This window comes from Prionailurus viverrinus, chromosome A1 (assembly GCF_022837055.1).
Source record: "Prionailurus viverrinus isolate Anna chromosome A1, UM_Priviv_1.0, whole genome shotgun sequence".
Classification (NCBI taxonomy): Eukaryota; Metazoa; Chordata; class Mammalia; order Carnivora; family Felidae; genus Prionailurus; species Prionailurus viverrinus.
The window spans coordinates 118,457,763-118,601,941 of NC_062561.1; the positions used below are offsets into that span (position 1 = coordinate 118,457,763).

At 41.7% G+C, this 144,179-nt stretch overlaps 2 protein-coding genes and 1 pseudogene across 2 annotated transcripts; 2 read left to right on the forward strand and 1 right to left on the reverse strand.

Moving 5' to 3' along the window:
* Positions 1-41,340: 41,340 nt before the first annotated feature.
* Positions 41,341-41,889, forward strand: LOC125164298 (putative uncharacterized protein encoded by MAPKAPK5-AS1). The gene is made up of 2 exons (XM_047856926.1): positions 41,341-41,477; positions 41,562-41,889. Exons 1-2 carry the CDS (start codon positions 41,341-41,343, stop codon positions 41,887-41,889), a joined length of 465 nt encoding a protein of 154 aa, XP_047712882.1.
* On the forward strand, positions 41,730-98,551 carry NDFIP1 (Nedd4 family interacting protein 1). The gene is made up of 8 exons (XM_047858651.1): positions 41,730-41,992; positions 73,590-73,677; positions 78,385-78,515; positions 83,108-83,195; positions 84,074-84,198; positions 86,140-86,206; positions 89,091-89,196; positions 97,426-98,551. The coding sequence occupies exons 1-7, from the start codon at positions 41,930-41,932 to the stop codon at positions 89,192-89,194; spliced, it is 666 nt and encodes a 221-aa protein (XP_047714607.1). The 5' UTR covers positions 41,730-41,929; the 3' UTR covers positions 89,195-89,196; positions 97,426-98,551.
* LOC125172058 (tubulin beta-4B chain-like) lies at positions 62,502-67,897 on the reverse strand (annotated as a pseudogene).
* Positions 98,552-144,179: the final 45,628 nt, after the last annotated feature.

The window sequence follows — 144,179 nt, forward strand, 5'->3', positions numbered from 1 at the left end:
GAGAGAGAGAGACAGAGCATGAGTGGGGGAGGAGAAGACAGAGAGGGAGACACAGAATCCGAAGCAGGGTCCAGGCTCTGAGCTGTTAGCACGGAGCCCAATGCAGGGCTCAAACCCACGAATCAGGAGATCATGACCTGAGCTGAAGTCAGATGCTTAACTGACTGAGCCAGCCAGGCGCCCCTGAAGTGTCACTTTTATATCTTAAATGTACAGTATCATTAATTTTTATGTAAGTATATACCTATGAAACTACAACTCAAATCAAGGCACAGTCCTGTGGCTTTTGATATGGTGTAGCTACCAGCCATGTGTGGCTATTGAGCAGTTGAAGCATGGCTAGTTAGAATTGAGATGTGCTGTAGGTATAAAACACACTTTCAACAACTTAGTACAAAAAAACGAATATATATCATTGATAATTTTTAGTGATTAAATGTCCAAATGACAATATTTTGGATACTTAATAAAAATATATCCTTAAAATTAAACTTCACTGGTTTCTGGGGGCACCTGGGCGGCTCAGTTGGTTGAGTGTCTGACTCTTGATTTTGGCTCAGGTCATGATCCCAGGGTCGTGGGATTGAACCCCACCTCAGGCTCTGTGCTGGGTGTGGAGCCTACTTAAGATTCTCTCTCCCTCTGCCCCTCTCCCCAGCTCACACTCTCTCTCTGAAATAAAAAATAAAAAATAAATAAATATGGCTACTAGAAAATGTTAAATTGCATATACAGCTTGCATTATATGTTTTTTGGACAGTGCTGGTATAGAACATTCCCAGCATCCCAGAAGGCTCCCTCATGTTCCTTTCCCATCAATACCCCCCAGGTAACCCTTATCCTGATCTCTATCATAGCTTCATTTGGCCTGTTCTTGGCCTTCATGTAAATAGAATAATGTGTGTACACAGATCAACGTTAGATCTGTGAAGTTCATTCATGTTCTACCATGTTGTAGAGGTTTATTTTTTCAGTATTCTGTAGTACTCTGTGGTATTAGTAGGCAACAGTTTATTTCACCCAGTCTATCGCTGATGAACACTAGTGTTTTCCCAGATTTGGGTTGTTGTTAGTAAAGTTATTGTTAATAAGCTGTAATGATTTTGTGTGTGTACTTGGTGTACATAAACAGACACTTCTATTGGTATAAATCCAGGAAAGGAATGGCTGGGTCATGGGGTAGATGCATGTTTTGCTGTAGTAATATCCCGTGACATTTTTTCAAAGTGGTTGTTAGACTTTGCACTCCTGTCAGCTGTGGACGAGAGTTTGGGTAGTCCTATATCCTCATTGGCGCTTGGTCTTGCCAGTCCTTTTGCTTTTAGCTGGTCTAGTAGAGAGGCAGTCAGATTTTGAATTGAAAATGATTCTTACAATTTTCTTCTCTTTACAAGGTGACAGACACCCACCTAGAGGATGTGTAGAACACATACACAGGCAAAATGAAGACAATAAAAATACCCATCATCTCAAGTCAACTCCTGTTAATCTTTGATGAATATCCATCCTACATTTATTAGTGTGTATACTGAAAAAAATGACATACTACAGTAACTTTTGCTAACAATGTACAATGCCCATCTTTATATGCCCATGAACATTCATCTACAGGGCAGTTTTTAAAAGCTAAATGGTATTCCATTTTATGGATGTGCCATAATCTATCAGTACCCTTAGTCTTGAGCGTTTAGGCTATTAGCAATTTTTCACTCTTATACACGGTGTTGTAATGAGCACCCTTGCCATTAAATCTTTGTTCTTGTCTTTAAATTTTTTCCAACAGTGGAGTTGCTTGTTAAAAAGGCTTGTATGCATGTTTTGAAGGCTGCCTGTCTGTCTCTCTGAGCGGCTTCGTCCCCAGTCTTGACAGCAAAACCCTGTCTCTTTTCAGTGAATGCCATTTTGAAGGCAAGAGGGCAAGAAAATATTCTCTAGAACACAGAGTTGCTCCTTCCTAGATCTGATGCGCAAGAGGCACTGGTTCTCTAAGAATGCTAGGTCAGCTATTAATGCAGAAACTCAGGCAGGTCATGTGCCTGGGGCAGAGAGGGAGCTGCTGGGTTTTTTAAGGAAGCGATATCTGGACCAAGGAAGGGGAATGTGTTATCTGTGAGAAGGTAAGTGCTAACTAGGTGAGACAGAGAGACCAAAGGGGTTCTCTTAGGTGAGGTCTATAAAAAGGGTTTGGGGAATAACAGAGCATTGCCTCTTGGTTGCTGTTAGGGCTCTAATCCATATCGCCATGGAGCTCCATGGCTCCATCTAATTAACGGGACGTTTCTCTGTGGGAGAGACGATAAATGTCTGGAAGCAGATACAAGGACTTGTGTCCCTACCTACTCCTTTGGCTTGCCTTAAGCACTCTACAGAGAGAGGGACTTATAGAAAAAAACGGATAGAGCAATTCAAGCTGGATACCCCAAAATTCAGGGCAAAGCAGAGCCACTCAAGGACCCAGGTGGCCTGCTGTAGCTCAGAAGCAATTCCATCCTCAGCCCCCAGGAAACACTCTGCTCCAGGGCCTCTCTCGATGGTTTATGCAGAAGCAATGCTTTTCCAACGGGATTCCTAAGCCACAGTCAGGAAGCAGTGGTGCTAAAGAGAAAAAAAAAAAAAAAAGGTAAGAAGCTGCCTGGTGACTACAGAGATAGGCTGGTTTGTGTGCTCTTGTGAGGCTCTTCTCAGCGCCTCCCCGACAGACCTGGGGCGCTCTGAGGGAGCAGAGGTTCCCTGTTGCACTTGTGGGGGCTGTGGAATCTGGTAGCTGCCCTGCTCTAGGGTGGATGATCTAAGAAAGAGCAAGAAGAAAGCTGCATGTCGCTTATGACCTAGCCTCATGACTCACACACCAGCACTTACACCATCCATTATACTTTGTTATGTTTTTTTCTTTCTTTTTTTTTTTTTAATCTTTATTTATTCTTGACAGAGAGAGACAGAGACAGAGCATGAGTGGGTGAGGGTCAGAGAGAGAGAGGGACAGACAAAGAATCCGAAGCAGGCTCCAGGCTCTGAGCTGTCAGCACAGAGCCCAATGTGGGGCTCGAACTCACAAACCGTGAGATCACGATCTGAGCCAAAGTTGGACACTCAGCCGACTGAGCCACCCAGGCGCCCCTACTTTATTATGTTTCTAAGACCAGCTGACACTCAAGGGGAGGGGAGTTAAATTCCATCCTTTGAAGAGAAAAGTGGCATGGATTTATGCACATATTTTAAAACAACAGCAACCAAGCATGCATCCTCACAGTCTGCACCGCTAGAAAACATTACTGGAAGTGAAGAGAATTACTAGTTAGTAAGTGTTATTATGATAAGTGATTAGCCATTTGGAAAAAAACAACAAGAAAACAAAAACTTAGATCCCTATCTCACATTTTGCACCAAATTGAATCCCAGATAATTGAAATAGTTACGTGTACAAAAGTACCGGAAGAAGGGCACCTGGGTGGTTAAGCGCCTGACTTCGGCTTAGGTCGTGATCTCATGGTTCATGGGTTTGAGCTCTGCGTCGGGCTCTGTGCTGACAGCTCAGAGCCTGGAGTCTGCTTCAGATTCTGTGTCTCCCTCTCTCTCTCTAACCCCTCCTCTGCTCATGCTGTGTCTCTCTGTCTCTCCAAAATAAGTAAACATTCAAAACAAAACAAAACAAATCAAAAGTACTGGAAGAAAATTTGGATACATTTAAGTAGAATGGATATGGGAGTCTGGCTTGTTCAAATTATTGCAAACTCGGGCTTTTAAGGGAAGTTTCAATGGGTTTATAAGAAATGACTTTCATCGGTTAAAAAAAATGAAGTAGAGAAGGATATTGAATTATGACATCAAAGCTTAGCCAGCACAAAAGAAATAATTAATTGATAAGATCACATATGACAATTAAACACTGCAGAAGATAAAAACAAGTAAAAGAGAAATGAAAGCTGGGCAGAAATATTTGACATTTACAAGATATACAAGAATGAAACTCTTCATATAAAGAGCTCTTACACATTCATGTGAGGGGGGGAAAAAAGATTCTAAAATGTGTCCCAGAAGTATGTCTTTTCTCTGAATAGCATGTGTGCAAGGAGAAGCTTGTGTCCACAGCGTCCGCACTGCCCACAGAGCATTACACAGGGGTGGGACTCATGTTGGGTGAGTCTGTTGATTGCAGCACTTCATTTCAGTTCCCAAAATGCCTGCATATATTTCTTTTCCTCACCCTTCACTTCTCTCTCACTTAAAGAAATCTCATTCAGATACTTCCTGTGCAGTTTGTGACTCACAGCAAGATTATGGCCCAGGCAGTGCTGATTTCAGCAAGAAATCCTCCCCACAGCATAAATTGGGTCCCTGCGATGCCCAGAGTAAATTGCAACTAGGAAGTCTGTACGTACATTCAGCACGTCCTTCTTATGGCCTTACTATGAATCTGGAGAACCCCCACCCCGCTTTTTTTTATCTGAGTGTGCACCTAAGGGAGGGTGCAGACAAGAAGCCTGGTCAAGAAGAAAGGGTATGGACTGGACATCAGGGTTTGGGGCTAGCTCTACTGCTTTTCATCTGTGTGACCAGACAGAGCCCTACCAATCCTGGGCCTCAGTTGCTCCCAGTGTAAAATGAGTTGGGGGACTAGGTGGTCGCCACAGAGTCTTCCAGCTCTAGCATTCAAGGATTCAGCTCGTTTTCTTTTTTTTTAACACATGGGCTCTAATAGGTGTTTAGCCTAACTTGAGAAGTTTTGGAAGTCCCTTGAGAGTCCTTTTCAGATTTTGGAATCCACTGAGAGTAAAATAGAAAGTGCTTTCAATTACTGAAGTTGTTCCTCCATTTTCTAAAAAAAGATTCCATTCCACTCATTTGGAAAAAGTAAAATTGCAACAGAGTGAAATGACTAAGGAGGCGGTAGTTAGTTTAGGTGGTGAGTCTCAGAGAAGGTCTCCTTCTTCTGATCCGGCCCCAGATGTGGGTGTGGGAGCCAGTGGGGGCCACACATTTTAGACTTCGTTTTCCTGGACATGCTATTGATACAAGGATGGCATGACTTACATGATGGTGGGCGAGAAGGTCTCCATCCCTAAGACTAAACTATCCCCACTGCTGCTAAACTGGGAGGATGTAGGTCTGAGCAGCGGGCAGCCGTCTTTCTCGTACATGGAAAGAACCTGATATGGAATGAGGCCAAGTGGAGGCGACAGAGATGAGAGGTGGAGAGAGTGTCATGGAAAGAAGACACCAAAGAAACAAGAAACAAGAGGGAGATTCAGGGGGGAGGGGCAAGAGAGAAAGTGAGGCAACTTCTTCCTGAAGCTGAAAGCTTGGTTCCTATAATTTCCCCTTAAGATTCTGTAGGCTACCTGATTATCTTCCCGGCTACATGAGTAAATAAATCCTCTCTTTGCTTCAGATAATTTGAATTTGGAAGTGTCCTGAATAATGTACTAGTGTATCTCCATGAAGCTCTTTTTTTTCTTTTTACATAATATTTATTGTCAAGTTGGCTAACATACAGTGTATACAGTGTGCTCTTGGTTTTGGGGGTAGATTCCCATGTTTCATTGCTAACATACAACACCCAGTGCTCATCCCAACAAGTACCCTCCTCAATGCCCATCACCCATTTCCCCCTCTTCCCTGCTCCCCCCATCAACCCTCAGTTTGTTTTCTGTGTTTAAGAGTTTCTTATGGTTTGCCTCCCTCCCTCTCTGTTTGTAACAATTTCCCCCCTTCCCCTCCCCCATGGTCTTCTGTTAAGTTTCTCAAGTTCCACATTTGAGTGAAAACATATGATATGTGTCTTTCTCTGACTGACTTATTTCATTTAGCATAATACCCTCCAGTTCCATCCACGTTGCTGCAAATGGCAGGATTTCATTCTTTGTCATTGCCAAGTAGTATTCCATTATATATATAGACCACATCTTCTTTATCCATTCACCAGTTGATGGACATTTAGGCTCTTTCCAGGAAGCTCTCTTAAATTGTAAAGGTGTTATCCAGAGGGATGACACATGAGACCAGTAATGTAGGTTCGGTTTTCAGATAAGCTATGACTACTACATAGAACATAAATTTTGATAAAGAAGATAAAGCAAGAGTATTGCTAGAGGTTATTGCTAGAAAAGGGGGAATCCTCATACACTGTTGGGAGGATGTAAAATGGTGCAGCCACTATGGAAAACAGTTGGATACTTCCCCCCCCCCAAAATTGAACTTGTGTTGTGGAATTAAGAAACAAAACAAACAAGCAAAGGGAAAAAGAGAGAGAGAACCAAGAAACAGACTCCAGGGAACAAACTGATAGCTACCAGAGGGGAGGTGAGAGGTGAGGATGAGTGGAGTAGGTGATGGGGATTAAGGAAGGCACTTCTCCGGAGGAGCACCCGGTGATGTATGGAAGTGTTGAATGACTATATTGTACGCCTGAAACTAATATGACACTGTATGTTAACTATACTGGAATTAAAATAATTTTTTTTTTAAGTTAACATGTGGGGCATCTGGGTGGCTCAGTCATTTAGGCGGACAACTCTTGATTTTGGCTCAGGTCATGATCTCATAGTTTGTGAGTTTGATCCCCTCGTTGGTGTCTGCACTCACAGCCTGGAGTCTGTTTTGATTCCTCCAGCTTCTTCTCTCTGTTCCCCCCCACCCCAAATAAATACATGTTAAAAAAAATTGAACACGTTGGGGTGCCTGGGCGGCTCAGTAGGGTAAGCGTTTGACTATTGATTTTGACTCAGGTCATGATCTCATGGTTTGTGGGATCAGAGCTCTGTGTCAGGTTCTGCGCTGACAGCATAGAGCATGCTTGGGATTCTCTCTCTCTCTCTCTCTCTCTCTCTCTCTCATTCTCATTCTCTCCCCCCTCTCCCCCCCGCCACTGCTCCCCTTCCACTTGCTCTCTCCCTATCTCTCAAAATAAATAAATTTTCTTAAAAAGTTAAAAATTGGGGCGCCTGAGTGGCTCAGTGGGTTAAGCGTCTGACTTCAGCTCAGGTCATGATCTCACAGTTCGTGGGTTCGAGCCCCACGTCGGGCTCTGTGCTGACAGTGAGAGCCTGGATCCTGTTTCGGATTCTGTGTCTCCCTCTCTCTCTGCCCCACCCCTGTTCACACTCTGTCTATGTCTCAAGAATAAATAAACATTAAAAAAATTTTTTTTTAAAGTTAAAAATTGAACAGGTGTTATCTTATGACCCAGCAATTCCACTCCTAGCTATATACCCAAAAGAATTGAACACATATATTCACACAAAAACCTATACATGAATGTTCATGGTAGGATTATTCATAATAGCCCAAACTTCTTCCATTAATTGATGAATGGATAAACAAAGTATAGTATATCCATACAATAGAATATGACTCAGCAATAAAAGTGAATGGAGTTCTTTCTGATGCGTGAGACAACGTGAATGAAATTTGAAAATATGCTAAGTGAAAGGAGCCAGTCACAAAGACAGAAAGTAGATCAATGGTTGCCAGGGAGTGGGATATAGTGACTTGTACACTTTAAAAGGTGAATTTTTGGTATGTGAATTACATCTCAATTTAAAAAAAATGTTTATTTTTGAGAGAGCACAAGTGGGGGAGGGGCAGAGAGAGGGGGACAGAACCACGAGATCATGACCTGAGCCAAAGTCAGACACTCAGTGGACTGAGCCATCCAGGTGCCCCATCTCAATTTTTAAAGAAGGATTACTCTTCTCCTGGTCAGTCCCATCTTTATACTACCCAGAGTACTTTTTCTGGTTTGACTCTAATTCTCTCCTAGCCATCCCTCTTCTAGTCCCCCATCCTGCCCCAAATCCTCCAGCATATTTAGAACCCTCGGAACATTTCTTGGTATGAATAGGAACTGGGGCCTCACTTCTCTTTCAAAAGAGCTATACTCTTTTGCTTGCACAGTTATTTTGTTCAGTAAAGGACCTGTCTTATCGACTCAAAGGGGATAGGCAGCAGGGGACTGAAACTAATTCACAATTTTGTTTAAATTTACTTGTCAAAGGCAGAAATATTCAATTTCATGCACATTCCCAATTCCCTGCCCTGGGAGCAGATTCCCAGGAAGCAATTATGTAGAACAAAATGTAATGGGTAATAGGGGGTGCCTGTGAATTATTCATAATCCCGTAATGATTTTAGCCCATTTTTTTAACATTACCTGCTATTGGTGTTAGCTCTGGAAAGTTCCCAAAGTAAGCAGCACAGAGGCTTCCTTTAGTCATGCTTATATAACCATAAACCCTAGGACTTTCCCTAATCCATCTGAATAATGAAAATTAAAAGAGGACTTGGATCCCTTTTCCTCCCCAAGTCTATAAAGCAAAGGTAAATGCTGCCTTATAGACTTCACCTTACTCACCTATCAGTCCTCCTTACTATCTTCTCAGAGAGGTTGACATGGCATAATGCCCGGCTGAGTGCTTGGCTCCAAGAAAGCACACAATACTTACTTGGCTTGGATTATTTGAATAAATGAATGAATGGTGGAAAGAATGAGGTATCTGTAGTAAAGAGGACTTAGGCTAAGTAGTTTTGCTCTTTACCAGCTGTGTGATTTGGGCAAGTGCCTTGCTCTCAGTTTTGTTTTGTTTTGTTTAATCTGTAAGATGGAGAAAATGATACCTGCTTTGTGGGGTTATTACATAAGTGTTCAATAATCAGTAGCTGTTATTTTAGTCTTTCTTTCTAGTAGCAGATTACCCCAAATCTGGTAACTGAGAGTCAGTCAAAGCTTTCTTAGGATCCAAAAGTTCCCAAACCTGATTAATCACTTTTTTAAATATAAATTTCCAGATTCTACCTCTGGAGATGCTGACTTACTAGGAATTGGATGGGGGCCAAAGGAGGGATATATATATATTATATATAATATAAAATCTAATACATATAATTATTTTATATGTATTATGTTATATAATATATAATCTATAAAATCTATAATATATCTCTATATATTATCTATAATCTATAATCTATATCTATATCCACATGTATATTTTTTAATCTATATGTTAAATTAAGGTAAAATTTACCTATGAGGAAATGCACAGATCTTCAGAGTATAATTGGGTGAATTTTGGCAAATGTGTAGGTACAGAGCATTTCCACAACCCCAGAAAGTTAAATCAATCCCCATCCTGACTAGATCGCCACTGTTCTCATTTCTATCACCATAGATGAGTCATTCCTGTTCTTGAACATCATATCTGTAGAATCATAATCATGCAGTATTCACTTTCTGTGTCTGTTTTTTTTCCACTTCTCATAAAGTTTTTGGGATTTATCCTTTTTTCTTGCTGAGTAGTATTCTACCCTATGGCTATACCTCAGTTTGTTTCTCTCTTTACCTACTGACGGGCCTTTTAGTGTTGTTTTCGGCTATTATGACTAAAGGTGCCACAAATATGTTTCATTTCTCATGGGTAAATACTAAGGAGTGGAGTTGCTGTATAATAGCATAGGGATAGTTGAATTTTATTTATAAAAGCCCTTCAAGTGATTCTGATGATCAGCCGGATTTGGGAATCCCTGAGGTAGTGGGGAAGGTCACCCCTGACGACTGATAATTTGTTCACTTTTTCTTTCATTGTGCAAGTATCCTTTTTCACCAGGGAAGTGTTATCTCTTCTCCCTCTCTCACCTGAGGAGCCCAGCCCTCCTCTCTCTTGCTTGCCAGTGCCTTACCAGAGAAGAGAGTTCCAGCCAAGGATCCCCGTGAGTCTCTTGCATTATGTCATCCAAATAGTTCCAGGAAGCAGTGCCGGTGAAGGGAACTGGAGGAGGCTGCCGGCCAACAAGACTTGCTCTGACCTTGGGGTCGCGTGCTTAGGATGAAAGGCCAACCTTCCCGCCATTTGAGTTAGCCGTTTTCACTTGGCCACAGCAGTCCCACCACCTAGCACAGGGGCAGGCCTGGGCTACTTGGGGACTGTGGTCTTCAGTAGGCCCTGTGGAAATCCAAGGGGAGAGCAGTGGGCGGGACTCTATAGATTCCTCAGCCTCCAGAAACTAAAATCAGAGTTGGGTCCTGTTACCTGTGATGGGAAAGAAAAAGTTGTCAAAACATGACCATTTTGTTCCAAGGGTCATGCTGGCTGTTGGCTTAGGAATGACAAATTTTTTCCTTTCTGAAATTCCTTTTCCTTTTGAGGATTATTAGCATTTCACAATAAGCGTAAAGAGCATTCTCAAAGTTATGCTCCAATTCAGTGTTTCTCAAAGGTGGTTTATGTGTATGGTACTCCGGAAGGTTTCAGGGATTATACAGATGAGTATAATTAAAAATAAGTATTTGTCTTAGCACATGGTAAAAAAAATTAAAATAGCACATTAAATATGTGATATCGTGGATATATTGCTTATCATGAAGCCAAGTTAAAAAGGTAATTCAACATATTAATGTTGAATTCAGTGTATAATAGTATAGGTGATACACGGGTGTGGCAAAAAGGACAAAGGTACAGAGGAGAGGCCAGGGTTTAGAAAACTGCCTCTGTCGAGCCATGCATTTGATGGATGAGAAACCAAAGGCCCCAAGATGCAAGTGACTTGAGCAAAGTCACACCTTATCAGAACTAGGACCAGATCCCCAAACTTACCTGGTTTGTGGCCCAGTGCTCATTCTATGAACTTAGTACTTCCCTTTTGTAAGAAGGGGAAAGGATCTCAGTGACTATGTAGCCTAGCCCCTATATTCAAAGTCAAATGCATTTGCAGAAACAGCAGAATAGGACAGAAGCAGAATGGACAGTTGTTTTCCCTGTCTCTGGCTCCCATCCCTCTAGAACATTCAAACTGGTCTCTAAGACAAGGCTTGCTACATGAGTGCCCTATGTGGGCAGACTACCCCTGCGTAGGTTTTTTGAGGCCATAGAGAAAGAAAGCTCTGATTGTTCACAGAAATAGCTTCAGGCAGCGGGAAACATGTAAGGGCACGGCTTCCCAGGTGACTGTCATCTTTGAATCTTCACAAATCCAATAGGGAGATTCAGAGGCGGCAACTCTGTCAGAATTCTAGCATTTGCGGATCCCCGCCCCAGTGAGAGTGAAAAAGGCAGGTCCTGGGAATGCAAGCATGGAACTGTACTTTCTCAGCTGGAAAATATAGCTGACATTGGGTGAGAGGGTCTGTGTTACCCTTTCTTTTCTCTGAATGGGATCTTGTGTCCCTTGCTGAGGCATCACTAACCTCTACAGTCTGGGAGCCATTCATTCTTCCTCTGTGTCACCCTCAGGATGTTGAGCCAGTGTATGACCTGCTGAGCCCATCCCTCAAAAGATATCTGAGGGATAAGCATGCAACCCCATCTAACATCAGAGGAGACGTGGTAAGATATACCACATGCAAGTTTTCCTAACCTTACACAAGCTCAGCACTGAGGGGGATAGCACATTATCCTGAGGCCAAACTAGGCTCTGTGAATGAACCCCTCCACCCCGACCTCCTGTCCTTGCTCTGGCCATTGGGAATAGGATCCCTAAGAATTTGCTGGTAGATAAGCCAAGCAAATAATGACTGTTGAAATCCTCTCCTGACTTCTGTAGGCTCAGAATGAAGGCTCCTCTTCTTCTTCTTCTTCTTCTTCTTCTTCTTCTTCTTCTTCTTCTTCTTTATTAGAGAGAGAGTGTGTAAACAGGGGGCAGGACAGAGAGAGAAGAGAGAACCTCAAGCAGGCTCCATGTCTAGCACAGAGCCTGACTCAGGACTCGACCTCATGAACCCTGAGATCGTGACCTGAGCCAACAAGAGTCAGACACTTAACCATCTGAGCCACCCAGGCACCCTAGAATGAAGGTTCTTTTATTTAGCAAAGCACCTTCACGTGTTTTTAGGAGACACCAGGGTCAGTTCAGGAATCTGACTTGAGTGGAGGTAGATACCTGAATACCTCTGCGTTAGAAAGTAATAAGGAATTTCACAGTTCCTGCTGGGAGTTCCAAGAGAAAGGTCAAAGAGGAAGGGAAATCATGTGATTTCCTCATAGTAAGCACTAAGGATAGAAGGCACTGAGAATTGTTTCAATGTGTGGAGCATATGTTGGTCTTCTTCTGAGCTATGGAGTGTTTCCCATCTGTTACCCCCCTAGGCCTTCAGTCAAACCTGCTGTACACAACAACCAGAGTTAGTGGTGACTTTGGGTCCTGCATGGGTTTGGTGGGACTACACATGAGGGTAACAAAGCTAAGATGGGCAGAGAAGTCCCCGGAGCAGAGTGTGACCTTGAATTGAGACTGAACCAGGCCATAGGGGCAAAGTTACCTCTCAGGAACAGAACTGAGACCATAAAAATAAGAAACCAGGAGTGTGGGGAGGGGGTGTAGGGGCACACACTTTGATGAGTCTCCCTCTGTGAGGGTGGTCTGGACCCTGGTACTGTCTGCCTTTCCCAACTACAAAGAACTCAAGAGCCTCCTTGTTAGTACTCTGATCCCATCCCTGGCCTTGGCTGGTTAGTCAGGCTGGGAACTTCTGATCCAGGCCAACAAGTGGCCTGGAGTTACAGTCTTATGGTCTTGAAATGGGAGAATGCTTGAGGTCAGGCTGTCTTCCATGACTGCGGCTGGGAAAAGTAAAGCTCACAGGATCTGCCAGCAGCCATGCTGCCTGTCTTGTGGGAAAAGCCACTGCAAAGAGAAGGAAGGAAGCTGACTGCCAGAGAGAGGGAAAAGATAGTGATAGAGTCCTGATGACTTTGGGGCCTCAGACTCCCAGTTGCATCATTGCCTAAATAAAAATCCTTTTCCCTAAGTTTAGTCTCTGCCACTTGCATCCAGAAATGCCCCCTGGGCACCAAGCACCACTTCCTCCCCCCTGCTTCCTCAGGTGCGCCCCTCCCTCTGGAAGTGAGAAGCTTAGATGAGGACAGAGGAAAATGTCCATCCCGGGATCAGAGCTCCTCAGCCCATTTCTATTTTCACTACATTTCCCACTCCCCAAGTCATGTTTGTTTACCTGTTTACTTTTATCACCCCTTTCCCCTAGGAAGACGTGAAGTTCCATGCTGAGTTGTTTAACATGGTATCCCCAGTGCCTGGAACATAGTAGGTGCTCATGAGTCATTGAACAAAGAAATCTGGGCTTAAAATCAGGCCACCATAGACCTCCTACCAGGTCACAATTGCAGCAGAGCTCGGTGCTAGACACTGAGTCCCGGATGTTTGAAATTTGTGTGTCCAAGTTATCTGCCCATCAGGTGCACAAGTATGCTGGAGGCAAGGCTGGGCACACAATTGGTGCTTCATAAACCACAGATAAAGAGCCAGCAGCCGAGCATGACAAAGGGCTGCGGGGAGGAGAAGTTCAATGCAGATTACAAAGGTTTCATCAGGAGCAGGGAATTGAAAGGCAGCTGTAATTAGAAAGCGTAGGCATTTAAAACTGCCTGGAGGTCAGAAGGGCTGGACTGGCAGGCTGGGAGCCTGGGCAGGAAATGGACATGGAGGCACCGCAGTTCTGGACTGACATAATTGGACAGAGACCAGCAGCCAGTTGCCATGGTAGCAGCCAATCCACGGAGCGCTTCCGTGGCAAGGAGTCAAGGTTTCTAAAGAAGGGGCTGAAAAAGCTGCCTTTGTTCCCACTCTGAGCTACTTGCTGTCAGATCCCTGCGGGGGTGATGTGGCGTGGGGCCAGAGCCAACAACTGCTGGCCACGGTGGCCGGGAGGGGGCCACGTGAGGACTAACGGGGCTGGCTGGAGTTGGGGACGCAAAATGTGTCACTCCATGTTGCTGATTTTGCCTCCCGATGCAGAGCGGTGGCCAATGGCTTGGGTTTCAGAGTCTGAGAGTGCAGCGTGCAGATGGCGGCTTGGCCTCTCGGCCACTGTGTGACTCCAGGACAGATCAGGCCTCAGTTTCCTTGCATGTAAAGAGGGACTATAATGCCTTTCTTTCAGGGTGGATGTAAGGATTGAGAGAGGTGAGGCACGCCCCATACTCACTCAGAGAGTGGTAAATAATATTGTCATTATTTTGACGAATGTTACAAACTGCTTCACGGCAGCTTGCTCAAAGGGCTGTTAGCTTCTGGGGATTAAAAAGCCAGTTTGCCTTCTTCAGGGGGACCGAAAAGACAGCCAACAGAGACTCGAAAACTCCAGGAGATGACCGTTCAGACTAACAAAGTTGTATTTAAAAAGAAAACATACTTGAGACTGTTTTGAGAGTTATGTGCCATCAGAGAATCCTTCTCCTTTGTTCTTCTGGCCAATTTGTGGGCCTGGACAGGATACAGAGATGAGGCCTTCCTTCCACAGCGGGAGAGAGAAAACAGAGGAGAGGACTGTGAAGGGAGAGCTTCCTCTGATGTTCCCATGAGGTAGGGCTGGAGGGGCCAAGGAGAGTGCTTTGCTTAGACCAGGTCAGGCCAGAGGCAGACAGAGCAAGGGCACAACTCTGGACTGAGCCCCCCTTTTCCTCGCCCTCACAGAAGTGCTGGGAGATGCACACATCCCTGTTGGACTCTGGTGCAGTCCTTTGTTGCTATGGCAACTCAGTGGGCTCTCTGGTGGGTGGAAGAAGGGCCGAGCTGCATGGAAATCAGCAGTGGAGGCAGCAACCCTGCCCTTTGGCTGTGCCAATCAAGGCACTTGTGAGTGGTGGGGAGACATTCCCTCTCCCGTCTCAGGAGGCCATGGGAGGCCCTGGGACTTCGGGACCTCACTCCTGGCTCCAACCTACGCCTGTCTCACTGTGAGGCTCCAGGCTCCAGTATGGAGAGCTAGCTCCCACGGGACCCTCCTTTGGCGTGTGTCTTCCAATTACACATTCCTCTGGAGATTTCCTCTTCATTTTCTTTGTAAATGTAGTCGTTTGTCTGTTCACCCATTAGATACCGTGTGGTTACTGTGTACCCCACGGGGTGCAGGGCAGTGAACAAGACAACATGCCTGCCTCCGCGGAGCCCCCTGTTTTGTGGGGAGCAGACAGGAAACACATCCACAAGAAGAGACCTGGAAGGTGATACGCAGGGTGGTTTGAGCCAGAGAAATTGGAGGGGTGGGCTGATTAGAGTGGGTGGTCAGAGGAGGCCTCTCTGCCCTGCCGTTGGCAAGCTGAGTGGGACTCACCGCGGCAGCTGTGGCCGTGAGGTGTGCTCCAGGAAGGAGATGGTGCAAAGGCCCAGAGCGGGTGGCATGGTGGTTAGAGGAGGAGAAGGGGGGTGAGTTGTAAGGGCCCCAGAAGACGGAGCTGGAGAAGCAGTAGGAGGGGATTGGCCAGAGTCTTGCCAGCTTTGCCGTGGAGCTTGGATTTCACTCTGAAGGCCACAGGAAGCACTGATGGGTTTTAATCAGGACAGGGAAATGGTCTGGTTTATGTTTTCGAATGCCTCTGCTAGCCTGGCAGACGATGGACTGCCACAGTGGTGGGAGTGGGGGTGGGGGAGCCCACGGTGTCCTGGCTCAGAGTACTAGAGCTGTAGAATCTGCATGTAACCCCAGATGGGTTTGGTGGGAGCCTAAGGGTGGGGGTAAGGGAAGAGTGAACTCAAGGGTGACTCCCAGATGTCTGCCTTGAACCCCTGGGTGGAGGAGGGATGATGGCAGAGAGTGAAGGGGAGGGACTGCATTGAATCTCGGTTCTGTGGCCTGGATAAAGCACACTTAAGTTGCCCAAGACCTCTTTTCATGCTGGCCATGAACCTCCAAGAACTCATGCATTGCATAAGCAACAGTTGTAAGGAGTAAAGCTGAAAGGGAGCTTTTCTACAACCCACTAATGGAGAAGAAAACACTTCTTTTCAAAACCTCCTGCTGGTAAAAATAAAATCTTAAAAAAAAAAAAAAAAGCAGAGGGGGGTGGCTCCTGGCTGGCTCAGTCAGTAGAGTGTGCAACTTTTGATCTCAGGGTTATAAGTTTGAGCCCCACGTTGGCTGTAGAGATTACTTAAAAATAAAATATTAAAAAGAAAAAAACAACCACACAACACCTGCTGGATGTCATAGTTTGGTGGTAGAACTCACTTAGGCCAGTAACTACTCTTTCGAGAGGGAAACACCTTGATGGGTCATTTCCCAGTGTGAGAGGTGATAGCCTCATGGATATGATATGAGCTAATGTACCAGATGCTGTTCTGAGGGCTTTAAATACATTCTAATATAGCTTCTGTTACATAATAAGCAACTGGAGCTGAGAGAGGCTATGTAACTTATGGAAGGTCACACTGGAAGCAAGTAGCAGAGTTACTGTTAACCATGCTGTAAAATTTCCATGCCAGGTAAGAATAAAGCAATAGGAATTGAGCAGCTATTCCTTGGCCAATGAAATTTAAAAGATGGCAGAGGGCCCTTGTGAGAGAGGAGATAACCTGGCAAGTTGTAGGGGCCTGAGAAGTTCAGCCAGTGGCTCCTCCCCAAGGTACAGTGGTCAAGGAGTTTTCCAGAAGAACGATGCCTGGTATTTGTTGTAATGTGTTTCCTGTTCACTATTGTGCTGTGACCCCTCTCCTTTACCAGCAAACCTTAGTGAAATTGTTGGTGTTGGGATGATAAAGAAGGAAGAGTTGCAATAATGAGCATGGGGGGAGAGGCAAGAATAGAGAAGCCCCTAGTGGATTCAAGAACAGGACAGGGACAGAAAGTGACCAGGAAAACATAAGTGACCTTGGAATCTTCAGAAATCCTGGGAAGGGAGCTGCCTTCCCATATGCTGTGAAAGAAGCCAGTTGATGTGGATATTGAAAAATTAGTAGCAACCTAAATGCTCATCAAAGGGAAGATCCTTACATCAACTATGATACATCCATACAATAGAATCGTAATGTGGTGGTTACAAAGGACAAAGTACCCACTCCATACTCTGAAGTGGAAATAGGGCCAAGACAAATGTTAAATGAGAAAAGCAACTTGTACGGTGTAAAGAATATGATCCCACGTAGGAAAACACACCAAAACAATCTTCCCCACAGAGCAAAAGTCTTAAAACACCCAAGCTACGGTAGACCCTTCTGTGTAGACAGTGAACATGTGTTTGGGGAGTCAAAGGGGCTGGCTTTTTTACTTCAACTGAATTGTTCAAACGTTTTTCTCCACAGAAATATATTTGTGCATTTCCTGTGTAATTAAAAATTATTTAAAAGCTCTAGAAATAAGCCATTGTCCCTGAGTGATGTGCAGAGGAGGGCTGGTGCTGATTGCCTGACCCCAAGTACTCCCCTGCTGGTCCCGGACAGCAACTGCCTTTCTCTAGATGATGAGCTCCAGGGTCAGTGAATATGAGTAAATATGGGCCCAACTCCCCAGCCCCAAGTCAGACAGTTTTGTTTTAGTGGGAACAAAATCCCTCAGGCCCAAGAAGAATCCCAAGGACACAGCCCAGTGACTGTTCATGACAGTCACATGTAATGAAACTGGGTCTCAGGATAAATGGTTGAGTGAAAAAGCAAGGTAGGGAGAAAAAAACAAGGCAAAGGACACTGGGAATATAATTCCACTATTTGAATGAAAATAAAAACTGTGAATATGCAGGCTAATGTATGCATGGAGTATTATGCTTCTGAAGAGGGCTTCTGAAAAGGGCAACAGGGCAGCTGAAAGACAGGGACGAGAAGGAGGCTTTATTACAGGCATGTTTGTACCTTTGGAATTTTGAAATATTATGTATTGCCTAATTTATAGTTAGTGCTTTTTTTCTGAAAGTCTGTATCTTTTGACCCCCTTCACCCATTTTGCCCAGCTTCCCACGTCCCACCTCTAGCAACCATCATTCTGTTTTGTCTATGAACTTACTGTTTTGTTTTGTCTAGATTCCATACATAAGTAAGAGCATATGGTATTTGTCTTTCTTTGACTGGTTTATTTCCCTTAGCCTAATGCCCTCAAGCTCCATCCATGCTGTTGCAAATGGCAAGATCTCATTCTTTCTTATGGCTGAATACTATTCCATTGTGTGTACATATACAAACACATACGCACCCATTCTCTTTCTCTATCGATTCATCCATCCATAGATATAGGTTGTTTCCATGTCTTGGCTATTGCAAATAATACTACAATGAAGAGGAGTCAGTGTTTTCATTTTCTTTTGATAAATACCCAGAACTGGAATTGCTGGATCATATAGTGGTTATTTTTCATTTTTTGAGGAACTCCCATACTGTTTTCTGTGGTGGCTGCACCAATTTTCATTTCTACCAACAGTGCCAAAGTTTCACTTTTTCTCACCTCCTTGCCAACACACTTTCTTTTTCTCATCTTTTTGATAGTAGCCATTCTGACAGGTGTGAGGTGATATCCCATTGTGGTTTTGATTTGTATTTCCCTGCTGATGAGTGATGTTGAGCACCTCTCTTCACGGACCTGTTGGCCATCTGCATGTATTGTTTGGAAAATGTCTCTTCAGATCCTCTGCCCATTTCTTAATTCAACTGCTTTTTTGTAGCCCTCTTGACTTAGGACCTAGGGGCCAGCCAGTGCTAGGAAAATACTGACACACAGGCTACTGTGTTAGGTATTGACTCCGTTTCTCCTAATGCACCTCAGAATGCCCATTCAGTGATCCAGAAATCATCTTGATGCTGTGATAGAGCACCTCTGCAGATGTATGCCCTTTCCTTTCCTTTCAGGGCTTTTAAGATAATAAGACACTAATTTATTTTTATTTTACACTGTAGTTGGTTCATACCACAGAATTGACGTTTCCAAAACATAGCTGAGAAAGCATCCTGTTTTTGCTTGCCCAGGAGACATATTATATACCCAGCTGCTCCAGTTCCTTTGTGGAATGAGTCAGGACCTAAATAAATATACTTTGCTGTGTATCCTAGGGAGCCTATAGTACTTTCGCGTCCCAGTTTAAATATCGTAAACCACCCTCCTTTTTGAGAGTGCATGTGCACACTGCAACACATGCACACACACGCTTTGTCATAATTAAATGGTCTTTCCATGAGGAACTAAGGACAATGGGAAGCTGCTGGAGGGTTTTAGACAGAGGCATGACCGGATCTGCATTATTCAAAGATGGCTTCCTGCAGTGTGGGAAGTTGAAGGGAACATGGTGAGGACAGAGCCCAAGAGGGGAGAAGAGGTGGGGAGGGAGGCTGCCACAGTAGTCCAGGCTACAAGTGATGAGGTGGTGGGGTGGGCTTGGGGAGATGAGAAAAGCGCTGTATAATTTGTAAAGTGGCTTACATGGGGGACCCACTGTGACCACCCTACGTCAGCCCTTTGTGGCCTGAGGAGAGGGGTGCCGGGGTGGCTAAGTCAGTGAAGCGTCTGACTTTGGCTCAAGTCATGATCTCAAGGTCCATGAGTTTCAGCCCCTCCTGGGGCTTCTGTGCTGACAGTACTGAGCCTGCTTGGCATTCTCTCTATGCCTTGCTCTCTGCCCCTCCCCTACTTGTGCATGCACGCATGCGCACTCTCTCTCTCAAAATAAATAAGTAAACTTAAAAAAAAGAAAAGAAATAGCTGAGGAGAGAGGAGGAGGGGTCATGCTCAGGTTGTTACCTCTCCTGCAAGTCTCAGGAAGTGAGAAGGAAACTTGAGCCCCTGGGGGCCCTGAGCTGCTCATGGATACAGACCTCTAAAGTGTCACTGACAACAGGGCTGGTGGAAAAGATATGTAGGGGAGGGCAGAGCGAGGCAGAATTTCAGACAGAGAGGCAGGACCATCTTCTTTTTCTCATGTTTATTTCAACTCAACCCAGCTCTTTTCCTCAGAGGTCTCTGGTATTCAGCCCATGGCAAGCTCTGGTAGAGCTGCTGAGTCACAGACGGTGACACCACGGTCCTGTAAGAGGGAGGAGGCCTGGCTTCTGGTTCTTGACTTCATTAGTAACCTTCTTTTGTCAGCCTCGGGTTTATCAGTTAAGTACGTTGGACCTCAGTTTTTGCATCTGTAAAATAGGATGATCTTCCTTCTGGTGGAATTGAATCTGAGCCAAACAAATTAAATGCTGTTCGTCTTGTAACCCAGAAAGCAACAGTCTCATAAAGTGGTGGTTTTTCAGGCTGTGCTCCTGGTGCCACTGTGAATGAGGAGAGGGAGGTTGGGACTCTAGACATCCGACTTTCCTGTTCAATGAGGACTGCTTTCCTCTTCAAACTATTGGAATTTGAGTAAGATTTCATTTGAACAAAGGGTTCTGCTGCTAAAACAGTTTAAAAACCACTATGACACAGCATTCCTCCCTAAACAAATCAGATGTCTGACCTTAACCCAGGGATGGCAAATAAATCACTCACCACATCTGAAGCCTGTGCCTGTAGCAGACATCAGTAATCAATCACAGGTCCTTTCCTGCTGCCCCTTAATGAAGCCTCAGAATTACTTGCCACACAATACTTCTAGCTGCCAGTTCCATAGTGAACATGTGAGATGAAACCCATTTTCAGGGCGCCTGGGTGGCTCAGTCAGTTCCACGTCTGACTCTTGGTTTCCACTCAGGTCACGATCTCAACAGTTCATGAATTCGAGCCCAGCATCGGGCTCTGTGCTAGCATTGTGGAGCCTGCTTGGGCTTTTCTGTCTCCTTCTCTCTTACCCCTCCCCTGCTTGCTCTCTATCTCTCTCTCAAAATAAATAAATAAACTGAAGAGAAAGAAAGAAAGAAAGAAAGAAAGAAACCCATTTTCCACCCTTAACTTTTCATTGTAGGTTGACCCTGAGCATTCAGTTGAGTTGAAGACAACAACTGCTCTAAACTTGATTTGGATAAAAAAAGTTTGAAAGCAAGGTTGAAGTGTTTGCTTTTGTGTCAGTCCCTTTGGGCTGCTGTAGCAAGATATACTCGGTGGCTTAAGTAACAGATATTTATTCCTCAGGGTTCTGGAAGTTGCAAGTCCAAGATCAAGGTGCAGGCATGGTAGGGTTCCGGTGAGAGCCCTCTTCCTGGTTTATAGATGACACCTTCTTGCTGTATCCTCACCAGGAAGAGAGAGAAAGAGAGATCGTCTCTCTCTTGTGACTCTTTTTGTAAGGGCACTAATCCTATCAGGAGGGCTCCACTTATATGACCTGATTTCTCAAAGACCCCACTTCCAGGACTACTGGGGAGTAGAGCTTCAACATATGAATTCTGGGGAGACCCAACCATTCAATCCATAGCAGCTTTCAGAGATTTGTTTCACCATCACATATTTAAGAAAATGTTACTTTTTAAATGCTATTTATTTTTGAGAGACAGAACAGGAGAGGGGGAGGGACAGAGAGAGAGGGAGACACAGTATCTGAAACAGGCTCCAGGCTCTGAGCTGTCAGCACAGAGACCCACGCGGGGCTCGAACCACGAATTGTGGGATCATGACCTGAGCTGAAGTTGGACATTTAATCAACTGAGCTCCCCCCTCCCCAGCCCCACAGATGTTATTTTAAAAAGAAAAATTGTTTATTTATTTATTTTGGAAGAGAGAGAGAGAGAGGGAATGCACACATGAACACGTGCCTGCAAGCAGGGGAGGGGCAGAGAAAGAGAGAGGGAGAGAGAGAATCCCAACATGAAGAGCCCTACTCTGGATTCGGTCCCATGAACCATGAGATCATGACAGGAGGTGAAATCAAGAGTCAGACACAACCGACTGAGCCACCCAGGTGCCTCAAGAAAATAAGATGTTACTTTTGATCATTTACAGACAATCCTTTATCCTAGTGTGTCCCACCCTCCTCTCATTTTGCCTGTGCTTATCATACTCATCCTTTAAATCCTAATTCAGATGCCTCCTAGTTACCTTCTCCATGAAGATGAATTTTCTTCTCTGAAATTTCCCAGTGTTCTACTTGCTTTGCTCATGGCATTTAATGCCCTGTAGTGTTGGGTTGTGTTTTCTTTGTTTTTGTTGTTGTTGTTGTTGTTGTAAATGTCTTGTGTTTCCATTTAGACAGTGAGCTCCCTTGAAATCATGATTGCCATCTCAATAGATATTTGTATTTTTTCGGGATAGCCCAGTAGTTAGTATTTGCCAAGAGAATGAATCAACATAAGGAAATCTGAGTACTAGCCCAAAGGGCTATTTCATTTTGTTAAAACTACCAGCTGAAGCACACTTAAGTTCTATTGGGAATTGAAAAAATTTGCTAAAATGTACGTTCTAGGAAGACAGGTGACCTTTGGTTTGTTCATGTTTCATTCATGTCTAGAACAATGTCTGGCATACAGTTGGCCCTCAATTTATTTTCGTTGAATGAATAAAAGCATGAACAAATTAGGGTTTGAGAAAATACAGTAGCCTGACAGTGACTTCTCATGTGTTTATCTCACAGGAGGTAAGGCATTAACTGATTGACAAGGTCTAGCCAGTTTGGAAACCAGCTGGACAAATGCCTGGTTATTTCTACGGAAACGTGCACATTTCACATACTTTTCCGAACAGGTAAGTATTGACAAGAGAGTGTTATGTAATTGAGATGTGACCTTCACCTCCAACTGGGAACTTATTTGTTCTTGCCTTGTGCAAATCTGGGTAGATATAGTCCTTTAAAGGATGAAAATACTCTGCATATTTTAAATTTTATAGTTGTTATCAAAATAGCTCCTGAAAATTCTGTGATTTTTCCTGTGTTTGGCAAATGTAGATTTCTGTCTTCCAGGGCCATTCTGCCAAGAGACCTGCTATCAAATTTTTAATTTCTCTTTGCTTTGAGAAATTTTTTGATAATTTTCTTTACTTTGATAGTTTGCTTTATACTGCTGATTGTGCAAGAACTCGTTGATGGAGAAATCCACATTTGGAGTGATATGGTGTCACTCCCAATCTCCAGGCAAAATATTGACATCAGAAAGGTGGCTTTTTATTTATTATTATTTTTTTAATGTTTATTTTATTTTTGAGGAGGGAATGTGCACGCATGGGGAAGGGAGGGGGGCGGACAGAGGATCCAAAGCAGGCTCCTTGCTGATAGCAGACAGGCTGATGGGGGGCTCAAATTCATAAACCATGAGATCTTGACCTGGGCCGAAGTTACATGCCTAACTGACTGAGCCATGCAGGTGCCCCAGAAAGGTAGCTTTTTAAAGCCTGGTCTTTGTAATCCACTGTTTGGCACGTAGTAGGTGCTTGGCTAAACATTGAATCTGTGCATTTAGTCCTTCGATAAATATTTATCCAATGCCTGCCCTCCACTTGAGGTTACCAAAATTAATTCAGGTTTTAAGAACATTACTAGTGTTGTCTTTCAGAGTCAATTTGTCTAATTAACATGGGCATGCTATTATTTTCTTGACTGGCCTATGACTGCCAAAGGGTTCAATTAAAGTAGTAAAACTGAAGAGAACTTGATCTTCCTTTAACATTTTTTTATCATCAACAGGGGCTCAGTTCTATATTAAAAAGGCTTGGGTAGGGATTTTATTGGGCCCTTTGCCTACTCTAACTAGTATATAACCATTAACTGGTTAATCCAAATAGGCCCTCAGGGAGGCCTGGCAGAGCCATTATCTTTATATTACTGAAAGCCAGGTGGCTTGTTCAAGGCTGCTGTGCGAGGTCAGAGCTTGTGGCAGAGTCGAGTCCAATCCTTCTTTGTCAGGATTGGTCACTTGCTTCCTCCTCAGGCATTTGCACATCTGTCTTTATTTTTCCCATGAAAGAGGAGCTCCATTGTGCCACCTTTTAGCCTTGCCCACCGGTGACCTCATTCCACTATCCTCTCTTTTGGTGAGAAGTCTGGCCCCTGGAAGTGAGACTTGGATGGCCTTCTATTTCAGAAATCACCCTTAATTGTTCTGCAGGCCTTAGTAACTAAAGCTTTGGTGTCAAGCAACTTGAGTTCAAATCTTGGTTTCATTGCTTAGTAACCCTGTGACTTCAGGCAAGTCACTTAATATTTCTGAAACCTCAGTTTCCTCCTCTAGAAGTTGGGGCCGTTGATGATAGTACTAACCCATGGCATTGTTGCAAAACTAAATGGCATAATGTCTGTAAGGGCTTAGCACCCTTGCCTGGCACGTAAGAAATGCTTCATGTATAGTAGCTATCAATTTACGAGGCAGCCATCACAAACTGCCTCTGGGCAGAAAAGTTAGAGACTTCTAAACTCATCACATCTTGTCTTTTCATCCAAACCCTTCTGAAAAATCAATAGCCAGAATAGAAACTAGCCTCTCCAAGTGAGGTGGAGCAGATCTAACCTGTATATACATCTGTGTTGGCTAGAACTTGGGGGAATAATACACGTAATGAAAAAGAAATATGTCCTTGCACTGCTTACTTACCTGGATGCAGCGAACTGAAAACAGATACACTTTGGAGAGGTGCATTTATTACCTTTGGGAGGCTGAGCTGAAGTGCAACCAAGCAACCAGGATTTTGACATTTATCTGTTTTCCCGATGCTTTATGGACTCTGTATAAAACCAGTCTAATGACCTTCCTACCAAGGCTGAACAATTTGCTGATGGAGCTGTAGGTTTCTGTGGGCCTTTTGTGTGTGTGTGGCTTTAATTTCATTTCTGGAATAAAGGAAGTGCAAAGACATTAACTCTGGATCCATCAAAGAAAGAACTCTGTAATTGCATTTTGGCAGCAAATGTGCTTGAGCTATGTGCACTTTGAAAGCCAGCGATGATTAATCCTGCATATTTAGCTGAGTCCACGAGCAGACACACTGTAATGATAACTGCATCAACCAAGAGAATGTTGTTTGATCATTACAGACTTGGGTCTGCTGTGATGTACGTGAGTAGCTGCATCAACCTGATCTCAGCCAAGAAATCTAGATCTGCGTGTCCACCATGATAGCCTCTAGCCACATGTGGCTATTGAGCGCTTGAAATATGGCTGGGCCGAGTTGAGATGTGCTGTAAATGTAAAACACACACTGGAGTTCAAAGATTGAGTATGTGAAAGAGAATGTAAAATATTTATATATTGCATATGTTAAAGTAATCATATTTTGGATATGTTGAGTTAAATAAAATATATTAAAATCAATCTCATCTGTTTCTTTGTATTTGTGTAATGCATCTACTAGAAAATGTCAGATGATGTATGCGGCTCACATTTGTGTGTGGTGTTATATTTCTGTTGGACAGTCCTGCTCTGCAGTCAGAGACTAACAGGTGAGGCAGACACCTTTTGGGTTTGCTTCCAGGCTCACAGTGATTCCTCTTTTTCAGGCAGCTGCCTTCGTCTGCATCTCAGGGTTGAGTGGTCTCTTTGTTGCCATCATGCTGGTTTTTTTGACCTGAGGATGTACACCTGACTCAAGTCTGTCAATCAGACTGCTTCCCTGGGAAGCTGGACTGGGAACTGGTGGTTGGAGGCGTGGCAGGTAACGTGGGTGGCCATGGTTTTCTGCTCCATGGGTCAGAAAGGTACATGGAGTTGATCTGCAAAGAGAAAAACAAGAATAAAGCACCTGTGTAGGTTTACAAAGCGATAAAATAGGGGGAGTCCTGCTTGTGTCTGAGACTTTGGTTGCAACATATATATTTGACCCAGCTGGGTTCTCATCCTTGAGCTATCCTGGATCCTTATCATAAAGGCTAACTTTTTCACTCCATCTGCTTCAAATCGGTCTCTGAGTACCAAAAGAGACTGAATAATTTGTATGTTAAGTCTACTTTTCTCTATCACCTCAGGTCCAGCCTGAAATAGATTTTCTCTGAAGTTCATGTAGCTTAAGCTCCAGAGCCACTCACTTTGCTTGCAAAGCTCCCTTCCAAAGCCCCATTTCATATTTGTACTTTAATGTTCTTTTCCTTAAAGAGGGTCTCCCAAGCTGTGTAAGTTTCAGGCAGTGTAAAATGTGGATTTACTCTCTGTATGGAATACCCTATGTATTCCTCTCTCTGCTTGCAAATGCAAACGTTTGGTGATTTCAGGAAGACTATTCCCTCATCATAACAAACTCACCTATCTTAGAGCCTTGGACAGGCCTCCCTTTGGCTGCAGTGTCCTTCTCCAGACCTTTGCATAGTTGCATAGTTGGCCCCTTCTTATGGATCAGGCCCTACCTTCATTATCACCTCCTCCAAGAGCCTTTCCCTGTGTACCCCCCAGAAGGGGCTCTGTGTCTCTATCACTGCGACATCTTTTATTTTCATGACAATTCCTTATGTATTCATTTATTTGTTTATTGTTCATTTCATTATTTATTTATCAAATACTTATAAAGCCCTTCTTGTCTGCTGAGCATGATTCTAAGAACTTTCCAAATGACCGAATAAATAAAGTTCCCAACTCTCTATTACAGTCTGTGACATATTTTTCAATTCCTAATTCCCTCTTACGAGGAAGGAAAACTGGAACTCATCAGCAAATATGTATTTAACTTATGCCTTTGCTCTAGGCACTAGGCTAAGTGCTCAAGAAACATCTTATTTGAATCCTCACAGTAAGCATATAATTAGTATATTCACTTGGGATTGCATTTGGCTGCATGTAACAGAATCCTGACAACAGTGGGTTAACACAGTAAAGATTTATTTTTCTCATGAAACAGGGGGTTGGGGGATGTGGTCTAGGAGTTGTATAGCCTCTCCCTGAAGTCATCAAAGACCTGACTTCTTTTGCTCTCTTGTTCTGTCATTCTTAGTGGGTGGCTCTTACAGTTGTAAAAATGGCTACTGACCCTTTAAGTGTCATTGTCTTGCTTTAGGCGGGAACAGGGGGAAGAGTTAAGGGCAAAGAATATATGAAAGTTGAACACATCCTTTCTGATCAGGAATACCGTGCACATTGCTGCCTTGCATAAAATTAAAGATCTATTGGTAAAGAGAGAGGGAAGAATAGATGTTATGTAAGGAGTTAGCTCTGTTGGCTATGACCACGTTCCATTGTTATATCCAGGGCCCTCAAGAATGACAAAGTCTGCAAGTACTTCAGGAATTCCTTGTTTTCAGGGCAGCTGGAAACACTGAAAGCTCTGAAGGTTGTGTAGGATTTGGGTGATTGGATGAGAGAAAAGCATTTTATTTCACAGATGGAGGAATTGCAACTATAAGTGGTGAAGGGTTTTGACAAGGGGAAAAAAAGATACAAAACTGGAATTTAAACCAGAACTGTCTGATTCCAAAGACCATGTTCTTAAAGACTGAGCTTTGTGGGTCTTAAAGATAGTTAAATGATGATTTTCTGGGATTGAAGGACCCATATTTTGATGATAAATTTTCGCAGTAATAATATCTACCATTGATTGAGCACTTACTGTGTGATTTTCTTTATTTGCATTATCTCATTTTGAAAATGGCTTTATGTGTTTTGTAAAAGTATTTCCTGATCATTGTAAAAAATTTTTTTAAATCCTCCAAACAAGCAAACCAAGCAGTATGGAAAAAAAAAAAAAAAACTAAGAAAAAAAACCCTCCAGAAATCCCACTCCAAGAGAAAAACAGGGTTAACATTTTGGGGAACATCTTTTCAGACATCTCTCTTTTCAGATTAATGTATTAGATGTGTGTTTAAGTATACAAGTGGGTGCATGCTATATGTTTCCTGTGGGTGTATATTGTCCAGTTAATCATTCCAATAACCCTATGGGGTAGGCATCATTAACTCCATTTGATAGGCTTAGAATGGTTAGGTGACATGCCTAGGACACCAAGTTGGCAAGTGGCCAAAAGAGGCTAGTTTCGATTTTACCTGAAATGATCACCCCAATTCCCTGGTAGAATTAAAGTTGGACAATGTGAAGGTCTCTTTCTCTGGAGAATTAAAAAAAAAAAAAAAATACACACCCACACACACACACATATAAATAAAAGATGGTTCTACTATCAAGGCAGCTTGGTGATAGGAAAACAGGGCTAGCTCTGTGGACTCAGCAGCACTAGAGAATACACCCGTTCTGAATAAAATAAGGCATTTCAGTGTGGCAAGGCTTCTGAGACATTGTAAATCTGAACTCTGGGTAAAGCATTGCTGCATCGATGTCACCCAGGGCAATACCACCTGGCCCGGTCACATGACTGAGTCTTCTAGAACTGACAGTGTTTACATCATTACAAGTGATCTTCATTCTGATGCATTGCAAATGACTTTTTATACCACATGTCCACCCCCAGCTTTGCTGCTGCTTTGCTCTGTGGTTGTATTTGCCAGATGTTGTGGACCAAGCTGAATGATCTTTGGAGCTGTAGGATTTTGAGTAAACGAATGAAATAGGGGTCTCTACTCTCTTACTGAATAGCGTGTTAACTGCCCAGGGGCCCAATGAAGTCTTTAAAAAGTGCTTTGCCATTGATAGGGCACCGATTAAGTAAATCATGGGACATCCCTATGTTGAAAAACCGTGTGCTGATAAAATGAGGTGGATCAGGAAAGAATGCCAAGGCGTATTATTTGGTAAGAAAGAAAAAAAGCAAGGTACAGAACATAATGTAGAGCATTTTTTAGTAAATTTAGAAGAATGTATATACACCTAGATAGAGGGTCCTTCTGGAAGGACCCATAAAAAACTCTTAATAAATAATAGCTGTTACCATTCGAAAGGGTGGGAACAGATGTTCTCACTTGTTACTTTATAGTTTTTAATCATTAAAGTCTCAAATTTTATGTATGACTACTAGTCCAGTATTACAATTATTACCAGCAGAAGTGACCTAGGCAGTGAAAACATGGGTCACTAAATGTTTTCTTCTTTGTACTTCCCATGCCTGAACAACGTTAAAACTTATTTTTAAAAAGATGTCTTTGGAGAGATGCCCTTCCTCCTTAAAAGAACGAGGGGTCCTCTCAGACTTTTGGTGGTGGGAAAATTCATGAAATAGCCGTATGTGTACGGGGAACATGATCTGAACAAGAGTGTAAGTGAATCCGGAGGCTTCCAGAGGACAGATTTATTTTTTCTTTTTCCATTATTGTAATAAATCAAGCAGGACTGCCAAACAGTGCCAATTAAGTTCAATTGGTGGTGGCCACCTGGTGTGGGGTTGAGAAGAGCCTCGGAGGCCATTTCCGGGCTTAGCTCGGAGGCTGTTTCCGAGCCATGGCTGCCCCGGTGTGAGGGTGGGGAGTCTGGAGAACAAGCTTCCCGTGGGTGGGTATCACCAAGGGACAGGTGCTCCCCAAGTTAGTTCCAGCCTCCCTGCAACCCCCACCATGCCAGCACAAGACAACGTGCTACCCACAGTGTTCCAGCATCCCAGAGGGGGAAACAGGTTTAATGGAGACATGAAACACAAAACCTGATGGTGCATGAAATTAGCAACGAACAGTGGGAAACCTAAGCCGCAGCTCTGTTTGTTCTGGAACAGAGGGACAATCACCGTCATTTCATCAGAATAGAAGATAAAACTGGAGGAAAGACCAACTCATCAGAAGCACCACCACCACCTCCTTTCAGATGGTGGCTCTGCCCTGCTTCATCCTCAGTGAGCTTCTGCGGCTAAGGAGCGAGAGAGAACTAGAGCGCTGTGTGGGCTGAGACCGACGGCAGTTTCAGCTGTAGGGTCTTGAGGTCTTTGCGAAGCACCAGGGCAGCCCCCTCTGAAGAGGTAGGTGACGTCTGAACTGATTACCAAGTAATACAGAGGAGCCAGTCATAGGCACATCCACAAGCAGCTGCTTCTACTCGGGCCTGAGTGTCTGGGAGCCCCGTGGCATGTTTCAGGCACTTACAGGTCAAACCTACCACCTCAGGTGTGGCCTGTCTGCCAACGTTTTTTTTTTTTTTTTTTAATGTTTTATTTATTTTTGAGAGGGACAGAGTACGAGCAGGGGAGGGGCAGAGGGAGAGGGAGACACAGAATCCGAGACAGGCTCCAGGCTCTGAGCAGTCAGCACAGAGCCCAACTCGGGGCTCGAACCTACAGACCATGAGATCATGATCTGAGCTGAAGTCGGAGGCTCCACCCACTCAGCCACCCAGGCTCCCCCTGTATGCCAAGGTTTAAGCAATGAGGAGCAAAGAGGCCTTTGCCTGAAAGGGACCTTTTGGACATCCCTGCAGTTTGCTTTCCATGTGTCTGGTGGAGTATCTGGCTGTCAGGTCCACGAAGGTGCTTCCTGGGCCGAGTGGGTGTGGGCCACCAGAATTGACCAACTGGACTTGGTGCTTAAAATTCCAGCTTTGAAAGGTCTGCTCATTCTGTTTCTCCCAGAGCTGCAATTGAACGGAGCGTTAGAGACTTTTTCCAAGGCAAGGTCTGTTCACTTCCACAGCCACCTTTGGGATTTGGCCAAGTCAGTGTGATTTAGTATTTAAACTCTTTACTGTTTGTTTTTGTTGTTCAGTAAGACTCCAAGGTATGGAAAAATTTCTCTTCTTTCAAAACTGGCAGATAAAGGACTGACCAAACAGGATCCGTTTGGTTTTCTAGTTGATGCCAACCCCTCCCTTCCTCAAAATGCTAAAAACAGTCTTCCAACTATGTCTGCTTTAGATAAATCCTGATCTGTCCCTTGTCCCTTAGAATTGGGTGAGGCTGGGATCTCCAGGGAGAGCATAAACAACAGAGTGGGAGCAGGTGGGCGGGGCAAAGGCTAGAAATCTGCTTCAGGACACAACTTCCCTCATTCTTGTAATTAACAAATACAGTATATTTACTTCGGGCCTACCACAAACAAAGATGCGGTCCTTGGGGCCCCTGGGTAACTCAGTCGGTTAAGCGTCCGACTCCGGCTCAGGTCATGATCTCGTGGTCCTGAGTTCGAGCCTCGAGTTGGGCTCTGTGCCGACAGCTCAGAGCCTGGAGCCTGCTTCGGATTCGGTGTGTCCCTCTCTCTCTGCCCCTCCCCCGCTCGTTCTCATTTTCTCTCTCTCTCTCAAAAATAAATAAGCACTAAAAAAAAAGAAAAAGTTAAAAGTGATATTAGTGATCTGTACATTCCACCTTTATCACTGGATTCTTTGCAGCACCCGCCAGTCATGTTTTTTACCAGATAGCAGTTTTCTTAATTAATTAATTTATTTATTTTATTTAATGGTGGTTCAAACAGCATAGACTGACAGGATTAAGGCCTCCACAAATCAAGTTACATTTGGCTTTAAAGAAACAAGAGTATAAGGAAATAAACGTTTTAATCATCCTGAAAAGATAGCTCACAGGACTAGTCTTGGAAAGAAGTGTATGATTTTTTGCAAAAGACAATGCTCTTTTTAAAAAAACAGTGAGTAATTTGAGGCACCTGGGCAGTTCACTCGATTGAGCATCTGACTTCGGCTCAGGTGGCTGAGCCTCCGACTTGGGTTCAGGTCATGATCTCATGGTTCATGGCTTCGAGTCCCACATCAGGCTCTGTGCTGACAGCTCAGAGCCTGGAGCCTGCTTTGGATTCTGTGTCTCCCTCTCTCTTTGCCCCCTTCCCTGCTCACACTCTGTCTCTGTCTCTCTCTCTCAAAAATAATAAGCATCAAAAAAAAAGTATGTAATTCACACAAGAACTTGTGCACAAATGTTCACAGCGACATTATCCGTAAAAGCCAAAACGTGGAAATGACCAACATGTCCAACAACTGGTGAACGGATAAACAAAGTGTGGTATATCCATACCATGGATTATTCAAAAATACAAAGAATGAAGTCTGGATACACGTGCAGTAATACAGATGAACTTTGAAAACATTCTGCTAAGGGAAAGAAGCCAACACAAAAGGTCATACATTGTATGATTCTATTTCTATGAAATGACTGAATGAGGCAAATACATAGAGGCAGAAAGTTGATTAGTGGTTGCCAGGGGCTGGCAGGAGGAGCAGTTGGGAGGAAATGGAGAATGAGTGCTAATGGATGCAGGGTATCTTTTTGTTCTAAGATTGATTGTGGCACACTGCAAATATACAGAAAACCACTGAATTGTACATTTTATTTTGTTATTTTTTTTAAAAATTTAAAAAATTTAAAAGCCCAACGTGGGGCTTGAACTCGCGACCTTGAGATTAAACGTCCTGTGTTCAACCAACTGAGCCAGTCAGCCACCCCTGAATTGTACATTTTATTTTACTTTATTTTTAATATTTATTTTGGGGGGAGGAGAGCACAAGTGGGGGAGGGGCAGAGAGAGATGGGGAGAGAGGATCCCAAGCAGGCTCTTCGCTGACAAGCTGACAACAGTGAGCCCAATGTGGGGCTCGAACTCACAAACTGGGAGATCATGACCTGAGCTGAAGTTGGACACTCAACCAACTGAGCCACCCAGGTGCCCCTGAATTGTACATTTTAAATGGATGAATTGTATGTTAGTAAAGCTGAAATTATATGTTAGTAAAGCTGCTATATTTTTTAAAAAGGAGTATATATTTAAGATTTTGAAAAATTAAGCCATTTCAGGACAGTTAGGTCAGCTTGCTGGCTGCAGTCTGAAGAATTCTATTTGCTTAGATACCTAATTTGTATGTAAGCATTTTCTGAATTGAGTTTTCTAAAAAGTAGGACTCACAATATACATATGAACAGATGAATGAAAAAGGAATCAGGGTTCCAGAAATAAGCACATGTATGTAAGGAGATTCTGTATATGATGGACACTTTTTAAATGCTAATTCAACAAATGGTATGAGATCTAGCTAACCTTAAGAAAAAAATGGATTCCTACTGTATTCCTTTCCCAAAATAAACTGAACTTGATCAAATATGTCTATGTAAGAAAGAAAAGTACTAGGAGAAAATACAGGTGAGTGTTTTCATGATCTTAGGGGTGAAGGAGGAGTTTCCTAAATTAAAGCCAGAAGTCATTTAAAAAAAAAAAAAAAGGAGACACAGATTTGATTACGTTTTTTGAAAGTACAAAAAACTTCAGCACAGCAAAACTTCTTCCTCTCCCCTCTTCCCTATTTACCCACTCTACCCAAATTTGATGAATTCTTCAGAATGAAGCTAAAATTGCCTTCCCGTGTGGCATGTTTCCCGACCACTCCTGCACCTATGACTGCGCCTTCCTTTCCTGAAGTTCTCTTGAATTTGGTCAAAAACACATGGATGGAAAGAGGAGGTGGGTGGATTTGCATCCTACCTACAACTCGAGACAAACAGCAATGACCCCTCAGAGCCCTGTGTTAAGAATTCTTACCTGCACCTGACCTCAGTGGAGCATTGTGGGCAATTGTGGCTCTCTGTTGTGCACACAGGAAAGGTGACGTGAGTCACATGCATCTCCCTTGCCTTTGGGCATCCCAGTATAAGCACCCAAAGCCTGGGCACCACTTCTTACACTTCTTGTTCTTCTTACTGATATGTGTTTGTGTTGTTACTACTGTTACTGATTTTCTGTCCCCTCAGAGTCTTCCATGGAGTTATGCACAAGGGTACCCAATAAGTGATATAATAATAATGCAAAAAACCCTATTCAAAGGATATGATAACATTCTGAAACTCATGCTTTCCAGGAGCATAATGGTTCCCAGGAACAGAAAGTATCCCAGGGCGCCTGTGTGGCTCAGTCGTTAAGCATCTGACTTTAGCTCAGGTCATGATCTCACAGTTTGTGAGTCTGAGTCCCACATTGGGTGAGCTCCAGCCCCGCTTTGAGTGAGCCCTGCTTCTCTCTCTCTCTCTCTCTCTCTCTCTCTCTCTTTGCCCCTCCTGGGGATTCTCTCTCTGCCCCTCACTCACTCATGCCCTCTCTCTTCCTGAAAGAAAGAAAGAAAGAAAGAAAAAAAGGAATCCCAAATCTGACCTCTCGTTCCTGGTGTGGGGCAAGGAGGGTAGCAGGGAGTGGACGCAATAGAAATAGGCCCCTCTTTACTTTTCTTATTTAAACAAAACCTATTTACCTCCAAGCTATACTCACTGTACGTGGGCTTTATATGTGGGCAGAAAATGGAGGAATTTTTTTAAGCAGAGAAAGCTGCCCATGGAGTAAGAATTAAATATGTGCTCACTGAATGAGTGATTGCATGAATAAAATAAGAGAACTGGAAACACCTCTACTGTGACAAGATGCTTCATGGAGCTCAAGCATCACAGGAGCCTGGCGAGAAGCTAGTAAACATGTCTTTGTATTAAGACAAGCTCCGGGTCAACGCAGGGGCAGAGACTCAACTGGGCAATCCTCCCACAGCCAGACGACGCTGTCTCCCTGCCCCCTCAATTCTGCTGGCTGATGGAAACTCTTTCTGACTCTTTCACGCACCCCATGCCCCATTGCAGCCATCATGAGCCCAGGCTTGCCACTACTTTCGTAGCCATCCTGATCTCATCTCGGCACACAAGGAGTTATCCACAGAAAGCCGAGGCCAGGAAAACTCCCTGCGTCTCTGTGGCTGGAAAATCTGTGTCACCAGAGGTATCACTAGAGAATTCATCCCTTCCGCTCCCTGGATTTTGAAGATTCAGGGAACACATGCAAAGCCTCGTGATAGTTCCCGGTATTTGCAATTTACAAAGTACTTTTACGTACATTGTCCCATTTAGTTGGTCTTCAGAAGGTAAAAGACTAGACCACACCTGTTTGCTTGAAATGAGGCTGCCTCAGATCAATTGTTGCCAAAGATTGCATGAAAGGTCTTTTTTTTTTTCCTGCTGGCAACAGGCACTCCTCTCCCCTCCCCAAGAAGGAAGTCTAATATCCAGATGGGAGGAAAGCTCATCTTTAGGCCACCAGGTTGGGCAGGAAGGGCTACGCCCCAGGCAGTGGTGTCTGTTTTGGAAGGGAGACAGAGTGACATTTTTAGGCTGCAAGTCTCTTCTGGGGGAGCTGGGGACAGATCTATTTTTGGATACGTTCTGTGCCACCCACGAAACACTCGAAAGGTAACCAAGAACCTGGTGGGTTTCTTGTGGGGAAAGGTGTGAAGGGCGGGGAGCTTCAGCGTGTTGTGAGTCATGAAGTTTGACTTCATCATCAATCAGATGCAGCAAGAGCATGATGCCCCCTCCCCCTTCTTCTGAGTCACAGTTTGGTTGCATGACGACAGCACATCGGGGATGGCACAAATCCTCAAATCACAAAAGATTGGGCCACAGGCTCTCAGAGTACAGGAGGCCAGGGTGATGTGTGTTAACCCAAGGTGGTAGATTGTATGGTTCGAGGATGGAAGGAAGCTTATGTTAAGGATCAGCTCTGCCACTTCCTGGCTGTGTGATCACAGGCATGTGACTTAACCTCTCTGAGCTCAGCTTCCACATCTGTAAAATGAAGGATCAAATCAAATGATTTCAAAAGCCCTTTCCCCTCTCATCTTCTGTGGTACACACATAGGCAAGATAACTACCTCCAGCAACTTGTTCCCTCCTCAAGAGAATAGAGATAAAATAGGTTCCAACTTATGTTTGTTTGCTTTTTTTATGAAACATAGAAAATGTAAATTGTTTGGCACAGTCTCCAGCATAAAGGACGTGTTCAGTGTGTATGAGTTATTAAAGTAGTGTTCTTGGGGGCAGTGACATTGGAGGTAACCTTTTTAGGGAAGTGAACAAAAAAAAAGTGTGTCTTTAAATTTTTATGGTAAGAAACATCAATGGCAATTTAGGCCGATATTCTGGATGACCTGTAGACTAGTATATTGGCCATGTTTGCTTAGAGTGACACTGGCTCAACAGGTAAAGGAACGACAAGGCAAGAGGATGTTTGGTGTTTCAAGAACGAAAAACACAACTTCCATTCAGCCGCCAAGTTGGTGGACAATTGTACTATTTGAAATTGAAATTGGTGGTTTTGTGACCTGTCTGGTCACGATCAGCTCTGGAAAGTCTGAGTTCCAGGGGGCCGTCCCACCTTGCACTATTACTCTCCCATGGTACAGCTGACTCTAGGGGAGTAATCTGGCATAGAGCAAAGGCTCTATCTCCGGGCTTTGTTACTGAAGATGTCGTGAATGAAGGAGAGCCCCACACAGACATAATGTTAGAGGAGTTCCTGAATCATTTGGCCAGGATTTCAACACCGCTTTAAAACTAAGGTATGATTTCCTGGTCCTCATGCAATCTTATTTAGAACAAGAGAGTCTCCCTTGTTCTTTGCCTGAGGCCTGCTCTAAGTCACCCAGACAGAGTTCCCTGAAGACCTGTGGCAACCAGTATGCATGCCCACAAGCTGTGGCTGAGCTTAAGCCAACATCGGCTTCTTGCAGTGGGGGTCCCTGCGGGCAGCTTGTCTTTGGTGTCATAATTAGCACAAGCTGTTTCTCCCCTGCCATACCACGGGCAGTGCAGATCTCCTAGCTTCAGTATTTCCCTTGTGTAGTCCTGTTTCTTATGATACTCCCTAAACACAGTGAGAAAACTACCCACTTGGGAAATGTGAGAAACCCTTTTCTTACCTTAGGAATCAGCCTGAGGGTTGGAGAATTAAGGGCTTTCCCTAGTCACCTTGTTCTTGTGTTCAAGGCACTTAGTTCAAGCATTTGGTTGGTACGTTGTGTCCAAAGATGAGAATCACACACTTGGTTTCCCTGTGGACACTTCACTGTTCTTCATTCCTCATTTCTTGGCCACCCACAACACCCCTAAATGTATGGTGAGCCACTTGTCGGGGTGGGATCACTTAAAGATTTTATGGGAATGCATAAAATGTATATTGCCCAAATGCAGGGTGGGGGGTGTTGTTTGCATAGACTATAGTGGCCTGGCTACATCTGGAGTGGGTCAGTGCACAATTTACACAATCAAATGTGGCAGTCAATACATGGAGGACCAGTTGTAGCATCTCCCCTGGCAGGAGGGATTCCCCAAAACTTAAAGCATGTGCGTATTCTGTTTAGGACAGAGGGGTCAGGTCAGCATCTTTATAACTAAATGTTAGTGAGGGCTCTTGGGACAAATTTCTTTCTTGGTCTCGGTATCTCGTTTTATTTAGCTCAGGTTCCTTCTCTATCAAATGTATAACCAATCAGGTCTCCACTTATTGGGTGGCAAATTTATGGTGAGCTTGTAACGTGTATAACTTCATTTTTGTGTTAAACTCATTCCTGATGTTATTTCAATCCTACAAGGGCCTATTATATGCCAGGCTCTGTTCCTATGGAGATAACAGTGAACAAGAAGGCAAGGTCTATTTCATGTTGCTATTCTTGTTTTGCTTTTCCTTTCTTATCTACTTCTAATATATGATTTTTTTACTTGTATTGCAATCACTTAAATCCTCTTTGGATCAAGACAGTGTATAAAATAAGTAAACACTATAAACATATGTGTACCTAACACTAAAGCACTAAACTATATGAAGCAAAACTGACATCAGTGAAAGGAGAAATAGACAATTCTACAATAGTTGGGAGACTTCAACAATCCACTTTCAATAATGGCTAGAACAACTAGGCAGAAGATCAACAAGGAAACAGAAGACTTGAACTTCACCATAAGCCAACTAGGCCTAATAGACACACCTATAAACACATCTACCCAACAATAGCAGAGTAGATGTTCTTTTCACATGAACATGGACCATTCTCCAGGACAGACCAAGGGCTAGGGCATACCACAGACCTCAATGAACTGAAAAGGATTGAAATAATACAAAGTATGTTCTCCAATCACAATGGAATGAAGTTAGCAATCAATGACAAAAACAAACGTGGGAATGCACAGATAAGTCAAAATTAGACCACATACCAAGTAACCAGTGGGTCTAAGAAATCACAAGTGAAATTAGAAAATACTTGGAAATGAGGGGCACCTGGGGGGCTCAGTCAGTTAAGTGTCCAACTCTTGGTTTTGGCTCAGGTCATGATCTCATGGTTTGTGAGTTCGAGCCCTGCATCAGGCTCTGTACTGACAGTGCAGAGCCTGCTTGAGATTTTCTCTCTCGTTTTTTCTCTGCTTCTTCCATGCTCTCTTTCTCTCTCTCTCTCAAAATAAATAAATAAACTTTAAAAATTTTAGAAAATACATGGAAATGAATAAAAGACATAACATGCCAAATCTTATGATATGTTAAATAACCACCCTTAGCATTTCTTAATTTCATTTTGGAGAATAAATGAGAAACCACAGTATTCTTTTTATAGTTTCAGGTCTTAGGCAGAAAGCCACAACAATTGCCCATATTGGTGCTCAATTTGTTGAATGAATAAATAAATCAATTGCATTCCAGGGGCAAGAAGGTAAGCTAAGGAATCAGAAATCTCATGGCGGATCCCTAACTGACCTACATTGTTCCTCTGGCTTATTTTTTTGCAGAAGCCATTTATATTTTAAGATCTTTTATAAATTCCCATCCTCTTCTCTCTCCTTTGCCTCTCCATTAGGCCTTCTGCCTTACTCTGTGGTTTAAATTTCCCACTCAAGCTCTTAGTGGATAAATTTTTTTGTCCTGCTAGGAAGCTAGGGTTTGGCAGACTACTGCCTGAGGGCCAAATCCAGCCTACTACCTGTTTTTGTATGATCTGAGAGTTGAAAATAATTTTTCACATTTTTTACATAGTTGAAAAAAATCAAAAGAAGCATAATATTTCATGACACATAAAATTAATTCAAATTTCAGTGTCCATAAATAAAATGTTATTAGAACACAGCCATGCCAGTTTGCTTGGTGTTGTCTAGGGCTGTGTTCACAACACAGTGGCAAAGTAGAATAGTTATGACAGAAAGCTTGTGGCCCACAAAGCCCCAAATATTTACAGTACTATGTATCTCTTTACGTAACAGTTTGTTGACCCCTCTTCTAAGTTTTTGTACAAGCATACTCATGACCTGGTGTGCCTTTCCCCCCATCATGGGAAAGCCTTTTCCTCATTCAAAACCCTCTCTCTTCCATCCTTACCGGATTATCACAACTGATCCCATAATTCTTTTCACCATCTTTAGTTAATATAGCCCAAGACAGCTGTAATTAACTTGCAAATGTTATATTTTAAAAACAGGTCTTGAACATGTGTTTACTGTCTTCTCTATTTCATTGTGAAGACTCCAAGGATGAGGCTGGTCCCTCTATGTCTTATATTCTCCTCTACATATGGAGAAGTGTTCAAGTTTTGTTATCGGACAGATCTAAGTTTGCATTGTGGTTCCACCATTGCTAGCTGAGCAAGTGAGGTACATCTCCTGAATCTCTCTACCTGCATTGGGCTGTTATGAGGATTAAGGAGGTGATGTAGGGAAGGGTCCAAGATCCAGGAGGTGCTCCACAAACCATGGTAATTATCAGTAGATAATGTCTTTATTTATAATATGAAGGTACTACCTTTGCCTTTAATGAAACTCAGTAATGTAATGAGAATTGAAAGAAGTAGTAAGTAAGTGGAAATGGAAATGCATGGTTCGGTTGGATCCCTGTAAAGATTAGCTGGAGACATTCAAGGCCTGAAATGAGATATTAGACCAATGAGGCTTTGTTTAAAATTTAACAAACCCTTCTTGGTTACTTACTGAGCTCAGTACTGCCTAGGACAGGCCTCAGGTGGATGTGAGAGACAGAAGACCACATCTATTCTGGAAGAGATTCTTATCTAAATTGGGGAGGGGGAGGGAAACAGACGCTTTTACTCGTCCATAATATTTCTCTTCTCTCAGGATGGATGACTCAGAGTCAGCAATTCACATAAAAAGTATTGCACATGGAAAGTATTACTGCTATTCTGTGGGGAAATAAGTCTCTAAGTGCAGCAATCTGAAATTAATAACTTTCTCTGTGGAAACTCTCTTTGACAACATCTCGAGATGAAGCCAAAGAGTGCAATTTTTATAGCCTTGGATTATCTTCTCTGTCTGCTTGGCTTGCAGCACGCATGGATCTGTGAGTCAGAAACTCAGAGTTTTCCCCTTCACTGTACAGTTTGCTTGCCAACTGGAGACCTTATACGGTGGTGACTCAGTTTCTCAATTTCCCAATTTACCCCTCCATTGAATCAACACAAATCATCTCCGTTTACTTCTTAAAAGCTCTTGGAGGAACTCGGAGGCAAAAAAAAAAAAAAAAAAAAAAAAAGACAAAGTCTTTACTGTTAACACAAAACACTTCGGTTCAGGATATCAGAAAAGGAATCGGAAAGGGAGATTGGAGGCTGCAGATGAACTTTTTTTTCTTTCAAAAGAAAATATTCCAGTGAGAAAGCCCAGTATTTATATTATGTTCATATGCAGGGAGTGTACAGCTATTGAGGGAGAAAGTAATTTAGGAAGGAGGTAGACTGGAAGGGTAGCAACATCTTTTTCCACAAACGTCACAGCGCTGTAGACCTGCGTAAAGATGGCAGCTGTTGCTCCAAAAGCCATATGCGGCAGCACAGACATCTTTTTTATTCCCTCTTACACGTAAATTGAGATAATCTGGGCAAAGAAATCTGGATTTCTACTTTCTCTTGGTGAGATTTCAATTCATTTGAAATTAGACATTTTTTTCCTTATATAAGACCACAAGATAGGGCATTATGTGTGGAATGATTCATGGTACCTTATTACATTTAAAGGTTGTTTTTCTGGATTAAAACAAGGGACAGACTAAGGAGCGTACCACTTTGAGACTCTCAGATTGGCAGGTTGCTGGATTTGTTCGCTCCCCCCAGGGTGTAAATATGTGAGCCTAACACTTGGGTATTGGGACAGACGTGTAGGAGTTTGGAAACTGATAGAGAACTCAAAGTGAGGAAGATAAAAATCTAGAATTTTTATTGATTACAATCGGCTTGTATATGCAGAACCCTCAGGGTAGGTTCAAACGCAGCTCTGTTTAAAAATATGTAGTTAACTAAACTTGAAAATCAGAAGCTAAAACAATGATCATCTTAATGCCAACCCTAGACTACTGACTTGGGAAGGCAATCAAGAAGAAATGGGAATTGCAACAAGCTTCAAAGATGCGGTTTTTTCTGTTGGACTCATGGGTAGAAGCAATTCCAGATGGCTGGGTGTGGCAGAAACAGCAGACCTCAAATGCCTGGTATATAGCTATACTGTGGTAGGTGCTATAGGAGATAGAAAAATATTTAAAAGATACATACTTTCATCTTCACAGAGTTCATAATTTAGTTGCATGATAATGGTTAAGAACGCTGGTTTTACATTCCGGCTTTACCTCTCACTGGCTCTGTGTTCATGGTTAAGATTTTTAAGCTCTTCAAGCATAATTTCCTCACCTAGAAAACACTGATAATTGTATCTCCTATATGGCAGTTCTGCCTGCTTCCTTTCAGTTCTTCCACTAGGCAAGCTCTCGTTCCCCTCACTGCCTTTGCAAATATACCTGTTACCTGGAAAGCTCTCTGCATGGCTGAATCTTTAGAGTTTGGCCATTCGTGTCACCTCCTCAGAGCGCTCTGGTTCAGAAAAATAGCATGTCTATGTCCACAGATGAGGCTGTCAAAATACTAAAGGACTGAATAAAAATGAGTATGCTATTATTATCATCTACCCTAACTAGGCTTTGTTTGAAATCTAAAGCGTTCTGGAGGATGTTGGGTCAGAAAACTTTTCTGTAACGGGCTAGATGGCACGTAATTTAGGGTTTGCAAGGCAGTACTCAACAAATGGGAGTGGCTGTGTTCCAATAAAACTTAATTGATGGACAATGAAATTTGAATTTCTTATACTTTCTACCGACACTGGACCGGATTTGGCCTCTGCCCCGCGGTTGACAGACCCCTGATCTACGAAAATGGCAGACAAGAAGGGAGTTGGAAAAGAACGGAGATTGCACAGCAGGCATCAGGGATCAGACCCCTGCTGTGCCAGACTCTCAACCTCCCCGAGCGCCAATGACTTCTTAAACGGGGCTGTGGCCCCCATGTCGGGGTGTGAGATGAGGGTTAGATGAGAACACACAGGCGAATCTCAGAGCTCACACGAGGTGCTCCTCGGTGAATAATTCCTTTTCAGCGGCTACGCCTCGGACGCTTCAGCCCCCGGGGCTCGGAAGGAGGGGCGGCCCCCACCCCGAGCGGGTGCTCGGCGGGACCAGGGCGGCGGCGCGGGGCGAGGCCGGGCCGCGCCGAGGCGCGCGGCGCGAGTCGGGGGCGGGGCGGCGGCGCCGCCGCGTCGTCGTCGTCCCCGCCTCCTCCCCAGGGGCCGCGTCGGAGCCTCCGCGGCGGCGCTCACAACCCGAGGAGAGCGGCTTGCCTGGAAGCGGCGTTGGCCATCGAGACCCACCCGAGGCGCGACCCTCTCGGCCTCCGCGCTCCCAGGCCGCTGTGCCCGCGTCCCTTGAGCTCGGTTGCTCACCTTTCTTCTCTGCGGCCAGCTGCGCCATGGCGTTGGCGTTGGCGGCGCTGGCGGCGGTGGAGCCGGCCTGCGGCAGCCGGTACCAGCAGGTGAGCGGCGCCGAATCCCTCCCCGGACCCCGGACCCAGGGCCCTGCCCGCCGGCCGCTTCAGGCCTCTCCGGCCCAGCCTGTGGCCGACGCGACGCCGCGGCTTGACAGGCCGCGCCGGGCCTGGGCGGGCCGGGCGCGCCCCGGGCTCGGATTCGAGGCTCTGGCCCGTCCCTCGGCGACCTGGGGCGGCACTCGGGCTGTGGAAAACCTCTGCCCCGCAGCGTTTTCCGCAGTTTCCGCAGCGGGCGGGTCCCCGAGGACCCCGAGGGTCGGAGCCCGAGACCCTCGGGAGGCATCGGCCCGGGGGCATTCAGTGTTCCTTCTTCCACCTTTGGTTTGATGTCATTGGAAAGAAAAGAAAAGGAAAAAAAAAAAAAAAAAAAAAAAAGCACGCCTGAGATGGAAAAGGAAACTAGGTGGAGAGAAAAGATTAAAATCGCTGCTACTGCGGCCGATAGCTCCCCGCAACGAGATGCGATTGCTCAGGGTTTCAGAGCCTAGTCTGTTTGTGGAAACCCATCCCCCTCGTCTCTGTTTTAAGACAAAAGTCAAAAATGAGACGAGAGGCAAGTCCACAGTTTGCAGTAGATTTGGAAAAAGGCGATGTTTTTTTAGCTGGGGCCAGCCCCAAAATGTCGAGCTTCGTTGAATGCTGCAGGGCGTGTGCCTGGGTGTGTGTTTTAAAAGCTTGGAAATGACGTTTAAAGAGATGTAATAGCATGGCTGGGGAGGAAATGTATAGGGGATGATTGGAGTATTATCTGGGTCATAATTTATAAATTGAGGCCCTGGGGAAAAGAGCTGCTTGTTTTACTCGCCTGTGTATGTAGCTGGGTTCCCCTCGGAAATTCACAGTCTGCAGGGTTTTTAGTGGTATTTGACCTAATACTTCGTAGTTGTGGAAATTAAGCCGGGTAGTAACTGGTGTTGATTGGAACCTCAGATAACTGCTTGCATCTTGTCCTTTCAGATGTTTTTGGTATAATTTGCATACAGATGTCAGTCGTGCTTTTATGAAATTAAATGTCCTATCATTGATGATCTACAGTTTTGTATTTTAGAAATAAGGAGAACCGGTATGATTAAAACATCTAGATTAACCCAGTGCGGCCAGTTACCAGTTTGTTTTGCTGTCATCAGCCCTGTGTTGTAATTTCCTCCCTCCTCCAGCCGGACTCCTGAAATGACTGGTTAAGAATTTAGCTTCTTGGTTTCATAAACACGCCCAAACTGGCAGTGCAGTCTAGTCCTTACATCTCTCACTGTCTGGGGTCTGTTACATGCTTTTTTGTATGACCTTGGGCATGGTTCTGGGTTCCTCCCTGTTTAATCAAATACAAGTGACGGTTGTCACTTAACTGTCACCACAGTGTTCAAAAAGCTCATGTACCCCACAGTGTGTTCTAATTCTTTTCATCCTGCCTTGGGTAAGGCAAACAAGCAAAAAGCTGTGGCTTTTCTTTGTACTGCCATCTTCTTGAGCTATTAGGTAATGCTGACATATTGCTGGAATACAAAAATTTTGCTGCTGGAGTATTAAAACTATGTATACATTTCTTGGTGTAGTACTTAATAGCTTTAAATAGGCAGAATTGAAGTATGCCAGGGACAGGCTGTCCTTATTTTATTTTTTAAAAATCATTATTTTGGAGAAATAACTTCCAAAAACAGCATGGAAAAAGAAATAATCTTCCTAGAAAAATTGCAAAATATGAAAGTCAGCCTCGTCTAAGAAACCCCACAATGAAACCTATCCCCCATGGGTAACCAGAGTTAGTATTTTGATGTGTATCTTTGTGGACTTATAGGTATGTAAATATACACAAATATAAATCAGTATGCATTTGTACAGATAAGGAAAGCTAATATTGATTGAGCATTTACTTTGTGGCAATCACAGGACTAAGTGCTTTACATCCATTATTTCACTAATCCTCATAAAACCCCCATGAGGCAGTGTTTGGTATGATTGTATAGATGACAAAGTCAAGACTCCAAGAGGCTACTTAACTTGCTCAAGGTCACAGCTTCTAAGTAGTGATTACAAGGATAAATACACACTCACCTGCTTAAAACACAGGCTCACGTTCCAAATATAGGCATGTGCATTAGCAGATATATATGTGCCTATGTATTTTCTTATGTACCCATACGTGTATATATAGAGGTACATCTTTGCACACATGTACTGTTCTATGGGCCCCTGATTATACTTATACACATTTTGTGCATAGGTGCACATGTGTATGTTTACATACCGACTGTGCCCCTGTGTATCTTGTTCTGAGACACAAGTGCATTCATAGAGTTGCATATATGTGTCTATGTTCGCACTTATGTACAGAGGCACACAATACAGGTAATATAAGGTGCGTTAGTATTTTAATGCCTGCAAAGCATGTAATTATGGCTGTGCTATAGTTCAAGTCAGTTGCCTGTTGGTCACTAAGTATGTTCATAATTTTTTTCATTCACTGAAGTTTCTTTTATATACATCATCTGTTTTCCTTAGTATAAATTTTATTTGTGTTTTAATTTTTTTCTTAGTATAAGTTTTTAGGGTTGGAAATGTTTCGTCAGAGAATATACATATTTAAAAGGGTTTTGCATTATAGAATGTTGGTGAATTGTCCAGGCAACTTGATAGGAGCATGATACTCTGGTTGTCACAAAAGGCCGTTCTGACTTCTACTTGATCTGGTTAATCAAATTGAGCTGGTCCTCTAGTAAAGTAAATGCAGTTGAAGACTGTAAAATTCATTACTAAATACAAACACAGTTTTGCCTTTATGGTCTTTTTATCAGTAGGACACCATGTGCATAACTTGAACTTAGCATCATGATGCACAGAAAGTCTGAGCTCATAGTTTCCCTGTGACTTTATTTTTTTTTTCCCCTTTTTGCATTTTGAAACAGATTGTATATCCAAACATTCAGAAGCACTGTTTCAGAGGGTCTAGGTAAGCCTGAGAAACTTGTTATGTGTTGCTCTCTCTGCAGACTTTTATTCCTGTTCATCCATTCTAAGACCTCTTGGCCTCACTAGAATGGATCTTTGCCTGTATCCTGAATTTTGCCAGATACTTTCCTAAATGTTTTGAGATCTTTGAATTTGAATCTAATCTCAGGGCGCAACAATGACACTGCCATATAGGCCTAAAAATAGACTGTAGAATGTTTAGCTTTTGACTGCACTCATTGCCTGCTGAAGAAGTTGACTGCTTATAAGCATCACTAATAAGTTTGTATCGTCTGATGACACTGTAGAGCAGCTTTGGGAATGATATCTTTTTGGATAAATTCTTTCAGGATTGCAGAGGAAGGTTTTGAAAGATCACAGAAAGAATTTCATCTCTTCCAAGTCAAACCATATTTATGCTAAAGTGTTAGATGAAGTCACGATCCTGGAGGAAGGGTGAAAAGTGCCCATGTGGTTTTATTTTTTTATTTTCAAAAGTCATAATTATATCTTGGAATGCCTCTTAGGATGTTATGTCCAGATTTTAAGGTTATTTTGCTGTCTTGGTGGCCTATATGGCCAATGATCAAAGAAAACTTTTCCAAAACTTTTGAGAAGATGGGTAGAGTTGTTTCCACAGTACCTACACCATTTTACATTCCCACCAGCAGTGTGTGAGAGTTCCAATTATTTTTTTGGGGGGTGGCACAGTGTTCCAATTTTTAACATCTTCGTCAATACTTGTTATTTTATTTTTTTGATAAAGCTATCTTAATGGGCATGAAGTTTTATTTTTTGATTTACATTTCCCTAATGATTAGTGATATTGAGGATTTTGTGCTTATTGGCCATTTGTATGCCTTTGGAGAAATGTATATTCCATTTTTGAATTGGGTTGTTTGCTTTTTGTTGAGTTGTAGGAGTAGAGTCATTTCTTAATAATATTTACATTTTCAACATTTTACCATGAAAATTCCAAACATACTAAAATATGGTGTAATAAATCTAATGTACTCATCACTCTGCTTCAGCCTTGATCAGCAAATGGGTAATATTGTTTCATTTATACTCCCCACCATTATTTTGAAGCAAATCCTAGAATGGATGTCATTACATCCATAAATTTTTTTTTTGTAACTCTAAAAGATGTAAGCAGATAGTATCCCATGAGAAATATATCATGAGGGCACTTTTGCAATTTATTATGAATATGGAAACAGGATTTGTGAGTGTCAGGAGCTGTAGATTACAACTGTGATTGGTATTTGACTCCCTCTTGGTAAGCAGTGAGTGTTTTTTGTGTAGCAGCGATGATTCTTGCTGATCCATTGTTATTTTCTTGTCTGGTCTTACTGGTGACCACTTCTTAGGGGAGATTTAACCAAGGCAGGTTTAACCAGATTTAACCAGATTTAACCAAGGCAGAACTCCTTGGTTTGGGTAGGGACTAAGGCCCAATTGAGGAAATCCTGGCATCATCTCAACTGATGCCACCGGCTGGTTTGCCCGAACATAACTTCACATTACTTTATGCTAGACACCCATGTATCATGTTACCTGACATAACATTGTATTATGAAATAAATCCTATGAGAGTGACTTTGTATTCTTACTAATTAAAAAAAAAAAAAAAAAAAAAGAAGGCCTGAAGAGGTTCAGGTGCCATTTTCTGATTTATTTGTTCTTAGGGCTTTAAAATAATTGCTTTGGTTTCTTAATAATTTATTCTTACATTGTCTTTGAACAAGTACAACTGTTTAGTGGAACCATATACTTGTAGTAGTCGATGGTGCCTGTTTAGATAAAGCAGCTTCTAACACTTTAATTAGAGATTGATGTTGATAACCAGCCTGATGATCTTATCTTTATTCTCAGATCATTTTTGCCACTATAGGCAATTGCTAAATATCACGTATTAAATTTGTTGAGCTTTACATACTCCAGTTGCTACTGTTTCTAGTAGCTATCTAGATAGAAATGCAGTTATGGGTTGTTGCCTCATCAAGTGTAGTAATAAAGTGAGTGTTATTAGACATCATGTAGCACATCCTGCTATGAAAATTAGGATGACTCATTTTTTTTTTGAATAACACAATTTATATTAAAAGTTATAAGTACTGGGTCTAAATACTGATCAATTTCAGAATGTTTCAGGTGAAATATTTTCTTACTGATTAAAGCAATTTCTTTCACATGTGTAAATATATATATATATATATATACACACACACATATATATATATGTATGTTTTGTGTGTGTGTAGATGTATTTTTTTATCCCCCTTAGCAATATGGACAGTTTTTCTTTTAAATTCATATATTATAGTAATATCAGTTACTAGTTAATGAGCTGCTTGAAAAGGATTTGGAGGTTTTTCTGGAAATTGGATGGTTTATGAACAGAAATATAAGAGCTTAGGGAATGGCTTCTGTTTAATAACACTTTGATTTTATTTATTATTCCGTGCTTAAGTGTGTCATTTAAAATTAAACATTTGTTGGGGTGTCTGGGTGGCTCAGTCAGTTAAGTGTCTGACTTCAGCTCATGGCTGATGATCTCAAGCCCTGCATCGGATTCTGTGCTAACAGGTCAGAGCCTGGAGCCTGCTTCAGATTCTGTGTCTCCCTGTCTCTCTGCCCCTCCCCTGCTCATGCTGTCTCTTTCTCTCAAAAATAAGCATTAAAGAAAAAACAAATTAAACATTTGTTGTTATACAATGGTACACAGATACTCTTTGTATACTAGAGCCAGACAGAACACTTGTAAAGGAAAGCTTGATTTCCCTCCCAATCTCTTCTCAGAGGTGTAACTACCCCTCAAGTTTGTTTGCATTCTTCAGGCTTTACAAATTTTTTTCCCCAGGGCACCTGGGTGGCTCGGTTGGTTAAGTGTCCAACTTTAGCTTAGGTCGAGATCTTACACTTTGTGGGTTTGAGCCCTGCATTGGGCTCTGCACAAACAGCTCAGAGCCTGGAGCCTGCTTGGGATTCTGTGTCTCCCTCTCTCTCCCTGTCCCTCTCGTGCTTGTGTGTGCTCTCTTTCTCAAAAATATATAAATATTAAAAAAAAATTTTTTCCCTTTCCCTTTTATTATTTTTTAAAGTAGGCTCCATGTGAAACGTGGGGCTTGAACTCACGACCCTGAGATGAAGACCTGAGCTGAAATCAAGAGTCAGACACTTAACTGACTGAACCACCCAGATGCCCCTTCCCTTTACTTTTTAAAATAAGTCTTTGAAACATTTTTTAAATACACTTTAATTTTTGAAACATTTTTAGATTTTTCAAAAACATTGAGAAGATAACAGTTTTCATGTACCCCAGAACCAGTTTTCCCTATTAACATCATTTATTAGCATAGTATGTTTATGACATTAACGAGCCAATACGGAAACATTATTATTAATTAAAATCCATTCTTTATTCAGATTTTCATTTTTTAATCTTTTTATGTTCCATAGTACCATACAGGTTACCACTTTACATTTGGTCGTCATGTTACCTAAGGATCCTCTTGGTTGTGATGGTTTCTCAAATTTGCCTTGTTTTTGATGACCGTGACAGTTTTGAGGAGTTTGAATCAGGTGTTTGTAGACTGTCCCTCAAATGATTTTTTTTTTTTTGCAGTTTTATTGATAAATAATTGACATACATCACTGTATAAGATTAAGGTGTACAGCACGGTGGTTTTATTTATATACATTTTGAAGCAGTTACAATAGGTTTACCTAACGTCCATCTGCTTATGTAGTCAATTGCATTTGTCTAAATCGTTTTCCATGATTAAATTGGGTTGTGGGTTTTGGTGAGGAAGACCACAGATGTAAAGTGCCATTTCCATCATATCATATCAAGAATGCATACAACCAACATAACATTGTCGATGTTGACCTTGATCACCTGGCTGACGTGGTGTTTGTCAGATTTCTCTACTGTAAAATTACTCCCCCACTCCCTGCCTTTCATGCTGTGCTCTTTGTAAGGAAGTCGTAGTCTATGTACCATATGCACTTAAGGATTGAAGAGTTATGCTCCACCTTGTGGAGGGCAGAGTATTTGCATAAATTATTCAGAATTTTTCTGCGTGCAACATTTATCTCTTTGTATCTATTTATTCATTGATATCAGTGTGGACTCGTTTATTTTATTCTTTGAGTTATAATCCAGTACTATTTTATGCCTCAAATTGTTGCACTTTTGGTCATTGGAACTCTTTCAGTTGGCACTTGTGTCCCTCTCACCTGGCTCCATCTTTTGGTTTTTTTTAAGCACTTCCTTGCATTTGGCACCAGGATCATCATGTGTATTTCCTGTGCCACCCTAGAACCAGACATTTCTCCAGGGAGCCCTGGCTCCTTTAATTGGAGAATGGTGTTAGAAACCAAGATCTGTGCTCATTGCTACTAGGCCCTTTCGGTTGACAGAGGAGAGAAATATATGTGTGTATACCTATCTGTATGCATTTCTATATGTAATCACCTGTATCTATGTTAAGCTAACCAAGTCTAACCCATTACTATGTGGATCACTCTAGCCTCCTGCCCTGGCCCCTCTGTAAATTCCCGTTCAGTAGTGAGAAACCTTGCTCCCACTACCCGCCATCCATTTACTTAATTCTTTAATTCTAACATACGTGTGGAGTGGTGTCACAAATGTTAACCTATTCCTCTGTGGGAAACAGCTTTCTCAACTAGAGGACAGGGCTAATGTATAGTTTCTTTGCTTTTAGGTTTTCAGACTACTCATTTCCAAAGTTGCTTAGGTCGTACCTTTCCCCTCATCTTTAGTGGGGTTGTTTCATACATTTATAATAGATTGTTAAGAAAAATGATAGGAGGGATTTCTTTTTTTCCCAAATTTTTGTTAATAATCATGTGCTTTTTATATTAAATTTTTTATAAGCTTTGTTTTTGTTTTTTATTTTTTGTAATGTTTACCCATTTTTTTTTTGAGAGAGAGAGAGAGCACAGGCAGGGGAGGGGCAGAGAAAGAGGGAGACACAGAATCCAAAGCAGGCTTCAGGCTCTGAGCTGTCAGCACAGAACGCAACATGGGGCTTGAACTCATGAAGCATGAGATCATGACCTAGGCCAAAGTTGGCCACTTAACAGACTGAGCCACCCAGGCACCCCAGTTTTATTCGTTTTTTTAAAGGTTTTATTTTTAAGGACTCTCTCCACCAATGTGGAGCTTGAACTCATAAGCCCAAGATCAATAGTCACATGCTCCACCGATTGAGCCAGGCGGTGCCCCAGTCATGTTTTGCTTGTAAAAAAATTGCTTTACAAACTAATTTGGAAATAGTTTCAACTTACAAGCTGCAAGATTAGTATAAAATAAATTCGTATATTTATTACTCACATTCATCTTAAGCATTAAGGTCTGATTAACAATGAATACAGTGCTGTAAAAACTGAAAGCACTGTAGGTAAAACCCAAGTCCCTTTAACCTCTACGGTCTTTTTTCTATAGAATTCTCTGCTTATTTTGCTATTTTCTTTGTTACTAAATTGTTCTTAATTTATTTTGTCCTTGTTAAATTTAGATGAAATTTTGTGAACTAGGGAATCGGGAATACAGTGTTAGTATTTTGAAGCTTTCATTTTAGGAGCTTTATGTTGTAGCATCCAAACTCTTCACATACCTCTGCGTTAATAAGCAGGTTTGTTGTTGTTGTTTTTCAGTAATCTTTACATCCAACATGGGGCTCAAACTCATGATCCTCAAGTCAAGAGCTCTACCAACTCAGCCAGCCAGGCACTCCAGTAAGCAGTTTTTGAAGCTGGTCATGTAGACTTTATATCTGGAGGGTTCACTTTGGGCACTAAGTAGAGACTGGGTTAGGAGAACATAAAAGAACTTTATTAAAACATCTAATCAGTAATACTCCAGCTTCTATCATGAAGTAAGAGGTTGTGTGACTGTGGGTGAGAATTTTAACCTCTTATTCTGGCCTTATTTTGTATTGTGTAAAATGAAGTAGTTGGACTATTATTATCACTTTAATTCCTTCCAGCTTTATAATTGATTGCTTTTGCATATAGGAGCTGGTGGCTTTGATCCAAAGAGACAGCATTCTACGGATGATTTAGCAAACGTCTTTTGTAATAATTATTAAATTTTTTTTTAATGTTTATTTATTTATTTTTGAGAGAGCGAGAGGGGGATGGAGGATCTGAAGCAGGCTCTGCACTGAGAGCAGAGAGCCCAATGTGGGGCTCGAACCCACGAAACGTGAGATCACGAGCTGAGCCAAAGTTGGACGCTTAACCGACCACGCCACCCAGGCGCCTCATGAATAATTATTTTTAAAAGTGATGTCAGTAAATATAGATGGTGAGTTTATGCTAAAAGATAAAAGAAATTATACATTGTTTAAAAATATAGAAAATGTTATCTTAATAGTATATTTTAGAAACAGATGGGTCATTGAGTATAGAATACCATTTTGTAATTTTACAGTACTAGTCAAAGCATTCTGTTTGTAAATCTTTCCCTTCTGGTCAGCTTCAAATATTGTATGTCCCAGAAAATAATTAATAATGCTTTTAGAAATCGTAACTAAAATTTTTTCAAATAAACTTTGTTTTTTAGAGCAGTTTTAAGTTCACAGTAAAATCATCACTTGCTGTCACACAATTTTATTCCTTTGTGATAGAAGCTGGACTATTACTGATTAGATGGTTTTATTTTAAAGCTTTTATTTTATTTATTAAAACAATTTTTTAATGTTTATTTTTGAGAGAGAGAGAGAGAGAGGGAGGGAGAGAGAGAGAGAGAAGCGCAGAGAGAGAGGGAGACACAGAATCTGAAGCATACTCCAGGCTCTGAATTGTCAGCACAGAGCCCGCCATGGTGCCTGAACCCATCAATGGCAAGATCATGACCTGAGCCAAAGTCGGATGCTTAACTGATTGAGCCCCTCAGGGGCCCCTAAAGATTTTATTTTTAAGTAATCTCTGTACCTGATGTGGGACATGACCTCATAACCCTGAGATCATGGGTCATGTGCTCCACCAACTAAGCCAGCCAGGCACCCCTGACGAGATGTTTTAATAAAGTCTTTGTAAAAGTGAGAAGCTACTAATTTTAAAAGTTCTAGAGCTTTTTTTTTTTTTTTAAAGAAGTTGGCTCTTTGAGTTATAGTATTCTTTTTTTTTAACTTATTTTAATATTTATTTATTTTTGAGAAAGATAGAGTGCACAAGGAGGGGAGGGCAAGAGAGAGGGAGACACGGAATCCAAAACAGGCTCCAGCTCTGAGCTGTCAGCCAAGAGTCCAACGCGGAGCTCGAACTCACAAACTGTGAGATCATGACCTGAGCTGAAGTCAGACACTTAACCGTCTGAGCCACCCAGGTGCCCTGAGTTATAGTATTCTTATTCACTGCTTTTAGTAGTAGCATTTTCAGAAATTTTGAAATTGTCATGTTACTCTTGAAATAGGATAAGAAGAATGATTTGGGGGCAATCTGTAGCCTTGAGGATCTTACACATGATTGATGGTTGATACTAGGTTGTTTTCAGCAGTTTTGTCCTTCTGTGACTGAATTGTCGCAGATAGAGTATTTTAAGGTGTGGTTAAAATCAGTTCTACTCAGTCATGTATGTAGCAGCATTAATTGTCTTAAGCGTGTTGGCCAAGTTTTATTTCAGGTGGCTGAGTTAAGTGAGGCGATCACAGTTACTTGATATTGTGAGTTTCACAGCCGTCTTGCCACCTTTCAGCTGTGACCAAAATGATCAGCTGAGTAGAAGGGGAGAGAAAGTTATGGGAGGTGTGAAAGGTAATCGTTGGCTTATTATGTTAGCATCTACTATTATTTGGAAGGTTAAAATATCTTCATGTGTCAGGTTTAATGTAATACAAATGCCATTTTAAGTTTGACTTCACATTTCAGTGAAAATATTTAAAGTAAGAATCTGTAATTGTGTTGAAAAGGATCTCAACAATTACCAGGCCATACCTTCTAACCCTGATTTTGTATTTCTCTTAGCAGATTACTTTAATTATTTAATTGTCCCTGGTTAATGCTGTAGTTACTTCAAGAAATGAAGTTTTTTTCCCTTTAAAAAAATGTACACTGGGTTTCAGATACTATAGTGATATTATAAAAGGTTATTTAATGATGAAGAAAAATTCCACCGTGCAGTGAATGAAAAGCTTATTCGATTATTTATATTCACCCAAATGGCTAGAAGGATATTTGAAAGGTGGGATTATTGTGGTTTTTATTTTCTTTTCTATATTTTTGCCTATTGAGTGACTAAAGAAAACGTATTACGGTATTGGTGTAATAGTAATTACTTTAATTCAGAGAATGAGATAGCAGATAAAAGACATCATTTTAAGGTGGAAGAGTAGTACCTAGTACCTGGTTCTAGGTAGGAAGCTTCTGAGAAGGTGAAACTTGAGCCTGGCCTTGAAGGATGAGTAAGATGTAGATGGGGGAGACAAGTATTTGGGGGAAGGATGGAGTCTCATGACTTGTTTCCCACGGGGAACATGTTTCAGGTCTAGAGTGCATCACCCTCTGGTCTGGAGGCCTCCTCTTACCTAGCCCCCAGCTTAGTTTAGGTAGTCTGTCCAAAAGGGGGTTTGAGTACTCCCCCCAATAGGTTAGTTTCTCCTGAGCACAGTGAGAATCCCCTTTTGTGACACATTTTATAATCATGTCTTATGTTTTAAATTTTTTTTTTTTTAGTTTTTATATCAAAGTTTATATAGGCGTATAGGTTAGAGTAAAATAGATCTCATATGCTTATTACTAAAAACAGTAGTCTCCTGTTTAGTTGCCTATGTCTTAACTCTTTTAACTGTTTCTTTTGCTGTTTTGCTATTATCCTTGTAGCTACATAACATTTTATAGTGTGCTACTTCTTGATTTTTCAGTTTTCAGTGTTTAAAAAAAATTTGACTTAACTGCTATGGGAGGTAAGGATTTATCTCTATTTTACCACCCTCCCACAGCTGCATGTACTCCTGCTTCCTTTCTTCTCACTTTTCTGATATAGTTGTGTCCATTATGTGGTTAGATCAATATTCAGCATTTACAGTAATTGAAAAAAATAAACACTGTTCAGGGCTGAAATATGTACTGTACTGTGGTTACTTGTCCTTGCCTGAATAGTACTTTATTTTCCCTGAAGTTAGTAATTATTTTGGGAGTGGGGGGATGGGTGAAATTGGTGATGGGGATTAAGGAGCATACTTGCTGGGATGAACACCCCAGGTCATGCATGGAAGTGCCGAATCACTACATTGTACCCCTGAAACTAATATAACACTGTATGTTAACTATACTAGAATTGAAATAAATTTTATAAAGTAATTACTTTTTTGTTTGCTCATTTTCTATGTACATATCAGAAATTGCTAATAGCACTAATTAATCCTCAGACTTTGACCTAATATTCTCCATAGGTTTTTTTGTTTGTTTGTTTTTCTTTTTCTTTTTTGATATGTTCAAACATAACAGATGTTTTATTGCTGTTGTTGAGGGTGGGAGGTATCTTTTCTGGCCATTTGACCCATTCTGGAAGGTTGCTCCCAAGGTCCGCCGTTTCCTTGTTATCCCGGGGGTTTCCTTTCCCAGACTTGTTGATTGAAGCCCCTTTCCTTGATTCACTTCTTTCTTTCTCTCCATTTACTGCCTTATTTTCCTAGAACACAGCCTACAGTGTCTTTCTGAGGAAGAATGGATGGGAAGTTAAGCACCCCCTTCCTTTTTTTTTTTTTTTTTTGACACTTTGCACATCTAAGGCTGTTTTATGTTGTTGTTACACTTAGACTTCTGGTCCAGAAACATTTTCCTTTAGAATTTTGAAGGCATTTACTCTAGTGCCTTCTAAGTTCTGTTGCCGTTAGGAAGCCTGAAGCCACTTTTGATGTCTGATTCTTCAGATGTTGCCTACTTTCTCCAGCTCTCTGTCTCTTTCACCCTGGAAGCTTTTAAGAGCTTCTTTTTGTCCCCACTGCTCTTAAATTTCACTGTGTTGTACCTTGAGATCTACTTTTGTCCACTGTACCAGGCATTCAGAAGACCCTTTTGGTCTGGAAGCTCATGTTTATCAGTTCTGGTAAATTTAAACAAGTTTTTTAGATTCTAACTCATTGCAGTATTTTTAATATCTGTTTTTTAAAATGATGTTTATTTATTTTGAGGGAGAAAGAGAGTCCCAAGTAGGCTCTGCACTGTCGGTGCAGAGCCTAATGCGAGGCCCAAACTTAGAAAGAACCGTGAGATCGTGACCTGAGCCGAGATCAAGAGTCAGACGCTCAACTGACTGAACCACCCAGGCACCTCAAAAAGCTCAGGATGTTTGATGGAGCTTCTTGTTGAATCTGACTAGACTGTTTCTTTGAGTGGATGTCTTTAGGTCTCTTCTTCTGGGCTGCTTAGTTTCCCCCAGAGAATAGGCCTGACTGCTAGTAAAAAGGGAACTGAGGGACACCTGGGTAGCTCAGTTGGTTAAGCTTCAGTCTTCAAGCTCGGGTCATGATCACACGACACGGTTCGCGTTGGGCTCGTGCTGACAGCTCAGAGCCTGGAGCCTGCTTTGGATTCTGTGTCTCCCTCTCTCTCTGCCCCTCCCCTGCTCATGCTCTCGCTCTCTCTCTCTCTCTCTCTCTCTCTCTCAAAAATAAATAAACATTTAAAAAAAAAAAAAGAAGAGCTAAGTGGGGAGAAAGCTAGGAGATCTCAACACTTGGTACATAAATCTCTCAATCACTCTTTCCTGATTTGCTACCCTTTCTCCTAAACTGTGTGTCTCCAGCCCAAAACTCTGTGCTTTTACACTGGTCAGAAAAAAAAAAAATCTCTAGTCTTCTAGTGGGGATCCTGGAACTGGATTCTGGGCTGAGTCTGTCACCTTTCTTTCTGCTTTTAAATCTCATTTTCATTCCTACTTCTACCAGTAACTGCTGCCACCAGTTTTTGAGCCTTTTGAGGATATAGTGCAAGACATGTTGCTCTTCTGCTTTCTGGTTTAGGATTCACTTCTCTTGGGTCCGCTGTGGTAGTTGTCATCTTTCCTCTTGCTTCTGGCTTTTGGGATTTTATTGCTGCTTCCTCTCCTGGTACTTGTCTCTATATTTTTTCTGACTTAAAATTAACAAAACTTTACTGACATTACATTAACATTTACATTTCCTAAAGGATTATTTATGGAGTAAATGTGTGTGTTTAATCATTAAGTAGAATATTAAAATTGCAGTTACTTCTTTTGATGGTCTTTTCTTTGATGAACTACATACTTAGGTTAAAAAACAGCAGTCACATTCGCTGTTGTGTCCTCTACCCCACACCAATCATGGCCAGACTTGTTAACACATTGAGTGGTGTTACATTATTCTAGCAGTTAAAACACTTGCATGATGGAACTTTCTGGGATTATGAGGTGGAGGGAAAGATAGGAGATGCTTAATGCATCTCTCTATCTTGGCTCTCATTGTTCTTGGAGGAAAAGGGGACCTCATGACCAAGCCTAAGTTTAGGCAGACTCTGTTGAGCACCTTTTGCCATCCCTAATCTGTGCCCTAACATGCTCTAGTCTAGGCATAATAATAATAATATAGTAAAAAGCAAGCATAGCTTTGGAACTTAGCCTGAGAGAGCTCTCGTTGCTCCTGGGGCCAGCAGGGCCAAGCAGGCTGCAGTCAGAGCTAGTGCCTGAGTTGTAGGCATGTCTGTCACTTTTAGTGGGTGGACATTTGACTTTACTGTCTTCTTAATGTAGAGTATTCCATTTCTTGCTATGCCAGTTGTTTTCAGAAGAAAAAAAACAGTCTAGGAATTAGTGTGATTAAAATATTAATTTTTCTTCACTTGTACCACATTTATTGAATACCTGTTTGTACCTAGTACAGTATGCTAAGTGTTATAGGTGGAATACTAAATGTTACACATTTCTTATTTCTCAGGAGTTGAAGGTTGAAGATGCCAGTTTCTCCTTTGTGTTTCTTGCACTTTTGTTCCTATTTCTTTTTAAAATTGGTAATTATAGAATCACAATTTTCTTTTATTTTTTATTATGAAACACGGTACATACAAAAGGAATACATGTAATGCATAAGGTTATAAAGCCTGCAAATAAATCAAATACCTGTGAGTTGGCAGTCCTTTTTGGAAGGTTTTTGTGTGTGTGTGTCATACCTCCTTGCTTTTAGACTAGCCAGTAAGAGAGAATAACTTTTGTCTTTGTTGCTTTAGAAAGCCTGGTTTCTCATCAGTTTTCTCCGTGTTTTATGTGATAGGGATGCTACCTGGTGCTAAGTAGTGACAGGGATGCTACCTGCTGCTGGTTACTCACGGACCTGTGATCACTGTCCCTTCCACAGTTCAGCACTCATCTGCATGTGGCTCCATGCCTCATCTGTACATTTATTTGGTGATTGTAAAGTAATGTGAATATTTTAGGTACATGTGAACTGGTCGGTTAAGAGGGCATTAAGATAAGCTGCCATTTCTTTAGGTAGATTTATGTTAAAACTACACCTCCATCCTGCTTTAGGTAACATGTGCTGATAAGGTACCTGTGATGTGCCACTCGGTGTTAAATGCTACGGTGAATATAGAGATAAACCATGCAGAGGTCCCCGTCTGTGTCATGGATACTTTGCTAGTCTCCTTTTCTCCCCTTCCTGAATTGTTATTGACGTATAATTTACATGCAGAAAAATGCACAGATCATAAATGCACAGCTTAGTGAATTTTCACAAGTGGAACGTGCACTTTTAACTAGTACCCAGATCAAGAAATGACATTATCAGCACTCGAAAAGCCCCCTTCACGTACCCTTCCATTTACCTCCTCTGCATTGACTGGCATGTTAGATTTGCTTGGTTTTGATCTTTATTTAATATAATATAATACAGTAATACAGTAAATATAATATAATACAGTAAATGCTATTGTTTCTGGCTTCCTTTGCTCAACATTATTTTTGTAAAATTCACCCATGCATTGTATGTTGTCATAGTTTATTCACATGGCTGTGTAGTATTCCACTGTATGGAGATCCCACAATTTAGTTATCTGTTCTGCTATTGATGGGCATTTAATTTAGATAGTTATATTAAAACCACAATAATGTTGTTTTAAACGTCCTGGTATGTCTTTTGGTGAACATATGTGTTTCTGTTAGATATATACCTAGAGTGGAATTGCTGGGTTGTAGAGTATATACAGATTCATCTTTAGTAGGTAATTGCCTTGGTCACGGGTGACTTCAGCTCACGTCATGATCTCACGGTTTGTGGCTTGGAGCCCCGCGTCGGGCTGTGTGCTGACAGCTCAGAGCCTGGAACCTGCTTTGGATTCTGTGTCTCCCTCTCTCTCTGCCCCTCCCCCACTCGCGCTCGCGCGCGCTTTCAAAAAATGAATAAACATTAAAAAAAAAAAAGATAATTGCTGAACAGTCTCCTAAAGTGGTTGTACAGATTTACAGTCCCAATTTGAGAGTTTGGTTGTCATATGTCCTCATCAGCATTTGGTGTTTTCTGCTTTTGTATTTTAATTATCGTCTATGGTTTTAATTTGCATTTCTGTATGACTAATACAATGGAGCACTTCTTAATAAGTTTAGTGGCCATTTGGATAACTTCTTTGGAACTGTCTCTTCAAGTTTTTGAACCATGTTTCAGTTGGGTGATTTCCTTTTCCATTGTTTTTCCTTTTTCTTGTTTTTTAGAAACTGTATGTATGCTGGTTATGAGTCTTTTGTCTGAAAAATACATCTTCTGCCACTCTGGGTTGTCTTCATTTTCTTAATCGTGTCTTTTGAGTGAATAAAAGTTAATATGAGAAGCAAATGTGGGTGAACTTCTTTATGTCTTTGGACACAAAAAAGCTAACGATAAAGGAAGAAATTGGTAGTCTGCTTTTGAAGAACAGCAGTAAGATCGATGTGTACCACTTCTATAGGAAATTGCTGATAAAAATATGCCATCCCCTGTGATGCCCCAAACACTAAGCTAACCATCGGTTAGAGAATATTGACATACACACAAAAAGGTAGAGCCCAGAAGAAACCAGTTGCTAGACCTAAAAAACTACTTCCTTTGGTATTTTATTTTAATATAATGGTAGATAGGAATAGTGCATCTTTAGGTAGATTTAATGAAAAAGTTTTTTCATCCTTGCTGACAGATCTTGGTCTTCATAGTTATACATAAAGCATCCTTAAACACATCTCATCAAATTAACTTTTTAACCTCCAAAGTTATTATTACAACTTAAACTAATAGTCTTCCTAGTAAATGGAAAAAATGGAAATGTTCTTTCAGGAACATTAAGGGGACAATAATCAAAAATTGATGTGATCCTGGCATGTATTAGTGCTTGATAAAATTTTATTGAGTGAGATATTTAAATTTCTGACTCTCCATGAGGAAGGTTGTTGTGGGCTATGGCAGAAGAAAAGGTAATAGAACAGAAAGCTTGAATCACAATATATTTACATTTGATTATACTCTAGGTTTTATGTCTACATTAATAGTGTTTGCATTTTATTTTTTATTTTTTTAAAGTTTATTTATTTAAGTAATGTCTACACCCAACATGGGGCTTGAACTCACGGTCCCGAGCCCAGGAGCTTCATGCTCTTGCTGACCGAGATGGTCAGGTGCCATAATAGTGTTTACAGTTTCAGTACTCCTGTGTGGTTGAGCTGTTTTACAGAAAGTTATACAAATCAAACTAATTAAATATATTGTTAGATTTCGTGAGTTTGAGCCCCCTCTTGGGCTCTGCACTGACTACATGGAGCCTGCTTGGGAGTCTCTGTCTCTCTCTGCCCCTCCTGTGCTCATGATCCATCTCTCTCTCTCTCTCTGAAAAATAAATAAACATTTTTTTTTAAAAAAAGCATACTTGAATAGATATCAGTTGTATTCCATGTTCTGTTGGGACTTTTTTTTTTAAGGCATTGCTTAATGTACAATTTTAAGTGGTGAATAATTAGGAGTTCATTTTTGCTTCCATGTTGGTATTTTAGAGCTGTCACATATCTTAAATACAACATACGGGTTTAAAAATAAAAGCATGAGCAGTATTCACCACTTTTGCAGTGAAATTATGGACTAGATTTGATATAAATTATTTAAAAGTGAGTCTGGTCTAGCTACTATTTTTACATTTATTATTCTGTAAACAAAAGATGAATGGTTTCTATCATCCTGTCAAAAGCAAGGGGACTAAGCCAAGTGCTTACTGTCCATTTCAACTTACCTTTGCCAGGAATTTTAATTACTTTTCCAAGTAGGCCCTAGAGCTCTGAAGCCTGAGTTTTCTAAGGAAGTAAGAAATGGAGAAGAGGTAGGACTCAGGATGTTGTGGAGGACACATTGTTAGTAAATAGTTTGGTTGCTACTTCTTAAAAGAGGCACAGAGACCTATTTGAAAATGTTGCATGGTTGTCCCTCCTTGTTTCCCCAGTCTTTATAAAATCATGAAGCATGGGGAGGGTGGGGCTTATCATTAACTTGGAAGGCTCTTGGCTACAGATTTTGTTGAAGTTAAGTGCCAGAAAACACCAGGCACCATTTACTAGATGCTGTCTTGGTGATGCTATCAGTGTTGGAAATACTTGAGCATAAGACATGGATCCCAGAGGTTGGCAGGTTGATCACAATTTTCTAGTCCCACCCAAAAATCTCACAGTGCTACTATCATAGCCATAGTTGGCTAATTTAGTATCTCTGTGGATGAGGAGTGATTTCTTTTTTTTTAGGTTTATTATTATTATTATTTTTTTTTTTGAAAGAGAGAGAGGGAGGGAGGGAGAGAGCTTGAGCAGGGGAGGGGCGGAGGGAGAGGGAGAGAGAGAATCCTAAGCAGGCTCTGTGCTGTCAGTATAGAGCCAAAAGTGGGGCAGAACTCAGTTCAAGAATCATGAGTCAGACACTTAACCAGCTGAGCCCCCCAGATGTCCTGAAGAGTGATTTCTCCTAGCACCTTGGCTTCTTAGGAAGGTTGAAGTTGGAGGTGAGTGGCTACTGTCTTGCCTTCCTCTTATCTCTCTGGATGGTATTCCTTGTTACTTGCATATCAGGTGAAGAAAGAAGAAAGCACAAGTTGTTATATTCTAGTTCATAATATTTGCTCTCATTTCTAAGGACTAGCATAAATACAGAAAGTATTTTCTCTCCTTCCAATCCAAATTTTATTCATCAGTTGTATTTATATATGTAATAGTGATCATCACAGAAATCTTTATTTTTTTAATGTTTATTTATTTTTAAGTTTTCTAAATGTTTTTATTATTTGAGAGAGAGAGAGAGAGAGAGAGAGAGAGAGAGAGAGAGAGAATATGAAGCAGGCTCCAGGCTCTGAGCTATCAGCACAGAACCCAATGTGAGACTCCAATTCATGAACCACGAGATCAGGACTTGAGCTGAAGCCAGATGCTTAATGACTGAGCTACCCATGCGCCCTATTTATTTATTTTTGAGAGACAGAGAGAGAGAGAGAGAGAGAGAGAGAGAGAGAGATCATGAACGGGGAAGGAGTAAAGAGAGAGGGGAGAAAGAATCTCAGCAGTCTCCACACTGTCAGCACAGAGCCTGATGTGGGGCTTGAACCCATGAACTGTGAGATTGTGAACTGAGCTGAAACCAAAATTTGTATGCTTAAATGACTGAGCCACCCAGGCATCCCCATCACAAAAATCTTTAAGTGAAAAGCATTATGAACTGATGGCCTTTCTAAGGGGATTTACTGTGGTATTAGTTTTCTTTTCCTCTATTATTGCATTGACTTTTTAAGGCATTATTCTGATTACTCTTCTTTTGCTTTGGTGAATTTTGACTTTTAATTGTGTTTTTATTATGGTATTAAGAAGATTTGCATTTATTTTTTCCTTCTGACATGAGACATAGTATTGGGGATAATCTAATTCTGGTGGTTTATTTTTAAAATTATCTTTGGGGAAACTTTTGAAGTAGAAAAAAATAAATTAATGCTATCCATTCTCAGCTCTTAAAATAGGTTGTTAGCCAAACTCTTTTGGGTTTTTTTAAAAGATTTTATTTTTAAGTAATCTCTACACGCAATGTGGGGCTTGAACTCATGACCCTGAGGTCAAGAATTGCATCCTCTACTGACTGAGCCAGCCAGCCATCCCAAACCGATGTGATTTCTTGATCCTAATATTTTTCTTATCAGGAGGGGAGAACATTAAGAAATTTTTTTTTTTTTTTTACTACAATTAGTTTGTAATTTACTGTGTTACTTTTCTTTATTTTTGTCTGTTCACAAGTACATGTTCCATGTTGAGATCTGAGGATACTGATGGGACCAGGACCATTCTCTCCCATTTATGAGCATAGACATTGATTTAGTAAGAGAATGATGATTTGGAGCAGTTAATTTTCAGCCCCCCCCCCCCCCACTATGAAAATGCTTTAATGGTGGTGTCTGTACAGCATATGAGATCACAGCAGGAAAAAGAGCAAGAGACATGGCTACACACAGAGACGTAGCTTTCAGAGAACTGGTTACGAGTGAATACAGAGTTCTCACAGCGTCCATGTTTTATTGGGTATCAGCTCTGGGCCACCTCTTCCTCTGCCTCCTCTTCAAACTCACCTTCCTCCTTGACTGTGCTGTCCTGGTACTCAGACACCAGGTCACTCATGGTGCTCTCTGCTTGGTAAAGTCCATCTCATCCAAACCTTTACCTGTTTACCAGTGTGGGAAGGGCTTATGCCAGAACAAGGCTGTGAACTGCTCTGAGATACATGTGAACAGCTCCTCAATGGACGTGCTATTGCTGATGAAGGTGGCAGACATTTTTAGCACCCCCCCCCCCCCCCCGCCAGGGTGGGGTGGCACAGCTGATTTTATATTATTGGAGATCCCACTCCACAAAGTAGTTGCTGTTCTTGTTTTGGACGTTAAGTGTATGTTCACCCACCTTCCTTTATGGACATGTGGCCCTTCAACACTAGGGTCACAGTCAGGTAGTGGCTGTGGAGGAGGTCCCAGGTGGTCATCATGTTCTTGGCATCAAACGGCTGCCGAGTGAGGTCTGGCACCATCAGGGCCCAGTACTGTGGCTGCCTTGGATGGTCAGTGAGGCAAAGTCCCACTGCACTGAAGAAGTACAGGTGGGGGAAGGGCACCATGTTGACAGCCAGTGTGTGGAGTCAGCACTGAGCTGGCCAGGAAAGTGCAGGCAGGTGGTGACCCCCCCACCCATGGTGGTTGACACCAGGTGGTTGAGGTCTCTGTAGGTGGGTGTGGTCAGTTTTAGGGTTCTGAAGCAGATGTCACAGAAGCAGAAGCAAGGCCTCGTTATCAGTGCAGTAAGTTTCATCTGTGTTTTCTACCAGCCGGGTGGACCCAGAGGGTGGCATTGTAGGGTTCTGCCATCTGTCCAACACCTTGACTGAGGACACCACGCTGAATGTGTTCGTGATCCTTTCGGGACACTCCTCCCGTATCTTGCTGATAAGGAGGGTACCCATCCCAGACCCGGTTCCCCCCTCTCCCACCCAGGGAGTGGGTCAGCTGGAAACACTGCAGGCAGTCACAGCTCTCAGCTCCTTCCTCACAACATCCAGCACCCAGTCGGCCAGCTCTGCACAATGCATGTAGGGCCCTGGACCCAGTTGTTCTCAGCACCACTCTGACCTAAGATGGAGTTATCTGGCCTAAAGATTTGCCAGGAGGGCCTGGAGCACACGCAGTCAGTGGTACCTGGCTCCCAGGTCAGTGAGCGTAGTGCAGGGCACGTACTTGCCACCTGTGGCCTCTTTGTAATACATGTAAATTTGCTCCAGCTGCAGGTCGAGGTGGCTGTGGTAAGTGCCGGTAAGGTCCGTGCCAGGCTCGTTGCTGATCACCTTCCAGAACTTGGTGCAGATGTGGTTGCTGCCCTGGCCTGTCTGCAAAGTGCAAGATCTCCCTCTTGGCGGGAGTATTGGTGGCAGTGTGGGCAGAAGGACCGGCACAAGAGCAGACCAGTGGGTGTGCAGAGTGCTCTTCAGTTTTGTTTCATTTTTTTAAAGAGTTTTTTTTTTAATGTTTATTTATTTTTGAGAGAGCACAAGCAGGCGAGGTACAGAGAGAGAGGGGGACATAGAATCCAAAGCCGGCTCTGTGCTGACAACAGAGCCCCATGTGGGGATCCAACTCACAAACTGTGAGATCACAACCCAAGCCAAAGTCATATGCCCAACCGACTGAGCCACCCAGGTGCCCCTTCAGTTTTGTTTTAAACAAAATTTACATTATATAAGTTTGCCTTTTCAAAATTAGAGAATACTTTATTTTGAGATGTAATTCACATACCACAAAATTCACCTTTTTAAAGTATACAGTTCATGGATGTTGACTATATTCACAAGGTTTGAAACCATTATCACTGTCTAACTGCAGAACATTTTTATCACCCAAAAAGAAACCTGGCAGTTTCTGTTAGCTTACTCCCCCTTCTTCCCTTCCCTAGCCCCTGGCAACTACTAATTTTTGTCTCTCTTGGATTTGCTGTTTCTGGACATTTTATATAAAGGGAATCATAAAATATGTGGTCTTTTGTGAGTGGTTTCTTTCACTTAGCATATTGTTTTCAAGATTCCTCAGCATTCTGGCATGTATCAATGATGAAATTATGAAGTGGGGTTTGTGAGCAAACGGCTAAGAAAGAATTCTTGAGACCTTTCTTTTTTTTTGGTGCAAAAAGGTGATTTTATTATAGTAGGGGGACAGGACCTGGGGGCAGAAAGAGCTGCCCTGGAATTGTGAGGAGTGAGTGATTATATATATTTTTAAGTTTGTGGAGGAAGATGGGTAGAGATAAAGTAGGTTTCTAAGGAATTTTGGAAGCAGGACTTTTAAGAACTTGAGGGGCTAGCTGCTGTTAAGATAAAATTACTTTTAGGGGCGCCTGGGTGGCTCAGTCGGTAAGCGTCCGACTTCAGCTCAGGTCACGATCTCGCAGTCTGTGAGTTCGAGCCCCGCATCGGGCTCTGGGCTGATGGCTCAGAGCCTGGAGCCTGCTTCCGATTCTGTGTCTCCCTCTCTCTCTGCCCCTCCCCCGTTCATGCTCTGTCTCTCTCTGTCTCAAAAATAAAAATAAACATTAAAAAAGATAAAATTACTTTTAGTTTTTAATAAAAAACATTAAGGCACTAAGGGAGCCATGAGTTCCTTGAGGAAGGTCACGCTCTGCACGTGTCAGGTGTCTGTCAGTGGGCTGCAAGCTGTAAGGAGATTTAATTTAAGCTACATCTGTCTTGCTTTTGTTTCCCTCATCATCAGTACTTTTTTGGAAGGGGGATATACCCTGTTTTGTTTATCCGTTCATCAGTTGATGAGCATTTTGGTTATTGTAAGTAATCCTGCCATGAATATTCATGTACAAGTTTTTCTGTGAAACTGTGCTCTTGGTTCTCTTGGGCATATACTTAGGAGTGGAATTGCTGGATCTTTTTATAACTCTGTTTAACCTTTTTTGGAGGAACTGCCAAACTTTTCCACAGTTGTACCGTTTTACATTCCTATTGGCAGTGTATGAGGGTTCCAATTTCTCTACGTACTCAACAACACTTGTTACTTTCCTTTTTTATTTTTTTATGGCCATACTAGTGGGTTAGAAGTAGTATCTCTTGGTATGATTTTGCATTTCTGTGATGACTAATGATGTTCAGCATCTTGTGTACACTGATCATTTGTGTATCACAAATTTGGAGAAATGTGTATTACAAGTCTTTGCCTGGGGCACCTGGGTGGCTCAGTTCGTTAAGTGTCCTGTTCATCTCAGGTCATGATCTCATGGTTCAGGAGTTCAAGTCCTGCGTTGGCCTTTGCACTAGTGGTACATAGCCTGCTTGGGATTCTCTCTCTCTCTCTCTCTCTCTCTCTCTCTCTCTCCCCCTCCCCCTCTGCCCCTCCCTCACTCGCATGCACTTTCTGTCTCTCTCAAAATCAATAAATAAACTTAAAAATAAATTTTAAAGTCTTTGCCTACTTGTTTATTATTTTAAAGTAATCTCTACACCCAACATGAGACTCAAATTCATGACCCCAAGATCAAGAGTTGCATGTTCTACCAAGTGAGCCACCCAGGTGCCTCTGTGCTAGTTTTTAAATTGGATTTTTTTATTGGCAGGTTTCTCCTTATCAGAAGTATTTACCTTATTTTAAATGTCATCCCCTAATTACTAGCAATATAATAGGGAATTGTTCTTGAATATAAAGAGTTTGTTGATGTTAGAACAATAAAGTTTATAGTCAGTATACAATTAAAAATCTAAGACTATGTACAGTAGAAAATTCCTAGTCCTCACAAACTTTGGCTATTTATTTTTTTTTTAAGTTTATTTATTTTTGAGACAGAGAAAGAGAGAAAGAATGAGAGAAAGAAGCAATAGGGGAGGGGCAGAAAGAGTGGGGGGCAGAGCCTCTGAAGCTGGCTCTGTGCTGACAGCAGACAGCCCAACACAGGGCCTGAACCCACGAACCTCGAGATCATGACCTGAGCTGAAGTTAGGCACTCAGCCGACTGAGGAACCCAGGCACCCCACAAACTTTGGCTATTTCTGAATAACAGAGTAAAATGCATACTCAGTTGTTTACCTAAAGAAATGTGCTTATTTATTTTCTGTTAATTATACTGTCTCATCTGGTAGGATTTAGAGTATGCAGAAGTAGTGGGCTGGTAATGAGAGGTTTAAAAATTGCATTATAAGGTAAAAGATTTAGGATTTAGCTCTAAAATTAGAAATAGTAAGTAACATTTAAAGCTAGAGTTTAGGCATTGATCCAGGGTTTTCTGAGACTTATTGTTAATAACTAAAAAAGGGATTTAAAACATAAAGGAATTTTCATGCTGTTTAAATAGGACCCAACCAAGAGAAAAAAAATGAGTGGTGCGAATACTTGTAACATTATGGGTTTCTTGGCTAGTTCAGCATTATTTTCCACATGCTTGTTGTGTTTGTGTGAATTATGAGGTATATTTTGGTACATTTTGTCATGTTTAAGGCTTTTTGGGTCTTTGGTAGGGTTTTTTGTTTTTCCATCCATAGTAAATAGAAACCAAGAATGACTTTTTTAAAAAGTTTTTTTTTTTTTTTTAATGTTTATTTTTGAGAGAGAGAGAGAGAGACAGAGCATGAGTGGGAAATGGGCAGAGAGAGAGGGAGATACAGAATTCAAAGCAGGCTCCAGGCTCTGAGCTGTCAGCACAAAGCCCGATGTGGGTCCTGAACTCACAAGCGTGAGATCATGACTTGATCTGAAGTCGGATGCTTAACCAACTGACCCACCAAGGCACCCCCCTGAAGAATGATGTTTAAGTGCCTTTAGGTACTGCTATCCAGTACATTTGTGAATGTTGCCCCTTACTTAGGCCTAATCATAGCTCTGACTCTGCTGTTGCTTAAAAACAGCTCATTTCAGGTTGCTTGGGTGGCTCAGTCAGTTAAGCATCAGACTCTTGATTTCAGCTCAGGTCATGATCTCACTGTTCGTGAGATCAAGCCCCGTCTTGGGCTCCACTGCTTTGGATTCTCTCTCGCTCTCTCTCTCTCTCTCTCTCTCTCTGTCTACCTCCCCCCCCCCCCCCCCCCCCGCAATAAATAAATAACCCCAGCTCATTTTTCAATGGAAGACCATCTTTAGAACGACTCAGGGGAGAGGAGTGATGAGGCCTTTTTGCTGGGGTGTGAACTCAATAAGAATTTAAACCTGCAGGGTGTAAGTGTCTTTAAAGTATCTTCTTTTCCCTACTCATTAGGAATATAAATTCCACTTCCAGGAAGTCTTCCTGTCTCTTAGGCCCCATAGGTCCCTATCATCTAACTCCCATGGTACCCTGGACTTCACTGCAACACTTACTTCACTGGAGTCCCTTTTATGCTGGGTTTCCTCACTAGAATGTGAGCTCGAGGAGGTCCTCATTGCATCTGCCTTGTTTCCCACCATATTCCTCATGTCTGGCACACAGTGGAACTCATCAAGTGAATAAATGAGTGCCCCAATCTGTGAACTGTTGGAACAACTTTACCCATTAAAATAAGAGAGGGGATGGGGCGCCTGGGTGGCTTGGTTGGTTGGGCGTCCGACTTCGGCTCGGGTCATGATCTCACGGTCCGTGGGTTCGAGCCCCGCGTCGGGCTCTGGGCTGATGGCTCGGAGCCTGGAGCCTGCTTCAGATTCTGTGTCTCCCTCCCCTGTTCATGCTCTGTCTCTCTCTGTCTCAAAAATAAATAAACGTTAAAATTTAAAAAAAAAAAAAAAAAAAAAAAAAAAAAAAAAGAGAGAGGGGCACCTTAGTGGCTCAGTTGGTTAGCGTCCGACTTCAACTCAGGTCATGATCTCACAGCTCATGAGTTCCAGCTGCGTGTCCAGCTGTGCTAACAGCTTGGTGCCTGGAGCCTCTTTTCAGATTCTGTGTCTCCTCCTCTCTCTGTCCCTCCCCTGCTAGCACTCTGTCTCTCCCTCAAAAATAAATAAACATTGGAACGCCTGGGTGGCTCAGTTGGTCGAGCATCCAAGTTTGGCTCAGGTCATGATCTCACAGTTTGTGGGTTTGAGCCCCACATAGGGCTCTGTGCTGACAGCTCGGAGCCTGGAGCCTGCTTCAGATTCTGTGTCTGCCTGTCTCTCTGCCCCTTCCCCACTCGTGTGTGCTATCTGTCTCTCTCTCTCAAAAGTAAAAATAAACATTAAAAAAAATTTTTTTTAAAAACATTAATAAAAAAACTTGTTAAATTCAAGTTTGCTTCTCTTAGAACTACAGCTGTGTATGATTTCTGTATGGGAGATTCCTTAAACTGTTGTTTAGGTAAAATACCATGTATTTCTTTCTCATAGCAACAGTATAGATAGGACACAGTGGAACGTAGTAAGGAGTCATCACAGCCTTTATGTTAGATGTGCTGTATTTCACTGGCTGAATCTGGAGGACAAAACATTATTAGCATCTATTTGTAGGTACATATTAAAAAAATAGAAAGTGATCAAGGCCAAGAGGTACCACAGCAAATTGTGATATGCAAAGTGGGAACGTAGAACAGTTTTAGGGTCCTTTTAGGGACCCATGACAGAGTCTGCTTAGAGTATGCAGTGCAACATGGGTAATAAGGAAAGTGGGAGCCAGGGCACAATGGAGCGGATGAGGGGCGGTGGAAAGAGAAAGGCCACCGGATTTTCAGATGATTGGATTATTCCTCTCTCAGGGCTGGAGACCTGGGTGGTTTTAGGTAGTTTTGTACTAAACTCAGTACTTTATATGGCATGCATAGGTAATTGTATAATTCTATTTGGGAAAAAAAAAATGCCATTTAAATCTTATTTAGAGATAAGTGAAATTGATCAGAATTGTCAAGAAAAGAATCAGTCCCAACAGGTATTTATTATCTGTCACAGACACACAATCGGAGGATCCCCCTACCCACCACACGGAATAGCATAGTAGGGAGAGAGCCAAAGGTGCCACTGCTTTCCAAACCTGCGTGCCTGTCTGTATCCCCTACAACCAGGATTCTGTGACAGGTTGGGCTTAGGTTCCCACTGACCTTGTTCATAAAAGAGACTGGGCATCTTTCCAACTCTAGGCCCAAAGTGACTATGACCCTTATTCTCTCAGAGGGTCTCAGGAGAGAGCCTGAAGATCCCTGAGCCTCAGGGATGTTGCAGGGATGGCTGCGCAGGAAAGATTCCCAGGGACAGAAAAGAGGAACGTTGAAAACATATTTTGGAACCAAGTAACCAACTTGATAGCCTTATAGATATGCCCCGCTACAGTTCTGGTGTGCATCCCAACCCCGATTTGTTTGTTGGCAGAGCCACATTAATGGCCATAGATATCCCCCAAAGTGTAAAAACATACATACTTAGAGATTCTGTTGTTTACCAAGTTATTCTTCACACAGATGGTGGTCACTAAATACTTCTTGCAGGTGGTTACCTCTCTTTTTTTCCCCCCAGTAGTATTTTATTTTAAACACATTTCTTGATGGAGCCTAAACTTAAGACCAGCACATAGAAAATAAGTCAGTGTTGGGAAGCCTAAACAGTGAGGTCCTGGGTTCATCCCAGAGTGTGGAGCCTCCATAGTCATAGTGGGTGTTTTTTGTCATTTTTGTTTTTGGTTGGAAATAGTATTAGTACATGATTCTAAAGTGATGAATTTTTTTAATTAAAAATATTTTCTAATGTTTATTTTTGAGAGAGAGAGAGAGAGAGAGAGAGAGAGAGACAACCCTAATGGAGGAGGGGCAGAGAGAGACCGAAGAGACACAGAATCTGAGGCAGGCTCCATCCAGGCTCTGAGCTGTCAGCACAGAGCCCAATGTGGGGCTCAAACTCATGGACCGTGAGATCATGACCTGAGTTGAAGTTGGATGCCCAACCAACTGAGCCACCCAGGAGCCCCGAAAGTGGTGAATTTTAATGGAGCAAAAAACTTTACTTGGAAATGATTGGTTTTTTTATCCTCACCAAAGAGAAAATGGGGGTTTCTGAGACCGTTGGAATTTCTTTGCTCTGTTATCTCTTCCCCTGGTGTGGGATGATCAAATTCCACATTTCCAGGTTGCTAGGAGACAGGCAGCCTATCTTGTAGATATTGGCATGTAAGATCTCTTTATTCTTTGGACTTCTGTATTTCTCAGAATTGTCATGCTTCTTTTCTAAACCCTAAATTATGCAGAGACAACATGATTATATGACCCAGCTCAGGAAATATAAAGCGGGTCAAAAATACCAAGCTAAGTTTAAATAAAGAACATTACTGGCTGCAGTATATTAAGGCATCATTCTTGCAAAGTCCATATTTGCCTCTCTTTGCTGCTGACTCTTTTGTGACATTTTCAGGGCACAAAAGTGGTTATGCGGGAGTAGGCTGAGAATACCCTATCTAGAGATTCATATAATGTTAAAAGTATTGCAAGTGGAGGCACCTGTGTGGCTTAGTGGGTTGAGCCTCTGACTTCGGCTCAGATCATGATCTTGCAGTTCATGAGTTTGAGCCCCGTGTCGGGCTCGCTGCTGTCAGCGTGGAGCCTGGTTTGGATCTTCTGTCCCCCTCTCCCTCTGCCCTTTCCCCACTTGTGTGCATGATTTCTCTCTCTCTCCCTCAAAAACATAAATCATTAAAAAAAAAAAAAGTATTGCAAGTGAACCTTGGCCCCAGGAACTCAATTTATGTGTTCTTAAAAAATAGTGTCTCAGTGTCATTTTTTTTTCTTTTTCTTTTTTTTTTTTTAAATTTGTGTGTGAGAGAGAGAGCTTGAGCAGGGGAGGAGCAGAAGGAGAGGGAGAGAGAATTCCAGGGGTGCCTGGGTGGCTCAGACTGACTTTGGCTCAGGTCATGATCTCAAGATTAATGGGTTCCAGTCCCACATCAGGCTCTGCACTGACATCATGGAGCCTGCTTCAGATTCTCTGTCTCTGTCTCTCTCTCTCTCTCTCTCTCTCTCTCTCTCTCTCTCTGCTCCTTCCCTGGTCTCTCTCTCTCTCAAGTAAATAAATAAGCTTAACAAAAAAGTGAGAGAGAGAGGGAGAGAGAGAGGGAGAGAGAGAGAATCCCAAGCAGGCTCTGTGCTGTCACCAGGGAGCCTGATGCAGGACTGCATTCCACAAACCTTGAGATCATGACCTGAGCTGAAATTAAGAGTCAGACACTTAACTGCCTGAGCCACCCAGGTGCTCCCAGTAACTCTATTTAAATAATTTACTGATGGGGGGTGGGGAGGTCCTAGGATCATGTGGCTTTACTATAGCTATTTTGCCCTATATGCTTTCCTTAAAAGGAAAATTCATCTTACATTACCATACAGTTTTTTGGGGAGGGCCTTAAGTTTAACGTTAGAGTACTAGGGTTCAAAAAAAATGTGCCTAGATGGTAGATGTTGATAATTTGGCACCAGAATTCTTCTGAAATTGAATACATTGCAATATGTTTAAAAAAGTTTTTATTTATTCATTTTGAGAGAGACAGAGCAAGTGGGGAGGGACAGAGAGAGAGAGAGAGAGAGAGAGAGAGAGAGAGAGAGAGAATCCCAAGCAGGCTCCTCACTGTCAGCTTGGAGTCTGATGTGGGGCTCGACCCCATGAAACTCAAGATTGTGACCTGAGTTGAAACAAACAGTTGGACGCTTAACCAACTGAGCCACCCAGGCACTCCTGAATACATTGCAGTATTAATCAGAAGTTTTTTGTTGGCTTCTGATTTTGAATGGCATAGGGATTGGAGACTGAGATGGTTAGTTAAAATTTAAGGAATTCAGGAGCTCTGCTTCATGTTACCACCAGTCAGGCTCTCTGTTTTCCTGTCTGAATTCAATGTAGAGTTTTTTGTAGCAGTTGGTTTAGAAGGGTGTGTGTTTTGGGAGTGGCTCAGTTGGTTCCCTGTATCATGATGGCCCACAGCAGGACCCAGACCCCTGAGTCAGTTACATCGATAAATACGGTTATTATACAGATGGACTCCCATTCTCAGCCAGTTCATCTTTTTTAAATGAGCTGTAGTTTATTGTCACACTATAAGAATTAAATCTAATGTCTTTGTTCTATGAAGATGAGTTTGAGTAGATCGTCCAGACTGGCAATGACAGGAAGACACCCTTTTCATTGTGAGTTATTTGGAGTAACTGGGGTTGTAGATTTGACCGAGAAAGTCTCTGAGATAGGGAAGAGGGAGATTTACTGACAGAGGTTATTTGTAGAATTATGTAGAATTTAATGTTTTTGTAAAGGTCTTAATTACTTAAGATTTAATTTCTATGTGCAGACTGAATATAATGGTAAACCTTGGTTTGGTATGATTTAGCTTTGTTTCAACAGATGATTATTGGATTGTTTTTCTAACTTAAAAAATTACATGAGTGGTAAATGTTCATTACCAAAAATTCAGTATACATATAAACAAGAAAAAGGAAAAATTCCCTTATGATTGTATCAGCTAGAGGTAAACATTGTAAACTGTAGATGTCTATCATTCTAACTTTCTTGTCTTCACTTAACTGTCTTTCAAAAGCAAATTATGTTTTGCCTGCTATTTGGTAAATTTTGCTTTTTTTCATGTACAGCATAAATACCCATTCAAGCCATCACATTTTATTTTTATGGGTGCTTAGTAATCCTTTGTGAGATGACCTATAATTTATTTAAAAGTCCCCCATGATTGGAATTTAGGTTGTTTCTATATTTTGCCGCAGTAACATTAATATCTACCCTTTTGCCCCTTTATTTCCTTAGGATAAATTCCTGAGAGTAGAGTACTTTGTTTCTTGCTTTAAAAAATATATATATTTTTAAAATTTTTTTCAGTGAGAGAGCAAGAAAGAGCATGAGTGGGGGAGGGGCAGAGAGAGAGAGGGAGACAAAGAATCCAAAGCAGGCTCCAGGCTCTGAGCTGACAACACAGAGCTTGATGCGCGGCTCGAGCTCACAAGCCGTGAGTGAGATCATGACCTGAACTGAAGTGGGAGGCTCAACTGACTGAGCCACCCAGGCTCCTGAGAGTAGAATACTTTGTAAAGGATTTGTACGTTTTAAGATTTTTGAAACACATTGCCAGATAGCTTTCCAGAAAGCTATTCCAGAAAGGCCATTCCAGTTTTCAGTTTCTTCTCTAATTGGCTTTATACTTGGATTAAAATGTGGAATTTTTATTTAGTTGCAGAATGAGGAAGAGCCTGGAGAGCCAGAACAGGCTGTAGGTGACGCTCCTCCACCTTACAGCAGCATCTCTGCAGAGAGTGCAGGTAGGTAACCCGCAAGGTGACTCTTGAACTCATGAAATGCACTTAGCCAGAGACTTGTCCAGTGTGTGTTTGTCTTTGCCTTTGCTTCAGCTTTCCTTAAGAAGTCTTTGACGTTGTTTGTAGTTTGTAGCCGGAAGTGAAAAAAACTCATGTTACTTTTCTGAAAAACACTTAAAACCCCATCTCAGTATGTCTTTTTTATGGAATTCCGTTTCATTCCAATAGGCCCTTCATAAAAAGGAAGTAGAAATTCAGGAACTAGGTGATCACCTGATTTTTTGTTCTTTTTGTAGTTTCCTCATTAATTGTTTTGCTCTTTGTGATTTTAGTGCCTGCGACCTGGAACATAGTACATTTGATTGATTTGTGCTAGTAAATTCTTAATTTAAAAGAAAAAAAACAAAACTAAAAGTCTCTCAGTTCTTTCATAATATTCCTCATAGTTCAAGTCCTCCTTGAATAATCTTTTGTCTTCACATTTTACGCCGAATTATCTATTTAATTTTCACATACATACATAGAAGGGATGGGGAAAAAGAAAGAAAATCTCAACAGTTGAGGACTTTTGGTAGTTTAAAGCTTCCTGATAAGCAGTTCTGCTTTAATTGCTGAAAATGGACCAGTTTTGATGGAACCTCTTCATTTTCTCTAAGAGAGAAATGTGGCATGAAATCATGCATGGTGCCACCATTGAACCCATCCTACTGCCAGGGTAGATAGGCAAGTTGAAGACAGCATTTATCCCAAAGAGCCTCATAATCCTTTCAATACAGTATTTGGGCAGCTATTGTCAGTTGATGAGGGCTTACTCTGGTTGGTAGTCTCTGGGGCCCTGAGGCTGCCGTTTAATTAAGAAGAACACAGGTCAGAAAGTTTTTTCCCTCTACTCTGGCTTCAAATTTTGAACTCTGTATCCTTGTATTAAGATTCTTTTATTTATAAGCATCTAAAACTAACAATGCTAACTTCCGGTTTTTGAGGAATTGCAGGGTGTCTCCTTGAATCAAATTAAGATGAAAACACCAAGACTTGGGAAAGAATTGCAAAGCCATGCCGTATTTACTCATTTCTACCCAGACTATAAGTACTAGTTATCCATTAAATACATCCACTGAAAATTTAACTCATTAATAAGAAATTTGGTTCCTGTTTTTTTTAATGATAAAAGTCTTTTATATTTAGCTACCCAGAATTATTAAGAGGTAATTTTTTTCCTGAATATCTGAGTTTGTACTTTCTGTAATTGTAAAAAGTTAGAACCTTTTTTGAGACAAATCTTTTTCAAACACTTCCCTCCCTTATTCACTTATGTCTCATATTCTTTGTTTACATTTTTTCTTATGATTTAGGGATTGCAACCAGACACATTATCTGGAAGATATTCTGTTCTATACTATAGTGATGCCTTTATTCATTGACATTTGTAGAACTTTGATTCAAGAATCAGATTCTCCCTTAGCTGTAAAATGGTATTTCCCATAGCTGTCCTTACAGAAATCCCTTTAATCTTTCTCTTTTGTTGTTGTTAATCTTGCTGTGGCCCTCAACAGCAAAAAACAAAGCTTCTTGAGATTGGGTATAAAGTAGAGGTAAACTACTTTTAGAATAGAGCCTGAAGAATACTCTTGTGAATAAAGGCTTTGGATTTTATAGCATTTCGTCTAACTACACAGAAGCCTTTAAAACAAACAAACAAATAAAATACGTAAGTAATACATAAAAATAAAATAAAATAAACACCCAAACTTTTAACTTCCTGAGTCTCTACTGAGCTCTTTGAGTTTCAGATGAGTGAAGTTTCAGGGAAATCTTTTTTAGGGATCATAAGTTACTCAAGAACATTAATTTTTTGTGTATGAACTGGGGTTTTCCATTTTGACTTTTTTTTTAAAAAGGAAACCTCTAAAATGGTTTAAATGGCCTTTTCCCCCTTTGTTGTTAAATTAACATTGCTAATTTTTTTTCAGATAAATGCTATGTGTACCTGTTACTCCATTTATGAGGAAAGTGATTAGAAACAATATGACACATGCATGTTGGTAGGGAAAAAAAAGAGCACAAGTCATTATTTCGCACACTCTACGTATTTTAATTTGTGATATATAAATTGAACAGTCTAACAAATATTGGTTGTTGTTCTGAATGTATTAAATAAACTTGAAAGATTGTCACTAAACTTTTCTTGGTAACTTAAAATGATGTGAGTATGTATATTGATGGATCCCATTACAAAATATTTTGAAATAGGGAAATACACATGTTGTTAATTTTCTTCAACTTAAGGTGGTAGGTATCAGTTTTATTCATGTATTCAGAATTACTATGGCAGTAGGCTAATTTAAATTGTACATTTCTGTTTGTAATAACTTAGTTTGACTTGAGAAATAAAAAGAAATTTGATAGAAGATTATGCAGTGTTTTATAATGTATGTATCACATTAACTATATATGTATGTATTACATTAATGTATATATTATAATGTATGTGTGTGCATGTATCTTAAATAATAATTTTGACATGGAAAAAAACAAGTTCTTTAAATTGGGTTAGGTGGCAGCTTTAGTTTCAATAACACATTTTCCTATATTTTCTTCTAAAAGCTTTAATATTTTATTTTCATATGTAGATTTATATTCCATCTGATATTGTTTTTTTCTGTATAGTGTAAGATAGTGGTCAAGATGATTTTGTTTTTCTGTATGGATCAGCAGTTGGTACAGCACCATTTATTAAAAAGACCATTCTTTCTTCCCTGCCTTACAGTGTCACCTTTGTTGTAAATCAGATGACCATATTATGTGTGGATCTCTTTCTGGACTCAGTATTCTAATGTTTATTTATTTTTGAGAGAGAGCGACATAGAGTGAGCAGGGTAGGAGCAGAGAGAGGGAGACACAGAATCCGAAGTGGGGTCCAGGTTCCAAGCTGTCAGCATGGAGCCCGACACAGAGCTTGAACCCACGCATGAACCGTGAGATCGTGACCTGAACCGAAGTTGAATGCTTAACCGACTGAGCCACCCAGGCACCCCTGGACTCATTGTAGAGCTTTATAATCTTGATATCTGGTAATGTAGGTCCTTCACACTTAACTGCGCTTCAAGATTGCTTTGGTTTTTCTTGGCCTTTTGCATATATATACATTTTACAATTAAATAGGCTTGTCAGTTTCCATAAACTGTAACAAAAGAAAACAGTAATTCTGCTAGAATTCTAGTTAGAATTGCACTGAATCTGGGATCAGTTGGAAGAGCATTAACATCTTTATAATACTGCTTCCAGTCTGTAAACATGATATATCTCTCCATGTAATTAAGATCTTCTTTAATTTCTCTCGGTAGTATTTTATAGGTTTCAACATTGAGTACTTATATATTTATTACTAGATTTACTTCTCATGTTGTTGTAAAAAATGGTCCATATATAATTTTACTTTGTTTGTTGCTGGTATATGGAAATACAATTGATGATTTATATCTATCCAGAGACTTTGCTAAATTCATATATTAATTCTAATAGGCTGTCTGTAGGTTCTCTTGAATTTTCTGGGTCTTTAATCATGTCATCCATGATTAAGGATAGTTATTTCTTTTCTCCTAATACTTCTGTCTTGTATTTCCTTTTCTTGCCATATTATATGAACTAGTAGGATCTTTAAGGTAATGTTTGATAGGAAGTAGTGACAGTAGGCATTTTTGTCTAATTCTAATCTTAGGGGAGAAAGCTTTTAAAAATTTGCAATTAATTATGATATTGACTCTAGGTATTTTGTAGAGACTTATGATCAAATTAAGGAAGTTTTATTCCTAATTTGCTAAGTGTTTTTATTATCAGTAGGTGTTGAATTGTGTAAAATGCTTTTTGTGTCCATGTGAATACAATAGAATTTTTCTTTTTTCTGTTAATGAGGTGAATTGTATTGATTGATGATTTCAATAATATATTACAGTAAAATTGGAAGTTAATTACAATTAACCAGAAGAAAAAGAAGAGAGAAAAATGTTAATCTTGATGAACTATAGGACTTTTTTCAAAATGTTTGTTTTTTAAAAAAAATGGTGTAGAAATTTAATAGATTTTTAAATATATCTTTTCTAATAAATATTGAGTTCCTTATCATAGAAGTTAATGAGAATGAAGATACATTAAAAAGAGGAAATGAAAGATTTAATTCAGATAAATGATGGCTCTTTAACTGAATTAGTTACCTGAACCGATTAGGCACATCATAGAAAACAGTACCTGGTAAAACTAATGGGTAAGAATCAAAGTGCCAGAATAAACTCGTGAGAAATGAATTTTAACTTTTTTATTAAGTTGGTTTTCCTCTTTGTAATTGGGAGGAAACTATGGTACACCTTACAGACACACAGGTGATGTATTTTTGGCTTAAATGTTGTCTTTATGCCACTGTTAGTACTGAGTGCCTTTGGTGAACATATCAAGTGACAGTTGAAAAAAGTGTTCCAAGGCATTTGGGAGGGAAGGCAAAGTGATTTAAATGAATCTGCTTAAATAATTAAAAGGTGGATGAATTTAAAAATCATTCTCAATCTCTTATATTCTTATATGAACAGTTTGGTTCAATTATTCTGTATGTACCCTTAGAAGTATGGCTGGTTTTTGTTTTCCAGAGTTAGTAGAAATCATCTTTTTCCTGCGTTTAGCTAATGGTCAGTTAATTATGACTTCCTTTTTATTCTGCAGCATATTTTGACTACAAAGATGAGTCTGGATTTCCAAAGCCTCCGTCTTACAATGTGGCAACAACACTGCCCAGTTATGATGAAGCTGAGAGAACAAAGGCTGAGGCTACTATCCCCTTGGTTCCTGGAAGAGTAAGTCCAAATTACCATGTTACTTGCTGGCTGCTTTATGGGAATTAGGGTCTCTTCATTACCCACTTTTTTTTTTTTCATTACCCACTTTTGATGTATTGCTTATGATTGTACTAATTCATAAACGTACAGTTAATTTTTTATTGTTTAAATTGTAGTTAAGATAGAATGCAGTATTGGTTTCACGAGTACAAGTCAGTGATTCATCACTAACATACAACACCCTGTGCTCATCGCACCAAGTGCCGTCCTTAGTACCCATCACCTGTCTAGCCCATCCCTCCGTCAACCCATAGTTTGGTCTCTGTCATTAAGAGTCTCTTCTAGTTTGTTTCCCTCTTTTCTCCCCCTTCCATATGTTCATCTCTTTCGTTTCTTAACTTCCACATACGAGTGAAATCATAAGGTATTTGTCTTTCTCTCATTGACTTATTTTGCTTAGCATAATGCATTCTAGCTCCATCTATGTCACTGCAAATGGCAAGGTTTCATTCTTTTTGATGGCTGAGTAATATTCCATTGTGTGTATATGTGTGTATACACACACGTGCACACATACCACATCTTTAGCCATTCATCAGTCAGTGGACATTTGGGGTCTGTCCATAGGTTGGCTATTGTTGATAATGCTGCTATAAACATTGGGGTGCATGTGCTCCTTTGAATTTGTATTTTTGTATCCTTTGGGTAAATACCTAGGAGTGCAGTTGCTGGATCATAGGGTAGGTCTATTTTTAGTTTCTTGAGAAAGTACAACTATTTTTTTAAAAAACAAGTACATTTTCTTTTGGGATAACAAACTCCTACCTCTTCCTGAAAGTGATGTGGTAAAAGTTACAAATCAGCAAAAAAAAATCATTAGTCAGGCCAGTTTAAATTTTCCCTGTATCTCTACTTCCACCACCATTTTCTCAACTTTCCTGCCCTAACTGAAACGTCTTAGAGCAGGGGCTGATTTAGGAAATACACTGACTTTGCCTTGATCTACACATTTCATGTTTTGGCGTTAGGTAGATAGGGAGATTTATGGAGAGAATAAGTTCATCTTTATAGAATTAAACTTATGAAACTTATAACAGGGCCCCAGCAATTGTCTAGGTGAATCTCATGTCACCAGCAGTCCAGACCACTCCTGTGTCTGTGAGGACATAGTGAATTCGGATCCTGTAGGTTGCGTGTGATGAAAGCCAGTGGGAGATTTTAAGGCACTCTTTGTTCTTGATGTCACATCTGCAAGTGACTAGATGTGATTTCATAAATACTCATCCAGGTTAAAGCTGATGGCAGGTAGGGCCTTGGGCCAGTATTGGGAAAATGTAGAGTAGGGGCAGTCAGGGTTCCACATTCATCCCGAGAGGAAACTAGAGTGAACAATAAGAACAAAAACAGAGGTTTAGCCGGGACAGTGCAGTGGCATAGGCCCCAGAAGTTCAGGCCTTAGAGTAGAGGACTGTTGACAGACCATACCTACTATGAGGAGTCAGGCTCCTAAAACCACTACTTGATAGAAATAATAGTTCATAAGCCTAGACTAGGCTGATTCCATATGGTAGTGTGTGCGCAGTTCTTATAGTTTCCAGGGAGAAACTACCAACCTTCAAGGAGCTTATTGTCTAAGGACAAAACAGTCTTCATATAATACTGGAAGCCAGCAACATGCTTGGCATGTACTCAGTTTCTAGTATATTGTTTCCAGTCCTCACAACAACCTTGCAAGATGGAGATTATATTATCCCCATTTTACAGAATTGAGCCCAGAGAAATTAAGTAATTTGCGCAGTCATAATAGCTAATAAGTAGCACAGGTGAGAGTCACACCCAGGTATTCTAGACTCTAAAGTCCTATGTGTATTCTGTAGTTCCCTTAGATTATATGGTAACTGTCCCATGGAAATAGACCAGGAGATTAGCTCTGATTAATAACAGAACTCCTTAGAATACTTTTATTTGACAAGGATACATATTTAGGAGCCTGTTAAATGTTATTTAGCAAACATGTATAGACCACTTTTTTTTTTTTTTTTACAATGTGCTATGTATTTTGTAATGGATAGGTAGAAAGTTTTGAATAAGGCAGTACTCCTGCTATACAAGAACTTAAAGACAGCTGGGGAAAAGGCCCCCAAATACCAGTATCTAAGCAGCACAGGTGCCGTGAGCATGAAGAACTGTGACTTTTTACTATGTGATTGTGGGGGAAATGGGATTTGAAGTGGATCCTGAGTTTTGATGGATAAGAACATTCCAAAAGGAAAAGTCCAGAAAGCAGACATGAATTTAGCCGGTGTGGGAAAGGGTCTATGAATGTAGTACTTGATTTTGCTTGAGCAAAGAGTTTGTGACCAGACTATAGGCTGTAGAATGTTTTGAATGCTAGGTTGAGGCATGTAGGCTTATGTGTGGGTCACAAGAATCTTTGTGAAAGTTTTTGAGCAGGGATATGATAAGACAAGTATGGTGTTTTAGAAACATTAACCCAGCAGCAATTTGTAGGAGGAATGATAGTACAGATACCAAGGACAGGAAGAACAGTTAGAAGGCACCTACAAGGAGCACCTGGGTGGCTCAGTTGGCTAAGCATCAAACTCTTGATTTAGGCTCAGGTCATGTTCTCACAATGAGTTCGAGCCCTGAGTCAGGTTCTGCGCGTACAGTGCAGATTCTCTTTCCCTCTCCATCTGCCCCTCTGCGGCTTGCGCATGTGCTCTGTCTCAAAAGTAAATAAATAAACTTTTTTTTTTTTTAAAGAAGGCACCTGCAGCATTACTAGAAATTACTTCCCTGTCTTTCTGTAGTATATCTTTGAGTATTTATGCAAAAAAAAAAAAACCCAATTAGTTTCTAATTAGGCAAGGCCTTATTTTTCCTAATATGAAGTCAGAAACTGGGTACTTAGTATTTTAAAAAAACAAAACAAACACAGTCTTGTAAAAATTTCTTCCTTCCTTCCTTCCTTCCTTCCTTCCTTCCTTCCTCCCTCCCTCCCTCCCTCCCTGCCTCCCTCTTTTGAGAGAGAGAGAGGGTGCAAGTGAGCGAGAGGCAGAGAGAGAGAAGCAGGGTTTACTTGAAGCAAGGCTTGAGCTCACCCAAAGCAGGACTCACGCTCACCTGATGCAGAACTCGAACTCACAAACAGCAAGATCATGACCTGAGCCAAAGTCAGATGCTTAACCGGCTGAGCCACACAGGTGCCCCTCCTTTTTTTTTTTTAACAGTTTGTTTATTTTGAGAGAGAAAGCACTTTTTTTTGAGCGAGGGGCAGGGAGAGGGAGAATTCCAAGCAAATTTGTTTATTTTGAGAGAGAAAGCACTTTTTTTTGAGCGAGGGACAGAGAGAGGGAGAGGGAGAATTCCAAGCAAATTTGTTTATTTTGAGAGAGAAAGCACTTTTTTTTGAGCGAGGGACAGAGAGAGGGAGAGGGAGAATTCCAAGCAAATTTGTTTATTTTGAGAGAGAAAGCACTTTTTTTTGAGCGAGGGGCAGAGAGAGGGAGAGGGAGAATTCCAAGCATGTTCCAGTGCTGTCAGCACAGAGCCCAATTCAGGGCTCAAACCCATGAATTGTGAGATCATGACCTGAGCCAAAGTTAGACACTTAACCGACCAAGCATCCAGGTGACCCTCTTGTAAAAATTTGTGACAGGAGACGAAGTGTGTTAACTTTGAAATGGAAGCTGCCCCTTACTTTTCCATTTCTCCAGTACACCCTCCCCAGGTGAATGCTAGCTTGTTATGGATTTCCCAGCCTCCTTTCTGTCTGTGTAGGGTGAGTTTGGATTGTCCCTAAAGGGTTTTTTTTCCCTTTTTTTCCTTTTGTGCATTTGAGGAACCTTCATTGGACTGTGTACAAATCTGGCTTTTACTTTTAAGTGTATATTCATATGTGTTTCAGTATTTCAACACATAACGTACATCAGTTGAAAAGGTGGGCCACATGGTTAATGGTGGTCAGGGTCCTGTTCCTCCTAGACTTGGAGTAATATGTTTTCAAGTTACGATGGAAAGGATCCTCTCTGCCAATAAGCTTGGAAGTGAGGTTGTTTCAGACCTTTATGCTAATGTGAACAAAATGGTTGTAAAGTTGAGCACTGGGCAGCCCCACAGCCTCTTCATGTGTGATCTTGCTATTCTTTTTCTCCCATGTCTTATAAAAATTTGAACTTCTTAATTAGGTCCTGGATTACTAATATCTGGGCCCTCAGCAGGCCCTGAGTTACTGATTCTAGAATGTAAGGCAAATTTAAGCCAAATATGTTTTTTTTTCTTTACATATATTTGGGTGAATACTTCTCTTTGAACTTTATAATTTTTGAAGTGTATTCTTAAAGAACTTGGGTTATAAAATGAACAGTTCATTTAGAAAACTATAGAGGTAGAAGAAAGATTTGCTTGTTCTCTAATTGTATCTTTTACTTAAAAGACAAAATGAAATTTTTAACACATACTGAACCTTAATGCTCATCATTTTGAATTGAGCCAAAGTGGTAAATTTTCTCCTTGGTACTCACTTTATTCCTTTCCTTATTTTTCTTGATGCTTTTCATTTGCCTACAAATAATTCATCTTGATTTTACCTTTCTCTTGTCATTTAGGATGAAGACTTTGTGGGTCGGGATGACTTTGATGATGCTGACCAACTGAGGATAGGAAATGATGGGATTTTCATGTTAACTTTTTTCAGTAAGTACATATAGTAGGACCACCTCTCACCAACCAGAGTGCTTTGAAGTATGGCCGTATCTTGACTGAATTAAAATGACTAGTTGAACTAATATTTTAATATATTGTATGCATTTGATGCCTCTTATTGAGATGTTCAGAACTTAGTATACATTTTTCTTAATATTCCTTCTGTTTGTCTTCTCTTATGTCTATAGAAAATATAACTGAAGTAGTTATGGGGATGCTGTATTTTTACATGAGCTAATAAGTAAGCCTCATCTTTTAGGTCTGCCAGGATCCTTGGCATTGCTCCTACTCAGACCTGAACTGTAGAGTAGGAATTGAAGACCTTAGTCTGATTGATTTTGCCTTTTTTTTTTTTTTTTGCAAGCTTCTATTTTCTGACAGATCAAAGTCAGCCGAATTTTTTTTCCCCTCCTTGATGTTATTTTGCATTTATCTGTTCCTGAGTGTCACTTAGAAGTGAGCAACCATTTTTTAAATTTGCGGTATTAAAAAGATTAGATATAAAGGAAATGCAGTGCTTTTAGAGGCGATGCTATGTAGCTGTCAAGATTCATAGAAGTAGGACGATGAATAACTTGAATCAGATTATTTTATTTACTGAGGTGTAACACATAAAAGGGCACAAGTCATAAGTATACAGTTAGGTGAATGTTAAGGCATTTTTGAAAGTGAATAGCAATAGATATGTTTTCTTGTTTGCTTTTGGGAGGAAGACAGAATCGATGTAGGAGGTAAGGGAAGTGTTATGGTTGATGGGCTGGGCTTTTATCCTTGGAAAAACCATTTAAGCAAAGGCAAGTGTAGAAGGCACTCTTACCATAATAACAGGACATGTTTGACATGTTTTTTTTTCTTCTCTGCCTTTACAGTGGCATTCCTCTTTAACTGGATTGGATTTTTCCTGTCTTTTTGTCTGACCACCTCAGCTGCAGGAAGGTATGGGGCCATTTCAGGATTTGGTCTCTCTCTAATTAAGTGGATCCTGATTGTCAGGGTAAGTTGTATACCAGAAAAGATAGACCCTTTGAGAAACAAGAAGTGGAATAAGTTTGAATATTTGATTTTTTTTTTCATGTGTTGTTGCTTAGCGTTATCTCTACATTTAAAATGATTTTAGGTTTGTCTTTATTCTGGCTTCATGAAGTTGAAACTAAATCATTTGCAGTTGGTTCATGCATGCAAGTCTTATACTTAAATCTAGTGAATATTGGTGGCCCCAAGGTATCTATCTTACAGGTTGTTCACAAGTTGCTTTCTCTGCTTTTAATGTTTATAATAGGATAATATGTGTGTTTGTTCTGAAATTAGTTGTTTTTATGACAAAAAGAAAGATAACACTTCTTTGGTGTCTCATTAAAAATAGGCATTCCTCTCACCCTCTCAATAATTCTACTAAAGTTTTAGTTTATCTTTCTTCTTCCCTCTTTCTTTCACTTTGTTTCTCCCCCCTTCTTCCCTCTCTTCAGAGCTCTCTTCCTCCCTCCCCTCCAGGGTTGTTTATCAGTAGCATCAGTGGTTATACCAAAATGTCTGGGAGCTGAAACTGTTTAACAAGTGCTACTCCATTAGGGGACTTTATCTCTACAGTATATTAGAGAGAAATCATCAGTGATCTGGGAGTTATCAGGTAGTCACAATTGTTGAAGTAATTTATACTTAAAAAAAAATCTAGTCTCTTAAAGTATACTGCGATTTCATATAAGTTTATTGCTTTTATAGATAAAAATCAATGTATCCATCATAAATTGGCATTATAAACTAATTAATGGGTGTTGACTGACAGGTGGAGTTTTCCAAATTTATTTATTTTAACCAGTTGTTAACATTTTTAGGATTGCAAGTTCCTTTGAGAGTCTGGTAAAAGTTAAGGACTTTTCCCCCAGACGGCTAATATATATTCATCTGAGACAAGCCTTCAGGTTAAGAGCCTGAGTCCTAAAGAGGTTTCTCGTTCCTTCTGTCTTAAATTGTTATTCTATTAGGAGATAAAATGCTATATTTTAACACTGAGACTGTGTTAAATTCTTGGACACTGAAGCCCCCGGTAGAAAACAGAGATAAAATTAGTTACCAATCTTTTTTGTAACTAAAATTTTCAGAGCTGACTAAATTTTAAAACTGAATTGAGTGAATCAACTTGTATCAGGATGGCCTGGTCTGTAACAGAAAACGGGTTCAACATGGCTTAGAAAACCGTGGAGCACATTTATTTCCCATGAAAACAAGCCCTGACGTGGGGGATAGTTAAATCAGCGTATTATTGACATCATTAGGGACAGTTGCCGCTTCTGCTCAGCATGTTAGTACAGCTGCTCCTCCCTCAGGGTGAAAACGCCCATAGCAGTTTCAAGGCATCACAGCAGAAGCACAGCAGTGCTCAGCAGAAGAAAGACAACTGTTTCTTCTCTTGCTTTTCTCTCCACATGCAAGAAGACCTTAGCAGCCCTCAATTCCCATTGGCCAGAATGTGCCATTATTTGGCAAAGGAATCGAATTATTGTGTTGTACATGATAAAGCTTGCAAAGTGAAGGCATACCTGGAAGAATAGGAACAAAATAATTGGTTCTGTCACTGGGTAAGCAAAGTCAAAGGGTCATCAAAACGTATTTCTAGAAGGATGAATATTACGTGGGCAAAAACAAAACAAAACAAAACAAAAAACCTTTTCAAAAATAAACACATTTGAGCACTGCAAAACAAGGAGTCTATAAGACAAAATCATATCTCAAGATTGCCTTTCCATGAAAGGAAACGTCTCTGCATATGTCATAACCATTTCAGGTCAGTAATACATAAAATATTTTCATTTAAAAAAATTGCAGGAGCTAAATGATAGCATTAGTATGCAAAAGTCTTGTGTTTTGTGTGCCCTTAAGTTGAAACGTGAAATTGTATTTGCTAAGCTACTATAAAATTGTTTGCTTTATTTTTCAGTTTTCCACCTATTTCCCTGGATATTTTGATGGTCAGTACTGGCTCTGGTGGGTGTTCCTGGTTTTAGGTAAGTGCTTTTAACGTAGACAAAGGAGAGAAAAGATATTTTTAATTTTAGAAGTAAAATTGCTTTTAGTAAACCCTTATCTTGCTTATGATACAGTAATGTATTACCAATAGTAAGTATAATTTTTAAAACATTTCTTAAAGGCTAGGTTGTTGTTACCATTAGAGTAACAAGCAGGTTAATAAAAGGTCTCTCAGTGGTAGGTTTTTCCTAACCCATTCGTATATACTTCTCAGGTTTCCCATGTGACCAGTGGGGCATGGTAATATGACTTTATAGTTTGTGAGTATTTTTCCCCTTGAGACTATTCATGACAAAAGGGTTCACAAACTTAACCCCAAATTATTTATAGGTATATTGTAACAAATTGAACTAACTACTCAGGCATGTATGTGGCCAATCTTCAGTCAGATCTGTCAGCAAGAAACAAAATGTATAGTCTTACTAGACATAACTTCTGGAAGAATCATTATTGGGTTTCTAGAACTCTTTAGTTCAGTACTGGTGAGAATAAGAATGATTTTGCAATTAAAAGAATATAATATGCTAGGCATTTCAGGTTGTTCATTTTAAGATTATCTTTTTTTACTCTGTATTTAAAAATTTTTTCTTCTAAGACATTTTAAAGCAAAGAAATGAACAGTGGGGTGAATAGTTTTGGCTTCTTTCTTTGTGAAGAAAATATTTATGATACAATAACTGACCACCATCACTGTTGTCATTTCTATAGAACCATAGCAGGGTCATCCTGTTGAAGATAGTATAATTGCCTCGCCCACTTCTATGATATCGCTTTCTCCTGTCTCCTGTTTTGGGCTGCCTTGTTACCTCCTTAATCAAGATCCTTGGTGGCAACGCTACTAATGGGTCTAGTTAGCACAGTGTAGCACCCATGCCCAACAGGTGCTTAATATATTCAGGACCTACCTGCTTTGCCCAAGGTGATAGACCATGCATTGGTGAACCTAAATTTTACTTAGAAAATACAAATCTTATATCACACCATCCCCCACTTCCCCAGTAGCATCATCTATTCTACTAATAGTCTTTGGAATTCTAAGGAAAGATAAATCATAACCCCCCCCCCCCCTTAATCTTAAGGCGCTTAATAATAAAAATGACCCATAGAAGAGTTACTTTGGAGGAATAGTTTCTTGGCTTGCTTATTCTTGAAAATGTATCTTTACGAAAAAGGGTGACTTTCCTTTATCCCCCAAGCCTAAATTCAGACAAGTCCTGAATGGACCAAAGGAGAGGCATTAAATACGTATTTTTAGGTTGATTGTTGACAACATAGATAATTTATAGAAACTTAATGAACTGATTTCCTTCCTTTATTAAAGTTTCTTGGGAGAAGAATTTACCATACTTGCAATTAGTCATTCTGTTTATCTTACTGCTTACTAGTAAGCGAAAAAACAGTGACACTTAGGATATAACTTGTGCATTTGGATCCAATGTTTAGCAGAGAGAACCAATTCTTGGGTGTTTTGTTATTTTGTTTGTTGTTTTGCTAGGAACAAGTCTACACAGAGCTCTCAAGCTGGCACTCCATGAGCTACATCTAGCCTGTAGTTATAATTTGTTCTACAGTTATTTTCAGAGGTTTTTTAAAAATTAGTTGCCGTCACTTACAAATCAAGAGTTTCCATATAAAACGTCTCAATTTTTTTACTTTTCTTAAAAATTGGAATATCTAGCAAAACAGGCCTATATTTCCACCTGGCCCCCACCCTTTGACTGGAGCTGAGTTGTAGGCATCCACTCCATATTAACCACTCGTTTCACCAGGATTCCACAACCCAGCACGTGATGGGGTAACCCCTGCTCTCTAGTCACTTACTACTTTTGCTGCCAAACAGAATGGGAATGAGGAGTGCTTGCTGAATGGGTACAGATTTTTTAGGGGTCATAAAAATGTTCTCAAGTTAAGATAATAGTTTTGGGTGTACAGCTTTATATTTCTACTAAAATTAAATAAAGCCAGTGAATGGTATACATTAAATGAGTGAAGCTTATGGTATGTGAATTATATCACCATAAAGGTGTTTTTAAAATGTCTCTTAAGACTCAGGGAAGAGCTCTGAAGGAGGAAGGTCAGAAGAGAGTGAGCTGTCATTAGAGGGGGCATACCCCCTTCCCGGGGGAGGAGGGGGTTGGTTGTTACAAGAGGTGAAAACTGAATGTAAATAGCTTTTGGTGTAGACTTACAAAATCAGCCTCACTCCTTCAGTGCCTGGTAAATAAAGGGCAGAGTGAACCCTACTTGTATATATATTTTTAAGAATAGAGAAATTAAATTTAGAGTTGAGAATGTAAGAATTGCTGTAAAAACAAAAACAAAATGAAACAAAATATAAAAAGAATTGCTGTAATAGGTTAAGGGGATCCTGACACCTAGTGGACAGCATATGTACAGTTGACAGGAAAAAAAAAAAAACAAACTTTGACAAGAGGGATGGGGTTTTTTTTGTTTTTTTTTGTTTTTTTTTTTTTCTTGAGAAAAATATTTTATAACCTGTCTTTTTTGGGGGGCTTAATTATCTTGAAATACTGTTTTGGAACCCAGAAGGTAGGTTTTCATAATGCCTTTCAGTGAGGTTATCAAATAATAGAGGTTTACCTCTATCTTATTTTTTATTTGCCTTTTAGACCAATTAGATTCTGAATGTGCAAAAAGACTTTCATTTGGGCTCTCAAGATTATGTCTTCTCAATGAGAAATGGAAAATTTTGTATGGAAATCCTTTGGAAATTGCTCATGTTTTGATAACTTTTAGCAGAAAAATGATGAAATAGTGCTATCAATAGGGATATTTCTGTGGGGAGGGTGTACTTAATACAGAAATTATAAATTCATTCTTGATTTTTCTTTTTTAAATCAGGTTTTCTCCTGTTTCTCAGAGGATTTATCAATTATGCAAAAGTTCGGAAGATGCCAGAAACGTTCTCAAATCTCCCTAGGACCAGAGTTCTCTTTATTTATTAAAGGTATTACACAAAGCGTTATTCTAGTCCCAGTATAATCATGTGATACATTGCCAATTTTTCTCCACGATCAGAGTAGAGTATGCCCCCTGTAGTTGGAAATATAGAGAAGGTAAGGAAGCCATAGTCCTTGCCTTTTTGGCAGTTTCTAGTTTAGTTAAGGCGTGTTTTCATTAAAAGCTGTTGAAATGGGCAAGTTGGAAAAACTACCATAGGAGAAAACATTATCTCATGTTCTGACAGTATAGAAGAGGCAGGGGTCTTCATAGTCTTTGGGAAGCTAAGATATTTGGCTGTAACTACGGGGTCCAGGATCTTTGAATCCTGAATCCTGAAGCCACTGCTTATTGTACCAGCTCCAGAGGATAGCATTGAGAAGGAGCCTTTTAGGCCTAATCACTTGGCTATAATTACATAGGTCCCCCAAACCCCAGAGCTCCAATGGGAAGAAACCATTGTCTACATGAGGAACTCCTTTTGCCTAGGCTACTTACAATAAGCCCAGTAAGGCTTCCATCTCTTAAAATTAGTCAGGAGACTTTCCTGGTGCCCTTCTTCACGTTCACACCCTGACATTACCACTCTGGTGGTAAGGAGGGTCAAACCCAAGGAAAGGAAGGGGAATGGACCTTTATCTCTGCCTAGAAGAGGAGGACTAAGCCCTGCTAAGGCTCCTCTTTGATTCCTATGGGGTTTTCTCCAGAGCTTAGCTCCATCTTCCATCTTTAGCTGCAAAAAGGAAGAGCTATGGAATCTTGGGAAAGAGTATACCAGAGAGAGTCCTCTCTGGTAACAAGATCTAATAGGACTTCTTGGACTTCACTTTGTTCCTTTAAGTTTGGGATGGGTGGGTTGTGGAGAGGAATCTCGAACCACCCTAGGGGTGAGGTTAGTTGAAGATCAGACAAGGCTTTGGGGCTTTTTTGTGTGTTTTTTGTTTTTAAAGATTTTATTTTAAAGTAATCTCTACACCCAACATGGGGCTTGAACTCACAACCCTGAGATCAAGAGTCACATGCTCTTCCAACGGGGCTAGCCAGGCACCCCCTGAAGATCAGACAAGGCTTTGTTTTAAAGGGTGTACCAGTTGACATCCATCTTGAGTGATACGCAGAAATTGGATAGGGTGGGGTAGATTTCAGAATCAGCTAAAGCAGAGTGAAGAGTGTAATAGAGGCAAGGAAGTATGAAGCTTGCTCAAGGGACAGCAGTTTGATTATAGCATAAAGGAGTGTTGAAGGTCAAGGCTGGCAAAGCCAGCTTGAGACAATGGTTTCAAATATCTTGAGCACTAAGCCCATTTGCAGTGGAACAGTAGAATGCATAGAGCAGCCCTTAAAGTCCAGGGACATGTTGGTTCAATGCAAGCTAACCCTTTGTGAACATTAATTTGTTCTCTATTTGCTGTGGGTAGTCATAGTTAACAAAAGTAATCAGATGCTAAGAGTGGAGTTCTCCGTGTTGAAGATTCATGATGGTATCAGGATGTGTGCGTCTAGAAAAGAAACGACCCACCATAATTAATTTGCCAGGTGATGTGAGACAGCGTTAAAACTTTTTTTTTTTTTAATGGTTATTTATTTTTGACAGATACAGAGACAGAATGCGAGTGGGTTAGGGGCAGAGAGAGAGGGAGACACAGAAGCAGAAGTAGGCTCCAGGCTCTGAGCTGTCAGCACAGAGCCTGACGTGGGGCTCGAACTCACGAGCTGTGAGATCATGACCTGAGCCGAAGTCGGACGCTCAACTGACTGAGCCACCCAGGTGCCCCAGCATTAAAACTTTTTAAGCAACAGGGATTCCTGGTTGACTCAGTCAGGAGAGCATGCCCCTCCTGATCTTGGGGTCGTGGTTTTGAGCCCCGTGTTGGGTGTAGAGATTACTTCAAAACAAAATCTTCTAAAAGGTAAAAGTTTTTAAGAAACAGAATAATATGAGAATTTCTTGAATATGACAAATTGCATTAAGCATTTCATATGTATAATTAAATGTATTTATGTAAATAACAGAAAGTTACAGTGATAGATGAGGTCAGATACCTGCGTGGTAGAGTATATTCCTAAGGCATTTCTTACAAAAGTTAAAGCATGCAAAGAACTTAGGCTTGTATTGGTTAAAGTAAATTTCTTCAAGGCAGTATGTACTTTGATTTGAAAGAAAACTTTGTTCCTTAAGAGTGCCACATGTGCTGATTTTTTTTTCTTTTTTTTTTTTTAAAGAAATAAAACATTTGAAGTAGGTTTTATTGCATGTTTAAAAGTATGTGGCATATCCTGAATTTGAATTAGGTTACAAAGTCTGGACTCGGATGGACGTTGACACTGCTGGCCTAATGCCCTAATGTGTTTTTGTGTCTAGGACATCCTAACTTTAAGAGACTTATCAGATGTTCTGTGTAGTTTTATGAAGTTACTATTGTCCTCTTTTTTCTTTCCTATCCATATTCATATCCATATCCATATCCATATCCATATCCATATCCATATCCATATCCATATAATTGGTAACTATTTCTAAGCCTCACATTTAACTCTTACTTGCCAAAGATTCAAAAGTTAATTCTTTTGTGTTGCCATGGTTCTCCTTACAAAGGGTGCCCAAATCACCCATAGATTTCCCTTAATTCATTGATGCCCATATATCCTGAGGGGACAGACTTCTTTCTCTCTCTCTGTCTCTTCCCCTTTTAATTCTTTTAAAGTGATCTCTGTTTCCAATGTGGGGTTCAGATTTATAACCCTGAAGTCAAGAGTTGCATGTTCAACTGACTGAGCCAGACAGGTACCCCCTTATTTCTCTTTTTTAAAAAATAATAGATTCTAGGGGCGCCTGGGTGGCGCAGTCGGTTAAGCGTCCGACTTCAGCCAGGTCACGATCTCGCGGTCCGTGAGTTCGAGCCCCGCGTCAGGCTCTGGGCTGATGGCTCAGAGCCTGGAGCCTGTTTCCGATCCTGTGTCTCCCTCTCTCTCTGCCCCTCCCCCGTTCATGCTCTGTCTCTCTCTGTCTCAAAAATAAATAAAAAACGTTGAAAAAAAAATTAAAAAAAAAAAATAATAGATTCTATAGGTCTAGGCAAATGGTAGCTTTGAATTTCTGAATGAACCAAGATCACACTTCTATTCTCTTCATTCTTCAGTTAGAAGGAAATTTCAATGTTCATTAGGGGATTGCACACCTTCCTCATCTTGTTTCTAACACATATAACCAGTAACAGCCAGGTTCGGAAGAAAGCCTGAACTTCTTAGTTTTCCTGTATTGTTAGAGACTGTATTGAGTGGCTTTTGTTCATAAAAATTGGTATTGTTTTGTTTGGATTTTTAAAACTGTCTGAAGTGTTTTATAGGAGTATTCTAAATGTAAAACAAAGTATGGGATTATGATTTGCAGTAGGCAGTCCTTAGTACTAATGCTGATGGAATTGTGAAGGGACATTCTAGGCCCCTGCGATTCTCTGTATTTTGGGGTCAGAAGCCTTATTGTGCTTTAGGAGTTGTCAGAAACTTAGAGCATCTCCCGGTGAAGGGCATCTTAAGTTTCTTTTCTTTTCTATCTGACTTTGCTAGTCTAGTTGATTTGAAATCATTTCTGACATGCCCAGAGGATTCAGAGCTCTAAATTAGGGGTTTGGAGGCTTAGAGCCGCATTTAGAATTCTAATGACTTCCTTACTAATTGTCAGTATCCCCAGAGTGAATCTGAAAAGCCATAATATCCCATGGGACTGAATTTCCTTTGTCCATTGACAGGGATAAGAACTGTTCATCTAGATCCAAATGTAGAATGTTTCTCCAGTTGAGAGGAAATTTAATTTAGTTTGAAGTTGTGCTAGCAAACCATCATGTAAGATGTGAAGATTTTATTTTCTTTCACTGAGACTTCTTAACTTTCTTTGATATATATATGTCACTAGTTAAAAGCTAGCTGTAGGCTTACTTTTTGCCAGAAAGACACAGGTAGGTACTTTTTAAAATAGCTTTGCCATAACAGAAAAATAACTTAATTCCCATGCTGTTCTAAGGTCTGCCATTTTACTGGAAAAGGGTACAAGAATAGTGACTTTTCTGTTCAGGTGACCCAAAATACAGGACACACAAACAAACCTTGAAATGACCCCAAAAGGCCTCTTTCTAATCAGCCAAAGTAGATGTTTCAAAAGCCGAACAGTGAGGCTCATGTACTGCTATCACAGGGGCAGCTCTCAGGTTCCCTTTTGGAGCTCATTTAAGCTTAAAAAGGAAATCTGGTCTCCTGCCCCACAGCAAGAAAAGCCAGAAGGAACTGCTAAATGTAGGCTCGGTGGCCTCAAGAAGTGAGTGACTGTGAGGAAGCAGAAAAACAGAACATTCCTTCTGTATTGTTTCCACAGAAACAGATACCTTTCAGAAACCTCTTTATCTGAAATGGTCAAAAATGTCGTGTTCATACTTTTTCTTATTTACCATTTTACTGGAAAATAAATTTTTATGGAGTACCACTTCCTCTGATGCTGCCAAGGAACTGAGGGTTTAGCTGCAGTAGTTGGAATGTGGTAGCACAGCGAACTGGTATCAGACGCTGCTCCAGAAGCACTTGTGCCTGTGAAGCCCAAAAGATTTTAAATTGTTATTTTAACCACATATAAAATAGGAGGGAGGGGCACCTGGGTGGCTCCGTCGGTGAAACATCCGACTTCGGCTCAGGTCATGATCTCGCGGTCCGTGAGTTCGAGCCCTGTGTCGGGCTCTGTGCTGTCAGTTCAGAGCCTGGAGCCCGTTTTGGATTCTGTGTCTCCGTCTCTCTCTGACCCTCCCCCCGTTCATACTCTGTCTCTCTCTGTCAAAAAATGAATAAACGTTAAAAAAAAATTAAAATAGGAGGGAAAAGTTTGTAAGCCCTGGCATTAATGAGATAGGATGCTTTACAATTAGATAATGATTCCTGTGACCTGTACCTATTAGTTACCAGATATGTAAAATTTCCCCCCATATGATGCTATTTTTCCTTTTCTCTGATGTTTCCCTTTCTATAATCTTCTCCCTCCTCCTTAATGCTTCTCTTAATTTATTAAAGGAAGTTCACCCCAAGTTAAAGTTAGATTTGTTGGACTATGTCGTCAAGTAGCAAGACAGTAGAACTGTTTTCAGTGGAATTAAAAAAAAATTTTAATATTTTTATTTTATCTTTGAGAGAGAGAGAGACAGTGCGTGAGCAGGGGAGGGCCAGAGAGACAGGGAGACACAGAATCCGAAGCAGGCTCCCGGCTCTGAGCTGTCGGCGCAGAGCCCGATGCAGGGCCTGAACCCAGGAACCGTGAGATCATGACCTGAGCCAAAGTCAGACACTTAACCGACTGAGCCACCCAGGCACCCCAGTGGAATTTTTGCTAAAAAAAGTTCACATAACATTCAAGAACAAATGGTGGTTTTCCTCTTGAGATTAAATGATCTGTAGGCTGAAGGTCACAATCTCGCGGTCTGTGAGTTCGAGCCCCGCGTCGGGCTCTGGGCTGATGGCTCAGAGCCTGGAGCCTGTTTCCGATTCTGTGTCTCCCTCTCTCTCTCTGCCCCTCCCCCGTTCATGCTCTGTCTCTCTCTGTCTCAAAAATAAATAAACGTTGGAAAAAAAAAATTTTAAATGATCTGTAGGCTGATGGTTCCTTTTGTTTCTGAAGTGATCCGATCTACAGTTTAGTAATGATGTCCAGAGTCCCTAACAGCCTTCTGTCTTCCAGTTGTGTTCCACCATTGTTTTTGTGACATCTTGTGAGTCAAGTCTGTCTGGACAGGCCTCCAGGTTTAAGGGAGCAGTAATAATTTTCATTTGGAGCCTGTATAGTGATTGAGATCACCCACTATTAACCTATCTAGACTCTCTTAGTGGAATTTTATTGTTTGTTGGGTGGTTCTGACTTTGAGGGATCTAATCAACCTCTGTGGAAGCAGCATGATCTAAGGCAAGTGGTCAGATCGTTACCTGGACTATATCATATGTTCTTGCAAATTCTAGTGTTTTTTTTTTTTTTTTTTTAATTTTTTTTCAACGTTTATTTATTTTTGGGACAGAGAGAGACAGAGCATGAACGGGGGAAGGGCAGAGAGAGAGGGAGACACAGAATCGGAAACAGGCTCCAGGCTCCGAGCCATCAGCCCAGAGCCCGACGCGGGGCTCGAACTCACGGACCGCGAGATCGTGACCTGGCTGAAGTCGGACGCTTAACCGACTGCGCCACCCAGGCGCCCCAACAAATTCTAGTGTTTTAATGAATAAGAACTCTTACATCATTTTTCATCTGTTAATGGAAATTAATAAAGGTGAAGTTACTTAAAATTGTAGTAAGTCTAGCCTCATTGCAAAAACCTCCACTTGACATAGGCCTCCTGATACACTTTTTGCTTCTGCTTGGTTTTTAGAGTTCCTTATGTTCTCATGTCTTTGTCACTGTACATTCTGAGGTCTCTCAATCTAAAGAAAAGTTGTTCTTGTGTCACTATTACTGGTTTACTTGAATACCAACTGAATTTGGAATTTGGAAAAATATGAACAGTTTAAAAAACCATATATTGGGGCCCCTGGGTGGCGCAGTCGGTTAATCGTCCGACTTCAGCCAGGTCACGATCTCGCGGTCCATGAGTTCGAGCCCCGCGTCGGGCTCTGGGCTGATGGCTCGGAGCCTGGAGCCTGTTTCCGATTCTGTGTCTCCCTCTCTCTCTGCCCCTCCCCCGTTCATGCTCTGTCTCTCTCTGTCCCAAAAATAAGTAAACGTTGAAAAAAAAATTTTTTTTTTAAACCATATATTGATTTCCTCTGTTGTAGCTTCTCTGCATTTTGTCAGCCTTTTAAAGGTTTAGGCAGTAGTCTAATCAGAAAAGATAGAAAAGAAAGGGCTAATTCTACCTTTTACAGTAACCTGGACAGGTAGAAAAGTAAGCTAAGGGTCTCCATATGAGCCCATCCAACTCTCCCTTGGTGCATGATACCACACAGTTGTTTCTCAAATATTTATGAAGTAGTGTGTATGTCTTCAGTGTTGTTGTGTGTTTTTTTGCATTAATATAGGGAGTCACTTGTACGTTTTCCTGTTAATTCCATGAAAACCAAAATGATTAATTATGCCAAAACAGAAATGCCTCAAAGTATTGTATGAAAACTGCATTTAAAATACAGAATATATGGGGCATGTGGGTGGCTCAGTCAGTTAAACATCTGACTCTTGATTTCGGCTCAGGTCAAGAGCCCTGAGTCAGGCTCTGTGTTAACAGCCCAGAGCCTACTTGGGATTCTCTCTCTCCCCCCATCTCTGTCCTTCCCCCCGTGCTCTCCCTCTTGTTCTCCCTCTCAAATAAACTTAAAAATAATATGCAGTATATGGGCATTGTTTTGAGAGTGTTTATTTCAGTCATGTATATTCCTTTTTAAAAATCAGTTTTTTGGGGTTCCTGGGTGGTTCTGTCCATTAAGTGTCTGACTTCATTCAGCTCAGATCATGATCTTGTGTTCATGAGTTCGAGCCCGTCTCGGGCTCTGTGCTGACAGCTCAGAACCTTGGAGCCTGCTTCGGATTCTGTGTCTCCCTCTCTCTTTGTCCCTCCCCGGCTCACGCTATGTCTCTCTCTCTCTCTCAAAAATAAATAAACATTTAAAAAATTAGTTTCTTTATCAAATTTTTTCAGAAATATATGCCCCACAATACATTAACTTTTTTGTCTGATTGATTGAAAGAAGTATCTGTGATACCTGTGAGTTTACAGTTATTCTTTAACTTTGCGGTGCTCTAAGTACAGCATGACATCATTGGCGTCCTTTGTGGAAATCTTCCTTGTGTGAGATCTGGCAGAATTGGCAGGGTAAACAGGAGCTTCAGGTGTATTAGGAAAATTACCTGTGCACTTGGATTCTACCGTCTCTTAGTCCCCAAGTTTCAGTCATTGCTGTGGAGGTTAAGTGCAGGATGAAGGAAGTGTTACTTGCATTTCATTATGTTGTTAGGACGTTTGGAGAGACAGATCGATCCCTGGCTTCGTGGGCTTTAGAGAAAGCATTCAAGTTCTTCCTAGTTCTAGAGTCCTTGGTAACTTTAAGAACTGAAATGTTAATGTTTATTGAATAGTATGATGTCAGTGTATAGTAATCTTAAAGCTATGTTAAAATCTACTTGTGTCTGCAAACATCCTGCCTTCTTTTGTGACTACATCCTTCTCTTGGCCAAAATAACAAGCTAACTAGAGTTTCAATATTCAATATCCTTCTCTGGCAGATGTTTTCTGGCAAAGGCCTTCCTGCGTTTATGAATTCTCTCTCAAGAAGCAAGAGAACACCTGCAGGAAGTGAATCAAGATGCAGAACACAGAGGAATAATCACCTGCTTTAAAAAAATAAAGTACTGTTGAAAAAGATCATTTCTCTTTATTTGTTCCTAGGTGTAAAATTTTAATAGTTAATGCAAAATTCCATAAACTTTGAATCATTAGTGGTTAATGTTTGAAAAAGCTCTCGCAATCAAGTATGTGATGTATTAATAATGCCTTATCTATTGTTTGTAGTTATTTTAAATAGCATGAGCCTTGTCCCTGTAGTCAGTAGGGGGCAATCTTGCTTTATTCATCCTCCATCTCAAAATGAACTTGGAATTAAGTATTTTAGTGTAAGATATGTATAATGCTGGCCATTTTAAAAGGGATTTTCTCAAAAGTTCAGATTTTTGTTATGACTGCATTTCTACGCATAATCCATACTTGCTGTTAAAATTAATCTAGAAATTTATTCAGTTGTACTGTGAACACCTGGAAGCAAAATCATAGTGCAAAATGCATTTAAGGTGTCGTCAGGATTAAGTTAAGTTCTTAATTGGTGAATAATAAGCATTAATTTTTTATAGTCTGTATTCTAAATTTTGCAGTACCTTATTGTTCTGTGTTATGTACCTAAGAAATTGTAAAGGTGTTGTCACTATAAAATAAAAAGGACAAGGACAATTGCAGCTTAATTACTAAAATACAGTTGATACTTTATTATTAAGAGTCCTACTCTTTCTTTCTTTCTCTTTCTTTTCTTTCTTTCTTTCTTTCTTTCTTTCTTTCTTTCTTTCTTTCTTTCTTTCCTTTCTTTCTTTCCTTTCTTTCTTTTTTGTCTCCTGATGATTAGGCCAGGGGCTGGAGTAGGGAGGGTATTAGATACTAAGGAGCAAAGAAAGAATTAGTTTGGAACTTTTGAGATGATCCCTAACATACTGTAGTACTACTTGCTTTTATAATGTGTTAGCAGAAACCGATGAGTTATAAATGTAGAATGATGTGCTTTCTGCCAAGTGGTAATTCACCTTGGTTTGCTATGTTAAAACTGTAAATACAACAGAACATTAATAAACGTCTCTTGTGTAGCAACTTCTGCTGTAGATTAGTGTTTAATTTCTTGGTTTGCATTTGTTCATTGCCAAGGCAATTTTTTTCTAATCTTTATTCATACAGATTCATGCAGAATCATTCATTAAATTAAAAAAAAATTGGTTTGGAGCCAATTTTTTTCTTTTTCTTTTTTTTTCAGCACAAAAAGTTCCCTTCTGTTATTCTCAGTACATTCCTAAAGATATATGTGAAAATTGGTTCTGCAAAAGATAATGGACTAAATACAGAGGAGTTGTAGAGATCTTAAATCACTCCAGAACTCCCAATTATGCTTCATTTTTTAGACCTAATTCTAGATAGTTTATTTCCAATATTTTCTGCATGTTTCTTGCCTTTGTTCTTTTTCTCATTTGAGCACTATCCACTAGTTTAAGCCCTATGAGAACCCAGCTGAGGCGAAAGACTCCTCATTCCTCCGTTTCTATTCTTGTCTCAGTTGTGTTAAATTTAAAGTCCCATGGTTCTTACAATGTCAGCCATTTGATGTGTCCCCCCTCTTCTTCCACTTACTAAATAAAATATAAAGAACAAATGCAGCATGCAGCAAGATGGTCATGTAACTCACAGATCACCAGCGTGTATGGCAGCTGCAAATGTTCTTTTATCTCCTGCATGCAAATATCTGGGATCAGCCTCAGAAGTCTGTTTAGGGGTGTCAATATGTAATGCATAGAAGTGTAGGTTGTTTGAGAGCTAAATAGGAGAATTGAGGGCCTCCTGGATGGACATTTCAATGATCATTCCAACTTGTTTGTTATTTGTAATAGTTATATATTCTTGTTCAAAAGTTATATTTTGCAGTAGATAAGCAGGGGGTTTTAATGAAAGTCTCTTTGAATCTCTTTGAAGATTTTTACATTTTGAATTAGCTTATGCCAACAATATAATTTGGAAAATTTTATAGCCTATATCGTGTTCTAAGTTTAAGAATGAATATATCTCCAACAATCATAATAAATCGGGACACATGCAAGAGAGAACTATTGAAATTATCTTACAGGACAAAATAGAAGGTCTCTAAACCACATAAACTGGAACATTATAAACTCACTTTGTGTTTAATCTTTAGGTCCTTGTGCCTTATTTGGTTTTGTATATTCAAAGGACTAAAATATTTGGAATTTCTATTTCTACATATTTGGTGGTCCTTAAGACTTTGTCACATGTAAATCTATAGTTTGACATGCTTTCAAAGTACTGAGAAGGATGATTTCTCCTTTTTCTTTTAAATGTTCTAAATATTAAGGTCTTTTCAGACTTGTCAAGTTGGTACCATTTGATACCTAGAGTCCTTAACTATTAGGATAGAAATATTTATACTGTACTGTTTTCGTTTTTCTCTCTCATTCTTTTCTGTCTCCCTTCGGTAGTTTCATTATTAAGAATAACCCTTTCATATAAACTATTTGAAAGGGGATACTGAGGAACCATTTATTTGGCTAAGGTGATGGAATAAACTGCCCTTGATCCCGAACTAAGGGACAACTAGGGCTTACCTATGACCACAGAGGTCCCTCATGCCTCTTACTTCTGTTCATTTGGAATTATACAAACTATGTTTAAAGGATTCTGTGTAGCAGTTTCTTTTTTCAGAAAATTAGATTGCTTTGTGTGGGAATAAAAAGTTATTAAAATCTACTTGTTAAAAAATTATGAGTGAATATCTTTACTGTTGGGGTCAATTTTGTTTACAGTTTTAAAGAAAACAAGATTTTTAAGGAAGTAAATGATAATACTTAAAATTTTTTGTTTGTTCGTTTTCTCCTTATGTATGACTTGGGCTCTGGCCCGCCACGAGTCATTCGTGGTACATAGGAAACTTCTTTTGACCTTCACTATATTCTTCTACTAGAATATACTTTACTTAGCCATAAATTGTTTATATTTAAAGGAAGAAATAACTACTGAAAGGGAGTTTCGGGGCCAGGAGAAGTAAAAATTCAGTTTAAGTGGTTGCCGAGGTGGCAAGATTCTGAGGTCAGAATCAACAGAAATGTACCCCACAAATGGAGTGTTCTTTAGTTTTGAATCCAACCCTACCACCTCTTCTCTGTGTCCGACCTTGAAGGTTAATGTGGTAGATACTGGAAAAGCACTTGGCCCTGATTCCATTATATCCCAATAATCAAATTTTAACTTCAGACATGCCAAGGCTGGACGTAGAGATGTACGTTCTTGTAAAATGTGCGGGAATATCTTATGAACAGGAAGCTGTGGACCCTGTGGCCTACCTGCATCTGGTTCTTGGTGAAATCTCAGTGATGGATACAGGTAAGTTGTAAGATGCAGTTTAATAATTTTCAGAATCTGCTATTGTTTTCAGCTATTTAGATTTTCACATTTTTAGGCTTTGATTTAAGAAATGATGAGAGGCGTAACAAAATGCAGATAAGCTCCTATGGATGGTTGGTGCATTCTTAAAATTGTGTTTTGCATATTTTTAATGCCTAAATACTACTTGTAGTCTATAAGGTACATGAGGCGAATTGAGCGAGAGTGTTTGTTAAACCAATATTGAAGTACTCTTGCTTTTGCGTGTACCTGTATACCTTTGTATATGTGTATGGTTGTAGTCATTTAGAGTGCCCACAAAGAGAGAAAAAGTGTTCTTTGAGAGATAGCCTCGTAGTAATCATGGTTTTCTGTAGGCTCTGCTACTAAAGTGGAGAATATCTCAAAGAAATACACCAGGAATTCCTGGAGGGCAAAATAGGTTTAGGTTGAGAGTAAAAGGTTTTCGGGAAGAAAAGAGTTAGAGAAACTGATTTTGTATCATCTCTAATCTGAAAAGAGGCTATTTTATAACTCAGTTCATTGTATCACCTACAGCTTGATGGCCTTATAGAAAGACCTATTCTTATGGGAAATCTGTGAATGGAGAGTTGATCTCCTGAGGACAGTGTCCCTGTCTCTAAATTCAAAGTAATCCAACTAATGCATGGCATTTTGATCCTTCCAGTCCTCCTGTTATTTTTAGAATTTGAAACTTGTAGAATATATCACTCAAGTTTTGGTTTAAACCCTGTTTTTACTTAAAAGTCTTTCGTCACCAAAAAGCATTGTTTTCTGATGGTGAGAGTTTTAACTCTTAAGTTCAGTTGGTGAATTACTAAGATGTAAACTGAAAGGCAAATCTCTTAAACCTGAATAGAGAATATATGAAATATAGGGAATTCTCTTGCATTTTGCCAGTTTCATCCAAGTCAGAAACTGAGATGCATTTGTGTGAAACAGACCTCTCCCAATCCTGCTTTGTATGTTGTTCTTCCTGTTCTAAAAGTGATTAGTTTTTACCATTTATATGGGAAATGAAATGTTTTACAAACTTCCCCCTCCATGTGTGATTGCAGGTTTATAGACACCAAAGTGGTGTCCTTTAAGTCTTACAAAGATTAATGCTGAGGCTCTGAGAAGACAGTAGTCCTTGTTCATTAGTTGTCTGGGAGTTTCAAGAGTGGTAGAGAAAGCCTGGGAAACAAGAAAATGGGTCAGAAACCTAAGACAAATCTCAAATAGAAAAGGTGATTTCTTGACACAAAGCATTATCAGCTAAACTGTACAACTAAGCACGGGCTGCCCTCTGACTATGAAACAGCCTGATTCTTCTCTGAAATTCATCCAGAGCTGCAGTGATTTTCCACCTTGCAGAGTTAGGGTTTGCATCCATGTCCCCTACTGAGAGCTGCTTCCCCCATTTAAGCCACTTACTTCCTGAGCCAAGTAGAGGATTGAAGCAACCTATTATCATAACTTGGCTAGAGTTACACTTGATGAAACCTCCTTCTTCTCTTTTGCACAACAGTTAGAAATGCCTTAAATGTCCCCTTATGTGAGGTTTTAGAAAGAATTTTGCCATCTGCTTACTGATTTCACATCTTTATTTTGATGGGACATTTCACAGGCTATATTTGGCAGTCACTGAGTTCAGATGTCATTCTGGTTATTTGGGCATGTTCATTTCTTCTCTGATGATCAACTTGAGCGATTTTTACATTGATGATTTCTTTCCAGTTCATATTTTAATTGGAATTTCAGATTATTAGTAAGTGAGCCACTTGATTTCTTGGATCAGTATTTTTACCAACCCTTTTATTACGAGCATCATTTGGTAGCATGTAGTTTTTAAAAAAGTGGATATTGGTGGCCGAAAGAAGCAAAATTAGCAGTCCATGTTTTTCTAGGTTTGACTCAGTGACTCTCAAACTCTGGATCTGTGTACATATCGTCATGTATATGAGAAAAACCTTTTTTAGGGGTTGTTCTGTATGTTTTCCCTGAGGCTATATGTGTGAAATGGGGTTTAATCTGTAGGTAGGTCTCCCACCCATTTTTGGCGCAAGCCCATCTGTGATTTAGCAGTTTCCTAGATTTAGTATTGAAACAAAACTTTGTTTCTCTAACATCGATCTTGTAGAATTATAAATAGTCAGACTTGGTTCCTGCAGCAAGCAGTGCCATAGAGCTTCCAAATAAGGATCATGGTGGGTAAGTACTCATCTGGAGCCTTCACTTTCCATAGAAGGTTGAATAGAAGAAATTTGTAGAGCTGTGTACCTACCTACACTTAAAAGTAAGAGTTAATTTTTCATTAGAATATTTTCAGGGCATTGTTTGCTGGGTAAGATCAGAATTATTTTGTCTTCAAAATAGGTCTGTAGGTCTTCTCAAAGCTCATGGCTACAGTACTTTCCTCTGTTTTATAGCAGGACTGTGGGAAGGAGTATGTTTGCAGAACAACTGGGAAAGCCATAGAGAAATTAATTGCTAAAATTAATTTGGCTAAGAATGATTGTGGACTCTTCCTCGGATGTCCTTAAAATAGAGTAGATTGTTGTCTGTTTGAAATGGTTTAAGGGTAAAGGAAAAGGAATGGATTAGCGGGCCCCTTAAAATCCCCAAGAGCTCTAGAGGTTTGTATGTGGCCTATGTCAGTGACAGATGGAGTAGTAAGTTGGACAGATGTCACATCTGCTGTTCTCAAGGCCATGCTTATTTTTAATGGGAACAGTGTCCTAGATAGTCTGCAAGAGGGAGAAGAGTGTGTCTAAACTTCTGGTAAACCTAACTTGGGAGGCATATTACCTACTACTACATAGGTTTTAGGATCAAATAAGTTAAACTTTGCTCAGAATTCCAAAATGAGAAAACAAAAAGCTACCTCAAGTTTCTGAAGCCATTTTTCAAACCTTTGTATATTCTGAGGGAATTTTGTTTAGGTGGCATTAGCAAATGTTACCTTTACGAATCCTTCCCCTAAGGGACTATGGGAGGAAGAAAGAAAGCAGATTAGGTGGGTAAGGAGGGCCCTAGAGGAAATGAAGTCTGACTTGTTAAGAAAGGACTGATAGAAGAGGGTAGCAAATCGGTTCCTTTTGTTCTTTGCTCCTGCTTTAATCCTTTAGACTCACAGGATAAAATTGCCAGCTAATTGCTAGGAGCCTCCTATAAAAAAGGATTGGCCTAAATTGAAGAATAAACTTAGAGAGTGACTAAGGATTTTTTTTTTTTTAATTCCTCCTTTATTCGGGTCACTTTTCTTTACATATGATTATGTCTCCAAGAAGTGGTTGGATACCCTCTTGAGAGGTTTTCTTTTCAAAAAAGAAAGAAAAAAGTCCCTGAAATTCCATAGACTCTCTTCCCCCTCACTGCAGCCTTTTTGTAAGAGTATGATGAACTGAATTCACTAGACAGTAGTTTAAATTAAAAAAAAAAAAGACAACTGTGTTGCATAGCGGCATTTTTATACAAGTGACTCATTGGTAGAAGTATATTGACCATTTTTAAGTGCAATCTGATCTTTCAGCAGGAGATATAATTGAAGTGTCAGAGAATTTAATCTGCGTACAGACACTGAGGACAAATGATTGTGTTTTTATCTTGGTGCCAGTCTCCAATCATTTCCTCATTGGGTACTTATTTTCAAATAATACCTGATCCATCCAAAAACAGTATACTAAAAATTGTCATGAAAACATATCAAGTTTTAATGGCAAGCCATGGATACTTTTACTGCCCTTGATTTATTGCCAGGTGTATTTTCTTAGAAGGAAAGGTAAATAAATGTGTTCTGCAGAAAATACGTAGTGTAAGTCAGTCCCAGTAGCGGTTAGGCTATTATTTTTTAACTAGATGGTGAAGCATTTACACACTTAGTTTATTAGTGACCTTCCCATAAAATTTTTAGGAACACAGGGCCAAGCAGAGGTCATAAGTTTATCCAAGCCGGCCTTGTGGAACACTGCTTTGGGTGACATCACACAGCTGAAGAGAAGCCAAGACACCTGCCCCACATCTTCACATTCCAAGTGGCCTCGGCTTTACCTCCATCTACAGGGCTTTATTCCCTTCGGAAAGACTTATGGGTGAAGTTTAGATGATCTCCTGTGTCCAAACTGATAAAACTACTTTGGAAAACAAAGTTCTACTTTTATGTATTATAAATCCTTGTGCCTTGGCTTTTTTGTTTTAAATCACTTAACTGAGATATGACTGACATACAAAAAGCTATATATATTTATTTAATGTAGACAATGTGAGTTTGGAGATAAGTCAATCTATGCCATAAACATCCAACACCTTCAAAAGTTTCTTCTTGCTTTATCACCATCTATTTTCTTTCTTTTTTAATTTTTTGGTGATTACAAAAAAGATCTCCCTTTTAAAAAAAAATTTTTTTTTAAGTTTACTTATTTATTTTGAGAGAGAGCACGAGTTGGGGAGGAAGAGAGAGAGAATCCCAAGCAGGCTCTGCACTGCCAGCGCAGAGCCTGATGTGGGGCTCAAACCCACGAAGCCACAAGATCATGACGTGGGCCAAACCCAAGCATCAGACTCAACTGACTGAGCTACCCAGGCACCCCAAGATCTACCTTCTTAGCAAAATTTTAAATGCACAATACAGGGCTGTTAACTCTGGGCACTACGCTATATAGTAGATGGCTAGGACTTAGTCATCTTGCATAGCTGAAGTCCTCTGACTTCTTGGATACAGATGTTTTAGGCCTTTATTTGATAAATATTTACGAGCTGATTATGATGTGTATGACCTTGCAATGGCTATAGCACATGCAAGCTTTGTAGAAGAGAGCCCCTGGTTGCAAGGAGGTTCTGGCCAACGGTGAGGGCTGGGCAGGACACAAGACAGTGGCTCCTGTCCAGGAATCTTAATAACACCATAATTTTCTCTGCCTTACTCACATAGCAGTGGGAGAATCTGTTTATACGTTACCTGCCTCAAATTTCGTTTTCACCAGAAGGGCACTAAAGATCTTCATAAAACCAAATACCCTTCAAGGAAAGAGAGATTATTGCCACCTGGGGAAGCCACAGCTGCCCGAAGAGCCAACAAGGTTGGAGGAGGGTGCATCTCAGGGTGCTGTGAGTCTGGGACCTGGAAAACCAGCTGCAAAGGGAGGTGCAGGCCTGAGTGCACTGAGCTGGGACTTGAGCCCTCACTCCCCATTTCCTAGCTGTGCAACCTAGGTCATTCGCTTGCCTTAGCCAAGCTTTGTTTTCCTAACCTGTGTTCCAGAATATTTTCTCACAGGCCTGTTTTTAGTTCTAAATAGGATAATGTAGGTAAAGTGCCCAGCACATAGAAGATAGCTCTTTGCAGCTCTCCAGCCAGCTACAGCACTGGGTCCAAGGACGGAACGTTAAAAACCCAAACCTATAATTCAAACCAAGGGCATTCATTTCCTTCTCAGGACCACGTGGCTTCCATAAGTTCTGCCTTTCCTCATTCTTTCTTTCCTAAAGGCTGTCATTAGCCCATCCCTGATAAATCAGACCACTCTTTTCCTCCTAAATTCCTGCTGCCCAAATGAGACTATGACTTACCCTTGCTTTTCTGGTAATACCATCTTGTGTTTATGGAGGACCTTATATTTGTGTACATGTTCATTTGATCCTCACAGATTACCATAAAAGGGATTATTGAGCGTTCTTTACCACCAAGCAACAAAAACCTCCCTCCTCCTGGCAAATAATCTTTCAACACTCAGTCACATCAAAACACTCTATAAATCCAATAAACTCTGATTCTCATTTCCTTTCCTGAGTTCTACAGGCTGAGATTCTGGCCTCCTTTTTTCTTTGGCCATTTGTATTTCAAGATTTCCCATACACTATCTTTGTGTAGATTTCGGTCTTCAAAGCGTCCTTTGAACCTCTTATCCTCCTTGTTTCTTTCTGCACTTGCCTTAAATTCTTTGCTACTTTCCCCACTCTTCACATATCTTCTTTGCCTGCTTCCCTGCACCTCCCCCAACATGCTTTCCAGTACTTCTTAGATGACTACTTCTCTTGGCCTTTTCCGGTCCTAAATTCCTACACATCTCTTTTGTATGACCATAGATAGGGCCATTTTCTCCATAGCCACCTTTCCCCTCCTTTTCTCTGCATCTTGCCTTGGCCACGTCAGCCTCGTTACTCCCTGCCTTCCTGACCATTGCACTGCTCCAGCCAACAACAAAGTCATATGCTTTGTTTTCCTTCCTGAGCCCCCCTCCCAGGGTGGTTGCTTCTGGCCTGTGTGTGTGTGCCTCCCTCACTCCGCCCTGTCAAACCCAGGCCTGCCCACGTACAACCTGTCTTCTCCTTTTATTTGGGATCTGGGGAGCTTCTCACAGATATGGCCCTGGTCACAGGATCCTTGTGCTCACCTCTCCATGTCCCTTCTGTGTGAGTTTGGTTTGTCTTTAGGTAGAAGACATCGAGGTGTCCTCTGCACCATGTTCTTCCTTGCTTTACAGGAACAGAAGTGACTTCCACAGGAATGTGTGGTGAGCTCGAGGTCCCTATGGAAAGCACCTGACAGTTGGCTAGCCCCAATCTGCAGAATCCTGTTGATGTTTCTGAACTACCTTCCAGGAAACGCTGGGATCCTGCAAGCTTCTAATTGGGATTTTATCTTCTAAAAATATCTTTAATCCTTAAGAAATAGAATAAAATGCCTTTACTCAAATGTGTATTCAACCGGTGTAGATACCTGTGTTCTTATTTACAGTCTTCAGTGGAGGGAGAATTAAAATTGAACATATAAATGAGTTGAATAAAAGCACTATTTTATCTGCTTCATAGTTGGGGTATCAATAAGATTTTGTTTATGAAAGATTCTCCAGCTGAAAGAAAAGGCTGGAAAACCACTGTCCTACATGAACACCCCAACTCCTCTCTCACTTGGCCTGAAACTGTTGGACCATCATAGTTTTTTTTTTCTCTCTTGATCTTACAGGGGTCTCCAAAAATACCCTGATTTGGGGGCACCTGGGCCGCTCAGTCAGTTAAGTGTTCGACTCTTGATCTTGGCTCAGGTCATGATCTCACGGTTCATGAGATCGAGCCCTGCTTCAGGCTCTGCGCTGACGGTGTGAGCTTGGTTGAAATTCTGTCTCTGCCCCTGCCCTGTTCGCGTATACTTGCGCTTTCTCTCTCTCAAAATAGACTTAAAAAAAAAAGTTTTGCAAAAATTAGCCAACAAGTCTAAAAGTCACCTCTACTCCTCTACCCCCCCCCCCCAAATTAACTGTTCTTTTTCAGCCTGGTTTTTGTAAGTTTATCACTTTAACATAGTGTAGTCCTAGCCTAGTACAGTCTACTGAGATGAGGTCGCTTATTACGCCATTCTGCGTATGTCAGGCATTAAAATTTTTTAGTCTTTTTGCTGTCCTGGAGATTCTCTTGCCTTTTCCTACTTTTCAGCGAGTTCTAATGAATCCTAAATGATAGTGTTTTATCGTGTGTGTGTTTTTTAAGTCTATTTATTTTGAGAGAGAGTGCTAACATGTGTATATGAGCAGGGGAGGGGCAAAAAGAGAGGGAGAGAGAGAATTCCAAGCAGGCTCCACTCTGTTAGTGCAGAGACTGACCTGGGGCTTGATCCCATGAACCAGGAGATCATAACCTGAGATAAAATCAAGAGTCGATGCTCAACTGACTGAGCCACCCAGGTGCCCCAAGGATAGTGGTTTTTAAGCCAACCTCTAATTCTCCTTTCTACTATTTCATTGATAAGGACAAGAACTAGGCTTTTGCAGCAACTATAGTAAAGGCTTCCTATATGCTTTTTGTCTTTCATTGACAGGGTGTCTAAAAGAGATCAAGTTCTCCATACATCTGAAATTCACTTCAAATTCTTTGTCTCTAGGGATTAAACTTACAGTAAATATGTACATTATTGTGCTGCAGATGCCTATCATAGACAGACAGTAACGGGTACCATGTATTGAGCATGTCAAATATGCTGCTTCATTCTTTATGCATATTACCTCATTTAATTGCCTTTGAGGTAGATAGTACTATTATCCTTATTTTATACTTTATTTATTTTTTAGTGTTTGTTTATTTTTGAGAGAAAGAGAGCATGAGAGGGAGGGTCACAGAGGGAGACACAGAATTCGAAGCAGGCTCCAGGCTGCTGTCAACACAGAGCCCGACACGGGGCTCGAACCCATGTACTGTGAGATCATGACCTGAGCCGAAGTTGGACAATTAACCGACTAAGCCACCCCAGGTGTCCCCTTATTTTATACTTTAAAAAAGGAAGGCTCAGAGAGGTTAGCTGACTTGCACCCTAGGGCTCTTAAGTGGGAAGCCCAAGACTAATTTGGTTTATGCTGTCGGAGCATGAACTCCATATGGTGATATGATACCTGCCCCTCCTATGAGTGCATCTGCTTCTATCCCCTTTTTATCCTCCTTCTTGATCCACTCTTTAACACTATTCCTTTCTCTTCCCCCAGAGCTCCTAGCCTGCCAACTTGGCTTCATTGGAGGTGGCAGTGGGGGGCTTCTGGCCTGGAGACATGGAACATCTACCCTTCCACACCTGCCTGAAATGTCCTCTGGTCTTTGAATGTTGACCTCAGACTCCCCAGCTTGGACCAGAGAGTTATTTATTCTCCTTCTAAGCCAATGAGGCAGGCCTGGATGATGATATGAATCTTTCTAGCCATGGCTCAAATGAAACGATTTTTTCAGGTTCTTAGAGCTAGTGTTGGACAGAGATAGGACAAGATCCAGGGGTCTTCATTCTCTCCAACTAAGCAAATTACCTCTTGAGACAATATTTCAATACTAATTTCCTATTAACAGTTTACTTTTATTCAGCACTTTAGTGCCCAAATGCTGTTATAGTGCTTTTCATGCATTATATCTTTTTTTTTTTCATGTTTATTTGTTTTTGAGGGGGGTGGTGGGCAGAGAGAGAGGGAGACACAGAATCTAAGCAGGCTCCAGTCTTTGAGTTTTCATCACGGAGCCCGACACAAGGCTTGAACTCACAGACCGTGAGATTATGACCTGAGCTGAAGTTGGATGCTCAACCGACTGAGCCACCCGGGCACCCCTGTATCTTTTTTTTTTTTTTTGTAATGTTTATTTATTTGGAGAGGGAGGGAGGGGCAGAGAGAAAGAGGGGGACAGAGGTTCCGAAGCAGGCTCTGCACTGTCAGTGTAGAGCCTGATGCAAGGCTCCAACCTATGAACCATAAGATCATGATCTGAGCTGAAGTCGGACCCTTAACTGACGGAGCCACCCAGGCGCCCTGCATTTTATCTTTTTAATACTATAAAAATTCAACAAAAATATCCCCATTTTATTATCCTCATTTTGCACTGAGGGAGCTGGCTCAGGGAGCCAGTAACTTGGGTAGTATCACACAGCAGATAGAACAAGACACTCTTGACCACTAACTGATACTTCTTCCCCCTTCTCCCTTTTTTCTCATCAAAGGTAATCCATGTTCATTATGGAACTGTTTCAATGCTGATTTTTAAAAATCTTCCTTCTGTCAATAAGGCTAAATCTGGAGTACTTTAACCTCTTAAAATGGCACTGATTCTCATGTGTACATCTGTGAACCTTCATGGGAAGAGTGTTTTTCCCATTAATTTTTTAAATAAAGTTAAAAAAATTGAACTTTATTCTTTTTTAGACTCGATATTTAGGTTAAGATCCACTGCAAATGTGAAGGGAAACAACCTTGATCTTTGGCTATCCTCTAATAGAGCTTTATGGTAAATACTTTGTCCAGTGCCTCTCAAAATTATAACGTGCATGTGAATTCCTAGGAATCTTGTTAAAATGTAGATTCTGTTTTCAAAAGTCTAGTCTGGGGCTCAAGATTCTGCATTTGTAACCAGCTTCCAGGTGATGCTCAAACTGCTGGGCCAGGAGAACCAAACTTTGAGAAGCAGGAGCAGTGTTCTAATCCTACTTAATTTTCAAGAAAGAAATTCAAATTCAACTATTACTTTCCAAACTGTTTGCTAAATAACCCAAGCCTCAAATGATTGTTAGAAACAATCCCTGTCCTCAGGGTCCATAGCATTCTGATTTTCATGGAATTTTTTGGGCTTGACCTTGACTCCCTTTTTGGTTTATATTAGTACATGCAGGTAAACTCTCCAGTTTCCACATCATTGCTTCTTTGTAAGCTGAGTCATTCCTCTCTCACGAGTAGGATGTTATTTGGGTCATGGCTTGAACCAGCCCATGTGTCCTGCTTGAAGGTTCTGCAGTAAATTTTCTAAGAAAAAATGTTGTCAATATCACTTTTTTGAGACGTCTCTGTGAGTTGGGGCAGGGGGCAGGGAGAAAGATTTGGGAGCTCGGGATTGAAGATCAGTGTGGTCTTGCCTGTGTGCCATTATTTGATAAAGTGCAGCAAAAGTCTGCCTCTTTCCTACCCCCCATTCTGCCTACTCTGAGCCTTGGCCATGTGCAGAATGGACTCTGGATGGCAGTTGTGGATGCTCAGCACAAAAGGTTTCTTGTTTGCTAAAGGGTCTATCAGTGTTTAAATAGAACAGGCGGAAGCACAGGCACACCGTATCAGCAGCTTATCGGGGCCCATGGCTTTCCCTGTACATTTGCTAGTCACTTGAGTTTACCCAGCTCCATCAACACTGAGTTAAAAATTGCAAGGCCAGGCTGTACAACAAGGGGAACAAGAATAGGTCAGTTACTGAATACAGGGGTTTGTGTGGGTCCTTGGACCTTACTTGCATTCTGCCCATGGAGAGAATGAAGCGTGGTGGTCTGTGTATTAAGAGGCATCAGAGGGTCACCTGGATGGGTCAGTCGGTTAAGCATCCAGCTCTTGATCTCGACTCAGGTCATGATCTCATGGTTCGTGGGTTCAAACCCTGCATTGGGTTCTGCACTGGCAGTGTGGAGCCTGCTTGGGATTCTCTCTTCCCACCCCACTGTCAAAAAAAAAAAAAAAAGTGGCACCACAGGGAACTGAAGTTCGCTTTAGAGAACTGGGAGGACTCCAGAAGCTAGGATAACTCCCTGGGGCGGAAATAGTGGAGATACATCTTGTGACCCTGGCTCTCCATTTGAGCTTCCCAGGTTTGTAGTCAGCCGAGGGAGTGGTTATAGAAGGTGTCTATGAATACCTACAATTGTATGTACTTTTGGCATTTGCAAGCATGTGTGCACATTTATCCGGGAGTGGATCCATGACCCAAAGGGCCGAATGTTCCTGTACTAGTTGGGCTGCATTTTCTTGGAAGGCAATCTTCAGGAGAGAGAGATGGGCAGCCTGCTTTACAAACGAGTCCTTTCCATTTATAATCATTCCTCCCAGGAACTTGTTCTATGCCAAGTGCTTTGCAAGCTGCTTTAGAAGTATTACCTCATTTAATTCTCAGAACAATCTCCTGAAATAAGAATTGTTATTTTTATTTTACAGATGAAGAAACTGAGGCTTAAAGGGTTGTGATGTGTCCAAGGTCACAGAGCTAACTTAAAGATATAGCTACCATCTGAACCTGGGCTTCCCGGTTCCAGAGCTCTTAGCACTGTGGACAACTATCTCTAGTGTTTTAATACACATGTCTGAGCTTCACACATTCATTGGTTAACTCTAACTGGCAAGAATCATCCCAAACTTCAGCCATCTTCACGCTGTTTGCATGCTTCATGTATTTTGTCGTATTTATATCATCTATATCGTTAAATTACTATTTAATTAAACATGTATTAAATGTTATTAAATTTGTCATCACTTAGCCTCATCCTGAACAATATCCACAAAACAACCATCCATTGTGCCAACCTCATTTTTCTTTGAGTTCACACTAAAATAAGTACATAACCATTACAATGAAAGATATTACGTCCCACCTTGCATTATCTACGGCACCGTGAGTGTTTTGGTACTGTATGTTGAACAACCCCTGTAAGATGTAAAGGTGCATGTGTCTATGCCATAGAATTGTGGGCAAACTAAAATCACTCCTACAACCCCACCCCAGGCAGCCTTCCCATCCAGGCCCCGGCCCCGCTCATGGGGAGTGGTGCAGGGAACCTCAGGAGGGGGCTGGGCAACCCCAGGGAAGGCACTCTTCTGGTGGAGACCACACTCTGTCTTTCAGGGTTCTAATGAGACAGCAACAGGGCCAAGAAAAAGACTACTACTTAGCTAGCCTTGAGGGGGCTGAAGGATTCCAGGGACTGGGGCAAGAATCTGGGCCCCATCACTGTGTGCTCCTGCTGAAGGGATGTGCAGGGATACTGGGGATTATGGAAGACACGGCCTTGCCATGAGCAGAGTTTGGGTGGTAAAGGGTTCCAGTCGAGGATGAAAGAGGCCTCTAACTAAACTCCAGTTGTTCCTATTTCCAGCCTAACCCAATGTTCCTTCCTAAATTCTACTGCCTCTGGGGCATAAATTAAAGAGAGATTTGGAGTCTTATTGTCTGAAATTGTATGCATTTGACCTACATTGCTGTGTCTTTAATGCAAGCAGCTAAAGAATAATTCCTAACTTCCTGACTTCACTGTTTATACCCAAAATGGGCTAAGACCCTAAGTAACCTAGCACCCACACTTTTTTTTCCCCAGTAAAGTTGCACTTTATGTGCTAAACTTCCCAGTCTTGGACTTTTAGCAAATTTGTAATTTGGCAATCTCTCTAACCATCAAGCAAGACAAAGGATGGCAGCCTACTCATGCTCTGAGGGGGAAGGATTCCGGGAGTCTGCTCTCTTTCACTGGCCTGGAGACATCAGTGGGAAAGGACCAGCTGCTCCACAGATCTCTGTGACTAGACCCACCTGTAGCAGTAAAGTGACACTGGTCTACCCCACAGCTGATCTGCTATCTTGATCATTCCAGACACAGTGATTGCCTGCCTGTGGTGATTCCAGCTGTTAATATTTCAGTACCAATATGTGGGGAAAAGACATCTGCAAGCAAGAAAGAAAAGGCTGCTCTTGGATTGGGATGGGCATTTAGCACGGTGACTGTCCTCATCCTTGTGGTTCAGCAGTAGCTGACCCTGGACACTTCTGTGGGAGCTGCAGTAGTTCTGGTCCCCCAAACAAAATTCCAGCTCCCTGGGGGTGCAATAGTCATCCTTTCCTGTCTGCCCCCCAAAATGGCAGGGCCTGACCAAGAACTCCCAGGTAGAGTACTTTTAAAAATGTCCCTCGCCAGCTTTCAACTTCATATTCCATTTTCCACCCCCACCCCTCCTCCCACCAGGAGCTTGTGGCTTGAGTTTACAGCAACACCAGGCACAAATGGAATGCTGCCAGTCGCAGGAGATTCCAAGGGAGATAAAAAGCACATCTTTGACCACTTCTTTACCAAACAGACCCGAGATGTGTAATTAAAGGCCCCGGGACTCTGCTGGAAATAGGTTTAAACTTGAGGTAATCCCTTCTGGCACTTCCTCTTCCTAATAACCATCAACAAAAATCAAACAAATCCACCTGGCTCCAGCCAGTAAGCCTGTAAACCAGCAAAGGTCACTGGAGGAGCGATAAGAGAAAAAATCGGCCACAAACAGCGTTACTGGAAACACATGTCGGGACGTGTTAGAAAGTGACTCCTGCCAGGACCATCCTGGCCCCGAGACGAGCCTGTACTGCTGTCGAGAAACACATTCCGCCCCCGAAAAGGAGCACTGGTGGCACGCACACGCGCACGTCCACCCCCGTGCACGCCCACCCCACGCGCGCACGCACACACGCCCATCCCACGTGCACGCCCACCCCCACGCGCGCACACCCACACATCCCTCACGCACGCACGCACGCACGCAAGCGTGGGGAAAGACGAGCGGGGGAAGCCTAGTAGTGCCGCCTGCCTTCATTTCTACTAAGATGTGTGACTCAGCCAGAGAGAGACGAGAGAGGAGGCCGTTCTTAACGTTTACTTTCCTCCTCTTTCCAAATGTAATGCATGGCCGTTATTGAGGATACTGTTGATAAGAAAAACCGAGAACAAGGTACTGTATTTCCCCCTAATTCCACCACGCAGGGATTGCCCCTGCGAACATCTTGGTGCATCTTCTCCCAGTCTGTTTTTGGTGCATGCATGTGTATGTGGGTGTCAGATATAGAAACACATATGCATGGGAAAGGATTTTTTTTAAACTTTCAAACCGCATTTCACGGTGCAAACTATTTTTAGCCTGGTTTTTGTTTCAGTCTATCTTGAGCATCTTTTTCATCGTCTCGTGTTACATCATTTTAAGTGGCTGAATCGTATTCCATCACCTGACAGCACCACACGTTAATCATCTCCTATTATTCGATGTTTGGGCTGTGTCCCAGTTCCCGTCTCTCCCCTCCCCTCATAAAGCTGTGTTGTGGAAGCATCCTGACTGTTGGTTCTGGGGTTGAAAGGGCGGGTGTGTCCGCTGACTTGAGCGTGACTAGGTGAGCTCAGCAGCACCTACCTCCGCTTTGGGGTAGGGGGTTTGGAGGGAGGTGGAGAGGGCAAGTCCTGGTAGCATCCTTGTCAGCATGATTTTATATGAATTTGTCACAACAGGAAGTAGGACGAAGGGGCTTGCCTTGAGTATCTTGGGGTAGTGTGCAGTTTCAGATGTGTGCTATTTTGAATATCTTGAGTGAGTGTAAATACGGAACCTTCAATCAAAAACTTGAGTACGCATTCTAAGAAGTTGGAGTACAGCTTGAAAAACACCCCAGGATAGGATTCCAGTTTTGTGCTTTTCAAAAAATTTTCAGCCTTCGAATTCCGCCTGTGATGCTAGTCATTTTGTTCCGATTGACCAACATGAAAAAAAAGGCTTTGGAAGGCATAATGTACTTGGCAGTATGTGCATGTTGTAGGATCTAAAAACTGTGTCAATGAATAGCACACAGTGAAGAAAACTGTGGAGTCATTACAGTCACATTGAAGCCTGGAAATCACGCATTTTCAGTGCCATCTTTGGGAAAGAGGGAGGAAAACGTGGCACTGAGCAGCCTGCCCATATTGAAAAAAAATTCCAGCCCATGGAGACACAGCCATTGGGGTGGATATTTCCTTGGGAGCAGCTGCTATTGCTACGGCTCCATTTGGCCCACCCACCTACCAGGGACACTTAGGGAAACCCATGTCCTTGGGACCTGAATACCAAGAAAGTGACCCAACTTTATGTCACACTCTTGTCTTTCCAGAGCCCAGAGGACTTGCTGAGGGAGCAGGCTTGACCCAGGAGGTAGTCTTAGAAGCACTGTTATGCGCACAAAGCTTTATCCTGATTTGGGAGCCGCCTAGTGCTATTGTCCCCTTGCTCAGGTCTAAGGGCTGGACTGTAAGTAGTGGATCCCTTCTGCCTGGTGAGTCCCCATCACCTAAGAGGAAAATTGGTTGGCTAGAAGCCAGGGGCTGGGGTAAATAGCGACTGGCCTTGATAAGGTACCCACCTGCCTAAGGATAGAGCAGCTAGGCAGGCCACGAGCTGGAGGTGGCCTTCTGTTAGAGCAGGTTCCAGCGAACCCTAGCGTCTGTGTGCATGGCTCTGTCAGGGGTAATAGTACCCCCTCCCACAGCTGGGCAGAATTTGGAGGGAACCCAGGCCACCTGGAGGGATTCCACAATGATTGAGGTACAGGGAGGAAAGGGTAGGTCTGTGCAGATAAGGTGGCGATTGGGGTGATTCTCTCTGCATACCTAGTCACTCTCTTTCCCATCTGCTTTTCGTATCGCCCACACACTCTGCTGGGCAGCACGGTAGGTGTTTAGTGTATAAAAACAAGATGTTGAGCTTCAGGAGCCTGTAGTCACTAAACTGCAGAGGTAGAGAACCCTCTTTAAATTTTTTTTTTAAATGTTTATTTTTGAGAGAGAGAGCACAAGCGGGGGAGGGACAGAGAGAGAGACAGAGGATCTGGAGAGGGCTTTTTGCTGACAGCAGAGAGCCCATTGTGGGGCTTGAAGTCACAAACCGTGAGTTCATGACCCGAGCTGGTTGGACGCTTGACTGACTGAGTCACCTAGGTACCCCTATAGAGAACCCTCTTAAAATATGTTATCACAGTGCAGTGTGAATACAGTAGCAGGAGGAACCTTATGCAAAACATAGTGTCGGTGCAGGTGCCATACTGTGTAATATGTTATTTCTTCTACTTATGATTCTTAGTGTTGCCTTCACAAATGGATTGTAAGTGCTTTTAGGCTAGAGACCAGGTTTCTTCCTGTGACCCTTGCGTGAGCCTCACTCAGTTCAGAGTTCATGGTTAAGTAGTGGTCAGTGCCTTTAAATTGATCAACCAGTCTTGAACCCTGTGACAAGAATGCGGGTGGGGCTGAGAGGTTTGGATATTATAGCCCCACCCTCTTTTGGGGGGAGGAGGCAGAAAAGCTTGGGGCTGGGGGAGAGAGTTGTTAACTCAGGCTCTGATTTCTGAAATGCCTGTTAAGGGGCTCTTGGGTGGCTCAGTCAGTTAAATGTCTGATTTTGGCTCAGGTCATGATCTCACGTTGTGTGGGTTTGAGCCCCGTATCGGGTTCTGTGCTGACAGCTCAGAGCCTGGAGTCTGCTTTGGATTCTGTGTCTCCCTCTCTCTATGCCCTCCCTGCTCATGCTCTGTCTGTTTCTCTCTCTCTCTGAAAAATAAATAAACATTAAAAAAAATAAAATAAAATGCCGGTTTAAAATGAATTGCACATCAGCTGAGCGGCTTTGAGCAAGTTACTTAACCTCTGTGAGGTTGTTTCCCCTCCCTGTAAGAGTTGATGATGATGCTGACCTCACAGTATCTGGGGAGCTGCTTTAGAATCCTGCCTGCCCTTCTCAGGACTCCAGCTTTTCTGATTCCCTTTGTCTTCTTTCATCAGGCACAGCTCTTTCTAGAACCAGTCTTCTCCATTCTGTTCTGAACCGGACTCTGTGGAGGTCCAGAAAGGCATTAGTCTTTCAGGTTCACTTTTTTTTTTTTTTTTAATTTTTTTAACGTTTATTCATTTTTGAGAGACAGAGACAGAGTGTGAGTGGGTGAGGGGCAGAGAGAGAGGGAGACACAGACTTTGAAGGAGTCTCCAGGCTCTGAGCCGTCAGCACAGACAGAACCTGATGCGGGGCTCGAACTCACAAATTGTGAGATCATGACCTGAGCCGAAGTTGGATGCTTAACCGACTGAGCCACCCAGGTGCCCCCTTCAGGTTCGCTTTTAAGGAAAAAAGGAGGAGTTTTTAAAAAGTGCTTTGGTCTCCTACAGGCTTTTTGAAAGACTTAGTGTATAACTAAGAATAAAGGAAAGACCAAGTGACTTTGTGCCACAGAGGGCTATGTGGTCTTTTTAAAAAAGTATTTATTATGAAACGTTTGTTATGAAAAGGTGGAAAGAATAGAAGTAGTAGAATGAACACCCAGCATCAAAACTTTCTGATTGTGATAGAGTACATAGGACATAAAATTGGTAATTTGACCATTTCTTTTAATGTTTGTTTATTTTTGTGAGAGAGAGCATGAGCAGGAGAGGGGCAGAGAGAGAGGGAGACACAGAATCCGAAACAGGCTCCAGGCTCTGAGCTGTCAGCACAGAGCCTGACGTGGGGCTCATACCCACGAATGATGAGATCATGACCTGAGCCCAAGTCAGATGCTTAACCGACTGAGCCACCCAGGCGCCCCTTAACCATTTTAAGTATACAGTTCAGTGGCATCAGGTACATTCCCAGTGTTGTGTAACCATCAGCACCCTCCACCCCCAGAGCATATTCTTCATCCCATACCATAACCCAGTGTTCATTATACACTAACTCCCCATTTTCCCCTCCCCCCAGCCCTGGTAACCACCCTTCTAGGTTCTGTCATTATGAACTCAGATGTTCTATGTACCTTATATAAGTTTACCACCTAAATTAACAGTCATTAATAGTTGGTTATATTTGCCAGATTTTTTTTTTTTAACTGGTACATCTTAAAGTATATTAAGGGGTGCCTGGGTGGCTCAGTCGGTTAAGCGTCCGACTTCAGCTCAGGTCATGATCTTGCAGTTTGTGAGTTCGAGCCCCGCGTCGGGCTCTTTGCTGACAGCTCAGAGCCTGGAGCTTGCTTCGGATTCTGTGTCTCCTATCTCTGCCCCTCCCCCACTTGTGCTCTCTGTCAAAAATACATAAACATAAAATAAAAAAAAATTTAAAGTATATTAAAAACATCATGACATTTCCCTAAATGTTTCCATATACATCTCTAAGAATTCAGAATATATTCCTAAATAACCTCAACACTGTATATCACAGCTATAAAATTTGCATTAATTCCTTCATATCATCTAATACCAATCCATATTCAAATGTCCCTAGTTGTCCTAACAATATCTCTCACAGCTGGCTTATTCACAGCAGCACCACGTACTGTATCTGTTTGTTAAGGCTTTTAAGACATTTTTATTCTAGAACTTTCCTTCTCACTTCTTCTCACCCTTATAACATGGGCTTGTTGAAGAAACCAGGCAGCTTGTCTGTAAACCCACCTTCTGGGTTGGTCTGATTGTTGACTTGTGTTGTTTCAAGTCGCTCCCCATCAGCTACATTTCCCATCAGTGGAGGTTAAACCTAGGAATTGATTAGATTCTCCTGTGGCCACACTGCACCCCTTTTATTGCCCCAAACCAGGGGGTTCATCTTGTCTGGTAGTCCCACTTTGGGTCCCTCTAATGCTTGGGGCAGAGCTTGATCTGGGGGTAACAGGCTCCTACCTGATCCTGCCAGTGTCAAGTAACACTTTCCTTTTCTATGCTCTTGCAAGCGAACAATTCATGGGGTAGTATTTTGGTGCCATGTTGAATATCCAGTTCCCTTCAAACCATTGCATCCACTGATGTTCCCTGCAAAGAGATGATTTTCTAATTTTTGTTCCTTCTACATTTATTATCTAGAATTTGTAAAGAGTTCTCCCTCCTTGCCTGGGACTGATTCCCTGAAACTCAGTTCCTCCTGGAAAGGTGGGATAATGCAAAATTCTGTGCTTTTCTTTACTCATTTCAGAGTGAGGAATTGAAATTGTTTCATCTTCAGGAGGCTGAAGCATGAATGTGACTGATGGTTGGGGGTTTCTTTTCCTTTGTTTCCTGTGCTTTTTCTTGTGATCCCTCAAGATCACAAGATTTTCTTATTTCCTATTTTCTTCAGAAATAGGCCGGAAGCACCATGTGTGGGGCCGTGAGGTCTTCCTCAGCAGTGGAGCCCTCTCCTTGGAATTTTTCTCATTCCAGGAGAGTTCCCTGGGTGAGGTGGAGGGAGGGGAAGCTGTGGAGAGAGCAGTAAGCCTTATTTCCAGATCCTGTGTTTGTTCCATTTTTGGAATGAGCTGGGAGGGCCTTTGGAGGGAAGAGTGTCATTATTTCTCAAGAGTTCTTCCTCCTGGCTCTGTGCTTGTGGGAGATCATAGATTTCACCAGCCTTTTCCTGAATGTTTGAGTATTTCTACTACTTACTTTTGCCCTGCTCCATATGGTTAACAATGGGCTAAATGGTAAATGTCATTTACCTAATATTTATGGAGCATCGTCCGTGGGTTTCATCCTTGGGCTAACTCCAGAGGAGATGCCCCTTAAGAAACTCGCTGTTTAGTTTGGGAGGGGGAGAAGCGTTCACACATAGGAAGTGGAGTAGAGAACAGTGATAGCCCAAATAGACTTATAAACTCTAGTAGATTGTCTGGCCTGGTAGGAATCATTTACTGACCACTTATTCTGTATTAGGTACTTGGCTTTAAAATCTCTGGAAAATAGATATTATCATTCTGTATTTCAGACAAGGAAATTAGAGCTCAGAGAGTTCACATGACTTAGCCAGGACTACACAGCTCTTCAATCCAGGGGCTCAGCTCCGTGTGTCTCAAAGCCTGTACTCCATTCACCACACCGTGGTGTTCTGTTACCAGTTGTTAAGAGACACAGGAATTTAGAGAAGATAGGAGACTGACTATAGTCATTATTCACAAGGTATTTGTTACTTTGGAATTTTTAATTCTTCCCCTTTACATGTAATTGTTAATAATGTACTAGCAACGTATTAAATATATTATGGTGGTAACAAAAGTCTTCATAGGAAAAAATATGCCCATAATCTCTTTAACCACTTTAAAGTATTTTCAGTTTCAAAAATGTCTTCCTATCTAGTCTTTGCTTATGGGTGTTGGTAGTCCTACATACTGTTAATCACAAAGCACATTTTTCATGTTTTCTTGCTTGGCTTTATGCATGTTATAAACACCTTTATGAAGTCTTTACACTTACAATTTTAAAGACTAGATAATATTCCATTGCGGAAATAAGAAGAAAGCATAATTTATTTAACTAATATCTTTGGGTTTCATCTGGGCAGTTTCTAATTTTTGTTATCTAAAAAAGCTTAAGTGAGATTTTTCAGTGCCATTTTCTTTGTATCCTCTTGTGACTTCCTCCTTAGGAAAATTCCCAGCAGTTGCTTACCTCGTTCAAAGATTTGAACTTTTTTTTTTTTTTTTTTGTGCATTTGACACAGTTTACTTAACAGCTCTCCAGAAGGTCCATACACCATTCATTGCTACCAATGGTGGATGAGGTGGCAATTTTTCCAAACCTTGCCAGCATTGGGTGGTCTCTTGGCTTGTGTTTTACTCTCTGCTGACCTATAAGGCATAACATGGTTGTGTAGAGTTGTTAATGTCTATACCTTAGATTGTTGGGTAGCTTGAATATTTCTCCACCCTTTGTCTACTTTTTGTGCTTATTCTATATGAATTGTCTATTCTTAAGCTTTGCCTGTGACTTCTTGGAGTCTTTGTAATAGTTTTATGTTTTATAGGAGATATTTTATATATATGAGTCAGGACTTGACAGAAAATAGATGGCACACTCGGCTGGATCGTTCGCAGAGAGTTTAATACAAGGAATTTCTTAACGGTGCGGGCAGGGTTGGGGAACTCACAAGGATAGAGCAGCCCTCTGGCTGAGCATCAGCCTGCCCTGACCACTCTCATGACTCAAGAAGCAAAGAGGGAGGGGCACCTGGGCGGCTCAGTCAGTTGAGCATCCAACTTTGACTCAGTCCATGATCTCAGTTTGTGAGTTCAAGCCCCGCCTCAGATTCGCTGCTGTCAGCACAGAGCCTGCTTTGGATCCTTTGACCCCCTTCTCTCTTTCCCTCCCCCACTCATGTTCTCTCTCTCTCTCTCTCTCTCAAAAGTAAATAAACATTAAAAAAAAAAAAAGGGCAAAGAAGGAGCAGGTACCAAGATCTGATAAGGGATGGTATATGGGGGAGCTCCCTGACAGGAGCAGTGGCTTTGAGGGAAGGGCCTGGCCAGCCCAAGATGACTCTTCAGGGAGGGGGTCAGGAGAAAAAATACTTCCCACCCACCACTCTATCCCTCCTCTCACTTGCTGGGGCCCTGGGGTCAGATCACTGCCTCCCTTACAACTGTGTTTCCCAAATGGTGAAGTGATTTTAGGAGATAGAGTAAAACCTTGGATTGCGAGTAACTTGTTCTGCGAGTGTTCTGCAAGATGAGCAAAGATTTCTAATAAATTTTAACTTGATAAACGAGCGACGTCTTGCAATATGGGTAGTATGTGATGCTTAACATCACATGATCACAACTGAGCCAATGGTTCTTCTCTCTCTCTCTCTCTCTCTCTGCAGGATTGTGGGTGATTGTCTCCTATGCTCAGATGTTCGGTCTCAGGCGGTGGTGTTTGGCAGAAATCAGTGATTTTTCAGAACGTTGGAAGGTGCCCACAATTGGCACTAATGTATCCTTTCTTACTTCAAAGCACCTATGGACATTCCTTTGCTTTTCCATACAAGAGGAAGCTTAGGAATGCTTCGCTTCATTCCAGGTCAGGCTGCCTGCAGACATAGACCCTTTCTTCTGCCTTATTGCCAGTTACATTACATACAGCATATGACGAGAGTTTATCGATACTGGACGGTGGTCAACATCTGTGAGAGCGAATACAATGGTCCCCATGCAGAAAAAGCCTCTACTGAGTCAATAGACAGCAGTGATTCCGTTAGTGATAGTGAAAGTTGTCCTACACAATAACCCTCCTCTTTCGTCTCCATCACACCAGCCACGAAAGTTCTCAAAGGTAAATGCAGTTTGATTTATTTTTCTTTATATTTTGTATTTTCTTTATTATTTTGTATTATACTACAGTATTGTTATCATTTTTATATGAATATTTTGGGGTTGTGGAATGAATCATCTGAGTTTCCGTTATTTCTTATGGGGAAATTCGCTTTGATATACAAGTGCTTTGGATTACAAGCATGTTTCCAGAACGAATTATGCTTGCAAACCAAGGTTTTACTGTATGTGGATAAAGGTTTTTTAAAGTTTAAAAGTCATGTATTAAAATACACACGCATTAAATGTTTTTATCTTATTTATGTAATAACATATTGGTAAAATCCATTATTTTACAGTGTTTGTTTTTAGTAAAGGCTAAACTATATATTTAAGTTTAAAAATGGACTTGAGGGGCACCTGGGTGGCGCAGTTGGTTAAGCGTCCGACTTCAGCCAGGTCACGCTCTCGCGGTCCGGGAGTTCGAGCCCCGCATCAGGCTCTGGGCTGATGGCTCGGAGCCTGGAGCCTGTTTCCGATTCTGTGTCTCCCTCTCTCTCTGCCCCTCCCCCATTCATGCTCTGTCTCTCTCTGTCCCAAAAATAAATAAAAAACGTTGAAAAAAATAAAAAATAAAAATGGACTTGATTTGGTGGAGTATGTGGGATAAAGGAGTACAGGTGGTGTGTGTGCAAGTCAAAGCTGACTGAAGTTTGGAGAAACCTGCTTGCCTACAGGGACTCCCCACAGCATCTGATCCTTTGATCTCTGATCTCTCCCTCTGTCTGTCACACACACACACACATTCATCTGAAATAACTATCCTGGGAGATCAAGGGTTCTTGATCACCAAGAGTCTCTTGTCCCTGATGTCCCACGGTTATAGAGGGGTGGCAGAAATACGACAGAAGTTTGTTGTGAGGCCCCATCCCAGATTCCCCCTCACCTAACTAATGGGAGAGCCAGAAGGGGAGCCTTGCATCTGCTTAGGCTCATCAAGTAATGGAGCAAGTGCTGGTGGGCAGCCCCTGTGTCCCCATGCCTGGAAGCCAAACCCCGGGCTGAAGTGTGCTCCCACAGCAGGACCAGTGCGAAGGAAGAAAGGGGATCCCAGAGCCTGGGCTCTCATTCTGGGCTGGGGGAAGGACATTAAGCACCACCTCCTTACTACGGCAGCTCCACTTTCCTGGGGCGTGGAGGGGCACCCTAATGGGGCTCTAGCTGGTGTTCATTAGCTAGACTCCTTCCCCTTCCCACCTGGGAAAGTTCATTAAAAGCCCTGCCTGCCCCCAGCCCTTCCCCTCCCCCTCAGAAGGGGTGTACTTCTGGCAGCCATTCAGTAGAACAGTGCATTTGGTGTTATCTCATCCTGTCCTCTGGGAGCGTCTGCTGTACGCCGAGGAGGCCCCAGGCATGTCCCTCTGTGCCTAGCATCTACAGGAGAAACCAGAAGACATTAGGCAAAAGATAGATTACATTATGATTTATTATGTATCTTACTATGTACTCAGAGAAGTGGTTTGCTAAAATCTCTTTGAGAAGTGACTGTTGCTTTTGGAAAAGTTTGAACAGTGATTTCAGGTTTGAAGTTTTGCAAACTTGAACTCTGGAAAGTGTTCCCTGTCCTCAGCCCTGTAGGTTGAAAGATGAAGCACCCCTGCTTGCCTGGGGTAGATCCAGTTTATGTCTGTTTGACCCTTTTTCATTTTAAAAAGCATCCAGTTGGTTTGGACAATAAATTTAGGGCCCCCTGAACCACAGGTATATATAACAGTCTCTAGAAAGAGCATCTAATTAGGGGTCTGAAAGAGCTTTCAGAAGTCTCTTAATTCATTCTCCTGCTGGAAAGCAATAAGCAGAGCTCCGCACCTTTCCCCCTGCCCCTCCAGGAAGATCCCCTTGCCTCCCTCACAGGTCCTGTGTCCAGCTATTTACAGGTGTTTCAATGGGAAGATGTTCTTTACCTTCCTCCCCTTCTCTCTGCTCAGAATTACCTGATAAGAGATCAGAAAATCCAGGATTCTTAAGGGAATGGCCTTTTGTTCAGACTGGGAGAAAGCCCTTGGGCTTGAAGACAAGCCCAGTAGGTAACTTGTTCCCTTGGTTTCCTTGTGAAAAAAGGAATGGGATCTGGAGAACCTCTTCAGAGAGAAGGAAGCCCACAGAAGTGGCAGAGCTGGGTGGTGACCACCCAGGGTCCAGATGACGTTTAACCATCTGAGCTTGACCGGCACCTTACACACCACAAGGCCCTCTGGCTCATGCTGTGCCTGGACCCTGCCCGGGCTGTTTGGGGAGTCTCAGTCTAACTCTTGTCTTCTTTCTGCCTCATCCCCACCCTGTTGGTCAGCTGCTTCCTACTGAGCAGACAGGGGACCAGAATGGACATGTCCCCGGGTTGAGGGTTTACTTCTCTGTTTTGTTATTTGGGGAACGATGGGCTTAATTTTACCTAATTATGGGACATTTGTTGTGTTCTTGCTGTGTGGCAGGCAGGTGTCCATGCTAGGTGCTGGAGGTACCGTGGCCCTGCATCCTGACCTGCTCCAAACGTGCAGTGGGTTTGTAGCATGGTGTTCTGTCTGATCTGAGGGCACAGAGAAAGGAGCCATTGTTCTGCCTTGGCTGTGGGATCTGGTGGGGGAGGCTTCAGAAAGGAAGAGCATTTGAGCATAGTCTTAGAGGATGAGAAGGGCCTCTACATGGTGGGTGAAACAGGAAGGGCTTTCCAGGCCAAGGAAAATGCTTGAACAGATGTCAGAGTGTTTGAGGAATGGGCAGAATTGGGTGGGATAGAGAGCTGGTGGACTTTGTAGAGTCAGTGCAGAGGTGGGCAAAGAAAGCCTTCTAGAGTCTCATAGACTGGCTGTGTGGCTGTGGGCAAGTGAGTTCACTTCCCTCAGCCATAGTTTCTTTATCTGGAGAGTGGGAATAATATAACCCACTTCATAGGCTTGTTGTGAGAATTGAAGGGTATACTGAATATAAACCATTCACCACGGAGTCTGGCACATAAATGCTCACATAATGTAAAGTATTGGCACTGCTCTACTAATAAAAGTGGATTGTTCTTTTCTAAAACATATGGCATGAATCGCTGGAGTGAGTCAGCAATGCTGCAATCCCAAAGCAGGTCTGAACCTGTGATCTCATTTAGGAGGAAACTGTCTGGAACAGGATGCTAAGAGAAGAAAATTCACGTGGCTGCCTTGCTCAAGACTCTGCTGCCATCTTTCTCTGACAGTTGCATTGGGCCAGCAGTGTGGCTCTTGACGTCGGCTAATGCATTGAATTACTTTTTATTTCGCAGATGTGTATTGTGAACCTGCCATGTGTCAGGTCTTGGATCCAAAGTCTTAGTAAGAATAGTGGCTAATGGTGATGGGGAGGTAGAGAGTGGGGAGAAAACAAGTCAGTTCTTTCCAAAACTAACTTTATAAATTCACAAAAGTATTTGGAGGCCATAATTTAACTGCTTGTTGTTACCCTCTATTTGGAAACTTGGTAAGGTATGGGGGACGATTTCTTTCTTTTTATCTCTTTCATTAGAGTGTGAGCGACTCAAGAGTAGCCACTGTAGGGACCAGGTCACATTTATCCATTTGGCCACTCAACAGATAGTTATTGAGCACCTACTATGCACCTAGCACTGTTCTCCGAGCTAGCATTAGCTGTTTAAGTGGTCTTGGAGATCTGAAGAGCTCTTTCCTGATTATGATTACCTTCAAGTGATATTTTTTTGCGTTAGAAAGAACCAGGCTCGAATTTTCCTGCTCACAAAGACTTGGAAAGAGAAAGTAGAAAACCGTGGACCTGTATTGTCCTTGCTGAAATCAAATGCTCCTTAGGGCAGTGATGGGAAGGGATATCCCCTCACTACCCCATGCTGTTCCCGTAAGGACAGCCTCCTGGACTCTCCCATTCAGTGCGTCAGTGAAGGTGATGGGGTGGGGGTGGGGGGTTTCAAACTGTTTATGAAATGAGTGACTCCTTACTCCCCGCTGCTGCCACCTCCACACTTTAAAATTAGCCTCTGCTGAATGAAGCTTATCCCCTTGTATGTTATTGGAGGAAATGGCTGCCTCAGACAGGTTACGGAGACTAAAGAATAATAAAACTAATTGAACAGTAGCAGTCATCATCATTTTTGAGTACTTATAATGTTCCAGGCAAAGTAGCGCTTTTCATACATTATCTCATTTTTTTTTTTTACATTTATTTATTTTTGAGACAGAGAGAGACAGAGCATGAACGGGGGAGGGGCAGAGAGAGAGGGAGACACAGAATCGGAAGCAGGCTCCAGGCTCTGAGCCATCAGCCCAGAGCCCGACGCGGGGCTCGAACTCACGGACCGCGAGATCGTGACCTGAGCTGAAGTCGGACGGTCAACCGACTGAGCCACCCAGGCGCCCCCATACATTATCTCATTTAATCCTCGCTACCACTCTGTCAAGTTCATACTATCTTCTGCATTTCTCAGACAAGGAAAATTAAACCCAAGGGAACCGGTGAGACCAGTCCATGGTCACACAGCTGATAAATAGAAGAGCTAGGAGTTGACTCCTTTCTCTCAGGCTTCAAGTGCCTTCACCCATACACTGGTGGAGGGGTCGACTGGCTTTTCCCCTTGACCTCCATCTACCTCTTCCTTTTCCTGCCCCTCTTCTCTCCTTCCTTCTCCGCTTCCTCCCTGTCTTTCTTAAAGATTCTTCACTTAACCAAGCCAGGCTTAGAAAACCCTGATGAGCTATCATTGGGGCCATTTCTAGCAAGGGACTCCACCTTGGAGCTGCAATGGTTAACTCTGGCCTGGTCCTTCAGAGATGAATGACTTGGCCTTGGGAGGCGGCTATTAGTCCTCCTTTCTAATTAACAATCACCACCACTGGCTTTCATTCCCGTGCTAACTAGAAGAGTGTGTGTATGTGTGTTTGTGTGCACAGCTCTTTATCTCCATTTCCTGTTTCATATTTAATTCGACATTTTTTCCAGTTTGTGGATGTGGAACATGTGTAAGGTTGGGACATGGTCTGTTAGTAATCATTCCTGCATTTTGGGGTTGGCTTCCTCCCATTGAGCCCAACCAAAGGCTCTTGGATCCTAATCTTCTTGCCTCACATAAGTTACTTTGTCCTGATCACCTTGGTTTCTGAAGGAGCTGCCTTCTGAAGGGCAGTGGTTTTGCCTTGCGTGCTGCTTTCTAGCAGGTCTGGGATGGGTTTTGTGTAGCAGGGAGAGAGCAGGTAGCATGGACTGGTGATTTGATAAAGACTGAAGGCTCTGGGAAAGACCACCTCCCCATCATGGTTGTATCGGTTTGGGCTGAAATGCAGCTCCAGACCTTTGGTCTTTGTCAAGACTGGATGAGAGTCATGGTGGATGTTATATGTTCACTTTCTGCCATTTCTCTGAGTCCTCGGGGACCAAACCACATTGGACCAAACCAGCCCCCTGAGGCAGGGCTGCCTCTGTTTAGCAGCACAAGTTTGTAGACCTGCATCATGGAGTGTGGGAGTCCAAGCCACTGGAGAGGATGGGGGCAGTGGGGACTGGGGAAGCTCTGCCTCTTCATTGGTTCCTCCTGAGCCTAGCAGTGGGTCTCTAAGGCACATGGAAATCCTTTTGGGCCCCCAGGAAATCCCAGGGACCCCTCCTCATCTCGTAGCTGGGAGTTGGGGTTCAGAGCTGCTGTCTAGGGGCCTGCTGAATGCCCTGATCTTCCTAGTGGTAACATCTCTTATCCTGCTAACCTGAGCTTTGGCACTCTCCTGGTCGTCTCTGAGACACTGAGGGTTTTTTGTTGTTAGTAGCCTCTGATTGCTAAGGATTATCTCAGGTATAGAATGGAATCAAAGCACTTGTAGAAAGGGAGCTAATAAGATGCTTACCAGTCTGCCTGATCTGGGAAGGACAGAACCTGATCCTAACCTGATCCTTGGAGCCTTAGAATATGCTTGTGGTAGGGGGGTTGGGGAGTCTTGGGACCTCTGAAGCTGCACAATTCTCCGTGTTTGGGCACATGCATTTTTCTAGGGCAAGGGTCCGAGGCCTTCTTGAGCTTCCCAAGGTATCAGGATTTTTCAAAAAAGTTAATCACTGATCTAATCCCTTCCTCATTTCACTGAAGAGTGCTGTAGAAAAAGTTCCAGTAGAATATGGTGGGGGGAGTAAGGTTCAGAGGGTGCAGAGGGGCTTTACTAAAAACACTTCTAGATCTCATACTTGAGTGTAAATTTTGATGATAGGTGGGGAGACACTCTTAGAAGAGTAGATATTGTAGAAATAAAATAGGTTGGGGTGCCAGGATGGCTCAGTCGGTTGAGTGTCCAATTCTTGATTTTGGCTCAGGTCATGATTTCATGGTTCGTGGGTTCGAGCCCCATGTCAGGCTCTATGGAGACTGCTTGGAATTCTCTCTCTGCACCTACCCACCCCCCCCCCCCAAATAAATAAGCTTAAAAAAATAGTTTGTATTTCTTTGCAGACAGAAGTAATCCATTTTTATTATCCACTCTTTGCTTTGAGGATGTACAGGGAGTAGTCTTAAGTATAAAGAATTATAACCAGCCCAGACTCCCTGACTTTGAATAATCCATTATAAAAGTACAGTTCCTTTTATCATAATGTTCTTATCTTCTGTTTGTTTCTGAGCTGAACAGAAATGCCCTAAGCTACACCCCAGCTGTAGAGTTTCTAGACCAAAGGCTACTGTTTTCTTCCTGCAGGAACCCTGGGGTGTTTGGGGGTTAAAAGGCCTGGCCCAGCCATGTGTGTTTAAAAAACAAGGCTGATTCCGCAGCCGGCGGCTCCAGCCTGACTCCATCCTGCTGTTAATGGAGGACAGAGGACCACTTATAGCTTCCTCTTCACCCCATAACAAATAATACGGTGCTCCCCCAGGCCTTCCTGCGCCCCCACCCCCCACTGCCCTCACAGTGGCGGCAGCAGCAGGCTTAGTCCCAGCCTGGTTTCTCTGCAGGTCCTGTGGTCAGCCCCCACCAAGTGTCTGAGGCCCAGCTCCTTTCCGTGAGAAGGCTCTAACAAGCCACATTAATAGAGTGGCAGGCAGATCACCTTGCCTCTGTCTTCTTGGCCACTCCAGAGCCTCCAGGGCAGGGTGGAGGCATTTGTTCTGCCAACAAAGCTTGGTCCACTTTTGAGCACAATCTTCTGAGACGCCTCCTCTGGGAAGGCCTCCCTGACTGCTCTAGCCCAGTTGGTTGCATCTTTGTTACATTCATTTAACACATATTTGTCATGTGGCCTTTATCACAACCTGTGCATACATGATTAAGCATATAATATTAAATAATAATAAGTAATTCCCATTTACTGCAAATCACTATGCATTCAGCTTGGCAATAAGCATCTTAAATGAAATGTTTTATTGATTGAGCACAAGAGTCCTGTGAAGTTGGTACCTTTGGTATCCCATTTTATAGACCTGGATATTGAGGCATTTCTTGATTTCCTTTTCTTAGCTTTTATCACTCTCTGTGGTCACATTATGTATTTATTGGTAACTTGTTTTATATCTGGCTCCCTTATTATACCGCAAGCTCCATGAGGGCAGGGGTTTCCCTTCTGAAGTGCTGGAGGCCTGGACTGAGCAGTACCTCGTACCCAGGAGGTACTCAATAGATGCTTGTTTGAAGGTTGAATGAGACACAGGAGGCTGTCACTTGTCCATGGCCTCACAGCTGGTCAGCAGTGAAGCTGGAATTTGAACTTGGGTCCATGAGTGCTTCTTAAATGTGTGAGTTCTTTTCCTCAGGGAGACCCTTCAACTCCTTGGGGTAGAACCCAGTCTTCCCTGAAAAGGTACACAGGCTTTAGAGTGGAATCCACCTAGGTCCAAACACTGGTTCTGCCATTCACTTGAGTGACACTTGGAAAGCTGCCTGTCGTTTCTGAACCTGTGTGTCCACATTTCTGAAATGTGCCTGGGTTGTTTGGAAATTTAGAGATAATATAATACATGGGTTGCCTGGTTTATCGTAGGTACCCAGTGAAATGACAGCTAGCATGAACCTGGGCTCTTCCTAAATTCTCAGGACGTCAATGAACTGGGTTGAAAAAGCTTAAAAGTACGTTTTTCATCTTTTATTAGGTTATGAAATGAGTACATGAATACATGCTCATTCCAAAAAAAGAAATTAATGCAGAAATCAAAAGGTGGAAGTTTTACATCCTCCTTTGCCGTCAAATCCGTGGTTCTCCCCAGAAGTAACTACTATTGATATTTTGGTGTATATGCATTTACCTAAATAATACATGTTTTATATAAAATTATACAAGGCATATTATTGTGAAATTTGCTTTTTTTTTCCATTAAGCTTCCCCCCCCCCCCCATTTGGGGGTTTTTTCTGTGTTACATTCAGAATTGTCTCAGTTTTCTTCTTGATGGCTGCACAGCATTCCTGGAGTGGCTGGACTATAACTTTTATGACCATTCTCCTATTGATAGCCTTTGAAGTTATTTCCACTTGGTCTCTATTTCGTACAAGGTGGCAGTGAATATTATTTCTCTTATTGCTGAGGAACAAAGCCCTTAAAACTTAGTGGCTTAAAACAACAATTTATTATTTCTAATTTTTCCCTGGATCGAGTGGTTCTTCTTCCTTGTGTAGCATTGACAAAGCTAGAGGGTTTGGCATTTGAGTGGCTGGCCTTTGGTGCTGGCTGGCTGTCACCAGGAACACGTTGGCTCTCCTCTGACTCATCTTTCCACCTGGCTTGGGTTTCTCACAGCATGGGGCTAGGTTCCAGAATGTCACTTCTGCCATATTCTACTGATCAAATCCAGTCACAGGGCAAGTGCAGATTCAAGGCGGTGGGAGACCAGCTCTACCTTTTGAAGTGGGAGCAGCCTGTGTGCCTCTACAGAGAGGGTAGGAATTGCTGGAGGCCATTTTTGGAGATTGGCTACCACACGTGTGTACATGTGTGTGTGTCCTTGTTCTTCATACAGCTTTGTAAACAGGTGGAAGTGTTTTTGTAGGTTAATTCCTAGAAGGACGGTGCACATTTATGATCTGGGTGGCTACTGCAAAATTGCCTTCATTTTTCAAAGTTCCCCTCCTCAGTGGGGAACAAGAGTGATCATTTCTCCATATACTCACTGGTGTTGGGTTATCATCAGCTATTTTCATCTTTGTTAATCTGATGAGTGAAAAATCACACCTTGTTTTTTACTGTGAGTGGTGCTGAGCATCTTTTTATTTTTTGTTCTCCTTTATACTTGACAGTTCAGTTTGGGACTGCGCTTACAGCACCATCAAAGAAACAGGGTGATGGTTGGGAGATCAGGAGGGGGCCAATACCGTACACGAGGACTCTGATTCAGGGCCTCATTCAACAGCTCTGCTGCTTGCCACCTCCCTGTGAAAGGCTTTCGCAGCGCTGGTGAGCAAATTATTAACCCTGTATGATCTTCAGGTTCATTACTTACTTAGATAGGTTTTCAGAGGGCTCTGTAATTCCCAGTAAGAGGATGTTCTGCACTTTACTGCAATTAGAAGACCAGCTCTGAACTCTGAGCCCATTTGCTGGGCTGGAAAAGCCCATGTAGGAATGAGGAGGGAGTGGACTGTGGGTAGTGAGGTCAGGGAATAAAATCTCTGTTTAATGTCCACCTGTTAACATACTTTTCAGGCTTTTCCCTCTTGTATTCCCACTTTCCCACAAAAGGAAGATAGGAGGATATAGGAAATGATGGCTCTGACGGAACAGTCCAGGGTTTAATTCAAAGACACTCACTGGTCAAGGTTGGTCCCATTGTTTTCCCAGCTTTGGATCCAAGCTTCGGTCTCCTAGACTTCTCACACGAGCGTGGCACACAGAACTGTTTTGGTTATAAGAGACAGAAAAGCCAAACCACACTTCGGCTTAAGCAGGAAAATAACAGGTATTTACTGGATCACATACTAAGATACTTAGGAGTGGAGATAGGAATTGGTTGGGTTCAGGCTCAAAGGTGACACTCTTCAACACTAGACCTGTCTCTCAGATATCCTTCCATACCTTATGCTCTTTGTGAGGCAAGACAGTGGTGGCCTGTGGCCCCTTATCCTTTCAGGTCTAAGTCCAGCTAGACAGAATGCCTGCCTCTGGCTCTGCATTCACAGCAAAACCTCTGTGGCCCATTGGCGCTGGCTCCCTCATGGCCATTTTCCCGCCTCTGATGTAAGCCCCACGGCCCAGGGAATCTGGCACAGTGACTGGCTCAAGCTGTGACATGGGTTCCACCTGGAGGTCAATGTTTGGGAACCTCATCTTGACCATGGGGGAGGGGAGGACCCCAAACAAGCCCTGGGAGCTGTTTCCTGAAGGCAGAGGAAAGAACATTGGGGATGTCAAGGACAGAAGTCATTGTCCCTGGCTTCTCCATGGTGCACGTATATAACACGGTCATTCATTTAGGATATAAACTCTACGGTGTGTACGGGGGGATTTGGGAATTCCACCTATCCTCAGGTAAAGCTAATTCACCTCTTCCCAGGACCAGCGGTAGCAAACAAAAAACTTGAGAAAGTCCAAGAACAATTACAAATGATTCCAAAGCCTGGCTTTAGTCACGATTCCAAAGCCTGGCTTTAGTCACGGGTTATATGGTCCGCTTATCTCCCTTCACGGAGTAGAGAGGAAGAAGCCAGATGTGACCCCATCTCCGGCCTTCTTGCCCTAAGGGAAGATGTCTGAGTGGTGAAAAGGCCAAGAAGGGAGGGAGAGCCGGAGCTAGTGGGGAGTGAGTGCTTCCTTGCTTCCTTTCACAATCCAGTTACAGAATTGGTCTTTGTAAAGTTGATTATCTTTATTGCAAGTTTTATCTGTGTGGGTTTCGGTGAAGGGTGCATATTTTCTTCAACCACAAACCTAGACTTTGGAGAAGTAAAACGTCCTTCTTTGCCCGGCTTGGCGAACAACCCTGGGATGTGCTAACAGGCCCGATGAGATCATTAGCCTCCTATTAATCCTTTCATGGTTTACTGTTTTGTTTTTGTTTTTTAGAGAACACTCAGGTAAACTATTTATTGTAGAGAAGAGGGATGCTGCTCCCTCCCCCTGCTTCTCCTGCTTCATTGCTGTTGCTTATTTAATGGGCAGTAGGTGCAAATAGTGTAAAACCTGAAAGTTGCAAGATGCTGTGTGGGAAAGTCTGTCGTCTCTGGAACCTCTGCCCTGGCCTCACTCAACACCCCAGGGGCAGTCCCTGTTACCAGTTGCCACTGCATCCTTCCTGAGAGAGCCCACACACCATCTTTCTCTCTCTCTGTCTCTCTTTCTCTCTCTCTCTTTTTCTCTCTCTCTCTCTCTCTCTGTCTTAAATAGGCTCCATGTCCAATATGGGGCTTGAACTCATGTTCCTGAGATCAAGAGTCACACACTCTACCAGCTGAGCCAGCCAGGTGCCCCTGCCATCTTTTTTTTTTTTTTTAATGGAAAAATGTACCACATACATATTACTGAATGACAACTTATTCATTGGTTTTTAAAAATAAAGGAATTAGAATGTTCCACTACAGTAACCTTAAAACCCCCAAGGGCAGGCCACACAGTTAAACAATTCTGGCCTCACCTCCTGTCAGTGAACCTGTTGACTGCTCATGAATGCTCACTGGTTCTGGTGGTTTACACACATCTACGTGTCCTCCTCCCTTGGGGCTCCCTCATTCACAGGGCCTGCGCGTTGAATTGCTTCCTAGCTCGTTTGACCAAAAATGGCTTCAAAGCATTATTTCACCATCTTCCCTTTACCTTACTGGCCATCCAGGCTGCAAATGCCCCACAGTTTCTAAAGATAGAGCCCCTCCTCAGTGTTGAAGACTTGTCATCACTAATGCTTACACCAAAGCTGAAGACATTTCTGAAGAAGTGGCCCAAAACATCACAAACAAGGGCAAGCCTCTGCTGGGGGTGCTTTAATGTAACCCCTACTGTATTCCAGGCCTTGTGTTGGGCCCTGAGGATAAAGATGAATAATGCACAGTTCCCTTCCTGGCATAGCTTAGTGCAGTCCCCAGGGAATGGGCGAGGGTGCTGTTGGAACATAATTATTTAATGTGCCTTAAGTGGGTCTGAGTCCCATGGAGATGACTATCAATGACATTCATTTTAGACATACAAGTTCTGTTGTACTTGTTTTAAAAAAGAAAAATCAATCACTCTGTAGTGTCTTGCCTTAAAATGCCAGGGAGAGATGTGGAAATAATAATAGTATAATCCTTACTGACTGACGAGCAGAAATGATAACTGTGGTGCACAAGGGTCAGGCCCTGTCCCAAGTACTTCTAAGCTTTACCTCATCGATGGCTCGAAAGGGCCCTGTGAGGTAGAGCTGTCATGGTCATTTTACAGGTGAGCGTTTGGCCCCAGACAGAGGAACTTAGCAGCTTGAGGTCACAGAGTCGGGGCTCAGCATTCATACCTGGGTCCTCTGCCAAACCACTGCCCACCTGGCACCGTGAAGTCACTCACCCATCCTGTGGCGATTTGTTACAAAATAAAAGTATTTTTTAAAGTGAGCAGTTGACTATTTCCAGAGAAAATCTTGATTCTTAGTAGGCAGATTCCTGCTACTGACCTGATCTGGGTCAGCTTGTTGTGTTCCATCAAGAGGTAGCATTAATAATACTAATACTAATACTAATACTAATACTAATACTAATACTAATACTAATACTAATACTACTAATAATAAAGCACCTCCATTAGTTGGTAGCGGGACCATAATTTGTGTTCCCACTGCTCTCAGATGTGTGGAGAAAGCATAGCACCTTCAGTGGAGGGTAGAACTGGTAGAAGCCCCACTCTACCCCTATGGACTGAGTGGCAGGAAAAAAGTCACTGCAGTCCAGTGCAGCTTATGACAGAATCTTATCTTTTCAGCATCTCTTGAGGTTTCATTTGGTCTCTTTTCTCTGGTTTGAGAGGGTGTTGGGAGAGGAGCATGGGAGAATTCACGGTCTGGAAGAAGGGTCCTTCTGTCCTTGCACTGGCCATTGGTGTGTGAGCTGGCTGGTACCTCAGAGGAATGTTGGCCCAGCCGTATCTCCAGGCCATCCTAGTGACTGCTGTGCATCTGAGTCCATTTTTACTTCAGCTCGGATGGCGTCTGGCAGGACATCCCTACTGCCTTGTTTCCCCTCCGTGGATCCCCTTGTGTCTCTGCCTGGTCTTCCCTCTGGTCCCTGGGCAGGAGTTGCACCCACAGTCTGTAGCTGTTGCTGGCATCACAGATCCTTTCCTCCTGGCCATACCGCTCGGCCTGTTGTCTTCCTCAGCTTTGTGCTGTGTTGGGACCCTTCTGGAGGCCACATCAGCAGTACGGCAAGAATCTCCTCTGCTCTTGCTCTCCTCCTCCTCTGGCTTGGCCCCTGCCACCTTTCTGAGGGAAAACTGGGACTTACATGCCTATATGTGTACCTCTCAGTTCTGCTCGCTGTCCTTTCCCCATACTCCTTTGGCTAAGAAGTAGTAGGCCTCTCTTCTCCACATTCCATTTGTTTTCTCAACTCCAGCCTCATAGCTACATCTCAGTGGTCAGCAGCAGTCAGAGATGCCTCAGGACACCAATAATTCTCTCCAGAAAAATGGTCCTTTCTAACTTCTTTAGTCTTTCCCTTTTATGCCCTTAAAGCGGATGTTTGCCAAGGGTTGTGAAATAATTTTTGACAACTTTTCTTTTCAAATCTCACATTGGTGGGTCAGTGCCCTACTTTGGCATTTAGGAATACTTGGCATCAGTGGCTGTGTTCTCAGCCACTGGACCTGTAGAGAAAACCAAGACGGAATAGTCGTCTTTAACCTCTGGTGTCTCGAACATTCAGTATACTGTAAGTTTACATGTATGTACTCGATTCTGAGCATCTCAACAACCCTGTAGGTGAACAGGTAAACTGGAGCTTTGAGACCTTAAGTTATTGAGTATGTCAAAGTGCGCTGGGCTAATAAAAGAAGGTCATGGTCAGTATTACTGACTTTGAGATAATTTTTCCCATTTTAGATTTTTTTTCTTCTACAGATTTACCACATGTTTCTTTGATGCTGTCTGGCCTGTCATGTTCAATTTTCAATTTAGACAGGTTGGCTTATGCTGATTTAAAAAAATGTTTTTTACAGGTTTTCAAGTATTTATGTCTTCATCTTTTTTTGAGATTCAGAGGCCATGTTCATTAAGGGAGCCATGTTTTTCAGGACCACAGTGTTCCTGGTTCATGGATAGAAGTAAATAGGTCAGTATTTTATGGTGACCCAAATTCCATCCTATCTAGACAGGTCTGTCAGAAGTGGCATTTCCTGAAATGTGTCCTTAGAGTAGATGTTACTAAAGAAAGAACAGTGGCAGGAGATATGTGTTCCATGGTCAAGTAGGTTTGGGAAACAGTTTAAACAGAACTCACTAGACTTCTTAACTACTGGGCTTTTCACACCTTCCACAGTGCACACCATTGTATTAATCCCAGGATGGGACTTTTATAGACAGTATTGTCCAAACTTATGTGTCAGTGAGCTTTTCATGGAACTGATGTTGCATGGAACCCTCTCTGCAAGGTGCTGATCTAGACTGAACCATGTAGAAGGAAACAAGGAACTCCTATTATCTTAGTGTTTCCTTGTGAGTGAAATCTGTGGTCTCTGAGTCAAAAAGGGAGCCTGCAGGACAGACCAAGTTCTATGGTGCGCAGAGAGCCTGCCTAGCAGTGTTTTATTTTTCTGCTGCAACAAGTCCTCTCTCACAAATGAACCAGTGCAAACTTTCTTCTGCCTGTGATGGAAGTAAGTCGCTCCTGGGGAAGGTAGTTGGGTTGTGCTTGTTGGCTCAGATGTGAGAGAGGGTCTGTTCAGCCACAAGAAGTAAATATCCCTCAACACTGCCCCACCCACCCATCCCTACATCAAATATTTTCACTCTCCTCCAACCAAAGCAGTGGTCCAAAAAGAAAGGGTAGGGGAAAATGAACACCATGATCAAGAATTTGCATGACATTTCCTTTTTTTGCCCTAGCACCATGTTGCTTTAGACTGCAAATATGATTCCAGCCTTGTAAGATTTGAACAACAACTGGAATTAGTTGTAACAGGATTTCAGCTCTGTTTTGTTGTCAGGTAGCCCCTTTAGCCAGGGTCCTGGAGATGATAGAACTAACTAGAGCACGTGGATATTAGCAAAATTAGCAAATTGGATTGACTCTCCAAGTCTGTGGGCTAACAACAATTGGGTGGCTCTGTGAACATTTAAGGGCTTCTGGAGGGAACTAGGCCTCATCTCCCAGTGACCCTGGAAGTGTAGATTGGGTTGGCTTTTTCAGAGAATAAAGACAGGCTGCATGGGGTTGGGGGTGTCAGATTGAGAGGGCTCTGAAAGAATCTATAGATGAGAACAAAATTTCACCCACCTGGGAAAGACCTCTTGGGCTATATACCACCCTCTAACAGATTTATATGTCTGAGGTATGAACGTAGCTCTTCGAGAAGCCATGCTATAAAAACAAAGCCACAGAGGGTATAAATTTGCTGACTGCACAAGCTATAAATCAGTGGTGAGGGGATCCAAGGTCTTTTAAAGGCCCACTCCCTACAGAATCTGAGGACAGCCTGGCTCACAGGGCCTCTGTCAGGCTTGTCACATCCAGTGCAAAATAACCAAAGATTTTCCTCTTCACTCTCTTCCCCCACCAGCCTCTGTTCCAGTAACTAAGATACTGCTGAATGGAGCCTGTGATGGGTGGGGGTTTTTCCATTTCTGAAGGCCATCAGCACTTCTCAGAGCTCCTGCCACATGACCTGGCTGTCTTGAATCATTTTCTTATGGTTTCATATCTTAGTTCTTTATGGAGATTGTTGGCTTGAAGATACGGGTTGTGTCTTACCTGTTTTTGTGTATTTCAAAGCAGCTACTCCGTCCTTCCCATTGGATAGATTAATAGGTGATACTTTTGGGGTGTGTCGGACCTACCCATTGACCCCTAGTCCCTAAGAAGTTACCCCTTCCCCATCGAGAATGGGCCCAGGAGTCATATTTGTACTCTGGAACACTGCTCCCCTGGCCATAAGAGGTAGATTGCTGACCCACAGTGAACCACTCAGATTCTCTCCCTAAGAATTTGGGACTGGGAACCGGACACTAGGTGGTTTCCACTAGTCTTTTGAATGGGACATGTGAAAATAGGAGCTCCGGGTCATCATCAGTGTCCTCTGCTGCATGCATGGAGAACAGAGGAAGGAGGTTTGCCAAGAGAGGAGAATGGAATGGATGTGCACAGAACAGCATGGACAGTTGACCATGTGGCTAAAGAGAGAGGAAGGGTGCCTGGCCTGCTTCTGAGTGGCTCTCCAGGTCATGGTTCCTGCCACTCCTCCTGCCTTTGGGTTCTGAAAGATATAGCTGAATCCTCATCAGTTCATCCTCTTTGCGTAAGTTAGTTTGAGTGAGTTTCGACTTCTTGCAACTAGAGAACCTTGATTAAGCAGTATGAAAAATAAATGATACTTGTTTGAATTCCCAAGTATTTCATCAGCATATCTTACTGCATTTGCCTTTAAATCTATCTAGAATATGATCCTTTCTGACCATCCCTATTGCTATAGAATCTCCATTATCTCACTTGGATTGTGGTAACAGCCTCCTAGCTGGTCTCCCTCCTTCTACTCATGCATCCCTACAGTCTGTTCCTCACCCAGCAGCCAGATGGGCAGAGTCCCTTCTCCTTACCTTCCCTCCCCTCCCCTCGCCTCTCCTCCCCTCGCCTCTCCTCCCCTCTCCTCCCCTCCCTCCTTTTGTTTTCCCATCCCTTCCTGAACAGATTGGTCCTAAAGCCATTAGGTGGGACAAAGAAAAGTAGACACTTGGGAGAGATCTGCTGTGGTATACAGGAAAGTTGGAGTTTGAATGGGGTAAGGAGTGTGTCTATGTAGAAAGACTGGCGTGGGGGAGTCGAAACCCAAAGGGATGAGACATCATCCAAGGAGGAGGATGTCAGAGCCTTGGAAGGCTAAAGAAGGTTTCCAAATGGTACAGGAATCACCCAGATGTGAGAAGATGGGAAGACAGAGCTTGGGGGAGAGGGAAGGATGCCATGGGGCAGAGAGGCCTATAGGGGATATTAGAGTCCAAATATAGGCACACCTCATTTTATTGTGCTTCACTATATTGTGCTTCATGGCCACTGCATTTTTTTACAAATTGAAGGTTTGTGGCAATCCTGTGTTGAACAAATCTATTGGTACCATTTTTCTAATAGCATTTGCTCACTTTGTGTCTCTGGGTCACATTTTGGTAATTCTCTCAATATTTCAAACTTTTTTGTTATCATTATATTTGTTATGGTGGCCCATGGTCATTGGTGTATTACTACTACTATTGTAATTGTTTTGGGGTGCCAGGAGCCACTCCCATATAAAATGGCAAACATAATCAACCAGTGTGGTTTTAACTGCTGCACCAGCCAGCCATTTACCCATGTATTGCCCTCTCCTCAGTCTTCCCTATTCCCTGAGACATAACAATACTGAAATTAGGCTAGTTAATAATCCTACAATGACCTCTAAATATTCTAATTGTGAAAAGAATAATAGCACGTCTCTCCCTTAAAAGTTCAAAGTGAGTAAGCTTCATGCGGAAGGCATGATGAAAGCCAAGATAGGTCGAAAGCTAGGCGTCTTGAACCGCATGGTTAGTCACGTTGTGAATGCAAAGAAGAGTTCTTAAAGGAAGTTGAAAGTGCTACTCCAGTGAACATATGCATGATAAGAAAACGAAACAGTCTTACTGCTAGTACAGAGTAAGTTTTAGTGGTCCGGAGAGAAAATTAAACCATTCGCAACATGCCATTAAACCAGTGCCTAACTTCGGTCAAAGCCCTAACTCTTTTCAATTCTGTGGAGGCTGAGAGAGCTGAGGAAGGTGCAGAAGAAAAGTTTGATGTTGGTTCGTGAAGTTTAAGGAAGTTAAGGAAGAAAGCCATCTCCATAACATAAAAAGTCCATGTGAGGCAGCAAGTCCTGATGGAGAAGCTGTAGAAGATCTAACTAAGTCATGAAGGTGGTTATACCAAACAACAGGTTTTACTGTAGACCAAGCAGCCCTCTACTGGAAGAAGATGCTGTCTAGGACTTTCACAGCTAGAGAGAAGTCCATGCCTGGCTTCAAAGCTCCAAAGCACAGGCTGACTCCCCTGATAGGGGCTAATGAAGTTGGTGACTTTAAGGTGAAACTAGTGCTCATTGACCATTCTAAAATTCCCAAGGCCCTTAAGAATGATGCTAAATATACTCTACCTGTGTTGTATAAATGGAAGAACAAAGCCTGGACGACAGCACATCTGTTTGCAACATGGTTTACTGAATATTTTAAGCTTAATGGAGTTTATTGAGAGTTTAATGGTCTCTTATTGTTGAGACCTACTGCTCAGAAAAAAAGATTCCTTTCAAAGTATTATTGCTCATTGACAATGCATCTGGTCACCCAAGAGCTCTGATGGGAATGTACAGTGAGATTAATGTTGTTTTCATGCCTGCTAACATAACATCTACCCTGCAGCCCGTGGATCAAGGAGTCATTTTGACTTTCGGGTCTTATTGTTGAAGAAATACATTTCATAAGGCTATAGATGCCATAGATAGTGATTCCTCTGATGGGTCTGGGCAAAGCAAATGGAAAACCTTCTGGAAAGGATTCACCGTTCTGGATTGCCATTTAGGACATTTGTGATTCATGGGAACAGGTCAAAATATTCACAGGAATTCAGAAGTTGATTCCAACCCTCATGGATGACTTTGAGAGATTCCTGCCCTCAATGGAGGAGATAACTGCAGATGTGATGTAAATAGCAAGAGAATTAGAAGTGGAGCCTGAAGATGTGACTGCATTGCATGTGTGGTCTCCTAATAAAACTTTAACAGATGAGGAGCTGCTTTTTATGGATGAGCAGAGAAAGTGGTTTCTTGAGATGGAATCTCCTGATGAAAACACTCTGGAGATTGTTGAGTTAACAACAAAAGATTTAGAATATTGCATAAAGTTACTTGATAAAGCAGCAGCAAGGTTTGAGAGGATTGACTTCAATTTTGAAAGAAGTTCTGTGGGTAAAATGCTGTCAAACAGCATCACGTGCTACAGAGGAATCCTTTGTGAAAAAGAGTCCAGTGATGCAGCAGACTTCATTATTGTCTTATTTTAGGAAATTTCCATGGCCACCCCTAGCCTTTGGCAAAGATTACCCTGATCAGTCAACAGACATCAACATGGCAAGACCCTCCACTAGCAAAAAGATTATAAGTTGCTGATAGCTCAGATGATGGTTAATATTTTTTAGCAATAAGTTTTTTCAATTAAGGTATATTCATTGCTCTTTTAGACATAATGCTTTTGCATACTTAATAGACTACAGTAGAGTATAAACATAACCTCTGTCTATTAGCAAACCAAAAACTTCATTTGACTTGCTTTAGTGTGATACTTTATTGAAGTGGTCTGCATCCACACCCTCAGTATCTCCAAGCTATGCTTATAGAGTGGGGAAGGTATCAATGCAGGGCCTGGTATGAGGGGTTAGGGTCCAAGCAGAGTGAGGAACATGCTCATGTGGGTGGGAGTTGTCCAGCACGGGATTCAGAGGGTGAGAAGGGTATCCAGGAGAAAGGATGGTGATGACAGATTGGTGATATCAGGGAGAGTGATCAAATAAGTAAATATGTTAGGACTAATGAGAGCCAGGTTTCCTACTGTGAGAGAAGAGAGAATTATGGAGAGGGAGGAAACTTAAAAGAACCCCATCGTGTTGGATTGGAATTGGAGATATCTATCAGATCTCATGGCTTTCAGTACATAGATAGGTAGATTATAGATACAACTGTCCATGACAACTCACTAGGAATGAACACAACTAGCACCCACATCTTGGCTTCTAAATATCATTTTCCACCAGCAGGAACTACGCATCCTTAGAGAAATGGTAATTCCTGGATTAGGGCATGGAAAGTACGAGAAGACCCTGGAACATCTTGTGCCAGAAAGCTAGGATGTGTTCAAAAAATAATTGGGAAATGTCAAGTGGACACAGAAACCAGCTTGAAAGAGCTCCTGCTGGCCAAGTCTGGGACAATATGAACATCAGAATAAATAATGATAGTGAGAGATTATAACCTGCTGACTGAATTAGGAAACTGTGACTCCATACTAATATAATTTAATAAGTGCATGTTTACATAGTTTTAAACATTCTCTCCACAAGATATTTTTAAGTATAAAGGAGGAAAAGAGTAACTTTATAGTGATGTCAGGTAGACATCACATCAGTCAAATGATCAAAGTGAGTATCATCAGCAATGGGACAAAATGAAATGCTCTGTTGATAGAATGCAATAAGAACACAGCCTCACTTCTCTGATACTCTCTTTAAATATATTTTTAATGTTTATTTATTTTTGACAGAAAGAGAGAGAGAGTGAACAGGGTAGGGGCACAGAGGGGGGGTGGACAGAGGATCTAAAGCAGAGCCCAATGTGGGGCTCGAACTCAGGACCTGGAGATCATGACCTGAGCCAAAGTCAGATGCTCAACCAAGCACCCCTACTTCTCTGATATTCTTTACAAAGATGCATAAGAAGACCTTTATCATAAGGACCAAATTATCATTCTGCAAAATAATGGACCTGTAATCTTCAAAAGTGTTGAGGTTGTGAAGACTGAAGACCTGTTCTAAATTGAGGAGACTAAAAAGACGTGACACTGTGTGTGATTCTGAATGGTCTCTGAGCCACCAGGTTTAGGCTGATCTGTTGGTCTTGGCTCCAGGCTGTGTGTTGAATCCAGGTCTGCACCATGTGTCTCTCTTCCTCTTCAAATCGGGAGATACTGCATGCCCATTCTTTTCATGATGAAAAAGCAAGTCACGCCCAACTGCACAATCGTATTTCGAGTTTTGCTCACTTCACGTATGAAAACTAATTCAAGTCAGAGGGCTGAGCCCAGGGTCAAGGGTGGAAAGGCACATTCTGCTCTCCATGAAAGCATAACAAAGATATGGATGTATGCTACTGCTACTATAGGCAGATTAAGAACTGAGACTAGTAATCGAACTTGCTACACTTATTGTGTGCCTGAACCATTTCTAGGGACACTCTATGACCTGGGAATTCCCATGTCGAGTATATGTTAGTGCCAATCACACTGCTGAACTCCTGGAAGATGTTTATCTTGATAGATTAATTGCTGCCAAGGGTGTTTCTATCCACGTTGGGGAGGAGACCAAAATTACCATGTCATTGTTCCCTACCTGTGTTGGTTCC

Coding starts and splice junctions, on each gene's coding strand:
- NDFIP1 (XM_047858651.1), top strand. CDS start 41,930: ATGGCGTTGGCGTTGGCGGCGCTGGCGGCGGTGGAGCCGGCCTGCGGC. Junction 73,678..78,384: donor CATCTCTGCAGAGAGTGCAG/GTAGGTAACCCG, acceptor TTTATTCTGCAG/CATATTTTGACTACAAAGAT. Junction 86,207..89,090: donor GTGGGTGTTCCTGGTTTTAG/GTAAGTGCTTTT, acceptor TTTTTAAATCAG/GTTTTCTCCTGTTTCTCAGA.
- LOC125164298 (XM_047856926.1), top strand. CDS start 41,341: ATGGCAGACAAGAAGGGAGTTGGAAAAGAACGGAGATTGCACAGCAGG. Junction 41,478..41,561: donor GCTGTGGCCCCCATGTCGGG/GTGTGAGATGAG, acceptor ATTCCTTTTCAG/CGGCTACGCCTCGGACGCTT.